Here is a 120,215-nt window from a genome sequence, read left to right as displayed (position 1 = left end):
GCAATAGGCGTAAGATTCCAAAGCTCTAGAGAGTAGCTTTCCACAGCTATTTTAGAAGCAGCAGACAGACAAGCAATCCTTCACTCCAAATGTTGAACACAGACAGCTCCTACCTGCTGGCTCAAAGAAGAGAGAAAAGAAGAGCATCAGACATACCACAGACCTCATCTTCCCAGGACTGGAAACCAGAATGCTGTGCTGTCAGAGAAGATGATCTCTCTCACAGAGCACTTGCTCTGAGTTTTATGAGGTCCCAAGACATCAGACTTAAAACTACAAGGTAACTGTGCAGAAAAAAAAATAACCAAGAATAGCCTCTGCTTCTTTGTGCCAAGAGCTGTTTCAAATGTCCCAGATCCTGAAATAGGAACAGTTGGTGTAAAAGATCCTAAATGCTTTGACTTTACAGGCAAAGGGCTACAAAGATGAAACTGATGATAACTCATATATATTGTACAACATTTTAAACTAGACCAGTTTCTGTAAGTTTTCTTGAATCTTTTCTCAGATAATTAATATTCTCCAAATTCTAGTTGGTAGGGACTTTGCATCACAAGGAGGACGCTTCTATTTCTACATGTAATGCAGAAATGATTGTTACATCGGGACTGTGATTTGAAACTGTTGCTTGGTGGCATAGGTTTCTTCAGGTTCCTGTTCGCTGCTGGAGTAGATGCAGATCCCTCAGGTATCAGCCATAGGAAGAAACAGAAAATGTTTTTAGAAAGTATAGTACTTGAGGGAAAATAAAAAAGGCTGGCAAGTGCCATCTGATATTGCATAGTACAAGGAAAGTGCTGAAAAGAGCAATGTCATATTGAAAGATTTCTGAACAAATTGTATGGAATTCTGAGAAATCATGTGTATGTGTTTGTAACAATGAATTTCTACCAAATGTCTCATTTGAATAAAAATGAGTGTAAGTGCATAAGACTATGTGACTGCAGTCTAAAAATTAAGGTACTTTACATTTACCAGTCATGATAATTTTAATCAAGCCTGCTGCAATTTTGCTGAGATGAATAGTTATATCAGAGACTGATTTCGCCCACAGATTTGAATCTCAGCCATACTGGCTCTTCTGTATGATTAGTAATACTCCAGCCAAGGAAGAATCCATGATTCCCTTCCCCATGCTGCAGAACAGCAGCTCAAATGTGAGAGATGAAAATTCACAAATCACCATACAAGAAAGCTTTCTTTTTTCAAGGTCCCCTTGATGCCCAGATGAGTTAGGTACCTGCATGTGGAAGGAAGCCTACAAAAAAGATGGAGGAGGACTTTTTAGAGCATGTAGTGACAGGATAATGAGAAATGGCTTCAAGCTGAAAGAGAGTAGGTTTAGGTTAGATTATAGGGAAAAATTCCTCACTCTAAGAGTAGTGAGGCACTGGAACAGGTTGCCCAGAGAAGTTGTGGGTGCCCCATCCCTGGAAGTGTTTAAAGACAAGTTGCATAGAGTACTGAATAATCTGGTCTTGTGAAATGTGTCCCTGCCCACACCAGGAGGGTTTGAACTACATAATCTTTAATGCCCCTTTCAATGATACCTCATGGATTTGATTGCCAGACCTTTTGAAAAATATTTAGCCTTTCAGTGTAATATGAAATGAGTACACAGGATGCAAACAGTGGAGAAAAAAGGCCACTATTCAGTCTTATTCACAAGCTGCTATAGACAACATGTTTTTATTATCACTGTTTACTTTTGTATTACTATTCTATTTCTGCTTCTGGATTTCACAACAGTAGTTCATAACAGACACTATTTATTTTCAGAATGTATCAGAAACAAAGAGTTGCTTCAGTATTTTTTGTGAACCTGTTTTTTTTTTTTAAAAAAAAATTGTGTCCAACTTGTCTAGGTGAAATAAGACTTCAAATAAACAGGTCTGGTGCTCATTTGCATGGGAAGGTTTGGCTCCACAGCTTTGCATGGATAAATTTCATATATCTCTGCAAGTTTTGTTACAACAGCACAGGGACTGCTTGAAGACACAAAGCTTCAGACTGTTCCTTTGGCATTTGAACCAAACAGCAACCGTGTAAGAAGGTGTGTGTGCTCCTCTGCTTGTAGATACCTCTTGGAAGATACATTCTACAAGACAACATCTGCAATTTGGTAACAACTGGGCTGGAATAAAATGCTAATAAGCAGTAAGATTGCAGAAGAATAAAAAAAGTGTAGCAGGACTCACCTGAGTTGATAAGCCTGTAAGCATTCCTGTCCAACAGCTAGTAGTAAGAACAGTAAGATCCAGAAGAAGAGCAGTTAGAAGAAAAACAGGTAGCTGAAGAAAATGTTAGTATAGATAGCTGCATTGTTGCCACAGCCTAGCAACAAACACGTATGCATTCAAGTATATTGTTTACTGTAGGAACATAAAGAATTTTTCAGTCATGGAAATCACAAAATTATCTTTTATTGACTAAAGAAATTATTCTCTAGGATGCATATCAACCATAACAATTCACTTTTATTACTTTGAAAATATTCCTAAGCCATTCTATTATTTTTAAAATAATTATATACACTTCAGCTTGCATAAATTAATTTATATATAGGAGATGAACTAGGTTAGCAGCAGGTTTAGCTGCTTCCCCCAGCCAATTCTTTCCACTTTGGGAGGACACTAAGCAGACCCTCTCTTCACCAGGACATGCCTGACCCTGGGAAGCCCTGCAGGCTCCCAGAGACCAAGGCCCTCAGCAGTTTATAAAGCAAACCTATACTTCTGATAAGGCACAGCATGAGATTCCCTCTACTGGCCCCTGAGCAATGAGTAATAGATATGATGACATACAGCCACACTTGTTCCTCAGTAATAAAAGGCTATTTGGTCTGTGGAAAGCCTGACTCTTCACTGGAAACAACACTGCTGATGACAGCAGCTGGCAAACTTGGGGATGACTTGGGTACCCAACAAAGGAAACACCCTACTGTTCACAAAAACACAACACAGGCCAGAACTTCCACCCTTCCCTGCACTCAGGATGAGCAGCTTTTGCTCTCTCACCCTGCTACTACCACAAGCACTTCAGACATGTCCCTGAAACCTCAGGGACTTCATGTTCTTCTTCAACCACTCACCAAACCCTCTCCTTCATCCAGACAACGGGACAAGTGTCAATTGCCTCTCCCCAGGCTGCTGACAGCTCTTGATTGCTATTACACTGACTGGGGCAGGTTTCTAAAGCAGAGTCTTCAAGTGTTCTACAACCAGAGCTGAGGCCAGCATGGTAAAAACATGGTTGGGAGCAGCTCCCACCACAGTGGCTTGCATACAATTGCCACTTCCTTTGGAAACCTGGCCCCAGTTAGAGACACAGAGCTTTCCTGCAAACCTGGCCCTTAAAGCCTGTGCCTGTTCCCACTGCAATCAGTGGCAACTGAATCAGCTCTGATTGATTTAATAGGGACAGGCATAGAGACTTAATTAGAAAATTAGTAACTGCAAGGAAAGGAGGGAATGCCCAACTGCCTGCCAGATCCCTGGAAGGAAGCAAAGGAGCCAGTTGTCCTTAAGACCAAGTTTTTAGCCTCTCACCAAAAAAAAAAAAAAGGAGAAAAAGGATAATAAAAGAGATTGGCAAAATGGCCTTGAAGCTGTTTTAAACATCTTGTATAATATATAATTGCTTTTCAGCTCTTGAGCACTCTACTTTTAGATCTGTCCCCTGGGAAGAAAATATGAAACACACTAAAATGCACAGCCCTTAACAGCAATCAGCATTTTCAACTTTCCTTTGTGCTGGAAGTAATTAAAACTTTTCTTAAAACTTCTTGCTATTTGACAGGTACAAAGACAAATCAAGTCTAAGGTATGTTTTTCATGTTAGCCCAGCTGAGTGCCAGAGAGGTATTTTTCATCAGCTCTTGTGTTTTAAGAAAATTGGGATCCTCAACTCATTACTCCATGAAAAATCCTAATGTCTGGAGGCTCACAGCCACAACACTCCAGAATTTTTCTGTCCTTGGAGGATTACCTGCAGTCATGGAGGGTTTGCATAACAGACTTGGGGGCTATTTGTACACTGGTAAATGCCAGCACCAGAACACAGGACCACCAGGGCCAAGCCAAGCTGTGCAGTGTTAACCCTGGTGCATCCCCATCTGTGTTTAGGAAAAAAACAACACCCTTTGAGCAAACTATTCACAATGACATTTGAGCTTGTTTTGGACAGAAGCATCTGCTTAATACCTACTGTGACCTGGGCATCAACAATCTTTACCTGTGGGCAATAAGAGGATCAAGGCCTGGGAATTTGCAATGCAGCACTTGAGAGCATAGATATAGGAAAATAATTAACTTGGATATGTTTTATCAGGGATAAACACTGTGTTGTGTTTATTAGCCTGGGTGAAGCCATTTTGTTCTGTCCTCAAATGAGGGAAATATTAGGAGCTCAAGAGTCTCTAGCTCTCCCACTTTCAGCTCTGTATGACACAAATATACCAGTTGCTGGCTCTGATAGGGGTCTGAGATGTAGGATGCCAATCCAAGAGAAAAAGCCTTTGTCTAAAAAAATCCCTCATGTTCAGAGCAGCATCCTGTTGGAGTTAATTGCTAAGCTACCAGCAGTCAAGAATGAAACCAGAAGATACAACTTTTTGAATTTCCAAAGCTCCAGAATAGGTTTTAATTCAGTTAACAAGATGTATCAACCTAGAATTCAGTACAGAAGGCAAGACATGGGGTCAAAACTTTTGAAGTGGGCAGAAATTTTGCCCGTGAGAATACTGAGATGCAGATCCTTCATTAGCAGCACCCAGCTCTTGGCAAAATTACATCTTGCCTTTTTCCTGTACAACCCTTCACCACTGTGATGGCTGGGTTAGCAGAGAGCACTTACACAATCTGTACAGCCTCCTGCCTCTGGAACAGCAGTACAGAAGCAAAACACCACAGGGGATGAAATGAGGCAACAGAAACATCTAGGTGGTGTTAGGACAGTGTACAACAGCTTGCTTTTGATGTGAAGGGTGGACTTGATGATCTTGGAGGTCTTTCCTAACCTAAATGATTGATTCTATGAGGCTGCTCAGACAGACAGACAGAGTGCTGTGACAGTTCATTTCTGGGTGCAAGCTTAGCCCCTCAGTACAGAAAAAGCAAGTGTTTCTAAGCAGAAATGTCACAGCTGAATGTGCTCAGGGATTGGTGCACTCTGGAAAGGGCATAATTTCTGGGCATTTACAAAATGTCCTTAAACCACCATTTGTTAGAAGGGTACAGCTACACATTGCAGTAGGGGCACTGCAGTATTTATGTAATATTCTCTGAGAAAATTGTGTATGTACCAGGATGACACTGGTAGCCAACATTACATTCAAACATCTTCTGTAATCTCAGTATGAGTAATATGCTGTAATTGCCCATTACTGCTTCAACCCCAAAATATTATGAGCTGCTCCCATTCTCTGCTTGCCATAATCTCTTTTTGTGTCTGACTCATGGACAGCTTCTGCCAGGCATACTCACTTTGGTTAGCACCTCAGGGCTGCGTCAGCCAGCATCATGCTGATCACAGTCCAAATGGTTCAGCCTGTGAGGAATTCTGTGTATCTGCATGCACCCCATTTACTTTCAGAGGTTGGCAGACTGCAGGGATGAATGTCCCAATTTATGAGAACACAGGCTGGAACTACAAACAAAACACATCAGAGACATCATCCCATTTTGCTTGTACTAAGCCATAATCGCAGTTCTTAAGAAATAAATAGGGTAAACACAGAAATGACAAGGGAATACTGTCTTACTGTATTTAAATTTTTTAATAGAGTCTTTCAATTGTTTTAAAAACGAGCATTTTTAGATTTCATGGAAAGGTGCAACATGTAGCTGGATAGCCTCTGCATGGAAGAAAATATCACTGTTAAAATGTGTCTCTTTGCCCTCTAGAAACTGTTACTTCACATATAATGTACAGTACAAGCAGACGGAGGTGAGTTCAAAAGTTGTAACTTCATGGTGGGAAGTGCTTTTTGTATGAGCCTAATACTCACATATCATGCTGAGAAAGTGGAAGACTTTAGTACAAGGCCTTTGCCAGAGCAAAGAGATTTGGAGATTTAGAAAAAGAAGTATCAGGCTATAATACAGAATCAAAAAGGAGAGAACATCCCCATTTCTCCACTATCTGTGTTATTGAAATCAGGTAACTTAAGCTCTTGAAAACTTAGATAGGGTTCCCAAAGGAGCTTGTGGCCCTGCACACCCTATAAAATACGTGAATTTATCCAACTTGAACCCAGAACTTTCTAAGCACATAGACCTTTTGCATAATTAAAAGCGTAATTATAGCTATAATGACAATTTCCTTATTGCTGACGTGGGCTATCCAGATGCAGCTCCAAGTGCTTCTCCTGGGCTTCGTAGGTCCAAAGTATATAAAGAGAAAACACTTTGAATTTTACTCCCCTTAGTGCAACAGCCACTTGGGTATCCTTTCCTTACTGGAATACTTCACTTCACCGGTAGGAGCTAGGCATGTAATGGATTTGTTATGTAAAACACTACTTCACGTGGCACGGCATCATTTTTCTCTGGGAGCATCCCTTTGGCAGCTTTCCAGGCCAGAGGATGCAGGCCTGTAGCACTGCTCCTCATTCCCAGAACAGATCAGCCTGTTTCCAGCCCTGCCTTAGCCGGCAGCAGCATCTGCCCCCAGCTGGAGCCCTGGGAAATCCTCCATCCTTCATCCGCCACCACCTTCGCCAGGCACAGCCGCCTGCAGCGAGGCAGGGGCTGGCTCCAGCTATCCCTCATGGCTAACGGAGAAGAAAACAGAAAGAACAAGAAGAACCAGCCCACGAACTGCTGCTAAGAAGGAAGCTGGCACCACTACCCCCACTGTCACACTCACTGCGCGGCCTCACACCCTCCCTTTAGCGCGCCCGGGCCGGGCCGAGGGGAGCCGCCCCTCAGGCCTCATCTAACGCGGCCGGGCCAAGGGGAGCCGCCCCTCAGGCCTTATCTAACGCGGCCGGGCTGGCCGGCAGTTTTATGTAAGGGCAGAGGCGGGGCCGGCCCGGCTGCGGGGGCGGCGGCAGCAGCAGCGCCATGTCCTGGTACCGCAACACCGTGTGGTTCGTGAAGGGGCTGCGGGAGTACACGAGGTATGGGCGGCGGCCGCCCGGGAGGCGGCGTGGGGCGGGCGCAGCGCCCGGGCTGGGCCGCTCCTGTCTCTCCGCGGGGAGGCCGTGTTCATGTGGTGTTTTACGGACGGCTGCCCGCCCCCGTGAAGGCGGGCGGATTCCGGCCCCGCTCGCTGAGGGCCGCCCGGGCCGGCCCGCCCTGGGGCTCCGGCCGCCCCCACCGAGGGTCGAGGTCGGGGCTGGGTGGGCTGGGGCGGCTGAACACCCCCGCGAGTTGACGCTTTGATTGCAAAGCACGGGGGGCAGACACCATCCCTGGAAGTCTTGAAAACAACCTCTGGATACGGCACTTGAGGCCGTGGGTGAACGTGGGTTGATGGTTGCACTTGATAATCTTAAGGATTTTTTTCCAACCTTAATGATTCTGTGATACATTGCTGTTCGCAGTGTCACTGGTATTCATGGCCTGCCCCATGGGTACAGAGAGTAAATAGGGCAATTACTGGATGCTGAGTTGTGAAAGTGCTTTTCACCCACACATGTGTTTGTTTTGGAGGGCTGCTTCTTGTTTCTCACAGGTGTCTCTTGATTTGTTCAGAGGTGGTTACGAGTCTGCTTCCAAGCGCTTCAACCCAGCTGATGTGGAGGTGGATATGGCTGGAAGATCCTTCCTGGTCACTGGAGCAAACAGTGGCATTGGCAAGGCCACAGCCAAGGAGATAGCGAGGAGAGGTGAGCAGGGCTGCCGTGGGGCTCCCAGGAGGCTTACAGAGAAGATGGAAGGCAGCAGGTTTGGCCTTCCAACACTTACACACAAACACAAATCCCTGGGATGTGACATCATTTCACAGGGGTCTTAGTGTGGGTTAGAGGTTTAAGCCCAATCAGTGCAGTGAAAACTGGGATAAGGAAACCAAATTAGCAGAGAGGAGCTGCAAATCATGTTTGCATTTCAACTGCATGTTTTCCAAAACTATCTGTGTTATACTGGCATCTAAGAATGTTGGTGACAGATCAGTGTCTGTTTAAGGTTAATTTGGTACAAGCCTGGCTGAATTTGAACTGAGGAATCTGCAAATCTGTCATACGATGAAAGAAAACAATTGTCTTTACAAAAATGAGATAGAAGAGCTAAAAAACCCCAATGTAGCTGTTCTTGATCTTAATGATAATACCCTGGAGTTTGTGCCCTTTGGCTGATTACATGTAATTATGTTTTTATGTTGCTGTCTGTACACAAGGACATGGTGTAAACTGGGCCTAACTGCTGCTGAAGGATAAACCTAATCCCTTACAGAATTGACAAAGTAATTCCTGTTGTGCAAGAGTGACAGGAGTTTTGGCATGTAGAACGAAGGGGAGGAGCTTGTGGCTCTTTTCTCTTTTTCTTGTGCTTAGGTTTTGTAACCATCTTATGAAGGAATGTGGCAACTCAGTTAAACGAAACTAATTCAAAACTGTTAGCATCAAAGAGTCTTTAAGATCTTCATCAGTGCCAACATGTGATTGATTTCAGGTTCCTACCACTGCTATTGTACATAATCACTTTATGTAAGTACTGCTTTGTCAGGTGACTGTTCTGCTCACAAATGGATATCTCTACCAGGTTTTGCAAGTTGGAAAGCTGGCTGGATCTCTATGGGGTTTGATCACCATGTTTAGCAGAACAACCTTGGGCTCAGACTGTGTGTCTGATGTGTTGTATGGGCATTGCTGTTCACATGAAGTTAAAATGACTTCCCGGTCTCATCCTTGAACATCTCACTTTGAAACTCCGTGTCAGCTGTTGGGGCTCAGGCTTCTAGCTGAATCTCTTCAAGTACTCCATGACAAGTGAATAAGGAAGTCTGACTCAGCAGAGGAATAATCAGGCTCTGTTGGCTTTACCTTCAAGCACTCAGATATTTCTAACTGATACTTGCTATAGTCTGAGTTCAGCTTTTCTCTGAATTGGTGTCTTATGGATATTTGGATTTGGGCTTTCCTCTATGTCTTGTGACCTGCACTTCCAGTGTGACTGTGTTCACAGGGGTTTTTGAATGAGGCAAGAGATGAGAATGTTGACTCCATGTTCAGAAGGCTTGATTTATTATTTTATTATATATATATTACATTATAACTATATTAAAAAGAAAAAGAAGGATGAACTTTCCTCAGAACCTAGCTAAGCTAAGAATAGAAAAGAAGGGAATGATAACAAAAGCTAGCTCTCTTGGACTTTGTCTGAGATAGCTCAGTCCTTGATTGGCCATTAATTATAAACATTCAAGATGGCCCAATCAAAAATCTACCTGTTCCATTCCATAGCAGCAGATAACCATTGTTTACATTATTTTCCTAAGACCTCAGCTTCCCAGAAGAGAAAATCCTAAAGAAAGGATTTTTAGTGAAAAAGATGTCTGCGGCACTTCCAGCTTGATGCAGTCTTCTCCCAACTAATCTGACTGTTCCCATGTGTTACATTCAAATAGTTTCAATCTTTACCAAAGAAAATACATTTAAATTCATTTCCTAATGTGTCAGACACACCTAAACTTCCCCTATTTCCTGGTGCTCAGTGGAAAAATCTCTCCTGTGGACAAAAGGTTTCATTATCAGGCCCCAGACTGGGCTGTGCAGTGTGTGACTGTATCATCCAGAGGTAGACTTGGTGTTCTGCACTTGGATTCTGGGCACTAAAAAACGTGACCCGACACAGTTGTTGTTTCTATTATGGATTAATTATGTTTCTATTAGGCATTAATTCTTTGAGCTTTCTAGAGGTGGACTGCTAGCACTCCCTAAAACACCTTTTAAAACAGGCAAAAGTGAGGCGTAAGGAGTATAAATATTCCTAGGACTGAAATAAACACATAACTTGTAACAATCAGAGAATATGTGAAGCAAAAAAAAACCCCAAAACGTTGCCTAGTTGTACTTTTGTCTTGTGTTTGAAGGCTTTCTTTAATATGATTAAGTGATGAGATTGTGGTAAGTATCCAGGTCTCTGAGAAGAGCCTTGCCTTGTGTCTCCTTTCATGGAAAAACTGGTTGGAAGAGACCTCTAGAGGTCACCTTGTCCAGCATCTCACTTGGAGCAGGACTGTTGGCAATGGTAGATCAAACCAGTCATTGCTGTGTCTTACTGCTTGATACCCACAAGGATGCAAATTATGCATCCTCTTGAGAAAGCCTGTCTATGGAGAAGAAACCTACTGAAAATTATTTTTCTGATGAAAAATAATTCAAATGACCTGAACCTCCCAAGCTGCAATTGAGGCCATAGTCCTTGTCTTATCTACCACTGTTGAGAATTCTGATATCTGGCACTTTTATTTCCGTTCTGCAGAGCAATTCTAGTCACTTGTATTGTTCAAGCTCTTTACTGAACTTCCTAAAGCATATATTAAAAAAAACCATCTATGGTGCAGATGCCTTGGCTCCAATTTCCCATTTATCTCTGGTATTTCACCCACTAAGCATGATGTACAGACTTGGCAGAAATGGTTTGAGCACACTTAGAGTGCAGTGCCCTTTTCCTTGCCTGATGACCCTGCCTGCCTTCACAGGAACCAAAGCCAAGCAGAAATATTCCAGTGTTTTTCTTATATCCAGTATCTCACCTAATTAAAATGCTGATGTCTCACCCAAATGCAGTTAGTAATTAATTATCTAATGCATTTCTTGTTGCAATCCACCAGGTGGCACGGTTCATCTGGTTTGCCGAAATAAGGAACGGGCTGAAGTTGCCAAAGAGGAAATAGTGACAGAAACGGGCAATCAGGTGAGTTGTTTTTTAGTCTTTTGTTTACTTTTAGAAAGGTTGTTAATATTAAAGATCCCAGAGGCCATGAGATACTCTTCCAACATCTTGATGTTGTGTTTTTAATAGCATTTTCATACAGACATGGAAACATCTAGCAGTTTATAATTCAAATGATTTGAAGTGATTAACTTCAAACCATTTGAATCACCTAACTTCATTAGGTGATGTATTCTGTGATTAGTAACATCATCAGCAGCATGCTGTTTTATTTAATGTTTGTTTGTTGATTTGCTTTTTGATGTCCTACTTAAGATTCCTAACTATGTGTCTCAGACTTTTATAAGTTAATGCATTGCAACACTATTGCAACAACATTTCTGAGTCTACAGCATTGGAGCTGAAGGTTTTATGTGTCTGAATAACATGCTCTTGATTTGCTAAGGTTGGCTGCTCTGTGAAGTCCTGTGTGCGGTACTAATTCCGTGCTCTACACGCCTTTTCATTTCCTTTTCTTATAATACCTCTTCCTTCCCTCTGTTAGACATTATTTTTGTTTCTGTATATATCAATGTACAGTCCACCTCTATATCTGTCACTGTTGCTTTCATTAATTGTTCAGGAGGGTGTGCTTATAGAGTTTACTAGTCATTATCTTTCTTACTTGGTCCCTGGTTTTGGCTGGGGTAGAGTTAATCTCCCTTCCAGCAGTTCCACTGGTGCAATGCTTTGGATTTGTGACCAAACCAGTGTTGACAAGCCACAGTTTAGTTATTGCTGAATGGTGCTCACACAGCATCAAAACCTGTTCTTATTCTCACACTGCCCCACCAGGTGAGCAGGCTGGGATGCACAAGAAGATAAGGAGGGGACATGCTGGGACAGCTGACTCCAGCTGACCAAAGGGACACCTCTGGCCATAGGACATCTTGCTCAGCAGTAAAAGCTGGCAGGAAGAAGGAGCAAAAGGGGGCATTCACAGATCTGGTATTTGGCTTTCCAAATCACTGTGGCATGGGATGAAGTCTTGCTTTCCTGGAGATTGCTAGATGCCTGCCTGACAATAAGAAATAATGAATTAATTCCTTGTTTTATTTTGTTTGCATGCACAGTTCTGCCTGACTTATTAATGTCTTTATCTCAGCCCACAAGTTCTCCCTGTTTGGTCCTTGTGCTTGTCTCCCCATTTCCACTGGGAATGGAGTGAGTAAATAGGATTGTATGGGGCTGAACTACCTACCCACAGGGTTAACCCACAGCACATGGATGGAGACCTGTCTTCATTTTAAATAATGACTTGGCTCTTGTACACTGTATTTTGATTCCAGTAATAGGTTTTAATGTGGATCAAATATTCTGAAGTTTTTTGTGGTTAGAAATGTCATATTGACTAAATTTCTGCTCTTTGATTTCAGCTCCCTAGTGTGACAGCTAGCATTACTCTTCAGTTCTTTAATGGAGGTGAATTAGATCAGTCCTTACGTAGAAATAAACACTTTCCAGCTGTCTATAGCTGTGTAATCCCATGGCTATAGTAAGGCTGGTGATTATCTGTGTTACCTCCTTCTCTAACTGCAGTCAGGCTGCCTGGGAAGAGAGGTGAGTTTGACCTCTGAAGGTTCCTTCATGTTCTGCCTTCTGTCACCTGATGAAAAACACTTGAGGCAAATAATATTCTCCCTCTAAAGGCAGCATAATTACTGCATTCCCACTTTTTGGTAGGCTGCAGACCTGTCATTTCTGTAGTCATGGGGGGAGTGTGAGAGCACTGCAGGACTTGTTTGTGACCCTGGGGACGGGGCACTTGTGCAGAGAGCAGCTCTCAGTGAAGTGTTAGATGAGCTGTACAAGGGGCCCTGTGGGACACGTGACTGCACTGGGAAGAGCATTTTAATAAGGAGTCCACAAGAATATCCTTCTTTATAAGTGCTCATTCAGAAGCAATACAAAGAGATAATAAAATGCTTTATCTGCAAATTGACAGGCTGTATCCAGACTGAATTTGCTCTTCCTGATAATTTGGATGAAGATCCTGTTATAGTATACACCAAAGATTTTTTCCATCTTCCACAGTACATGCTGGAGTGCAGTGCTGAAATGGAGTTATTTGGCAGTCACCTGGCCCTAGATCTGGGAGCTGGAAAGTTCTCCTAATTTGTTAAAATAGATCAAGTCACAGAGATTAGGTTTGTTTTGAAAATGGCTTTGCTACTATTGAGGACTTTTTTAGGGAACAGATTTGAATATCCCTTTCCTGAGTCAATGTGACAGTCTTCAGCAGATAAGCATTGATTTAGATCTTTTTCAATCTCTGAAATCCCTTGCAATACTGGACATCTGCCCAAAAATCTTTACTTCTTCTGTACCAGTAGATAATGGTAATAGTTTCAAAAGTAGGAAGTTTAAAGAGGTATCTAGCTTGAACCAGTAGAGCAGTGTCAAGTTTTTGGTCAGAAATTATTCACAAAATTGATATGGTTGGAAGGGACCACAGTGGATCATCTGGTCCAATCTCCTTGATCAAGGAGGGTCATCCTAGAGTACATTATTACAATGAGAAAATTCTGATTCAAACTCAACTAAGGAGCTGAAATCAACTGACTAGAGAGAAAGTCATGTGCTTTTTATCTTCAGGGAAGCAGAATTGCAGGCAGGGAATAATGCCATATCATTTCTTCAGCTTCTTCACTTTTCTTGTTTGCTTGTATAATGAGTATTTAAAGAAACAACTTGGAAAGAGAGGAGGCCCTTTAATGATTATTTGTTGTTTTGCAAGAGAACACATCCTCTGCATAATTATTTTAAAACTGCCTTTTCCTGGCATACGTCATAAGACTATCTGTGGTGTGTCTTTGAGACTAAGTGCTGTCTAGGAGAAGAGTAGGAGTTGATGTGCCTTTGTATGCTGGTAAATGCCACTGTGCTTGTACTGTGTAGAGCACAAATCTGCAAAAAGCAAAAGAATTGTCTGTAGCAAACAGTAAAAGGCTTTTGATGTTTTGGAGGGAGGAATTATTTCTAGCTTTAGTGGCTTAGAAAATGATAACTTTGCTTTATGTCAACCCTTTTTAAATTGTTTTTTTCCTATTGCATCCACATTGCTGGCCATAGTATTGCAAAGCATTTGCAAGAGCGTTGTGAGGTGGAGTGACTGACAAGGGTTTAGCAGTTAGTGCAGCAGTTAGCATGCAAGGGGATGCAGAAGGCACCCAGCACTCTGAGGCAGCTGCAGTGGGTGCAGTGCTGCTCCTGAAAGCAGGCTTTACCACCCTGGCTGGAGCAACTGTGCCTGGCACATGGGACACTAGCCCAGACAGAGCTCCAGAGGGATAATGTGGCAGATGTTGGATTGCAGGGAGTGACTGGGACTTTTCCCTGAGCCTGGGGCAGCGCATGATGGTGGCTTCATGCGTTGGATTCTGCTGTCCTCAGGGTGCTGAGCTGCCAGGTGATGTGACAGCAGGAGATGAGCAGGCTGCAGAACCACAGGGAATAGGAACAGGAGATTGACAGGGTCTCTGCAGAGAGTAGAAGAGCACATTGCATGGAAGGAGGGACAGCTAGAAGCTGCATTTGAATAAGTAGTGGATAGAGACTTCTTCTAAGATGGGGAGGAATTAAAGCTTGTGAATGCTGGCAACAGAAGGCAGCTCCCTCTCTGCCTGCAGATGTGCATTTATAGGATAGGTATAGTGCCATGGTAACAGATGAGGAAGAGCAGGCTCTGTCAGGGGAGGTGTTGGAGGCAGATGATCCTGAACAGTTGTTGACAGTGGGAGGAAGTCGTGGGTGATGATGGCTGAAGGCTCCTTCCTGTGGGGGATGGAGGCACCCGTCTGCAGTCTTGGCTTGATGACTTGAGAGGTTTGTCACTTGCTGGGAGCTCAGATGTAAGGTACTGCAGAGAGTCTGCTGGGGCTGCTCTGGACCTTGGCCTGGTACCTCTTGTTGCCCAGCCACAGGGGCACCCATGACATTGTGAGGGGTAACCTGGAGTTCATTGAGAGTGTTTAGAGAGCCAAGGGCATGGAAGCCCTAGCAGTAGTCTCCTAAATCCACACATTGAAAGGAAAGGGCTTGGGTAGGAGCATATATGCCCTGCAGATCAACACCTGAATGGTCAGCTGGTGCCACTTTGGCCTTAGCTTCCATGGCTTCTTGGACCTTCTCTGTTAAATGAGCTTTGCTGAGGAGGGATGATGTATTAGAGCAAGAGTGTCTTTGCTAGCAGGTTTGCTAAGCCTACTCAGGAGGCTTTAAAGGGGTTTCATTGGTTTGTAGTGACCAAACCCAGAAGAGTAGAAGAGTCATGGGAGCAGTGAGTGTCTAGGGGACAGCGAAATGGAGGAAGATCTCACAGTTTTCATGAGAAAGCAGCATGTCTGGGAGCCCATTTCAGATACTTGTTCATGAGTACACATAGCACAGGAAACACAGGAATCCATGCAGGACTGTAGAGCTGTGATCTCACTGGGATTAGGCAGATATAGTTGGCATGACTAGAGTGCTGGAGTGGATGTATACTCTTGCTCATTGTACTGGTTTTGGCTGGAGTAGGGTTAGCTTTCTTCACAGTGGCTTGCATGAGACTATGTTAAGGATTTGTGCTGCACACAGGGTTGATAATACAGAGATGCTTTTGCAATTGCTGAACAGAGCTTACATAGAGCCAAGGCCTTTTCTACTTTTTGTACTGCCACGTTGGAGAAGAAGTTGGGGTTGCATGGGAGCTTGTGAGGAGACACAGCCAGGACAGGTTGACTAACTGACCAAAGGGATATTTCACACCATATGACATCATGCTCACTATATGAAACTGGGGGAAGGAAAAAGGAATGGGGAGATGTTTGGGCTGGTGGCTTCCCAAGTAACTATTATGTGTGATGGAGCCTTTCTCTCTGGGACATGGCTGAACACCTGCCTGTCCAGGGGAGGCAGTCAGTTAATTCCTTGTAAAAAGTCCAAAGTGCCTGGTATTCCCAGGTAGTTTCCCATCCAAGTACTATCCAGGCCCAACCCTGATTAGTTTCTGAGATCAGACAAGATTGGGTGTTCTCAGGGTGGTATGTTCATAGGCTTGGGATTTTTTGCTTGTCTGTGGCTTTTGCTTTCCCTATTAATCTGTCTTTATCTCAGCCCATGAGTTCTCTGTTACCTTTCTGATTCTCTCCCTGATCGCTTTGGTGACATGACTCTGCCTGTGGGCAGGAGAGGAGCAGTGCTCTCCTTAACTTTGACAAGGTTTTTTACATGGTATGCCATGATATCCTTGTATCCAGTTTGGAGGGATGTGGTTTGAACTGGTGGATGAAAAGTGGGTGGGAAACTGTCTGGATCATGTGGCCTTAAAAGTAACAATCAACAGTATAGAGCTGATCTGTTAATGATTTTTAGTGGCATCCCCCATGAATCAATACAAGGGCAGATGCTGATGACATCTTTATAAGAGCACAGGTGACAGAATGAAGTGCAGTCTTTGCCTAGCTGGCTGGAAAGCAGATGGCAGAAAGGGACCTGGGAGTGACAAGTTGTCCCTCTGTGAGCAGTGTCCTGGGGCAAGGGAGGCCAACCATACTCCAGGCTGTATGAACATGAGTCTAGCCAGCAGGCTGAGGGAAGTGCTCTTCCTCTTGATTAATCCTTTGTGAAACCACAGCAGGAGTCCTGTGCCTGGCTTTGGACTCCCCAGGATGAGGAAGTCCTCAATGTCCTGGAGTGAGTCCAGCAGAGAGTGACTAGGGAGATGAGACATGTGATGGATGAAGTGACTCTGAGAGGGCTGATTTTGCTCAGCGTTGAGAAGGCTCAGATGGGTCTTGCTGTGTTCTACAGCCATGTGATGGGAGTGTGTTGGGAAGGCACTACCGTGCTTCTCTTGGAGGTCTTCAGTGGGAAGACAAGAGGCAGCTGACACAGATTGGAACAGGGACAAAATTCTGAGTAGACAGTAGGAAAAATGTGTTCACCATGAGGGTGATCAAATGCTCTGAGCAGCGGGCTCAGACAGACTGGTGAATCTCCGTGTTTGCCAAGCATCCTCCAGAGGTCTCTTCCAACCTAGATTATTCTCTAATGCTGTGACCTTGAACATTTCCTTGGAAAGTTCAGCCAAAGAGAAAGCTGCTAAATTGTTTAAACTGAAATTTTGCATGCTTTGCAATATTTTTCTAGTTCTCTGTTATGCCTGTCTGTCACATATATTTATTTAAGTGGGACTCTCTCTTAATAACTTTGGCATTAAAAATCTGTGTCTCAGAAGCAGCTGAATAATGACTAAACATGTTTTAAGGACTGGAGTTAAATTTTGCAGTTGTGCCTGTTAGCCTGTATTAGTTGGCTTCTGGAGACACTGTTTTTTTCATACTACTTAAATAGCTTTTCACCTAGACAGGCCTAAACAGGATTTCTCTTCATTTTCCCTGTTGATTGTGACTTAGTTTCTTTTCCTTTAGAATATCTTCTTGCATATTGTGGATATATCTAATCCCAAGGAAATATGGAAGTTTGCTGAAAAATTCCGAAATGAACATAAATTAAATGTGTTGGTAAGTTCATGTACTTTATTCATGTGTGTCTGTCTTGGGAGTGTGTAGCCTATGAATTTGTCTGACAGGTCATGTAGACTTAACAGTTTGGCCCACAATTCTCTCCTTAATTTTTTCTAAATGCTTTTTTCAGGAGTCTCCATGGTTTGCTTGCTCTTGTCCCTTCTCAGTTAACACAGATGTGCTACAGAAAAAGAGAAAAGCAGTAATTTTACAGCTGCAACTTTGGAGGCACCATACATTTTCTCTTTCATTGCTAATAACATTGTCCCTCTTACAGCTAGACCTTCTGAAAGATTAAACTTTTGCTAAAACTCCAATGACTAAAACAGAGCCAGGGAGAGACTAAACAGTTAATCATCATGGTTGGCAAGGGGCTCAGTGCAGTTCCCCCTTTATTTAGCAGTGAAAATTTGCTTGGGGGGGGCTGAACCACAGCTGAGGCACCTGGAGCAGCTCCTTTGGTGCTTACTAGATGAGGAACATCTGATAAAAAAGAGGAAATAACTTTTGAGGAGTGCCAGTGAGCATGCAGGAAGGTGTGTAGGGGCAGATCTTTTTTTGAGGTGGGAAAGAAAAGTCTGAGCTCCTTCTGGAAGGTAAGGCAGAGAAACAAATGTGTCAGAGACTGTACTAGCTGCACACAGCTTGCAGTCATGTTTTATTGAACAAATAAAAGCTACAGTATGTAGCTTTGTTTTGTAGTGCCAGAAGACAGCAAATTAGCGTGGACCGCTCATATGTGTGGATTTCCTTGTAGATATTTGTGTTGATTGTTTTTGTTCAAAGGAATTGTTTTGCAGATCAACAATGCGGGATGTATGGTGAATAACAGAGAGTTAACTGAAGATGGACTTGAAAAAAACTTTGCAACAAACACTTTGGGTGAGTATTGAAGGTTTTCTTCTGGAACGTGCTTATTTTGCTTACAGGAATGTGTTTTTATAGCTGGGTTCGTGAGGTATGCCTGCTCGAAGAGAGATCATAGCATTGCTATGCCAGGGATGGAGCCAGGAAGGAAAAGAAGAAATATTACAGCTTGTTCAGAGTGTCATTTTGTAATTTCTCCATTTTTCAGTTGTTTTGACATTAGCATCTTTATTTATCATAGCAGAAGTGGAAAAATGGCAGGTTGATTCTGAAATTTGCTTGAGAACTTTATTCTGAGCATTGCTGCTAATGATGCTCTTTCTAGTAATTGTTTGTCTGAGGTTTGGATGGAGCTTGGAACGTGTTCAGATGTTTAAAGAGACATTCAAATGTTTGAGTGGGCTTGCAGAGCCTGTTGTGTGTGACAGAGGCACTGTGCAGGAAGCCTGTGCCCTGGATGCTCTCAAGCAGATGCAATCTCTAGTCAAGGGATTGAGCAGCAATGGGCAAGTCTTGGGTGCTCCATGTGAAAGGGGCTTTGTGTGTGAACTGTGTGGCACTGGTGTAATAGGGACAAAGGATGGGAAGCGAGTCAAAAGGGCAAGTGGAGATGTGGAAGGGCAGGGAAAATGGCAAGCCAAGTGGAAGGTTTGCCCACAGAAGCTGTGGAAAAGAGGTGAGCAAACAGCCAGCCAGCAGAGAGAAAAGTGTCTGACACTGGTAATATCTGTAAGGCTGAAAGCTGCACCTTTTGCAAAGAGACACATGGTGCTTGCATCGCCCCAACAGTCCTGACACTCTTCTCCCTCTGCCTCCGTGCAGGGTAGGTGGATTTCTCAAGAGATTGTCTTCAATATATTCAAAAGTGACACATTAAGGAAGAACTGTGGTGCTTTGATTCTGTGTTTTCCTCCTGTTCGTCATTATCTGGAATGAGGATAGGGAAAACCTAGTCTATAAAGATAAGGCATTTATAGAACTAGTATAACCTGGAAACCATTGTTGGTCTTTGTTCTTAGCCTTTTTCTTGTGTTGGTTCCTTAAATCCTAATTATGTTTGAAAACTAACATTTTAGTATAAATGTCTTGTTCATTTATACATACCATTCTTCTACGCTTTACTGTTATTGTGCATACAGCTCTTTTTTTCTGCAAGTCTGAATACATTAAACTGACAATTAAGTAAAGTATAAAGGCAGAGATTCATTTGGTTCAGACTTGTTCTTCTGCTAACATTCTTCTGTTTCTCATGGTCAAAAAATTCAAAAAGAGTTTTATATTGCCATCAAATTTCCCTTGGCTATGTAAGTACCAGAACTTCTATCCTGAGGGATCTATTCACCTTAAATTAGTTTTTATCCTCTTGTGGTCTTTCAGACAAAAACCCAGCATTGTGCAAAGGTACAGCTCTTCAGTAGAGAAGCAGAGTGAAAGAAACACAACAGTCTGAATGCAAAAGCATATTTTGGTTTAGTTTCAGACATTGAGGATATTAAGTGCTGAGGAACCATACTGGTGCACCACTTGAATTATATTTTATCACACAAGTGGAAGCAGCAAATTCTGCTTTTCCAGCTGTAAATCAGCCTTACTAGTGGTATACAGCTGCACAGAGGAAGCTGAATTATAGTTGTAGCAAACTAGGAAAATGCCTGTATTATCTTTAGTGGATGTTACTTATAGATCTGCATTACTCATTTGTGTATCACTTGCTGCATGACTGTATAAGGAGTTTAAGGAGGTAAATTATCCTCTGTTGTCCAACTTCTTCAGGAGTTCAGACAAGGACTGGGTTGTTTGCTTAGCCTGCTTCTCTCTAGACAAAAATTAGGTTTAAATTTTGAATCTTTTAGAACAGAGTGGGACTTGGTTGAGCTGGAAGAAGCTGGCAGTGCAACAGGAAGCTTCTGTGTTTGCAGGCCAGACACACATGAAGGACCAAGGCTGCAAACCACAGGTTTTTTCTTCAAAGTCAGGGGGATAGGGTAATAAATCATAACATCATACAGTAGGAGAAAGCTGTGTGGAGAAAGACCTGTCAGAGTAGATGCTCTGTTATTTCCCTGAGTACTAGGTGCCTTTGGGTGTGTTTTTCTTGGGAGAAGTTAATTTCTTTCAGTAACCATCTTGGTTGTAGGTTCTCCGAGAAAATCCTGGCTAAATTAGATATGGCTGGAATATAGCCATATCTATAGGTTGGCTGTAAATTTGGATGTGGTCTGAAAGAACAAACTAAATTCCCCTCTCTGCCCCAGTAATGCTAAAGCCTGATGGGTGACATGGGCTCAAGACCCTTGTTTGGAAAATACACAGTTGTCTCTCACTTGAACTAACCAGGTAGAATAATATCAATATCTTTTGCAAATCTTTACATGTAGGGTGTTCCTTCCATGGTTCTTTCACTTTTTTTCCTACCTTGTAGGATACTTTTCCTATCTCTGGTCTAGTAAAGGAGCGTGTAGGTTGCAACTATCTAAAAATGCAAGACTGAAATATAACATGCTTTAAATACACACGTCACAGTTTTTGAATTCTGTATCAGAGATCTGATTAACATTTCTATAAGCTGTAAAATTGCTCATTTAGGTGTCTGAAATGCTGTGGAGCTTTTAAATCTAGCCTAGGAATGTTTTCCTCTTGACTGATCTGTTGGTCCATTTTTGAGCATAATAGATGTCAGTGTTCAGTTCTAATTGATGATCTGGCTTGTGAAACATGTCCTGATCTTTTCTTGGACTCCATGGGACAAAAATGACTGCATAAGTCCTCTTGTATGAATATGTACAAAAATAACAGTGGTTAGACTAGAAAGTAAAATTCCCTGAATGTAAAACACAGCTGACTGGCTCATTGAGGGTGGCTAGTGAAACAAGAGGTGCATAGTCCTCTCTGGTGCTGTCAGAATATGCAGATGGATGAAGTTCATGAAAATGTAAAATGCGAGTTGATAGTTAAGGCTTTGTATGGTTTGTGTAATATTCAAGTTCAAACTGTAAAGTGCTTTGGGCAGGTGGTGGCAGCTGCATCTGTGCTGTAGTACCCTTACAGTGAGTCTGAGGCACAAGTGCTGCATGGCTTGTTGTGGTTCTGTTGTTGCTGTCAAGTGAAACACCTTGCCTTCTTTCCCTGCTAGAGGCTCAAGAACTGTTGTCTGATTGCAGGAGCTCAGTGAATGTAGAGAGCAGAATGGAACACTTGGACTCTAATGTGGGAGCACTGGCCAGGCACAATTCTGAAACAGCACTTTGCTGATTGAAACACACTTTAAAATAAACCAAATTGAGCGACTCACGGGGGGTAACATGGGCAGATTGCCTGCAGACCTGCCAGTCCTGATGGGCAGATTTCTTCTCTGTCTTCTAGTTTGTGTGATGTTGCCCTTATATTTCTTCTTATGGGCTGACCATGTACTCAGGGTTGTACCCAGGAGCTGGGCAGCAACAAGCAATAATTTCTTCTGATGAGTCTTGTAGACTTCTGAGTCAAAAGTCTTTTAAAATTTAATTTTATTTTACTTTTTTGTATAACTCCCAACAAAGACTATGAAAGCTGGTGGTATTCAGTCATTTTGAAAAAACCTTGAGGATTTATAAGCAGGTAGAGGCAAAAGCAGCATGTTCCTATTGAAGCAGTAGGCATTTAGCTGAAACAATCTTTTTTCCTCTGTTTTATCGCCTGCCTCACTTTGCATTTACTCAATATATCTTCCTGCTTGACATGGAAAAATGACATATATGTTACTTTTTTATTGCTACTTACCAGGCAAGGGGATGCTAAAACACACTGAGAGATAAATGATGCTCCCAGTATGCATCTTTTCTTCGATCTAATGGGCTCTCATGTTTTAATAATATATAGACATATACTTCCACTCTGTACAAGAAGGGTTAGAGCCAGAGGAAGTAAGATGTTTGTCTGTCATAGTGACACTATAGCCCATCTATGGCAAACTGCCTGACCTGGGTTCACGTTTGTCAGTCTCTTCCCTACACATGAACTGTATCTAACTGGTGTTAACTGAATCCAGTGCAGCCTGGTCTTCTGAACTACTTGGAAGTCAAATAACTTGAATATCAGCTGTCAGTCTGCTGTGAGTTCAATGCCTGATCTTTGGCAAGACAACCTCATCTGTGAAAAGGAGGCTGTTGTTCTGGGTTTCTTTCTAAAGAGCTTTGAGACTTACAGATCAGAGGTGGTATGTGAAAGGATAATGTTGAATATAATTGCACATGCAGAAACTGTACTGAAGCCTGGTTCCCAGGAGACAGAGGAGCCCTTATTGAGATGAGCTTTGTCATTTGCAGGAAATGTAAACCTTTATTTTGTGTTTCATGTTCATTACCTCTTCCCATGCACTCTCAGTTATTGCTAGTGCAGTGGAATTGGCCCTTGGAGACAGCACACTGTAATCCTCATTCCTGATCTCTAACTCAGGAGAAGAGACTCAGGGATGTCTCTTACTGAGAACTGCATAAACTGCAGGAGAAGATAATCAGGCCAATAAAGAATGGAACTTTGTTTGTTGGCTGGTTTTGTTTGTTTGTTTCTGTGGTTTGTTTTTACTTGCACTCAAGAAAAGCAAGCCCTGATTTCTACCAGATGAATGAGCCATTGAAATCTGTACAGTGAAAGTTTTTTGGTGGTGTTGGGGTTTTTTGTTTGTTTGTTTAGTTTTTTATTGTTCCCACATTTTTTACAGTTAAAATAACACTTCCTAATAATACTGTAGAGCTCAGGCAGATGAAGCACTTCACTTAGTGTGGTGCTGGCTGCCTGCCCTTATTCCAATGTTAGCAGGACAAAAACCTCACCAGCAATGTGCCACTAATTGCCAGATAGAACATCAAGCAAAAAACATTCTGCAATCCACCAAGACACTTGGGTCCACAGTAATTGTATCATCAATTAATTTGATGTTATAGGAAGGTAGTGGGTTGACAATGTTACTTCTGCTGAAACTGTGATTTTCTTCAAGGTTGATTTATAAAATACATATTTTAGGGTCACATTAGATTTTAAAGCAAATCAGAGTATATGTTTGTGTACTTTTACTTTATGTCACATCGTATTAATTTTCAGTCTGAACTATGTGAATCCTAAGGAGTCTTCCAGGTTCTGGCAGAGTGATTGAAACCACCAGCAGTTTGGAAATCTGCATGCACAGTGTTTGTTTATATTTTCTGTTAGGGCTATCCCGTGTTTTGATTACTTTTATGTTTTAGTACAGCAAGACTTGCAGTTTTCTGTGAGAAAGACCTATGTTCAATACACTGGAGACTGCTGTCCTGTGCAGTAGGATAGCTTTCATTTTGTTCCTGTCATGAGACCCACCGTGGAATAACTGTTGTAAGAACATGCAGAGCTACCTTTTCACAAGACCTAATAAAAGTGTCTTTCATAGAGTCCCCTCAGCTTCTGCATCATGTCATGGGAAAGGCAGCAGAACTTTATTTAGCAGTTTATGAAGCAGTCAGGCTGATTTTTGTAGTTTTTGGTCTTTAAAAAAAAAAACAAAAAAAACAACTTACTATATGAATCAAATGTTTATCTCCATAACGGTGCCTCATTTTTTACATATGTCATTAATATTTCATTCTTTGATTGTGAAACCACTGAATTAGTGCTTGTCCAGGTTGGCAGGGGAGTTCACTGTATGGAGTCAAAAATTTGATTTGTTAGTTAGAGCACAATATCAGATTACTCGACTGAATTGAGAAGATCTCAGACCAGGTGGAACAATTACCAGACAGACCACAAGGGAATGCATGGTGATTCAATATTTTTGGTGGGTTTTGTTTTTATATTTTTCAAGTAAACATTAATGTGCACGAACAGAGTATGTTCTGATTAAATGCCAGGCTCATTACTTTTACTAGAACAAGCATGTTTAATGCATAATTGGCAACCCACCCTGTCTACTTTACCATATGATAACGTTGGTTTATGGTGTGTAATGGTGTTGCTCTATAGAAAAGTTTTAATTACTCTGCATTATATGTGATTTCCTATTATGGGAGATAAGCTCCAAAGCACAAAGCCTACAGAAGCTTTTCCAAAGAAAACTAATGTTAAGAGACTGTTTATCTTTAAAATAAATTGTGCATCTATCCCAGGAGCCTTTTTGACTGGAGAAAACATGGCCAGCCAGTACTGTGTTAGACCTCATTACACAGAACAGGGCAGTAGCTCTTCCAGTAGGTTTTGCAAGTCAACTCTTCACCTTGGCAGAGTTCAGTAAGGGCAAGATGAAATCCTGTATATGGGTGTGATAGACTGGGCTCACCTTCTTCTGCATTCTTGCTGCTTCTGAGCAAACTCCCAAATTCATTGTGCTGGACTCCTTTGTGTCACAGCAAATACTTCTCATCAAAGGGAAATGTATACCATTTATTTCACTGATTTTTTTCAGTAGGAGACAAGCATGCAGGCCATGTGGATAATGTACCTTCCAGTGACAGAAAATGGTGATACACAAATCTGGCCCGTGTCTCACAGTCCTCAATGCAGGTAGTACTAGCTGTATGTTCAACAGATACCCAGTGATTACTGCTTTCAGTGCAAGGCACAGCACTGTTGAATGTTGCCTTTCCTTTCATGTACTTTTGTGTTAAACCATTTAAAAAATCAACAAAACAACTCAATTTGTACAGTTTGAACACAGTGATAATTAAGCATTAACCACATTTGATATGCCTTATCTTTTTTAATTAATTTCTGTGGGAGGAAATTTCTCCTTTAACAGACAAGAATTTTTTTGCATCGAGTAAATGTGTTAGAATGCTCAAGTGCTTGTTTTGGAAAGAGTGATATCCAGTACATTGTTATTAATAATCAAGTGTTATCAAAAGGACATACAGTTTGGATGTTGCCTTGATTTACTTACATAGGGGCAGAGATGAATGTAGTTTCTTCTACCAAATCAGTCTTGGTTTTCCTTGCAAAGTTTTTTTTTCACAAGAAAAGTTTCCTTCTTTTTTTTTTTTTTTTTTTCTTTTTTTTTCCCATAAGGACGGTGACAGGCAATGCCTTCATTTGCTGCTTCCCCTTTTACTCAGAAATTAACTTCAGTGTTAGTGCCTGCTGTGATGCAGCTGTGCTGGACAAAGTAGCTGCTGTGAGGTGCACGGCTGTGCCAGGCCCTGCAGTGACCATACTGAGCATTCTCCCAATGTTTGAATGGCACCATCAAACAACAGGCCAGCTTTTGCACTGATACAAACGGGGAGCTTTCAGTTGATGATGGTGTATTCTAACCTTGCTGATAACGTTTATCTGTTCTGCTATTACTGTTCTAAATTTCCAGGCTGTTTTGCGTGACAGACCAGCCCAGGCAAATAAGAATGTGCAACACCCAAGTATTTTTGTCAAAGGAATGAGGAGTTTCTGTTCAAACACTTAATATGGGGACAGTAGTTGGTGAAATATTTAGCAGTGGGAGAAATTAAATGCTGCAGCCTTAATGTCTGATGCATTGTGTCTGTGTGTGTTTTCAGATACTGTTGCTTGCCATAGGAAGCTGTGATCAAAACTGCTCTGTCTCAAAGCAAATGAGCAAGTGGTCTTGTGGGGCAGAAAGATGGAATGCTCTGGCTTTTGTTGTGGGATTTACTGAATTCTTAATAAACTTGAGGAAGAGAGGAGATGTGGGCTTTGCAGTTAGTTTGTGATTCTAAATAAGCACATAAACTTCTGACAGGCTGTAGTTGCTCTAAGCAGGATTTTTGGCATTGAACATTTCTCTTATTCAGCTGGAAACAAAACAAAGCTTGGTTGTTAATGAGGCAACATTAGTGCATTCATCTTTGCAGCTCTTTAGAATTAACAAATCAACATGAAGCCCCTTAAAAGTGTAAATTAATCTGCAGGACAGTAAAATGGAGCATCGACAGAGATGGTGCATTGCAGCTCTGCCTTTAGGAGAGGCAGCTTATTTAACCAAGACGTGATGTTACTTTTTTTAAGAACCCACAGCCAAACAGCATTAAAACCAGGCTCTCAGCTTATACTGAAGTGTTTTTGTTTTTGTTTTTTTTTAATTTTATTTTTCCCCCACATCGCGGCAGCCTCCCCTGGCCGTCAGCGGGAGTTCTTGTACCGATGATGTCACCGCTCAGTCTCCCCGCCGCTACCCGGGGACGCGACCGGGCTATCGTCATCCCCTGGCAACTGCCTTTGCTCACATTTTCTGCTGAAGACAGGCTGCATTTGCTCATCTGCGGTGCACTTGCTTAGTTTGGTTTGCCAGGGTTTTAAATATATTGTGTGTGTATGGACACACCTCTGATTATGCTGTGACTGACAGGGGATCTGAACAGTTTGTTCACCAGGCATGTAACATGTTTGATTTTGGTACCATATTTATAAACATGCTGTATTTTAACTGGGTGATCTCATTGCCTGTGTGGAAGAGAGGTTGTAAAGACATGCTGAAGTCTTCATGCTTACTGGAAAACATGGCCTCAGTAGCTCAAGAAAGAAATGCATTTATCACTGGTATAATTGTTGAACTAGAGCCATTTGTAAAGACATGAAAGGGAAGTAGGTGTAGAAACACTACAGTAAATGGGGCTAAATTAATTTTGAATTAATAGATTTTTTTAAAATACATTTTAAATAGAAAAAAAAAGTCTTGTTGCACTTGGTTGCCTGAAACATCACTAGGTGTGTCTGTGTGTCTGAGTCAAATACACTGACAGTTGGACAGTGTTTGTAATAACAAACTTTGCTGGTCATGGTAATGGAATATATTTGTGTGGTATGTAAAAATCCTTACTACATGAACATGATCAAAAGCAGGCAAGGACACAATTAAGTTTCCCTAAGTAATCTTAGCTCAGCCTCGGGCAGGCAACATTAATATTTTTTCCCCCAAGGATTCCTTATCTTCCATAATGGTCATGCTGGGGATATAACGGGTGGGTTTTGTGTGCAACACAAAAAGTGTCAGTGTGCTCTGAGGGATTTCATAGTGAGAAGGGAAGAATGGACAAATCTTAAGTGCATATGCAGTGCCCTAAGAACTGTAAGTATGAAGTACAGTTTCCTTTTCTTGTTCATGACCCAGCTTAGATCTTTGTGTACATGCCAGACTTGTAGGGGAAATGCATTCTCAATTTCTTCACTGGAATCACCTTCCCCTACCCAAGGAATTCCATACCTGAGCTATTTTGCCTTCAGATTATCACAGATGAATGTAGGGAGCAGTTTTCTCTATAGGTAGAACAAACATGAAAATCTATAAAGTAATATATGCCTTTTGCTAAGTATATGGCAATGTGAACTGCTACAAATTGAACTGGCACACTGCAGGTGAACCAGCAAGAAAAAATCATTGTCAAATTCAGATCAGATTTCACAGGTAAAGAGACTTTGGGTTTTGGGTTGTTAAGGAGGGTGGAGAGAGAAGAAAGCTTTTTTTAAAAAGGAGAAGTTAATGTTGGTGCTTGCCTGTCTTTTAGGTACATATATCATGACAACTGCCCTGGTGCCCCTCCTGGAAAAAGCAGCTGATGCCAGAGTGGTGAGTCTGTGATGCTGTTTAAAAGAGGTGTTTTACTATTTTTACCTTCTGGCTTGTAACAGCAGTTCTCTGACTGTGCTAGCAATGCAGGATTACTTACAATGCTGTAAGGATCGCTAAAATCCTCTTGGATTTTGCTAACAAAAACCTCCTGGTCTAAGGCAAAGCTCCTGCCTGCTGCTCTCAACCCTTCATTGGAAATCAGTGTAAAATACTTCATTTGGGAACTTACCCTCTTAGATTCCCTAGGGCAAGTCAGCTCCTGCAGCAGAGTGCAAAATATGTACAACAGGAGTATAGGCTTAAAAGAACTTTACAGATCTTGGTGTAAAATAAGACAGCAGGTACATTTTTAAAAATGAAATTTCCCAAGTTTTGTATGACTTCTAATTAGCTTTGGTAAGTGCTAAACATACAAACTACAAATAGTGCTATTCTGCTATTTTCCTTCTCCCCATTACTTTCCAAAAGGAAAAAGCACAAAATTTCTGAAATGAATCAACATCACTTTGAATGAAAATCCCTTCTCAAAAACCTTATGTATCTTTCATCTCATCTCCAGGTATGCTCTGCTCCTGAGCATAAGCATAATGCAAAGAGTATGCAGAGGAATCCTGCTCCGTAGGGACTTCCAGCTATGGCCTGAAGACTACACTGCATGCATGAGTGCTTCTGTGGGGAGTTCCTGGTTTTGCTTTTCATTTGTTTGTTTTTCATTCATTTCATTACAGATCACTGTCTCTTCTGGGGGCATGCTAGTTCAAAAACTAAACGTATCTGACTTGCAGTCGGAAAGCGGGTCATTTGATGGAACCATGGTGTATGCACAGAACAAGGTACAGCCCATGGGATTGAAAACAAAGCCCAGCCCTTCTTTGCTAGGCCGCTCATACCATCTGCTTTGCAACAAGCCTGTTGGTCACTGTTGCTTTCCCCTTGCATCCAACCCACATGCAGATGCACAGGCAGTAATCTTCAGGAGTATGATGGCATGCCCTTAGGAGTGCATACATCTTGCATGGAGGAGAGCATGGCTAGACTTCGATTTGATATTAGAGAAGTCCCAAGGGGAACACTGTCTTTAGCTGATGAGCCCTGTCTGCCTGCTTAGTTCTTGCCCACAGTCTGCAGCAAATAGACATGGTCAGTAAAAGCAGTGCAGCTGCTTTAAAAGTAAATTTGTAGCCAGGGTATGGATGGCAATGACTGTGGAAGTCTCTGATGAAATTATCCAATAAATCCAGCCAGGATGAGCAAGGGTATATTTCTGCTGTACATAAATGCTCTGGTATTTATGGCACATTTGATGTAGTTTATTTCCCTGGGAACTAATTTGGTGGACAGGCTGTTGAACGTGGTGCTAGTGTGGCTCTTACTGCTCTATCCTAGAGACAGCAAGTTGTCCTGACAGAACAGTGGGCAAAGGCTCACAGAAATATCCATTTCTCAGTGATGCACCCCGGCTGGGCAGACACCCCAGGTAACATCTGCTTCACACTCTGACGATATTTTTTCTTTTCAGGATTAGTTTAAAAGCAAAGAGAAATGAAACTTCCTAGTATATTTTTGCAACAGGTGCAGTAATTTCTTTTCTCCAAGCTGGTGCTTGAAGTAGTTTTATGTCCCCTTGGTGGCTCTATTCTGCACAGTGTCTGCTAGCTGTGTATAGCTAGAGAATAATAATGGGCAGTGAATGCTTCCAGCCCTGCAGAAATGCACAGCAGAGACACAGTTCTTTAAGGTAACTTTTAAATTGCATTTGTAGTGGAACTGTTAAACACACAGATGGACCTTCTGCCTCTGTAAGTACCAATGCGCAGACACTGGGAATTTGTGAGGGCATGTAGGAGAATGCACCACTGTGCAAGCCCTCTGCTCTTCCTCTAAACATTTACTGCTATTGAGAAGCAGTTTTGTCTTTGTCTGAGCTGCAGCTGTTCTTCAGTGACTGCTTCTGAGCAGGTGGGCCAGTATCAGTCATACACTATGCATGTTGCATTCCCCAATGTTTCCAGTCCCCAGTGCCCAAGCCTGGGATGCAGAATAGCAGTTACATCTCTAGGTCTTTTATAGGGATGCAGTTTCCAAAATTTGCTTCTGACAACAGAAGCATTTACCCTGTCTATGCTTGAAAACAGCCCTTTCCAACTAAATATCCTGGTATTTCTTTCTCTTTAAAATACATTTATTTTTGCACTTCCTTTGCAGATTTCAAACTTAATGAACCATAAAGTTATCCCACCTTAAAGTTCAAAGACTCTCCAACCCCCAAAAATAAACACCGACATTGGATGGGCCCACAGTCACCATCTGTTGGACAAAATAAAATGAAACCAGAGTTTAGACAGCAAGTAAGCAATTTTTAAATACAGTGCTGCAACTGGTTTCCTAAAACTGGTGAGAAAAGAAGAGCTAAAAATCCCATTACAATACTGCTTTTTGGAATTTCTGTTTTCCTCGTGTTTGTCATCTTTAGAGTGGAATTGGCAGAGGAACCTCTTACAGATCCTGTTGTCAGTTTTGTCCCTGTAATTTGGCCCAAACAAACAAGGGGTGGATCATCTGGTGACTTAGTGCTATTCTTCTACAAGCCATCCTATTCCCAGATACAGGGAAATATTCATTTTCTTCCATAAGCTCCAGAGATGCCTCTTCTCCTTCCTGCACAAAAAATGGCAATTTGAAGCTGGTTTGGTGGGGGTATTTTGTTTTGTTGTTTGGTTTTTTTTTGTTTGTGCCAGGAAAGCCTTTCATGGCAGGCCAGCATTCCATTGTTATGCTTTCCAGCTGTGAGATCAGCCATGCCGGATTTCTATGAGAGGATGAAGAACTCTCTGCGCACGGAGGCCCAGGGAGCCGACACCGTCCTGTGGTTGGCGGTGTCAGCTGAAGCAACAAAGCTGCCCAGTGGCTTGTTCTTCCAAGGTAAGGAGCAGTGTCTCACGGTGCACACACTGGAGATCCCCAGCCTGCCTGAGCTCAGGATCCCTGTCTGGCCAGGAAGGGGATAAAGGCAGCTTGTGCAAAGGATAAAAGCATTCCTCAAAGTTGTTTCAAGTCTAAATGTTCGAGTGAGCATTCTGTTAAATTGTTATATTCCTGCTTTTGTCCTCTAAAGTAGCTGATAGAGACTTCAAAGCATTTCTTTAGGGAGGGTTGGGGATTTTTGTAATGAAAATGGCTGCATGTAGGACTGTGCCAAGGGAAGGTGAATCACAGCAGTGAAACAGCAGCTTTTATGATGTTAGGAAATGAGCATCTTTCTCACAGAGCACTGGGAGTTGGCTCTGCTTTGACAGGTTCTTCTTCCTATTGTTCCATGCTGGCTAAAACTGCCAATTCCCCCTTTCTCTAACACTGGGCAAAGACTTGAGCACAGTGGCATTTTTGGCACTGAGCTTAGGGAATGGAAAAGTAGGGCAGAGCCTTTCTTTTCTCCCAGGCAAATGACAGGCATCTTTGTAGGAGCAGCTGGAAGCAAGGAAGCCTCAATGGTTGATGCAGGTCAGTCCAGAAAGAGAAAGCTCAGGGTAATTTCTTACAGAAGCTTAGTGCTTCTGTTGGATGTGGCAATCAAATTCTGATTCACTGAATTGCTATATGGAGAATGCAGGAAGCTCAGACTTGTCTGCATGTGGGTTGACTTTGTTCCTTCTGTCCCACAGACAGTCACACAGGGTTGGCTGACAGATACTAAAATGGACACTTTTCGTGTCAGCATGCAGTGCATGTGGAAACCCCACATCCCAGCTGGTCAGCCTTCTTTGTAGAACCAGGCTTTGCCTTTCTTTTACTCCAGTCACTTTCTTCTGATCCTAATGCTTCTGCTCAGTTGTTCTTTCTGTTTCTTTTGTAATTTCACCAGGCTCTTCCCTTTGGCCTTTTTCTACCCCCAGCTTTGGTAAACAGGGAACACGCCCTGCCTCTTTAGCTAAAGCAACTGACTTTGGAGAGCTTTGGTCCTGGTATGACTGCTCTTAAAGCTGCAAGAGAAGTTCTGTGTCTTGTGTATGTCTTGTGCTTACCAAATAGTGGTGAAGTCAGTTATTTCTTACTTCTACGACCTTTTGGAAGCCACAGCTTAGCTTGGGCACTCTTCAGGCCCTTTCAGTGAAGGGCTTGGCGTGCAGGAGCACTTTGCTACAAACCCCACCCTTCTGATCCTAGGCAGCCATTTTCCAAATCATTCACAGTTTCACTCCATTTTCTGCATTCTCTTCTTCTGTTCCCTCTGAGAGCAAACCAAAGCCAGCTTTTTTTTTTAAACCTGAGAAAATAATGAAGTGAGAACATGACTAGTACTACCAGAATTCTCTGCATCTGCTAAAATGTATAAAAACAGAGACCTGCTTTCCAAAGACTAGAAGCATCTTCTCTGTGATGCTGAGCTTGGCTTTCATACCTAGTTCCCAAACTTTAGCACAGGCTACTGGAAGCACTATGGCTAGGTGGGAAGCTGTTTGTATTCAGTGATGGAGAGTGGAACATTCCTCTCTCTCTCTCTCCTCAGTTTTCCATGAGCAGAAGTTATGTGGTATGTGCAGTCAGGTAAACATTTGCTCTTAAGAGAGCAAATACCTCTGCTCTCCTGGGAAGCCCAGTAGCAGCCTGATAGGTTTTCAGGGAAATCTGCTTCCCAGGGTTGCAGCAGCTTGTTCTTTTTGTTTCAGCTGGCTGCTGTGGAAGTTGGGCTTGCTAAGTAGATTTAACAGTGCTGCACCAGTGCTCTGACTGTTGCTCCACAGATACCTGACAGCATTTTCATGAGGCTCCCAGGCTCTAGACACCATGTTTTTGGAGGGGAGGATCCCTTAGGGTGGATGGTGGTAACAGCTGTATTTACAGAGTGAGTGACAGGCATGAGATTTGGAAAACAAAGTAAAGCATCAAACTGAGCAAACTTGGTTGCATACGTGTCACTTATGGTGACTGAGCAATAAGCCCAAGTTCCTTTGCATTTAGAATTTAACCATTGTTTCTAAGGATGAAAGCAAGCATTTTAAGATTGAAAATAATCCTAACTACAGAGTCCCAGCTGGGAATTTGTACAGTACTAGAAAGATTATCCAAGAGGCAAGGAAGAATGTTGTTTCAAGTGCAAAACCATCCTCTGCCTGCAGCAACAAACTCCAGCTATTGCTGTTTGCCTGTGGGTGCTGCACTGGTGACAGGCATAACCCCACAGGGAAGCCTTCCTTTTCCTAAACTGTCCCCAGCTGCAAATGAGGGCTTGCTGCACAGTCCAGGTCATATTATGCTACAGGAAAATCACTCCAGCTCCGAAATACAGATTGAATTGGTTTAATTTTTGGTTTAGAAGATAAGCTTAATTAGCATTATTTGCAATTACCTAGAAGGTTAATTTTCCTGGCTTCAAGACCATGAAGTATGTTTGGGCAGTGCAGAGTCTATCAGAAAACCTTTCTGCTATAAGAGAGTTAAATGTACCTGTAAGATTTTTTTTCTTTTCTTTTCTTCCAGACAGGCAACCAGTCCCTACACACTTACCCCTAGCATACACCCACAGTCCACCAGAGGATGAAGAGAAGCTAATGGAGGTGCTGGAAGAGTTCTCCCAGAAGTTTAAATCTGCTTCTCCAGGAATTTAGGGTCTCTGCTGACACTGTGTCACCACAAATTTTCTAATTACACAGTAATCTGCTGTTGAGGGGAAGTAGGATGCCATAGGCCTGTTAAAAATGAATTAGGTTCAGGTGTTCTCGTAATGAGGTGGTAGAGTGGCACCTGTGTAATTTTCCTCTGCTGCCAAGTCTCTCCCATTGTGAATATGCAGCTGCTGCCTGAAGACACACTAAGGTTGTGTTCTTTGGATTGGAAGAAAAATTGAGAAAACACTGAGCACAGAGAAATGCAGAGGAGTGTACTTTCAGTAGCCTTTGTGAAGGACTTCAGGAAAGAACAGGGAATGTTTTACACAACTTTTAACTGCTGTATTGGACAGGTTGGTGGCTTCCTTCACTGCATGAGGGTGATTGGGCTCAAGCATGTAACTGGGAATGCATAAAGTCTCTTGCAGAGCCTGCTTAGTTTAAAGGGTAGGATTCCTCACAGCCTTTAGTTTCTATAAATTAGTGCTGGTATGCAGAAGTGATCTGCTTCCTCATGTTTAAACAGCAAGAATTTGGGAACACTGCCAAATGCCTTCCACATTACTTTATGGAGCCAGGGCTAAATATTATCCCATTTATGTCAAAATACCATGAAGTAGGAGGTTTCAACACAACACACCCAGACATGGCTGGATCCAGCAGAGAAATGGCTGCATGACTGTAGGCACAAAAAGAAACAACGTGCTAAGGTGTATCTGCTTGCCATTTCTGTGAGAGATTAAAGGGAATTGTTTTATCATTGTGAATGGATTAAGAGGGCAAGGGAGCACTGGTGTGGCACAGGTTTTAGAGGAGAATGTACCTCCTGATGAGAGGCTTGTATTTTGTCTGGGTGTGTTTACTTCCAGACACAGAGGACAGGATTCATCCTGCCTGATCTGTGGACATTTGAATTACTCACAGAGTTTCTCACTGTAAATCGGTAGAGGGGAAAATGGGCTTTTTCACAGGGATTTACTGGATCCAGTTTGAGAAGCACCACCTACAGTGCTGAATCTTTCTAAGAGTGCTGAAGACAATCAGCTCAGACTAAGACTTTCTGGTGGGACTCATTTTGTCTTAATTATTTCAGATCTACTGCAAAGCCAAGACTATTATTAACAAAGGTAACACCTTTTCTCCTGAACTGAGTGTGTTTATTAACCAGCTGCCTCCAGAACCAGCCAAGTTGTTGCAGTGTTTCACGTGTGCCTCACACCAGTGTGGTAAGACCAGGGACCTAAACACAAATATAACACAGATGTTCCTGAGCTCTCTGCAGTGACTGGCAGCTAAAGACTGGTGATGGACAGAGGAGAGCTCTTTCTGTCTTGCTTTATGTAATTTAGTTTCCTCCTGGCTGATGGTATTTCCTCATTATTCAAAGATCTCCTATTAAGTATCAGTTTAAGAAAAATCTGCTTTTTTCAGCCTATTGTCAATCTCCCTAGAAGTAAAGACTTTACTGTCAGAGATGCCCTGACAAAAATTTTCCCATGATAAGCAGTGCTGAGACAAGTCCGGCTGTCACAGCTCCTCCTGAAGAGGCTGGGTCAGCGTTCAAGTTATTGCCTCATTTATAAACTTAACTCCTTCTTGTCCTACAGTGAAAGAAAACAACAGCAAGGCTTGTACAGAGGTTTATTTCCTGCAAATTTGGTATTAACATTTTCTATGGTTTCAGCTGTTAAATACAGTTACCCAAAACGAGAGCATGGCTGGAAGCATGTATAGTAACTACATCTCTTAACCCAATAGCTGCAAGGCTAATAAAAACATTTGCATTATTTAGTATTTACATCAGTTTGCTTCTCAGCTCTGCAGTACAGAAGAAAAGTTTAATGACTGGTATTTAAATAGTTCATAAAAGTACAAATTGTGCACTATATATGTATATATTTAACACATTTTAGTTCACATTCTACACTAGTGTATTTGAATAGCCTATATTTTTCATTTTTTGTCACAGCTTAAAAATTAAGCCAGTGAAGAAACTGCTTTAATCAAAGTTTGGTCACAGTGTCTAAGAGCAACATGCTATGGTTTAAGAGCACTTCTGATTTAAAAAGAACTAAACAACAGGAACAGCAAGTAGAAACTAAGTCCAGAGTGTCACACACTTTGGTATTATGGTCCTGCTGATGCTTTATTTCAGCCTGATTCCACGAGAGCAAACATGGCATGTGGCTGCAAGCCAGTGAGAGGATCTGTCTAATGCAGAGTGACTTGCAACTTCATGTAAGTGAATACATTTACACACTCACAGATTATGCTGGGTCAGAAGGGATCCACAAGGATCATGGTGTCCAACTCCTGGCCCTGCACAGGACACCCCAAGAGTCACACCAGGTGCTGAGAGCACTGTCCAAATGCTTCTTGAACTCTGTCAGGCTGCTGCTGTGATCACTTCCCAGGGGAGCTGTTCCAGTGCCCAGCCACCCTCTGGGTCAAGAACCTTTTCCTGATATCCAACCTAAACCTCCCCTGGCACAACTTAAGGCCATTCCTTTGGGCCCTGTCACTGGTCACCCCAGAGAAGAGATCAGTGCCTGCCCCTCCTCTTCCCCTCACAAGGAAGTTGTAGACTGTGATTAGGTTTCCCCTCACTCTCCTCTTCCACTTTAAAACTTCATGAACAAAATAAAAACAGCATCCAGTGACAGATGAGCAGAAGATGAAGGTGGCACAGGTCCTTGTTAAGCAGTGCACACTGGGAGTCTGAGAGCACATCTGGTTCTTGGGAATGGAATGACAAGCACAGCAGCTGCTCTTGGCACCCTTTCCAGTCCAGGCACAGCCCCACACTTCTTGTGGCAGCTTTGAGGCTTTTATGACTCTGACCTCACTCTGATAGCTTCATATTTTTCTTCATTTTGTGAAGTCAGCTACTTGGGAAGTTTTTGCTCTCAGGGATCTTGCAGAGGAATGTAGCACCACAGAGCACATGTGGAGTTGATCATTACCCTACATCCTAATGGAAAGGCACAGCCCATCATTAGTGCAGCAGGGTGGTTATGCAGGGACCACTGCAACTTCTCTTTTTGTCTTGGATGAAAGTTTTAGGAGGTCAATGTAACAGGTATCAAACAATTTTGTAAACTGCATTTTGTCTTTAGTTTTAATTTCTGGGTCGTCTTTATTCATTGTTTAAAAAAACTCAATAAACTAAATCAACCTGCTGTTGATTAAAGTTGTAAAAAATTGTTTGTTGTTTGCCTTTGAATGGGGGCACTCCCATAAATACCTCACAATTTTGGAGTGAACTGCCAATACCAATTGTTGGCATTTGCAGTAACACACACTCCAGCTTCTGTGTTCTACTCAGTGGGAACAAGGTATGAGCAGGGCCACCCCTTTCCCTTCCTGTTAAAACAGGGCTCAAGTGGGATTTTGAATATGCACTGCGTGGACTCCAAGGGAGTTCTGCTATATCCTTCATTATAGCCTGATAAGTCAGTCCTGCAAACCTCAATGGAAATAAATTTATTTGGTGGGGGGATAATCCCAGCCATTTCAATTGTCAGTACAAGCACTAGTTTGTATTTTTGTAATGACAAAGTCTTTCTAAAAGCTATGGCACTTGAAGCAGTACTAGTTTTCCTCAATTTGGTGAGTGAAGAGTCAACATGGAGTTAGTCCTTCAGGGAACAACCTGCTCGAACAGTGGAGGAGGGCAGCTATGAAGCAGTTCAAATCTGTGAGTTGCTCTGTGTGTTACTCTCTCACCCTCCCTGCAAAAATAAAGCACCCCATCTCATGACACTGGGTCATACTTATCTAAAACTAGTGCTGGTCAACATCTACAGTCATTTTAGACTGGCAGTTTCCACTCTGGCAGAGCACAGCTTTGCATCTTCCCTAGCTCAGCTCACAGTATTTCTTGTTTGTGTAAAGTTCCATCTCTTGCTTTGTTAGGAGAGGCAATTCTGGGCACATTGCAGCACAGCCAGCAACTGATTACACGAGATAATTTTAAAATGCAACTAAGATGACTTACTTAAAAAATCTGTATTCCTGCAGTCTCCCAGAAAGCACTGATCTGGATAATGAGAGAAAGGCTTTGAAAAGGCACCAAATCTGATAGGAAGGAAGTGCAAAAAACCCACTTCTGGGACTAAAAGTGATCAAATCCAAGAACTTCAGTTTGTGCAGTAGGGCAGTATTTATGTTCCTCTCTCTAGAGGGAGCCATCAGATAAAGAAAAATTATGTATTCCTCTGAAGGAAGTGTGTTTTCTATCAAAACAAAAGCTAATGCTCAGCTTTATGAAGGGGGCACGGTGTCAGCCTGGCCAAAGATCTTCAGCAGGACAGGTTTCTGCCCTGCTGCCAGGAGATACAACTCAAACCTTTGCTGTACCAGCAGTGCCATTTCCCACATAAAAATATTGTCCAAACAGGGGAAGGGAAGAGTGGTAAAACCTGCACTTGTGCAAACCTCAGGGAGAGAGGTCCCAGGAAGTGCCATTTTCTTTGATGGTTAAAAATCTTGAGCATCTTCCCTCCCTTTACTTTTCAGTTTAGAGTCCACGATCCACAGGGAGCCTTGGAGTAATGCACAAAATCATGCAATTCCTCTGCTGCCCAGACACCATTTCCTTTGGGCTGCTCACCCAGCCAGGCACTCAGGGTAAGAATTTGTCCAGGCAAAAGACATGTCCATACAACAGCTGTCAGTTTTATGACAATTCACAAACAGGCAGGTGAACGATTCCAGTCAAAACTCAGTAAACCAAATTCCTCATTACACACATAGAGAAGGAAAAGAAATAGCCAAAAGCTGATAGAAATTAATTTAGTGGGGTTAAGATACCACAATTTATTCAGCTACATAGGAGACACTTATTTACATAATGGAACAGTACTGGAAAGTGTTACAATGTAGTTGGTAGAAAAGATGGTCAAATTGTTGAGCAGCATTCCTATAAAACACTGACCTGAACAAAAGCCAGTAGGAGCTTTTTTTCATATAAAATCCCTCTAATCAAAAAGACAGCAAAGCCCATGAGGTATTGGTCAGTATGACAACTTAGCAAGCAGAGTCAGAAACAAGGCTCAGCCTTTGGAAAGCTAAACCACAGCCAAAACTAGTGCTAATGACAAAGATGTAGCAAGGAAGTTAGTGAATTTGTTTATTTGTGAAAATTCCCTAATTACTTGGCGGTGGCAACTCTCCAGAATTTTCTTGGGACAGGACAAAATAGGGGTGGTTAGCAATGGGTTTTTCACATCTGAAGGATGCCCTGACCTGTGATAAAAGGAAAATATAAAGGTGATAAACCCTTTAATAAATTCAGATTATTTAATATCTAAAGAACAAATAACTAGAGAGACTATCTTCATAAGGCCTGACACCTTTTCTGTACTATCTCAGTAGTAATGTGTCTTTTCCCCATCCTCTTAATATCTAAGTGCTCATGCATTTAATGCAGTCCTGAAAAAACTACTTGAGGTAGATAAATATTATTTGGCAATTGAACCAAAGAACAAGAAATGGAAGTCAAATCTTCATAGACTGGAACAACTCTTTGTTCCTTGTGGCTTCTGGATCTGGACCACGGCTGCTGGCTGGCTTACAGTACTGGGATGGGGGTTGTGTTTGGCTTTATACAGCTCTGATAAATATTCATTTCTATACTGTAGGTGCTTTTTGGTTTGGTTTGTTCTTTTAGGTTTTGTTTGTATGATGATAACATTCTTTCTCGGTATCCCCTCTTTGCACAGACATTGCCAGGACTGTGCTCTCTTGTTTTCATTTTGGTTTGAGTTCAACATCCCTACTTGGCAGCAATTTCAATTGAACTCAATCTCTTTCTCCTCTGAGCAGTACAATGTGTCCTGCAGCAAACAAAATTTCAGAGATGGCCAAAGACTGGTCACAAGGGAAAATCCCCAAACTGGGAAAATGCAATGAAAAATCACATGTGATCACAGAAAGTTAATCTCAAATCCCAGAACTTCGAGTTATTGGCAAACTAAGGACATTTTTTTCCTTCTGAGGAGCAAAGATTTCCTGCCAACATTCACAAGATGCAATTTTGAAGAGAAAAATCTCTGTCTTCCTCAATATTACATAAGAGGTCATCGCTGAAGGGGCTCAGCACATCAATGCATCCTGAACAAACAATCAAGTTTGTTGTTACTGTTGCATCTTCTAAGGCCTAATTAAAAACATCCCATGGGCTTGCTGTGGTCTCCTGGAAAAGACATGGCCTGTAAAACCACCCATTGTAGCCCTATTTCCTGTGTGCTACAAAATAGAACTTGGTTGCTGGTATGCAAATCCTGTTTGGAACAGCAAGGCCAGACAAACACAATATTTGCTAATTTGTTAGTAACTAATTTGGTAGTAGTTTAGATTTAAGGAAAGATAGTAATTTCTTTCCTTCTCTCTGCAATAGAGTAGACACAGGCATTAAGTGGACTTTGAATCATAGAATGGCTTAGGTGGGAAAGAACTTTCAAAGGTCATCTGGTCCTGCTCAAGCAGGTTCATCTAGAGGTGGTTTCCCAGGGTCATGTCCAGTTGGTTATTCTCCAAAGATGGAGAACCCACAAACTACCTGCCTGGCCAGTCTGTGCCCATGCTCAGTCACCCTTGCAGTAAAAATTGTTTCCTGATGTTCAGAGGAAATCTGTGTTTCTGTTTGTGCCCCTTGCCTTTGGCCCTGTCACTGGACACCAGTGCATTCTCTTTGTACCCTCCCTTCAGGCATTTATACACACTGATGAGATCCCTCTGAGCCTTCTTTTCTCCAGATGAACAGTCCCAGCTCTCCCAAATATACTCCAGTACCTTTCATCATCTCAGTGTCCCTTTGCTGGACTCCATACAGTGGTTTCATTTCCCCACTCAGAGGGAACACATCCCTCCCTTTCCCAGTCCTGGAGATGCCCATGCCACCCTCAGGCAACGTGCAGTGACCACTGCTGAGGTACTGGGAGCCCACATGCTGACATTCAGGTGATGGCCTCGAGTTCAGGAGGACAGAGCAGGGAGGTTACCTGGGCTTGGCTGCAAAAAGCATCTGCAGACAAGGGTGCCCACAGCTGAGCACACCCATGTCACTGGTCAGGGTTATCCTCTGGCAGACTGGCTGGCTTGTAGCCCTACCACTGCTGTTTCAACATCTAACCATGACGTTAAGTTGGATGGGAGAACCATCAATGCTACATTGCAAGCAGATGCCCACATACCTTTCCCTTCATTTAAATAGTTTCAGCTTAAAAAGACTGAAGTTTGGTGCTCAGATTGCCCCACCTGGGACACAAGTGACTCTAGCAAGCTGCTCAGGCACTGTGTATGTGACCAGCACCTGCCCCATCACCTGCCTAAGCCCTACAGACACTGCTAATTTAAAAACCCAGAATGCTCTGGAGGACACTTCCCACAAGGAAGCACCAGCTAAGGGAGAAATGAAATCACCTTTTCTGATGTGCAGAGCAGAGAGAGCTAGCAATGTCTGTGTGCCCCTTGTCACAGCATGAGGTATCACTAAAAGCTACTGCCCTTCAGCAGCCCCAGGGAAAGGGGGCTTGGCTTCATTAAAGAGTTTATGCATAGTCTACACCTGTATCAAAACACCCCTTCCTCCCATCCTCCAATAATGCAATTCATAAAAATAGCTCAGATTTCTTATTCAGCAAGTAAAATGGAAAAAAAGGACCAGGCAACAGAGATCCCTTTTTGTATGCATCTAGCAGACAGAAGAAACTGAGATTGCTACTCTAACACAGCAGAAGAGGAAGGCAGGCATTTTAACTCTCCCAGTGTCAAATCCTTCTTGTTTCATTTGGAAAGTAGAAGAATTATTGAATGAGATGCATCTATTTTCTCTTCATAATGTCTACATTTCAGCTCTCGAGGGCATTGCAAAGGGACAAATTTTCCTTCTCCCCTCAGCTTCACTTGCAGTTTATACAATTTTCTAAGCCCAGAGCAGCTTGTCCTGAGACTGCAAGATAAGGAGATATTTAACTTAAATCCAGATAACCCTGCAGTCATTCAGTGAGAAAGAAAACTAGGAAAATTCTGCAAAACAGTTTTGCATACCCCACAGCCACATATAAGCAACATTGAAACCACGACTCCTTGGAAGACAAGGGGAAGTGGCCATGAGTTTATTGCAGACCAGTCCAAACAAGTCGTTCTCAAATGCATTCTTCACCTCTGTTTGCACATTAGGCACTCAGGAGCAGGTGCTGACCCAGGGGCAGATCCTCACCTTGCAGGCTCCATGACTCCATCAGTGTGATGGAGTCCCAGGCTTGGTGCCACTGCTGTCTCCTCAGGAACCGAGCACTAAACAGCAATTGAAATTCACTTTGGTGTGCCTGTGCTTCTGTCACCATGGGATGCACTCCCTGCACAGCACAAGTCAGGTCTCTGGCCAAAAGGCCCTGAGCCCAAGGGAATATGGAACACCACAGTCCAGCAAGGCTTTGTACATACTCTCCAGCTGGAACGAAATATGGCAGGCCACTTGCTCATCTTGCATAGCTTTGACAGCCAGGAACGCTTCAGTCATCAGAAAACATGCACAAGGTGTAATGAAAAGCATTCCAAGAGGAAACAAGCATCTAGTTTCCAGGAGAGAACGTGGGAAGACTGAGAAAACAACTTTCAAGTTGGAAAAATAATAGTACTGTGTGAGTTATGTTTGACAATATGCTTTAAAATATGCTGTTTAGAGGGGAAACAACAACAGGCTGTACGACCAGGAAACCCAAGGTGGTGTTATTTCAGAGAACATGACTGCAAAATGCTTCATCACATGTTACAAGGTGTTCAAGAAGAGAATTTTCCCTGAAAACACATAGCAGTCTTGTGATGTGCACACAGAATTCCACTCACCCTTTACTGCAGCAGCTCAATGGACCAGAATTAATGCCATGGATTGAGATAACCATATTTTTTTTCCCTCAAAAGCAAATTGCTGCTGGGTAAACAAAGGAGAAGCTTTATTTTCTTTTGGCATTCTCTCTCAAAAGAGACCACAAGGCTCCTCCAGGTAGCAGTGTGCTCTGAAGTGGCAAATGTCATGGCCTCCCCACTGCAGAGGGAAGAAGGGAAGTCCAAAACAGGGCAAGACCGAGTGCCACCAATAGTGTGGTGCAACCACAATAGCTACAACCTCAAGGCCTGCTGAAACAGGAGATGCAGGAAAGCCTTTGCAGAGCAAATTCTCTACACCAATTTCTTTGAAGTGTGTGAGTAGTGTCATGCTAAGAAGTAACATGGATTAATGGAATGGAGAGTTGGCTCTTCAGAGAAGGTCCCTTTGGAAAAAAGGGCTTTTATAGATATTCACCTTGACAATGTCATTCTAAAAAGGTGATTTTGGTCAATCCAGGTTTTTAAATACTGTTTATTATTAAGAGAAACTGTAAAGTATGACAACAGGACAATGGGCATCATTCAGCAATATCACTTCTGGGTCTATAGAGAAAATTAATAAAAACCATCAGCATTTAAAAAAATAAATATGACTAACCATATGGAAAACAGGAAGAACAAAATTCATCTTCAACAACACAGACAAGTATAAATGCTGAAATGTTGCTGTGCAAGGTAGAGGTAGAGGTAGAGATAAACCAGACTTTTCAGATCTAGACCAGTTTTAGATCTGCCCCCCTCCATGCACACACTCCCAAAAGTTCCTGTTGCCAATAATTTCATTTGAATCAGACTGTCAGCATCATCAAACTCAAACAAGTCTGTGTGCTCCTTAGAATGCTCTTAGCTGGAAAACTATTTCAGTTTTCTGTAGAAATCAGTTGCTGAATAACCTGACCCTTGGTTCTGCGACTTGTGCAGCAAAGGGAGAGGCAGGAAGATTATACAGACCAATGAATGCTCTCTGGATGATGTCAACTAGGACAAGTAGATGGTAGAGCCCTTTTAGGAACTGCAATAGTCCATCAGCTCCTCAGTGATGCACCCAGAGACCATGCCTGGATTTCCTCCTCTGGAAAGAGCATGGTCATCAGGAATATCCCAAACCAACAGGTACTGGCTGCAGGGAGAGCCAATTGCCTTACACAGTCTGTTGACACCGAAAACTCACAGAGGAAGACAAAACCCAAGAACCCTCTGTACAAAGCAGCAAGTATCTTGACATACTGAAATATAAAAACTAAAAATTGCACTGCACACAGATTTTTCCAAACGAACTCAAGACAACCAAAGTCAGATCGTACAAACCGTTAGTTAAAAAAATACCTTCTTGTATATTTTGAGAAGAAGTGGAAAGAGTCTTCGTGCAAATGTTCAGCCTGGATCAAGCAGAGGACATAAAGTTGTAAACACATTAGTTCCTTTCTCATCAGCCATATGTGCCCTGTGTTATCTATCTTCTGCAGTATAATTGGGGTTAGGAAATCCATTTCTTCTGTAAATATCACCTTTCAAGTTCCACTGATGTAACATCAAGACACTACTGGTGTCATATCCCACAACTGTTAAATACAATAAAATAAAACAACATAATGAATAATAGTAAAAATAGAATCTTTATATAGTATAATTTACACCTTTTTTCTTTAATTAAGAGGCGCAACATGGTTAGAGGTGGATGCCACAAGTCTGAAGAAGTTTAATTTCATTTTCCAGCACTTATGTCAGAGTGGTGGAAGCTGACAAAATGACATTCTGTATGTCACCAGCTTTCACCTGTATGAGCCAGATTCATATCTGGCCTTAAAAGAAACAAAAAAAAAACCCACTACATTACTAACTTCAATGATAAGAACAGTCATAACACATTTTGAGGGTTTTGCTTTTTTAAATTACCTAAACTGTTATAACTTAGTCATTATTTTAGCTATTTCTTTATCTAGCCACACTGAGATTTGGCATATTGAAAAACAGTTGGTCTTCCTCAAGGGACAGCTACAGTGAACACTTGTCCCAGCCCCTTCAGGCAATAACCTCATAGACCAAGACCTCCTTGGTCCTTATTGGGCAGGAATGCCAATGCCAATCCCAATCCCAATCCCAATCCCAATCCCAATCCCAATCCCAATCCCAAGTGAGAAGTCTCTGGGTAGAAGAAGGCAGGCATGACATCCTGCAGCCACAGGAGAGAGGAAAGGGAAGTGAAGTACAGGAGCTGGAGCACATTCTTTGCTCCTACCTTAATGACCTTGTCTGTCCCCGAGGTCAGCAGCCATCCCCTGGTGGCATCGAAGTGTACGTGAACAATGTTGTGCTTACTGTCATGGAAAGTAGCTGTAGGTGCTCTCCTGAAGAAAGAAATCCAAAATCAGCAAGAACTGTAACTGCAGGATTTCCCCCCCCAAAATGTTCTCTATTGGGGAAAAAATACTTGACTGCTGCTGTAAGCTGTCAATTCAGCAACCACTCTGTAAACAGCACTTTGAGGCCTTTCTGGCATGAAAGGATCAGGGGCGAGGGGCTCTCTATCCCTTCTGGCTTGATCTCCTCCTATCCTGCTGGGAAAGCCCAGGGAGCACGGTGCCAGGCTGCTCCCTCCTGGAGCCCTGCAGCCCGCAGGCCCTGCTGCAGGGCAGTGCAGCTCAGTGCCCACACTCACTCCTCGTCCGTGATGGACTCGTGGCAGCTGTCGCACACCCTCACTTCGAACTCGAAGCCCATCAGGGGGATGGAGGAGCGCTTGGAGCTGCACTTCCCGCACACGGCCTTCCCGCACTTCCGGCAGTGGTGCTGCACGACACAACAGGGACAAACACTTCTCAGGCCACAAAGCCAGGCCAGCTCCCTGCTCAGGCCTGCTGGCTCTTCCATCTCCCTCCAGCAAGATACGATGCAGCTCAGCTCTGCCCCAGACACTCATTTCTCAAGTTCCATGAGCACATGCAGCACTTCTACGCCCCTTCAGTAAAAGTCTGCAATCGGCAGCCCTCTCCTGCTAGGCAGGAAAACACAGCGTGTTTCAAGCAGACCAGTGAGCCTTTCCCAATACAGCCCGAGCAGGTAGAGATGTTTATCCAATCTTATTGAAAACAGCTTTGGTTCCAGCAAAATCTCCAAAAATCAGCTGTAAATTTCTTTCTGTAACTTATTTGACTAACAATGAGCAAAGTCCCCCATGGCTAAAGTCATGGAAGGCCCCAGATATACTCAGCCCAAGGTCTATTACATGCTTTTGCTATTGGGATTGATTGGAAAAAAACCAGTGTGTTCCTTTCAACCACAAAATCAAGCCACTGTCCCACCCCGGAGCACTTAGTGGAAGAACAAAATGCAAATTCTCAAAGCTTTAGGGGGCAAAAGGGTTACTAGAATCCATTATGAAAGAAAAACTTAATAGCACCATGTTAACACACTGAAGGGCACATACAAACCTGCCTGAGGCCTATTTTCTTACTGTCCCACATCTGCTTGAAGTTCCAGAAGAAAGGCTGGTCACATTTTTGACAGGAGTCACTATCCAGCCACTCCGGGGTCTGCAACACACATATATAAACACAAAGTGAGCAACAAGTAGAAAAATTTCCAAGGGAGCCTAGAGGCAGGACAAAAAAGATGTGTTGTGGTGTGGCAATATGGCCAGCTAAGCTTGATTTATTATCTCCATTTTCCCAAGATGCCATTTTGACTGTTGTTGATGATGACAAGATGATATTTGTTCCCTGGGATGTCTTTTCTGGCTTAGCTTTGAAGGACATGGAAGAAACAGTTTTCATCCCAATCATGAAGAAGAGTTTGATAATAAGACCACAGAAACAACTCTATTTTATATAAAAATATTTTGTTCTGTCCTGTCTGGACAGCATTTACCATCTGCTATTGCCTCTGGTGGGAGCTGGGGTCAATCAGTATTTCCAACAGCCAAGCAAATAATCTGAAGGGAAAGGGAAGTTATGGGAAGTACTGATGCTGTGGGAGGTTTTCGCATTCTTTCTTTCTTTAACACCCTAAGAGGAGTTCCTGCTGTCAGAGGTGCCTGTGCTACAAATCACACACAGGGATCAGAAAGATGTGATTCAACTGAACCAAACCAAACCCAAGCTCTTTTCCCTCATCAACCCATGAGGTTAAATAAACACTAAATATTGTTTAACACTTTGTGAGGAAGTGCTATTAGCAAACTGCAGTTGTCTTGTCAGAGCCACTGGTTTCTCACATGCTGCAAATTGAAATGGCAAGAAACACAGCTGAGATAAAGAACTACAAACAATAGAAAAGCCAGGCAAAGGTAAGTTAAGGATGGATTGAGACCCTCAGCTCCCAGGAGAGCTTTGACTCCCAGCAATAAAGCAATCACCTGTTTCATATTCTTCTGCCAGTTATTCTGCAGGCAGTTCATTCTGCTGGGGAAAAGCCTTGTCTTTTCTACCCACAACAGTCTTTCCTTTTAATGCCTAGAGATTTACATCTCTGTGTATAACTTTCCATCTCTTGGGCATTTGAACACTACAGATGAAGAAAACATTTTGTTTGTGACAACTACTTTGTAGTCAAACAGAAAGACAGCTTATAGCACCTTTCAAACACCTTCTTACAGCTTTTTAAAAATTGAGTTGAAAATAAAGAATCAAGGGCTAAAATGGCTTAAGTGACTCTAACAATCTCACTAATGTGGGAAAGTCTGATAGCAAAAAAATGAGTACTGAGCATGGATCACATGGAGAAAATTCCTTAATAAGAGCAAAGATACAAAATCCAAAATACAAAAGAAAGTGATCTAGGATCCCAAACCAAGGTTTGATATTAAAATCTCAAAGATTCATGTTTTGGGGGTGGTTTAGCACCAAGAACACCCTGCTGTGCTGCTGATAACAAGAACAAGCCCACATAGCCATAGTCTGGGAAAGCTGTGCACCATTAGCACCTGCTGCTTGGCCTTTATTTGGCTAATAATATTCCTCCTCTATATTTTAAACCAGCCTTCTCACTGCCTATTTGGTGACAAGCCAATCTTAACCCTTACTGCAGCCTTTTGAAGGCAGCAAATAAATAATGGTTTTCATTTCTGGATGTTTGAATTGCAGCAAAAAGGAAACATCTGTTGGGAAGGAGGAAACTGCTCTGCTTTCGTTTCAATTTAGGAGCTGATGACATACTTGGCCCCTGGATTAGCAATTAAAGAGAGTCAACTGGAATGCTAATTCACATTAAAAAGGGAGTTCAGTTTCTGCCTATGCCTACTTCAGTAGTTTTTTAAAATCAGGTTTTCCACTTAGTGTTTTTTCTTCCTCAAGGGAGACACACTCAATCCCATGCAAGCCACAACTCTTGAGAACCAGCAAAGCTGGTGAAAGCCCACACTGCCAAAAACCTTCCTCTGACCTACCCCCTGCAGCTTCCTCTGCAGGGCAGAGGTTTGCTGTGACTCATGGCACCAGGATTTGCCAAGCTCCTGGGCAGGGCTGGTGCCTGACTCGGCCAGCACAGAGCTCACCCTGCCACCTCTGAGTCAGGACTCAGAAATTGCCAAGTGGGGGCTGCTCCCACAGTTCCAAAGACCTGAGGAGTGTTTTTGCACCCGCTCAGATTTGTTGGCCATGAAGCACAAAAGCGATTAGGAATGTGTGGGTGAAATCTTACTGTTTGGATCAGCAAAGTCATCATTTACCCCACTTCTATATGGTTACACCAGAGGGAAGCTAGACCAATTGCTTGAAACCTTAGTTAAATGTGCTCTTATCAAGGAAAAAAATGCTGGGTTGTGTTTTTCCAGATATGACCAAGAGCCTTCTTGTTTCACTTTTTTAAAACCAAAATGAATCAATCATTCCATCCATTTACATCTGCACTGATATTTCTCCTGACGTGCAGAAAAACACAGCAGAGCATCTCAATACCCTCCTTACAGAATATCTTTCAGAGCAGTAATGCAATGAGCAAGAGCCATTTAGCAGCCTATTTAATACATATTTCTGCCTGCTGATTTCTCCTGTACCATATTATCAAAGGCACGGCATAATTACTTTATAACAACTGGAGCACATCCAGAAACATTTTTAAAGCTTGGAATGATCTTGTTTAGGTTGAAAGCTGCACATTTTAGAAAGGTCCCTTCTTCCCAGGACTGCTTCAGACCAAATTGACAAGAACTAAGCATCTACCTCCTGCCTCTCAACATCCATGTTCCAGACGACGATCCCCCCGTCTGCACCGCAGGAGATGAGCTGCCGAGTGTGGTGAGCATAGGAGAGAGACTGGACTTTATCACTGGGAAAGAAACAAGACAGTTAGCAATCAACCACCTATGGCTGCTGCACAAGTGAGCACAGAATATCAATAAAGCAGTACAAACCATTTGTTTGCCCATATGTTTCCCTCCACCACTCATTGCACATGGCATCCATCAGATGCAAATCAAGTCTTTGCTATCAGACTGGGACCAGAATGAGAGTGTTGCTCATCTGGGCAGCATCCACAAAAGCAAAGACGTGTTCTGATAACTGTTTTTTCTGTTCCTGGGACAAGAGGTCCCAGCTGCACTGGGAAGCCTCAACAAGGTTGCAGCTTCTGAAGGCACATCTGGATGCATGAACACAGCCCTGGTAAGATACCTTCTTGGCAGAATGTCAGTAACAACCTTGTTTTGTAAATCCCTGCAACATCTAGAAATGAATCACTGAAAAACTACTGAAGATTTTCTTTTGACACTAACAAGCATGAGGAGTTTGAAAAATAATGTAGGAATGACACTAAATTGTTCCTAAACCTTCTCACAGTAAGGTGGGAAATTTAGGTGCTTCTGTTTCTTCTTTTAATGAAAAAAACAACATGAGAGGAACAATTCAGCTTAAACTCCCAAAGATGGGCTCAGTCCTTTCATAAAAGAATAAATTCAGGCCTCATCTCAGGCTGTTTACAACCTGGGAAACAAAGACTGTACAACACTATTATGGAAAAAATAAGTTTGTAAAGACACAGGAACCAAATATACTGTGACTGGAAATCATCTACAAGATTTGGTTTCCTTTGCTACCACCACTGGTCTTGTCTGCCAAAAGGACTTGTATGCCAACACATTTATTTGTGCCTATGGCTGAACCTGAAGAGGGTAATGCATTCATGGGAGAGCTTGGAACAACAGGGGCACCCTTCACAGTGCCTGCCTGCAGACACCAGAGGCACATCAGGATGTGTAGGATGCTGTGTTGTACAGCTCCAGCCGACAGCCATCTCACAGATTAAGGTCCAGAGGCTAATTTCATATTAGAACTAATTTCCACAGCAATAAATCAAGTGGTGATGCATTAGCAAGCACCACTGGTAGAGTATGATGTTGATCTGGTAATTTCAGTTAGAGCTCTGCAGTGCTCTGAAATCCCAGAGGCATCCCAATCACTCAGCAGAGTGCAGCATCACTCAAAAGAAATGCATGAATATGTAAGAAACTGTTAGCTCAAAACCACCACGGGATTTTGCCTTTCCAGACCTGAGCCTGGCATGCAAATCCCACATATATGCAGTCCCAATACTCTAAAACCAACTTGTTGCCTTGCCAAGGTGAGGAGTCATTGTCACCAGAGCCGTTCTGATGCATAATCAATGCCCAGCACGGGCTTACCCATCTTCAAAGACACCAATGGCTGTGCAAATGTACTTGTAAAGATGATACTGAGGAGATGTGAAGGCAGCTATGATTAAAGGTAAAAGCACATCACTTTGAATTCAGGCTGTAGGTGAAAGAGCACGGAGGAAAAAGGGATTAATTGTCCAAGCCCGATGCTCCCTCTAGGGGAAGGAAAGACCTTGACACCTGAAACCCAAGAATTTCCCTGCAGCTGCTCTCGTTTGAGGAGCGTCCTCTTTCCAACAAAGGCACAGGCTCTGGCATAACACTTTCAGGACTACGGATGTTGTGTTTTTCTTCACCACACTCTGCAGACTCTTAAAACAGCCTGTGGGCCCAACACTGGAAAACTTACTATAAGCAAAATATTCCTGTTGTATATGGACCCCAGGGAGTCACACAAACAAGCTTGAGGCTTGTGAAGACTGTAACCTTTGGGCTGTTTGTTTCCAGATGTGGCTTCTGCATTTAGCTTTTCTCCTATAAAAGCAGGAGGAAGGGCTTTGAACGTACTTATGTCCTTGCAGCTCGATGGCTGTTCCTTTTCTTCCTCCAATATCCCACATGATAATGGAATGATCAGAACTGCCAGAGAATAAAACTCGCTGTATTGGGTCCCAGCAGAGAGCCGTGACACCACCTGCAATAGCAACACACACATCAGTCATTTTATTACAGGAACTGGAAGATTGGAAGGTAGCTAAATGTAAAGATACAAAAAAAATATGGAGTGATTAAAATGCATCTCTTTGGCAAAGACTGTGCAACCATGTGCCTTCCAGTGGAAAACTATAACAGTCTAGAAAAACTACTGAAACCCCATCCTGCTCTTCTGTGGGCACAGGGCTTCACTGCTGTTTGCATAGGTGAATCCATTGAGCAGTAAAGTGGGGAAGAAGAATGGTCACAGTGGGAGCTACGCAACTTCCCATCTCCATAATTTCCAGAAGATTAAAAAAGAAATAAGTGTGGAATGCTATGGGCATCTTCTCAGTCTCCTGGCACAAAGACCGAACTACATTGTGCTATCTTGAACTATTAGCACTTGGTTAGAGAGGAGGGATATGAAGAAAAAATGCTGACAAATGACAGCATTTCTTCTGTTAGATGGTAGGATCATATCCAGGGTTGCTCTTTTCAAAGGGTGATGGGGCACAAGTCTCAGCAGTGAAACAAGCATTTAGTGCCTCCAAGCTGTACCTATTCCACTTGGGATGAAGTGTCTGTCAATACAGATCTTGTCTTGAGCAGCATCCTTTCTCCCACCCTGAACTACCACAACTTGTTCAAGACTCACTCTGCTTTAACTAGCAGATTGTGGCATTTTCTGCCATAGATGTGTTCTGCTCAGAGCTCTGATTGCTCTTGTTTTTACCAATACAGCTTCCCCGAACTCCTGGAACAGCTTCAGAGCTATGTCTCTTCCACACTAAGCACTGACACAAGCCATCCTAGTGTATCACAGGACAGTCAAACCATCATGATGCTGAGCACAGATGAAGACCTTCCTGAGCACCTCTCTGGGTCTCCTCCTGAGGCCTTACCTGTGTGTCCTTTAAATGTGGTGACAAGGCTGCAGGACTCTTGCTCTAGTTTGAGGATGGTCACTTGCCCAGAATGGTCACCAACAAACACATGCCGAGTTTCCACATCAAATCTGAAGGACAGATGCTGAGGAAAATACATTATTTACATGAGCTCTGCATTCCTTTCATGACTTGCTAATTCTTTTGACATGAGTATAGTGCAGTCTTGTGAATAGTGCTCCAGTCTCAAGGAGGAATTCAGAGTGTACTTTCAGGCACCTTTTCATCTTAATAATGCTCATACCTGTTCATACTAATAGTGCAGTATCCCTGGGTGAAAAAAAAAAAAAGACTATTCTAGGACACAATTCATGGTTTTGTTATGAAACACCACTGAAGTAGCCCTTCACCATGAAAGCCTGTCTCCTCAGGCTTTGTAACTTAAGTACTAGGGTTGGATGGTATCCACTCTCTCCCAACCCAAAATTATACAAAATAAAGGAGTACTGATTTTAAGCACAGAGGATACTGCAGAACAAAAAACCCCAAACCCGTTCCTGGTTATGCCAAATATTTTTGCAGTATTTGCCAGTGATTCTCCCTTCCACTGCTTCCATTGCCGTCCACTATCATAATCAGATTACCCAAATAAAACTGTCCTCCAAAAGTTTTGATCAGTCAAAATTGGCTGTTCTCTGGTGAGATTTAGGGAACACAGGGCAAATTCTTGCATCTTGCTTTTAAAAATATTTATCAATAAATTAGAAAGTAAGTTCAGTCTTTCTGCCATTTAGATTATCTGAATTACCAGATAATATCAAGCAAGTCCATCTTGAAACAATAATTTTCAGTCAGTATCACTTCTCATGAACTAGCAAAACATGCATCATCTAGAGAACACACACTCAGGGGCATTAAAAAGTCTGTTTATGCTAACCCCTGTTTTCAGCCTAAGAGCTCATACTTTTCCATTTCTCTTTTCATTTGCAATAAAGCTGAATTAATATTTCTTTTATTGTCAGGCAGCTGGGGCAGCTCTACATGAATAAGCCACCTGAGTGCCATTTCTGGAGTAATTTACTCTTTAGTTGACCCAAATTCCCAACACATAGTGAGCAGTTCCAGAGTGAAGGACAAGTGCTCATTATTTTATATTAAAGTAATTTAATTTTTACCATGCATACACACAGGCACTCTGACCTGATCACCAACCTACTTTTGCTACCATTAATTCCCTGAAGAAAGCATGCACTGCATGTTTAAATGAAGGCCCTATCCATATTTATTACAATAGCAGACCACAATAGGTTGCAGATCGCCCATTGTGGTGCTCAAAAATGCTTAGACCTAAATATGCCACAACGCATTAAGGAGACAAAGCAAGGAGAACTGACAGTTTTTTAAATTGGATTTAAATAACAGTTTCTCTCACAAAGCACTGAGTCCATACAGGGCACAGAATGTGGAGGACAGCTAGACAAACAAACTGAAAGGGCTGTTTGAGTGCCCAGGAGCAGAGAGGGCCCAGCAAAGGATACTGCAGGCCGCAGGCGCCCGCGCTGGTGCGGTACCCGCCCAGCCGCTGGCCGCTCTCCGAACAGTGCCACGTGAAGTGCTTGTCTTGGCCCGTGCTCAACACCCACTCCATCTCCAGGACAAACAGAATCATGATGACCCTGCTTTGATGAGCTGAAAGTTAAGCAGACAGACATACAATCACATTGCAGAGAAGGACATGGGGGCAGACAACCATTGCAAACACCAACTGCACCCGACTCCTCCACTCACACTTCCCTGCAGAAGCAGCTGGTGTTTAATAATCCTGTTGACATCAGCTTCTATGGAAGCTTGTCAGGTCCCTGCTCTGCATGTTCAGTGTTTGCATGAGAAAGAGTGGAAGCAAGACTTAATTCCTTCCATGCCTACTGCAGTCATTTATCTTCTACATCAGTACAAGTCTTCCCTCCATCATTGTATCATCACTAAGAAAGCTGCCACTGTGGAATGGACTTGGGGTTCCATTTAAACCTCTTTTGAGCTAGTTTTTTGACAGCAGTGAAAATGCCTACACTGCTGCTCCTCTTGCTGTGAAGTTTTGGTGGATCCAGGCTGTGGTACCCCAGCAGAACAATGAGTTACAGCACAGACACAATGCTGCATCTCACGCTGTGAAGTTTTGGTGGATCCAGGCTCTGGTACCCCAGCAGAACAATGAGTTACAGTACAAGCACAATGCTGCACCAAAGGGAAGTTTCACCATCAAAAGGTTACTAGAATAAAATTTAAATAAAAGAAAATATCATAGCTGTGGTAGATGCAGAAAACTCCTGAAGAAATAAGTTTCTACTGCTAACAAAATAAAGCCATCAAAAGGTTTTCATTAAAACAAGGGAACACATGCTTGCTTTTTGTATGAATGACCAGTGGGCTTGGTCATGAAGTGCTGATTGAGCTGATATTCTAATAAAACAAGTGGCTGGAAAGACATTCAGAACTATTCCCAACTGTAACTTAATGGTGAAAGCCATACTCCTCAATCTGGAGCCCTACCAGCTTATTACTGTTCTAAGACACAGCAACATATGTCACACAAAACAGACCACTTGTATTTGTTTGTGCAAAAGCTGACACAAAAAAAGACTGAATATGTTTAGAAGCTTAAAAACCAGCCCCAAGCCTCCATCTGAAATGCAGAGAATCACCTCAGAACAGTACGGGAAGACTGCTGTCTGCCCTATACAAATATGCCGCATATATGAGAGCTGTGTTCAAACGCCACAAGGGAGAACTACCTGAAAGAAAGAAGAGGCTCCCAAGAGCCAACACCAGCTCTGATCCACACTTTTTCAGACTGAAATTCCCTGAGCAGAAAAATCAATAGATGTATTGACACAACTTGCCATAATGGTGACTGGCAGCTAAACCAAAGTGTCATGTGTGAACTGTGCCCAGATGCTTTCACCCTTGCCCATTTGAAGACCTCAGATTTTTGCTGTCATTTCCACACACTTTTACATTCCAGATAAAAGAATGGGGACCATCCAGGAGTCATTTAAACTATTTCCAATAGATCCCATCTCCTCTCAACCCTTGCTTTCTCTGGGAAGAAATTCAGTGGCCCTTGGGTGGCTCATGCTTATCTTTACCCATCTGTTGGTCTCTCTGGGAACATCTGAACCAGCCAGTGGAGTGCTGCACTTGGAGAGGGACATGACTGGTGCCACAGGTACCTCATGGGCTCACAAATGTTCCAGGAGCTTGTGTGAACCATCAATGCCACAGACACACTCATGTATTTCCACAGGATGTGCAAAGCTGGCTGAGATCAGACTGCTCAAGGCCTCTCCAGGAATTTTTTCTCAGCATGTGGCAAATGCTACTGCTAGTGACAGCTTCTTATGGTTTAAATTGGTTGTGAGCATAGCTGGCACCACCCAACTCTCCTAAATCTCCTTCTACCTCCTAAAACTTCTAAAAAATGGGGTTTGTAATTTTTGATAGAAGTAATGCCTGTGGATGCTGAAGCATCTCTTTCTGGCAAGAAAGGAGCAGACACTAAAAGATGGTACTTGCCAAGAGGTGGATGGGGTGTACACGACAGCTTTGCCTATCCTCCCTCCCTAAAAAGAGCTTTCAAGTTAGCACTCTGTTGTCCACCTGCACATATTAGCTGGTGCAACCAGACATGTGCTAATCGCAGATATATCTGAAACAAGTGAAAGTGTACAGTGCAGATCATCTAAGTAAAAGAGCAAAGAGAAGACAAATGCAAATATAAAGTCACTTGTCGTTAAGAGGGCATTTGACTCCTGTAAGGCTTAAAGAAGCAAAATGTCAGTAGATTGGAAGGTGATAGAAGAGCAAGGAAGGGGTCTGGGCCCTAGGATTAACACAAGTTCAGCATCTTGAAGCAGCAAATAAAAAGCTGGTCCTTTACGTACTGAAGATTTGATCACCATTTTTATGCAGAAAAAATGTGGAGCAAACAATTCCAAAACTGCTCAAACAGCAGGATGGAGATGGGGGATGAAGTGTGAATGTGGTCACAGCACAGGAAAACTCTCACCAGGCACCAGGCAAGAGCAGATCTGTGTAAGCCAGAATGAGAAGAGAGCCATTTGTTGGGAAAAATCATGCTGTACAAGAAGGGAGAGAAGGAGCAGAGAGGAGAAGGGCACAGTTACATGCGCAGCTGGAGGGCAGAGGGAGCCGGATGGCTGCTCTCCTCTATGAGAAAGCAGCATCAAGCACTATGCAAAGAGCAGGTTGGAGAGAGGATGGAAAGGCTGTGCCCAGAAAAAAGAAGCTGCAGCCAGGAGGTGCACAGCAAGATGTCAGCAAAGGAAATGGAGGGTCAGTGCTGTGCATAAAGGCAAAAGTCTGAGAAGCATGGCCAGTGCACTGCCACACAGTGTTGGGCAAGAAGTTGTTCTGAGGGGTTACAACTGTAAAAAGTATGAGCAAACAACAAAACAGAGGTGGAAATTGCCAGGAAGAAAAAAAAGCTTAGCATGAGCAAGAAAAGCACAAGTGAAGAGGCTGTGTTTACGGGAAAGCAGAAATAAGGGCATGAGCTAGCCTGAAAGCAGAGGGCCAGAGGGACACCCTTGAAACAGGTGCTGCACAAAGCAGCAGAAGCAGGGGCAGAAGCAGGCCTGCAAATCTGGCTAGGCAGAAAAATGTGTGTCAAATAAATAAATAAAAACCAAAACACTGAACCAGGAGCTGTTATCTCGTCCAGAGGGAGCACAGCAAAATGGTCCAGCTACAGGAAGAAGGCTGGAGAAGGCCATAAAGAATTGGAAACACCAACAGCCATATGGACCAGCCTGTGAGGGGCTGGAGGGGGCTGGAATCCAAGGCTGCTGAGGGGAGGGAAAGGTTTCTTGGAAGAATGTGGGAGGAGCTGCCCAGGGAGGGAGCAGAGGTTGTCTATACCTTCAGCTGGTGTTGCGACTGAAGAATGGGGATGATCATATGGGAGACAGACATACAATGAAAAAAATTTATTTCCCAGGGCATCCCAAACGGCACTGATCAAATGCTTGCACTACTCCTCCTTATGCAAGGGAATGAGTCAGTGCCTGCAGGAGGCCAACGCGAAAAGACCCACCCCGGAGTCCTGACTAATCCTGTGTCACATCCCCCATCTCTGCATTCAGATTCCTTTAAAGAAATAAGATTTCATAACTCCAGACACAGTGTTGCAGCAAAACCTCCACAGTGCATGTCCAGCCATGTACATCACCAAGGCCAGGCTCCATAAGCCACCAGACCCGGCTGCACACCCCTACCAAGACCAAAGCACAGCCTATCCATGTGCTGTCATTCTCTGTCACCAGAAGATCATTTGGCCAACATATTCATGGCCTTTCAAGACACAATAAATGTTCTTTAATCACTACAGCAGCCTCAGCTATTTATAATAATGCCTCGTTGTGGGAGATGATCAACAGCCCACCAGTCAGTGAACAAGGGCACTGCTGACCATTTACAAAGCTAGCAAACATGAAACCAGCCAGCATGATTCAGCTAAAGCTACTTACTATCAATATTTAGCCACTTTGTAGGCTAAATAAAAGTACTTACTCCTCCTAAAATACTTTTGAAGAACATAAAGGTCTTACTTGAAAACTTTAAGCAAAACTTTTCCAAAGTAAGACTTTTAGCAAATGAACCACTAGAAGGCCACCAGACCCAACAAAACCACCTGCTCCTTTTTAATTTTAATTTTTCCTTGCCGAGGTTTCAACAAGATGCTTATGCCAACCCCAAAACTCAGTATGGCCATGTGAGAAATGTGTACTGTAGGGATAGGATTGTGGAGGGAGTCCTACTGCTCCATGTGAGGAGCGCGCATCTCTCTTGGATCCTGATATCCCTACCCAAAGGACTACACTGCTCTTCACTGCATATTCTCCCATACAGCATGTTGAAAACGTGGCTCTTTCCTCCTTGCTGTGTGCCAGCTGGACTTTGGACCCAGTGAGGCCACTGGTAAGCCCATATCCAGTGTTCTGGTTGGAAGCAAAAGTAGCAAGAGGAGCATGAAAGTGCCTAACACTGTGTGGAGCAATGGAACTACAGGATCCTGTGACTGACAGCAGCTCACAGAGCACCTCACTTTTGCAGTGTTTCCCCAGAACTCCAGATCTCCAGCATAGACCCAGGGATCAGACAGATAGGGTGCTACACTCCTTCACCAGCACCTGGTGTGAGAGTGGAGGATCCAGAAGCATGTCTTTTTGGAGGGAGCTGGTGGGAGGCACTGTGCTGTGGAGCAGCAGGCAGCCCCAGGTCATTGGTGCCCTAAAAAAGTGGGGATTCTCTTCAGGTTTTATTTCCTTTTCTTTTTCCAGTCTTGCACTGTCAGAAAACTGTTCACTGCAATTGTGCAGGTGTGTGCAGTGAGACACTGGCCCAAGTTGTCCAGAGAAGCTGTGGATGCCCCATTTCTGGAAGTGTCCAAGGCCAGATTGGATGGGGCTTTGAGCACCTGGTCTAGTGGAAGGTGTCCCTGCCCATGGCAGGGGGGTGGAACTTACTGATCTTTATGGCCCCTTTCAATCCAAACCGCTCTATGATCCTATGAAAAACCTTCCCAGACAGGCTAGGAAGAAGGTGACTCTAGTTAGGAGAGTGGTCAGCTGCACCACCTCTCCACTGATGTTTTTGGACACTCACTGGAATCCTTTGCTCTCCGATATTTGGGGAAGCTGAGCTCTTGGGTTTCCCCCCAGGACAACCCATGGAGGTTCTCCACGACATCTTCCTATCCAAAGGCCTTCTCTAATGTTTGCAACACATCTGGCATATTGCAGAAAGCCACAAAGAACAGCTTCCATTTTCCTTCTTTTTTCTTTTTTAATTTTATGAGCATTTTTGCCCAGACCTTCAGTGGGCTGTCACAGCCAACAGGCTTTTCTGAAATACTACCAAGAAATGCATTCCCCTCTTACAAAATTTTCAGCATTTTTCCTGAAGAACTCATCAAGAAAGCTGTTCTCATGCCTATGTTGTTCTGCATATACAGAAGGAAAGACCTCAGCTCACCTTCTTTAGTACCACAACATTTAAATATGAAACAAAGCTGCATTAAACTTTGGTGACTGCAGAGCAATCATAAATTTGGATATTAACACCTGTACAGTCAGACTGCATCAATCTCATATAAGATTCATAAATATAAATATTTTATATAAATATTTTATCATTATTGCATATTTTTCTTCAGTTTTTACAAGCTAAGAAAAAATGCAGGCATTCTAGCTTAATTTTACAACACACTAGACATTCATGAAACACTCATGTTAGCCATGCTCTGCAAAAATCAAGATTCTCTTCATACTTTAAAATTCAAATGTTACAAAGTGATCCCCAGAGCTTCCATTTAGAGAATTAAATTACCCTTTCAAGGTATAAAACTCAAAATATATGAGTAAGAACATATTTTAAAATGTATGTGAGAAATGTCAAGCTAACATGTCAGAGCTTCTATACAGAAACATAATGCTTAGTATATAATATGATACCATAAATTATCATACCACCTCTTAGTCTAACAGCAAAAAAGTATATGAGAATAAATTGTCATATGTATTTGTTACTTTTGTAAGAATGCCTGTCAAAAACAGTGTCCTTTGGAGGTTTGAAAAGGATAAATAGGTTTCTGAAAACATCACAATAGTGAACACCAGACTCTAATTAGAAAAGGTATGGACTGGCATTTCTTGACCTTTTACTAGGAGAGGTATTCACTGATAATTATTGTGGTTATTGGAAACGATAGCTACTGAAATATAATCAGACTAACCCCAAAAGCTTCAGCCTTAAAACATGGTTTAGTTTCCTAAGTTGTTTCAGTAGATACAATGGATTACTGAAGACTGAAAATTAAAACTCCTATTCCCCAAACGTGGACAGTTTGCTGTCTACTGTGATATTCCATTCCAAAGGAACATTTAAAAGGAAAAACAGAACATGAAACAGCTCTTTTAAAATTCTTGTAATCTCAGAACAAAACACAGTATACATCTATTGATAAAACCAGCACTTGCATAAGTTTTAAAAAAAATCTAACATTGTAAGGGAAACTTTTCCATTCATACTCCTTAAGAAAACACTAACAAAAATTAATGACAATACAAACCAATTAACATGGGTCATGGTTCTTACCCTGGTAACTTTTCACTAGTGTCATCTTGTTGTAATCCTCTGATAAAATGAATTCCTGAGGGAGGGAAAGAAAAAACAAATGAAAGAGGACTTAGAGATGTGAAGTGTTTGAGACTGTTTACATTTGAATACTTTACCTAGGTAAGCTCTCTCTTCTTCACAACCACATCCCTATCTATACTTTTAATAATTTTGAGTACCTGAAACCCTGAATTATTTCACTTTTTAAAGCTGCCTAAGGCAATATTATGAGTGCTACTGAATAGAATGGACAAAAGAGAAACCATTAAAAAAGAAATCATAAAAGCTGGCAGAAATGACTGGCTGTGAGCTGAGGTGCCACAAAATAAGGAACCTGAGACCTGGTGAACACTTGCTGCTCAGAAACCTGCCCGTGTGCACAGCTATGTGTGCCCACATGTACATTTGTGTATACACATGTATCCATGTGTGTGCATACACTAAATACACCCCAACCTGAGCACTCAGGAATTGCAATATAAATATCTAAGAGACCCTCCAAATTGCTCAGTCCAGACTAGGTACCAACAATACGTGATAGGAATGGAATGCATTTCAGGTTTCTGTTAAAAAGCCTCTCAGTGTTTCAGACAAACAGAACCCCAAACTTCTCTGTGTCCAGGCAAGAGCGCACCTATAGGGACAGGCTCTGTTGTCTTCGTGCTGCTATTCAATTTCCAATATGGCTTTTGCATGGGGAAATGGCAGCTAAGAGTCTGCATGGCAGCCTCAGCTCCTAAAAAAGTCCCAGGTGAGTAAACTCACTGACCACCCGGGTGTTCCTGCAGATTGTTTTGAAGAGGAGAGTAACTCAAATCTGGGGAAACAGAATGGCCACTACCAAACTCATGCAAGATCTCTCTGGAGGAAGCACTCAAGCAAAGGGTAGGCTTTGTGGCAGCACCACACGAAGTAGCTTTCAGAGAGCTGTCAGGTATCTATGTACATACATCACATATTTAGAGAAACACAAAGTAAAAAATGAAGCAGTTTAAAACCACGTTATTTTAATAATTTATAGCTGACTACACAGAAACTCCCTGTGCTAATCTGCCTAGAGGACAAAAGAAGTAAAACCTAACTCATTTAACCTGAAATAGGATGGAAAACTAAAATAAACATTACAAACACAAGATAAGCAAATTTGATAAACATACAGTTGTGAAATGTTCTTGTGCACATGCCAAAAGCACTAGAGAAAACTGGACTTCAGAAGCCTACAGACCATGTTTAAGGCAAACCAAATGTTTAATGCAAAAGACATTCTAACCCCCAACAGGCCAGTATTCCCCCCCACAGTTTCCAAAGTACAATTTAAAAACAAGTCACTCTGGATTTTCTGTTGGGTCACTGCAGGTAATCTGCCTGGCCTTCAGCACCAGAATTATTCAAACACATCACATCTACTGCTTGGCACCAAGGTGGAAAGGTTACAGTACTCATCTGTGGAACATCTACAGATCCCAGCTTCCAGAAAAACAACTGTGAGTGATTTGAGGCAGCTATGTATTCCGCTCTCTCTATGTTTCTGTTCATAAATTTGTTACAAATACATTCTCTTAAATTGCTCTCTACTTTTTATCTTCCTTTCCTTAATCTGCTCCAGCTCTCAGTAGGGTTCTCTGGCAGCTGAGGACTACAGTGGGGAGTGTTACTTAAACAGCAGTAACAAATAAATTAAGTCAGCTGGATTTCTATACCAGGGTCACCCTAGCTCTACATATCACAGAAAGTTTAAAAACTGCTGGATCTCTATAGCAGGGTCACCTTAGCTCTACAAATCACAGAAAGTTTAAAATCTGCTATACCTTTCCAGCAGCTAACAGGGGAACTTGTTTTCCTCAACCACAGCCTGAAGAATACTGTATCACCACATGAAATGCTTCACTACAAGCCTGTTTGAAGCAGGACCCTGTGCTAGAATGCTAATTTTCTGCTATTGCTACCTAAAGAGAAATTGCTCTAATTGCTGCAGCACGTGATAGGAAGATCCATCTGCCTTTCCCACCAATTTGGCTGTCCTTGTCACTGACTGCAGTGGCACACAGATGCTGGTGACTTCAGGTGGCATGTAGAGAGTGGATTGCATTCTCATTTTTATTTGCCATTTTCTCTCAACATTTTGATGTTGCCATTCTGTTTTGTGATTCAAAGAGCCCTACAGTTTCATTGGAAGACTAAAAAGGCTTTTGAATATCTCCATTATAATACAATAAATCAAACATGTGTGGTTTGTAAGGTGTATCCAAGTACTGATTACCACTGTATTCTTAAATATAAACCACAGCTATGTACTATCAATACACTACCCCATCCAAAATAAGGACAAATATAGTACAAGATAAACACAGTTTCAGTTAACCTAAATACTGGATATAATTGTTTTCCCTCAAAGACTTCTTGCATATAATTTTCTTCTTTGAAATCACATGTCAATTTGTGATGCATTTTTAAATCTTTCTGCAGGTCTCCCCACTCCCCTTTACAATCTCTTGTGTTCTTCCATTGCACTTATTGCCCTTACCTTCTTCAGGCCAAATGCAGGTTGTGTCACTAGGCAGGTAATTTAGCACAGGGCACCTTGCTCAAGAGATTCATGCCCTATTGCACATAAAATGTGTAATCTGCACTACAAAAACACCGACTACATCTCTTTAACATTGCACCAGCAGAAGGTGGTTTTTTTTATCCTTGCCTACGTAGATGTTTTGCTCCTCTCAGAGCTGCTGACGCTCAGTTCTCATTAGGCAGCTTCTGGCTCTTCTTAATGAGCTGGAAAAGCTGGGGTCACCTACACAGCTCACTCAGTGCTTGTTAACAGAACAGAGAAAGACTTCTGACTCTTGTGCAAGCCTTTTGCACAGGAGGGGTTGGGACACATCAGAGCACTCAGGATGGTAAAACCAAACACCCTCCTTGCAGGGATTAAAAACAACTTTTCTAGCAAGATCACTCTTTATCCTTCAGAGGTGGTTTTGGAGCTACTTTACTCCCTTTTTGTCATAATTAAAATGTTAATGCTCAGTCTTGCCTGTTTCAGTTGAGCTTATTATTACAACAGCAACTTGGTACCATGAAAATCTTCACAAAGCACAAAAGAGAATTCTTGAAGACTGTCAAAATCTAGCTGTCCACTTTGCACAAAGACTCACAAATATTCCTTTGTGTAGCACACCTCCTTCATACTGAAATACATACACCCACCACAAATTGCTCTTGAGCAAAAGGCTTCTGTAAAACCTCATCCTGGAAATAGTATCAGCATCTTGTTTAAATAATTCAGAGTCCTTGGCTATGGGGCTGAGTAACATGGTCCAGGAGCTAAGGAAGATCCATGCCTTCCCAGAGCTCCATGTATGGAGAACTCTCCTTAAGCAACTGAATCCATTTCTGAGTTAATAATCTTTATATATTAGTTATGTATTACCCATGCACAGGCTAGTTCCCACCCTGGGGAATTTACAGTCTGCTCTTTGATAGATGATGCCATTTTGACAACACACTACAGATCTCTTTATAGGCTTGACTTCATCCTGTTAACACAAGTGACTGACTGCACTCTCAGGTCTTCCAGAGAACAAAAAAACCTGCTTCAGAAATGGAAGAGAATGGAAACTCTTAAATCTTCTGTCAGACACTACATCTATATCTGTTGGGAAAAAAACCAAGTCTCTATAAATAATGACAGCATTTTCACTTTATTTATTATATAATTTAATTTCATTTCTTGAGGTAAAAAATATTAAACTCCCCACAACAGCAGAGGGGAAGGTTGTACATCAGCAGGTAGAGCCTGACTCAGTCTCAGATATTCAAAATACTGTTAATGGTCAAACTTGTAGACAGCCGCAAGATCAGATAAGGTTGAAGATGAATTTATCTTAATAAGTACCATCTCAAAGGACAAATTCTGAAGGGATTATTCTGGTGCCCTGTTGCCCTTGTGACTCTGCTCAAAGTATGTAACAGCTTCATACAGACTTAGTCATGGTCAGCAAAAAAAAAAAGAGAAATTTAATTCATCTTCAGGTACCTAAAAATTAAATCCCTCATTCCAATCTCCACAAAAATGAAGAAAGAAATGTATGCCATTTCATAATGGTTTCTAGAAAAACTAACGTGGGTGCATTCAAAGACAATTCATCTCTCCTCTACTGGCTGCAGAACCTAATGCTTAACTTTATCTAGGAAATGAGTTTTCATATGGATGGAAGAGGTGAGAAGTCTCATCTTGGCAGTGGAAATCTGTTTATTCCAAGAAGAAGACCCTTCTTCTGTTTCTTGTGCTATCTTAAAAACCTTGCAGCCATTAAAGTATGTTTTTTTCCAGTTCTGAGCAAGGAATTTATGTCCAGGATAAAGTCTTTGGGCTGGCAAAAGGGATTTCAAGCAGTCCCTAAGATGTCATTTCTTCTCAAAAAAAGATTTGCCAACTGTAAAAAAAGCAGACCACAGAAAGTTTGGGTTTTTTACATTAGGTGCCACCACTCTTCAAGCAAGATGCTAGACAATCTTTACTCGAGATAACGGTGTGCTGTGCTGCACAAACGTTTGTGCAGCCGCCGTGCTGAGAAGTGATAAAAGGTTAAAAACAATCTCTTCTTCTCTGTGGAAGCTGAACTTGCTGCCTTGTTTCACAAAAGAGGTGGCCATACAAGCTCACCTCAGGTGGCTTTGCTGGAACTTCTTTCTGGGCCAACAGTGCTGCCCGTCCCTCTCAAAATGCAGAATATGCATTCCTGGGGTGCCACACCTATAACCAAAATCCACACAGCTTACAAAAATTTCAAATAGAATAAAAAAAGGCAGTTCCACTTTCTTATCCCCATTTACACCAGAAAGTACTTCCTTGCACTGTAACAAAAAAATCATTTGAGATTATGTGTCACTCTCATGACTATCAGCTCACAGCCCTTACCAGGAATCCTTTCTTTTTTTACCCAAAGTGAAGGTACAGAATAATTGTCAGGGTTTTATTGGTGTGGTTGGATGGTTTTTTTGTTTGGGGTTTTTTTGGCCCTGCACCCAGCAGCCAAGTGTGCTGGGCATTACAGAAGCACTAATGTGGAGCAGCTGACTAATTCCCAAATATTTCAAGCTGTTCAAGCAAATTGCCTGTACTTTCCCTTTGAGGAAATTAAAATAAGGGTACTAAGGTCACCTTGCTGCAGTAAGTTCTCTTATTTTGTGGTCAATGTGCCCTGCTTAGGTATTCTTCTGCTAAACTAATCATCATAGCTGGGCCCAGGAAAAAAAAAATCTATCCTTTCTTCAAGAGGGTGGTTGTAGCCCCTGTTCAAGTATCTGGGGCTGTTCTCTATGCCCCAGTATTTCTGGGATTTGAAAACAGGGCTCCCCTTGCTCATCCATTCCCATGTCCACCACTTCTTGCAGCATATTACAGTTGTGGCTACTCTTACAAGTCGTAGGTTTGCCACAGATGAAAATATTTCATCCTTTGTACAAATTTTTGGAGTGAATTTTTTCCCTACCACACAAGTGCTTGCAGCTTACAGAAGACTAAATCAAGCAACACAGACAAGCACTTCCCCCTTCCTATATACTTGTATCCAGAAGACTGGGAAAAGAAAAACCCCTTAGCAACAAATAGAATCTGCCTTAGATGTGGCAATGAAAACCTATAAATATCCAAAGTCACGGGTAGGTTTATCACCTGCATATCTCATTTACCTTTTTTAGCTTCAGAATGGAAAATATTTGACCCCACTTAATCTGAAGCATCCTCTGACTCTCCAAAACAAAATGCCCCCAAGATGAAGGACACATCTCCCATCATGCCAGAGTATTTAAATACCTTATTTGCAGTTGCCTTCACATTCCTCAAAGCCCTGGTGAAAACAAAAGTGCCTAGTAGGACCGCCAAATTTCAGCTATTTCAGAGTGGGAAGGAGAGAATTTCAGAGGTGCAGAGAATTCTCTGGAATCTGTCCCATCTTCTAGATACAAAAGGAAAAATCTCCTACAGGCACACAAAACTCTGCTACTAGGCATTAACAGCTTTATGGGTCAAAACCTTCACATCTTTGAGGGAGCTACAGGCAACAGCTAAAAGGGTCACATCCCCTGCCACAAACACCATACTGGCTTTAGTGCAGACAGCTGCCCTTCTATCAGTCTGAAAACACTCATTCAGTTATAAGGCCCATAAGGCAGAGATAACAGCAGAAAAATCTGAAGTGATGGTAAACTGATCTTAAACTGGAAGAGGAATCTATTGTGAAGCATATGTGAAAAATACCTCTGACCCATGACTCTTCCACTCTTCCAAAGTGATACAGCTTTTTACTCATCATCCCACAAGAAAAATCCGATTAATAAGGTAAACAGCTACCCTCTATCAGAGATCTAACAGACACACTCCTCTTTTAATATCCTACTTCCTTTCCACACACCTCTATCTCATATGTTAATGAACCAAATCTCTCAGCAACTTCACTGCCAGTTAGAAGCAACTCCTCTGAAGGGAGAGGAAAAAGTCTGAACTCTGAAGTTTGGAAAAGCAGATAGACACGGAGCAGAAATCCACCTTCTGCCTCTAAGAAGATGATATTTCCTCCTCTTAATTGCTGCTTTCAGAAAACTTTGGTATCATGTAATTAACAAGTCACTTAAATTTAATAAAACAACAGCTGTTTTTCTGTGTTATTTTTTAAGAGATATGCAAATTAAGACAGTTTGTTGAGTTGCCCAATAAATACAGTAAACCCCACTTGATCTCTTTGTGGCAGCTGGAACAAAATTTTTAATTATCTAACATTTTCTGTACTACAGATTTAGTTCCACTATCATTAAAAATTGTGTCGCCCAAACACTAGGCAAAAATATTCTCACCACATCATCACACACATACTTCTCAAAAAGGAAGCATTTCAACTAGAAATCTTTGGATGTACTTACTGAGATTGTACCATTGTCTAGACCTATGGACAGCCTTCTGGTTTCCGGGTTAAAAGACATGCATGAACATGGAGCTGAAAAAAATGAACATGTTGATGAAGTTAACAAAACTGTGATTCTCATTTTCTTGAAGTTCTGGAACACCTAAAATTAGCTAACATGCTTTATGATGCTGTGCAGCATTTTGAGCTTACCAATAGACAAGCATTAAAATAAATGTTTTCTTGCAATTCATTCAACCCTATCCTATTAGGACATGGAAAAATAGCTATTTCTTACTCCAGTTCCCTAATTGTTTTTTCTTACTAGTTATCTGTAAACAAGCCTTTCATATAAGAGGAATTGTGCTGCTTTGATACAACAGGCACTTGACATTTCAATATAAGTCAGAGATTACTTAGCTGAATAATTTAGTTTTTTACATTTGCCTGAACTGTGCTGACAATAATACAAAACACTACATCATGTCAGAGGCTTGCATCCTATACCTGCAGTAAGAAAATTTCCCAGTAGGAATCAACATGTCAACTAATATTAAGGACAGAGTTCAACTGTCCCCTACTCCAATTCAATCAGATACAGTACTATGACAGTATCACATACTATGGTCAAAATAATTTATCTAAAACTAGCCATTGCTTGATTACATTGATATTACTCTAATAAATATCAAGACTTATCCTGAAATTGCACACAAGATGGTCACAGTATGCTCCCTCAAGGATCTGGCAGGATTTGTACCCAGGATAAAACCAGGTCTCCTCACAAGAATTCAAGAGCTGTGCTTGGTTTAATTGAAAAATTGTGAAGTTACATTCAGAAAGCAGGAATTGCTTTTACCACCCAACACAGCACCATGCAGCTGGGAATCCTGCTGTCCCAACAGAAACCTTCAGGAATTATTTTTTAGGAGCAATTCCCAACTGCAGCTAGGATAACAGTAAGAGTTATAAAGCTTTATAAACCATATTCTTATGATAAATACAGAGTACAGTCAGATGCACTTGTAGTTCTGCTTTTCTCCCCCCTTTTGGTTTCCACTGTCCATTGTGATTGCTCGCATGTTTGTGTTACTAACAAGCTTGGAGTCCTCTCTTTTGTGATCCAGTATCTTCTCAATTTGTGAAATGCCTCTCCTAGGACTAAACAGCCCATAGCTTAGCAAATCTTCCTTGATAGTTTAATTGGCAGCAAAGCTATATGCAGAGGAGTCAATGTTGACTGTGTAATAAAACTTGTTCCACTTTCAGTATTGACTCCCTCTTCAAATGTTTCCTGGAGGACAAGTACCATAAACAGAAAGCCCATCAGAGCCACATCCAGGCAGGCACCTCAGTTTATTCCTTTCCTGGAAGGGCTGACTGAACTGAATCAATTAAAAGGCTTCAGTTCAAGGAAACTCACACAAAGGAAACAATTAAATCCTAGTAACAGTGACAAAATTGCTCCTTCCTGTACCTCTCCCTTAGAAAAGGCAAATTGGAATCACCCCTTCCAGAAATGGTGCATTACTACTATACTGAGGCTTCTATGCCTGTAGCAGAATAAGAGTTGTAGGGAAAAAATGGACAGAAAACTCTCCAATTCTAAGCATAATAAACATCAAATAAGTTTAAAGGCACTTAATGGCAGAACAGGTATATCACACAGCAGCTTTTAAATGCTGGACACTGGGCATACATCGAAAGAGCTACCAGTATCAATGAAGGCAATGAATGAGCAGCTCACTGAGAAGTTGCCTAAGGTAAAATAATTATTAGAAGTATGCTTTTCCCAAACACTTCAGAAGCAAATGATGCAAGCAATTGCTTGACACAATTACAAAAGAAGTAATTTCTGAATTCCATAGCTGTGTGTACACAGTCATAGCAGCGTCAAGATACTTACTTGGCTATAATGATATTTCCCAAGGGAACTCTTCAGTAACATGTGCACTTAAAAAAATCATGACAGCACTAAAATTATGTCCATACCAACTACACTGATGTAGTCAGTCGTGATACTTGTAACAAGACTGCAGCTTACTCTGGTAAAATTAAGACAATATTCAGGTATTTTAGCACTTAGGCTCATTAAAAAGAGGGGAAGAAAAAAAAAAAGAAAAAAAACAAAAAGAAACCCTAAAACCTTAAGATTCTGAGATGTTTAAGACCCTTTAAAAACCGTACCCAGGAAAAATAATAGCACTCTGAAGATTCTCTACTTAAGAACTTAGCTATGATTTAGATTTCAGACTTGAAAAAGATTCATCTGAACTGCTATGGAGGACAAGCAGAATATTCCTGATGCAGAAGTCTGGCTGCAGTCTTTTCTTAAATAGAGGGCAAATACACACTGATTTTTTGCCTTTAGAAAATGAAATATGGAGAGAAATCACAATTATATATTTCATGCTCTCAAAAGCATGTCACCTTCATTAGAGGCAGACAGAATCAGAAGAGAAATAGAGACTTTGTCCCTGCAATTTCTGGGACTCCCCTCTGAAGTGCCTAAACATGACACAGTTTGAGACCAAAGGAGCATGTTTTGCATTGCAGTTGTTTCACCCTGCTGTTCAAAGCAAAGTGTTAGTTACAAAAATCATCATAAGACAAGCAGTGTATTATCTGCCTCAAAGACTGGATACTCCATTGTTCACCAGTACAATAAATCTTTTACTCCATTCCACATCTCTAATAGGGTTTTTTGGTTGCATTTAGGTCTTTTTGTGTGTTTTAGTTTTGTTGGTTTTTTTACTGGAAAATTTTACTTGACTCTTGACTACAATTTCTTTACCTTTCATAAATCTGTTTCTGCTAAGCTGTTTTTTTAGTCCTCTGCCCAAAGTGACAAATCTAACCATGGTTACACCTGTAATCAAGAGTACACATCTAACCAGGGTTACATGTTTACAGAGCTCTGTTGTTAATCAGCTGTTGAGACAATGCTGGTACAAAGGAAATGGATTAGCAAGGCTTCAGCTAGAACTCTTTTTCTTTCTCATGGGCTGGAGATGATGATCAAAAATATGGCCACTGTGCTGTCCAGAATTTTTTGACCATAGAATCACCCACAGGGCAGAACATAAAACTTTCCTAATTAGGAGAAATCCTACCTCTAAGCTCAGAAGAGTGCTATAATCTTGGCCTTTTTTACCATTAGGTGTTTAATGATTTTGACATTCAGAATGCATTGATGACCCTGTTTGGGTGCAGAACTTGACCAAAGCACATCACTGACTCAACCCAACTCCTCATCCTTCTCATTTCCCAGAGGAGCTAATCTGCAAACTCAGTTATTGAGGCTACCTGATATCAAATCATAAAATAGATTGGATCACACATCACCACAGTCAGTCACAACTCAGGCTAATGGGGTACCTAGAGGTAGGACTGCCACTCACAGCTTGCTAAGCAGCACAAAGGCACCATTGTGCCTCCTACATTTTTACACAAAGAAACTCTCAGCAGTCATTGTTCTTTAAACAACAAAACCCAGTATGAACCTAAAGCAGAGCACCATCAAAAAGGCGATCAACACAGAAACAGACAAAACCATCATTTCCAGTCAAGTGCAGACTTGTACAGATTCTGACTCAGAGTCCTTTCTATGATTTCCAAGCTCAGAGGCATGACTGGTTGTAATTGCTTCAGTTGTTAATGATACCTGATGATTCTTGAAATTGTTGAATAACACAATATAATTTCAATATCTCATGCCTCAAAAGCTTACCAGCCTATGAAGTGAAGGAGCACTATCAAGTGTTCGAATTTATGAAGGAGCTTTGAAATAGTCCCCATTCAGTGGAACTGGATCTACTCCATCATTTCCACTGAAACAGTTATTACTGGCAATAACACAGCTTTGCTAAGACCAGAGAACAATCTAATGAGATTCAAATATGCAAATGTACACAACAATATCACATGGAAAAAGAGAAGTCTCAACACCAAATAGCTAGAAAGGCCATTTCGTAACAGTTTGGCTGGGGAAAGCAAACCTCTTAGGACCAGCCAAGGGAACTCAGGCCACTGCCAGTGATCATGACAGAGCTCCAGAGACTGCCACACCATTAGCTAGTTCCCAATATCTTCTTGGCAAAATCTTGAGCAGAAAGTACCTTTGAGGATTGACACATTCTTATGAGCTAGTGCATCAACAAAGGAGGGTGAGGGGTCCTCCTCTACGAAATTGTTTTCTCAAATCAGGCAAATACAATGGCTGCCCTAGAGTCCCAATGATGTTTTTCTACTAAAATTTACACCTATTAAATATTTTAGCTATCGTGGAGACAGATGCTTCTTACAAATCTACCTATCTTAGCTTAAAATAATCCATTCTCCAGACAGTATGAATACCTCCATGAGACCTGATATGTGCTCCCCAATCTGGATTTAAGGTCAGCTTTACAAGCTTTCCAAAGACAGGCTAACCCAGCACATCTAATTGAAGCTGACTGAAGAGCATTAGCATATGCCTGCCTCCAATGACCTACAAAATTATATTCCTGCACTCAACACAGGGGTTACAGCAAACAGCAAGGGCTGTCATTTCTTCAACTCTCCCTTGGGAAAATGGACATTGATCTGCAGTTTCTCAAAGCATGAACACTCTCTTTGGGAGAGGAGACATAATGGAAGGATCCATCAGGGAAATTTGGTTTTCCACGTTCAATTGCAAAGGTAAAATGATTCTGCTCCTAAATTGGAAGAGCTGCCTTCCCTGTCTAGTATCCTCTCTATCACATTAGGTGCCATGGAATATTAAGTTCTTACCAAAAAACCATTTACCATTGCACTCTAATGGACTGAGCACACACAGTAGGAAGGGCAGAGTGATTTATACCGGAGACTTAGAGAGCTTTATGGACTCCATTAGGGGCAGAATGCAAGACCACATTTTGAGTTCCCATATTTTAAAACCTGTGTTTGCATTAAATGCTCATCCCTTGCTAACATGTCTGTATCCTTTAACTGCTGTAATCTCTGATGCCTCTCAGAAGCATTAGCATGTAACTTTGTAAAGCTTCACCGGTACCAAGAGGATTGTTAAAGAATAACATTTGATACAGAGATGTAAGCATGCAAACAGTCATAAGCATAAAGCTTCATCAAAACTACTCTGCAAATCCACAGTAGATATTGAACATCTCCTTATACTTACATGGCATTGCATGGTATATACTGGGCCAGTACTGCCCGCTGTCTCTCTTCAGCCAGACACGAACTGTTCTGTAAAAGAAAAAGCACTACATGTGAGGAAGAATTAGAAACTAATCATGACTGAATGAAAACAAAGTGGTCATGATGAATGCACAATATGTTCTTCAAAATTAAATTATTTTGCTGAGAGGGAAAGTAAACTCACGAACTCCTACACCAGTCTGATACATCAGCCTCAGATTAACCCCTGTAAGGTGATAAGTGTTGACTCCTTGGTTCCATTCAGTATTCAATAACTTGGCTAAACATATCTCAACAATATTTGGAAACTGCTATGGCTTTTAGTTCTTTGCTTTACAAGGACTTTAACAGGACTGTTCATTCAAGGCTCCACGTGAGAATTTGGGGCAGCACAGGTAGCCCAGTAGAGCATTCCTGTATCAGCGCTTCCAGTCTCTGCAGAAACCTTCCCCCTGCTCTCAGGGTAGGCCTTGGCCCATTTGCTGCCTGTTGTTTCATTGTTCTGCTTCAGGAAAACCCCTAAAAAGAAGAAGGAAGTTCTGAAATTTTCAGCTGCTTATTACTAAGGTTATGTCCATTTTTGCCAAAAACGACCTCTTCAGCTTCAGGACCTTTCCTCTCCTCCATGCACACAGAGTGCTATCAGAAGAAGCTACTGAGCACAAAGAAGCCAAACTTATCCTTCTCTGAAGAGGATGACAAATGTGACAAGCAGCCTTGCAGGTCTCCTCTGCCTCATCAGTTTGGAGTTGGTGTCTTTGAATAGAGGCCCTTAGAATCAATCACACAGTGTTCCCTACAAACACATCAGCAGTTTCCTCTCTTCTAGAAGATCTTCCCAATGTATCTCAGGATTACTTTTGCTTTCTCATAATCATATTATACTGTCAGATGCCTTTTACTCAATCCATGCCCTTCAGAGATTTGAGACAATTGTTGCTTGTTTCTACAGCAGAGGATCTGGACTGATGCACCATCTGGGTCATTAAATATTTATTATTTCAGCCCTCATTACCATTTGCTTCTTTTGGTCCAGTCTCTGAAGCCTCCTTATACTTGAAGCTCTCTCTTAACTTCAGTTCATCAATTAATTTCATCAAAACATGTCTAGTAACAGTGTCAACAGTTAAAGCAGCATTAACCTCTTACTTGCTTCTGCATAGCCCACTCTCACCTCACTTACAGCCCCCTGTTCCTCTAATTACTGTTCCTCTAATCCTTATATCTAATGTTAACCAGAAAACTCTCCATATAATACTGTATTCATGCTTTATTGATTTACTTTGAATGTATTAACCTTCTCTAGAAAACACAGTTATCCAAGACAGCACCACGTTAGCACAGATTTTGACCCAGCACCCACTTCTATTCAGTCAAAATTACTATGCAACAGCAAATGCAGGAGGGATCTAAAAACCTATTGTTTCTATAACTTGCACTTGATGCTATTAAGAAAAAAGAACAAGCAAGAGTGGCTCTTTCCAGTACGTGAAACACGGAAATACAGCTTACGGAAAAGACTGCATGATCATTTCTATTTTTACCTCATTTTATTCAAAAAGAAGATTGCAGCCCTCTTTAGTCAGTACAAATTCAGAGCAATGTCATAATACAAGAAATACATCATAAAGGAATATAAATTGATCTAAGGCATTACATACACAAATATAGTCTGAATTGAGATGCTGTGCATAATAAAGCAATTCAAGAACTAGCAATCCATCCTTCAAACTTCAAACTAAAGGCTGTACCACTTTGTCTTCCTGTGCTGCTTATGTCCAAAATCAAGTCTCTGCTCTTACCCTGCCTTCAAACTCCTTTTACAGCAAATAATTCTGAGACCTTGTATATTTGGGCACCACACAAGCTGAACCATTGCAGAAATATTTCAACAGGGTATGTTGCTCTAAAAACTAACCCTTCACTGGGTTAACAAGTCCCAAGTTTAGAAAGCTCTCACAAATTACACAAAACATGTAACATTCATTATAATTATGTCCTAAGTCTAATGGCCTTTTTGTGTTGAACACAGCAGCAGCTCTGAAGCAAAGCTGCCAAAACATTTTGTAAGGCACAATTCACTGGCCAATAATAAGGCTGATGTATCTTTGATGGTGAGAGGGACAGACAAATCCTTCTGTCATTTCTCCCCACAGCTGACCAAGGCTGTTGACCAGAAGCTCTAGATGCACATCAACCACTCAGTTTCCCAAATGGATGAGCTCTTACAAATGTGTTTGTCCTTACAAGTGAGGTCATTGTGGCAATGAATGTGTGTGCACAAAAAAATAATGGGATGAATCACAGGGAGCTGAAATAACTGAATATGAAACTACCCTGAGGAAATGCACCTGTGAGAGACCTGCCTTTCTTGAACATCCCAATCTAGGTATTCAAGTGCTATCTGTTTCAAAATCCCCAGGCTTCAACAACATTGCCCTTCCTCTCCACTCTGACACTTCTGCAAATAATAAATCCAGTACAACATCTTACAAATAATTCAGCTTGCTAGGAAAGGACTGTGTAGAAGAACAGATCTTTCAAAAGCTGGAGGAAATAAAAATGAATTTTATGTGCAAAAATGGCAATAATTTGAATGCTTTGGGTTGGTTTTGTCATTGTTTATTAAACTGTACCCACTGCAGAATTTCTAATCAATTTGACAGTTGCATCAATTTTAAGACTTTTACATGAATGATAATGAAGCAAAACATATTTTCTAGTAAAGTTTAAAACAAAGAAAAAAACTGCTGGAGGTTGTGTTATGAGTGAAGCTACTTCTACTAATATAGGCTTCTTCTATAGGTACACAGTATGCTCATTTCTTAGTGTAGTCAAATATATTTCCATTCAAGGACTAAATCATGTGACTAAATGACAACTAAATGAGAAACAGCATTCTAAGAATAAAAAAACTATGAAAAGATGACATCTAACTGTAAGGTGTGTGAAAAGAAACATAACCAGCAAGTCAGTTCATGCAACTCTTCAGAGAAATAAGTATCTCCCCAGTAAATGATCTGAAGAAAATAAAAGATCTTGTTAACAATTTATTTTAAAATTAAGGATGATTACTATGCATGTCTTTTAAGCAAAAATTTAAAATCAGTATTAAGCATTATCGTGGATTTCCAATATCTATCTATAAGTTCATGTAAAAGCATGAAAGTTATTCTTTATGTCAGGATATGATGACTCAGAATTTTCTTCTCTTAAAGATCACTGAAATAGAAAAAGCGTTTTATTGAAAGAAGGAAAACCAACCTCACTTCAGCAGCCTTTTCTAGGTAACTTTTTCCCAAAGTAGAATTGGGCTAAAGACTGAACCATACCAACTACTGAGTTTGGGAGAAGCCCAATGTTCTTGGAAGAGCACATCCTTTTTCAGCTGAAGTTCCACACATTTCTATATACTTTTTTACAGAATACTACCTACTAGATGTGAAACCCAGACCTTTCGGAGCTTCTAAAGAATGCAAAGAAAAAAAACCAAGAATGAATGAAAATAAGCTTTTTTTATGGATATCCAGCATGTGGAGTACTTGCTGTTTGCATGGTTACTGGACTTAAAGATGCACCCACCTGGGTCAGGATTCAGCTGCTCTAGAGTGATTCAGTCAGCATCACCATGGAAATGAGTTGTCCCTTCATTTTGTTGCCAGCAAATTGACTTGGGAAGATTTTTAGAAGCTGTCAAATCGATGGATATTCTTCTAGTCTTTTCATAACAGAGATGATTTATTTTTAAATGAGACAGGCTATATAGAAATAATTCTGCCATACAAAAGACAGCCTGTGTCTTCATATATTAAGGGGATGTGAAAATTGCCAATTTTAAAAGAAAAATAGCTTCTCTCTGTTATGATGAAGAGAATGTGCTAAGGTCCAGGTGGCTGTGGATGTACCAGCAGGCCTCAAGCACACTGCCAGGCTGTGCAGGAGGTGAGCTCACTTGGGCACCTACTACTCGTGGAGGTGCCCATGTCAACAGCAGCACGTCCACCTCGGTGTGGCAGCTCTGTGCATCACCATCTACAGAAACTTATTCAGTCACTAGTATCTCATTTCTGATAAAAACAATCTGGTCATACAAACCCAACTTTGTTCATCCAGGCTGCAGTGTGCCTCGTGAAAATGTGCACAAAGCTGCCAGGTTGGATGCAAGATTCTCTGCTCTATCTCTACTCTGGCCTGAAAACTCAGTATTGCTTGGAGTGCTGGAGTTGAGTTTCTGGAGTGACTCACAGCAGGGCTCCTGTCTTTCTCCTTTGTGCCTTGCATGAAACACTGGTGTTGCACACAGTACAGACATACTGATGTGTCAAAACACGGGCCCAAGATGTTTGCATGTTGCAATACTGGGAAATCTGTGCTAGGGAGATCCATTACTGCAAGAAACAAGATCCCTACAACACTCCACTTCTCCAGAATATCCATAAACCCACCAGTTCTAGTTTCACAGTTTGAGTGAGGAAACCTAATATATCTGTTTCCCATAACAGATCCTTACTCTCCTGTTCATTTTTTTTTCCTTTTTTAATTCTGTCTTTTTAAAAGCTTTTCTTTGATGAGATGCACTTCTGTAATATTATCACCTTCATGCCCCAGACATACACCAGTGGACAACACAGCAGAGGTAACCCTCAACACATACCATTTACTACATTATTTCATAAGTATTCTTGGGAAAATGTTTTAAATAGCATTTTAATGTAGTCCTTATTGTTTGTACCTTGGACCATGTACTGCAGGATTATTTTATCTCTTGTTTTGCTGAGTGACCAAAACCACTAAGCATCAAAAGAAATGTGAAATTATTTTAAAGTTTTTATTTTATTATTTTATAATTTTATTCTTATTTGTAGCAAGGACACAAATTACAGAGGTACAGAAGCTTTAATCTGTCACTTTCTAAAGTCATCAGGCTTATTCAGAGACTCTTTGCACATTACAGCTCCTTGGGAAAGGGGGATATGTCAACAGTGCAAATGACATGGTTAAAAAGAAATGCCCAATGGGCATTTTCAGGGGCAATAATACTGTCCACTGTTCTAACTACAGAACTGATTTAACACCATTTCAGAACAGCTTTGAAAAAGGAAAAAGAATACACTAAACTATTGTGGAAAGTCCTTTAAAACACTCCTCCAACTATTCATTGATAGAAGAAACAAAAAGATATTACGATAATGTTATTTAAGCATTAGTGCAACCTGTGAGGTTTCAGGCATATCTAATAGAGTACTAGTACATGTTCTTACCATCAATACACTGAAGACTTCTTTATTGTTGAAAAGAAACTCCACCTATTCCTAAATATCCAATAACAGACAATTCAGAAGTATTCAAAAGACATGTTTCTGTAGAAACTAAATATCTGCATTTGTGACAGCAAAAGCTGTACCTGATGTCATTAAACAAACATGACTTCAAATATCAGCCTTTGAAGTCCAAGTACACTGCTGATGGCTTTATCACCTTTAGCAGGGACACACTGCCATTAGAATTAGGATAAGAAAAAATATTTAACAACTGCATAAACTGAACTATACAGTAGTATAAATCCCTCAACATGTCCAGAGACTTTTTGCAGAGATGGGAAGAGATTCTGACTTCCCCTGCTTAGTGACATGGAACCCTACTGTGAATAAAGGGTCCTTCATGCTTAGTGGCAGCTCAGGAACCACTGCCAGTGTACTGGAACCACTGGTGAGGAGTTCCATCTCTCCAATAAATTTTGATAGAAAGTATATGAAAGCAAAAATCAAAACCAGAGGTAGTTTCTGGGCCAGCTTGCATTTCAGAGAAAACAAATAGAAATGTAATAGCAGAGTGCCAAAGCCTCAGGCAACAAGAGTACTTTTTCCTAACAGTCCTTATCCTATGGCCTCCTAAATGAAAAGTAAAACAAAAAAAAAAAATCAAGACATAACCCCAGTACTCAGACATCACCCCCACCAAACCCAACACCAAAGGCCCAGGGAAGTGCATGACTGTCTCCCACTTAGACTCACCCATACTAATTCCCACACAACTGTGATGGAGGGGTCTGCATAAACCCTGAAATGCTGGGGCACATTCCAGGTGCCACCTTGTTTTCCCTGGTTTTGATGAACAAATGTGTGATTTCAGCTGAACTAGTCAAAGATTAACTGACTGGACTTTTTCTGAGACTGCAGCCATGTCCAGCTATGCAGCCACACTATAAGAAGGATATAAAGCTATTCAGAGAGCATGCAGCAGAGGCTATAGGGATGGTGAAGGGTCCTGAAGGGGAAGCCACACGAGGAGTGGCTGAGGTCACCTGGCCTGCTCAGCCTGGAGGAGACTGAGGGGGGACCCCATGGCAGTCTACAGCTGCCTGCCAAGGGGAAGTGGAAGGGCAGGTACTGATCTCTTCTCTCAGGTGGCCAGCAACAGAACCTGAGGGACTGACATGGAGCAGAGTGAGGGGAAGTTGAGGTTGGATATTAGCAAAAAGTTCTTCACTGTAACAGTTTCTCCAGGGAACTAGTCACAGCACCAAGCCTGCTGCAGTTCAAAAAGCATTTGGACAAAGCTCTCAAGCATGTTGTGTGATCTTGGAGTGTCCTGTGCAGGTCCAGGAGTTGGACTTGATGGTCCTTGTGGGTACCTTCCAAGCCAGGATACCCTATGATTCTGTGATCACTATAGGTCTGGTCTAGAGTCTTTTATATTACAAAAGGGCAGGTTGAGTTTCTGAAGTAAAGTGCAAGAGCTACAAGTTCAGAAAAGGGGGAAAATGTATGGGGAAGAGATTAAAGAGTTCTGAAGGATGGACTGTTTTACAGAGGTTCTCTCTTAGCACTGATTACATAAAGGCATTTCTAGAAGATAAAATATCCTCATGGTAACCTTCGTCTGTAACTCATCATTGGGCTTCCCATAAAATGGAAGTATTTTGAATAATGAGAAGATACTCTGTATCTGTATTTTGAACAACTGAGAATAATTTTGAATAATAAGAGATACTCTGTATCTCTCAAGCCCTGCAACAAAGCCGTAGAAGCAGTAAGATCTGACTTCAGGAGGAACATGGGCCAGCTCCCAACAGCCAGCACCTTTGACACCCTGCTGTTGTATCCAAAGCACTGCTGCCATTGCCACCAATCCAGGAACCCTCATACACAAAGCTCAGAAACATCAGAGAAACAGGATCACAGCAAGGAGGGTGAACCAAGCACGGACTTCACACAGCCCTGGAGGTGAACAGCGCAGGGAGCACACCACAACCCGTGTGCTGGAGGCAGCTGGGTCTCTGAGCAGCAGCTCTGCCACCAGCTGTGAGGAAGGAGGGAGTCTCATGAGCACTTGAACATTCAAGTGCACTGTCGATCCCACCCAGTGATATAAAAAAAAACATTGCACAAAACAGAGTGCCAAGCAAGCAGGCAGATGGACTGAAAGGCAGGATTTTTTTCACACAAAGCATACTAAGCAGTCAAACCATGCTTGATAAGATGTTTCCCTATTTAATTCATGCTGCTGTAACTAAATGCAGATGCACATTGCATAACAGGGAAAATGTCAAAGTTTAGGTAGGTTATATGCAGCTAGAGGATTGCATGGGTTTCTCAGGATGTTATACCCATCAGTTGTACTTAGACCTCAGAGAAATTGGCACAATTTTATTTAACACAGTTTTGGTTTACATAGAAGGCTTTTTGGGTATTTTGTGGGAAGTTACTAAAACCCAAAGATTTATAGGAGACAATATCAGGGGAAATTAATTTTTATGATCTAAAAAAGAAAAGAGATAGTTACATGACAGCTTTACTACTCAGCTGTGAAACAATTTCTACCCATTTTTCAGTTTTCTGGACAATAAGCAATGCAGTTCAGTGATTTTTCCAGTTAGCTGAGTACACATGCCTGGGAGCAGTGCAAGCTCTGCTCTTCAGGCATGGGACAAAAATCACAACCTGACCAGTTTCCACTTCGGAAACTTTGGTTAAGTAGAGACCCAAAAAATGAACCAAAAGTCACAACCACAGAAAAACGCTCCATTACACTGAGGTTACTAGAACGAGGTTCAGAGAGCCAAGCTGCCTCAGGTCTTCAGCAGCTCCACAAAAATCAGTTCTCATCATGTGTCATAAGAAGCAGTGAAGTGACTACACCACATCCCAGCTGTAGAGAAGCTAATTTTTTCTGAAAATGCAGATAAATGCAGGGCTGGAGTTCCCAGTGAGCATGAACCTACAGCTTCGGAAAGAATTAAACAAGTGTTACATCACATTGGGACTTCTTTCAAGCAAAGTTCCAGAATTACCTCCTCATTAAAAATTGTGGACCAGTCTTCCTTACAGATCTTTGGGGTAACAAAATGATTTTCATCTCTCTCTTACCCACAGACCTCCTTCACCCATACTCCACCAAATGATTTCCCTTCCAGAACAGATGCAGCTTTGGAGCTGCCTGTACTGATCAATTCCTATTTGCATTCAGGAAGCATAAACACACAACCTTTTGAAGGTAATTGCATTGGATGATTTAATTATTGCAATCCAATTACTTTCACCTCCTTCCCACATTCAAATGTTTCAGTAATGGAAGTTATTAGAAAGATCCTCATTAGATTAAAATACAGACCTGCTATGCAGTAAGTGACTCAGTGGAACCATGCTAAAAATACCCAGTGGATCCAGAACTTGCAAGAAAGAAACTCTGCTACACCCTCTAAATTGCCCATGTAGCAAAGGTGAAGAACTAGAACCCACCAGGTCACTGTCCTCCTTCCAGCTGCCTGATTGGAACATCTGTCCAGCAAAACACCACTTTTTCTCCAAAAATCCTACTGGCTATCAACTTATTGATAATTTTTAAGTCTTGCATGCTTCTCTCTGCTCAAAAATGAATGCATTATTCAATTGCTAAAAAAGTGGATCCGTGAAGTGAAAGCTGAACATACTAATTTTTAATATACATACCACCAGTATGGCACTTTGTAATAAATTGCAGTCACATAAAGGTTAATTTACAGGAGAAGATGGATATTTGATCCCAAGCTCTAAATTAAGTCCTACCCTTAGGTCTCAACTTATTTTTCAATAAATGTTTGGTTAACTATCCAGTGTAACATCTAATAACTTATGCCTTTACTGCAGAGGAAGGAAGCCACATTTCCACATGTATAGGATGGTGCCCTCTCTCAGCATTTTAATCTGGACCTAAGTCATCTGCATCATTCATTGAAACACTCTCTATAAGAAGAGAGAGGCTTTTACTTTTTAAATACTGCTGAACAATTACAGCACTGTTTTTTCAGAGATAACAAACATATTTACTTGGAATGTATTTGTGTGCTCTGTGCCACGCCAAGGTGCCTCTGCTAATGCTCTTCTTGAGGCATCGAGGACTTTCTGCAGAGAAATCACATTTCCAGTTCCTCCAGCTGAACTTGAACAATGATTCATGGGTGATAAAATGTTCCCTCAGCTTTTCTGCTCATTGCCATTTTCCCCTCCGGGCAGCCCGAGTCAGAGATATTTTCACTGTCCTCATCTCCCACAGGCTTTGCTCTCCTAGAGGAGATAAGAAGCCACTCTGCTGCTCTGACCCAGCAGGACAACGTTGGCTGGGGAGTCTCAATACTCTGGGAAGGAAACCAGCAAGGTCAACAGAATTAGTACCAGCAAAAAGGGATCAAAAAAGCAGGGCAAGCTATGCAAACCAAACCCTGTCCTGAAAGGTTTGTACAATAGCTGCAAAGGAACTGTAGCCCTGAAGCGCTTTACCAAGGGCTCTCAGATTTCTTCTTACCGTGCATACTGCAGTGTGCTGTGAGGTGCCAGCAAAGCCCAGCAAAACCCAAACTTCTGACTCTGTAATTTAGATGTGATCTGGCATTTCAAGGGCTTAAAAGCCAGTCAGGTGTCATCTCTGCATTCCCATGGGGGTTGCATGGGGAGATGGAAATCAACAGAGTTGAACGGAAACCGTCTTCAAACCTGTATTATGAGACTGACTATTCCATCCTAAACTTTAGGTTTTATTATTTAAAAAATCTCTCTCAAACATGCAGGGCCTCTTTATATTCAGCTACATCTTTCATATGGCCTAGTTGCAGCTTTTCTATTCTTCAGCATTGTAGTACATACATTGCATTAATTTTATTCTATTATGTTTAAAATAGTAAATTTCAATTTTGAAACAGCAAATTTCAATAAACATCTTCTTGCTCTCCTCCTATGAGACTAGAAGTTCTGTTGTCTCCACCTTCTCCACTGGTTAGTTGCTGTGTATACTCATATAATTTCTTACATGGCTCCTCTTTAAGGTAATCAATCTTTCCAGTCTCTTGGAAAAGCTGTTCTAGTGTTCTGTTCCCCTTACCTGCTTTCTAATCCCTCTAATGAGACAATATCCTGTCTGAACTGTCATCTTCTGTACTAAATGCAGCAATCCAGACACAAACAAACCTGCTAAATTTTAAGAGCATTATCATTCTTTTCTTTATGCATCTTCTTCCTGTATGTACCCTAGCAGTGTTTATTTGCAGCAGTTGTACATGTTTTTTTCTTCATGCTGGCAGGATTTAGAAACTTACAAACTATGGATGAAAGAGAAAAAATATATTTATCACTATTAGATTCTCTCTGCAATACACTGCTATTCACTCAGTAATTTTTTCTGCACTCCACATCTCACCAGACCCAATCAGCTTATCTGCTAATTTGGGTTAGACAGCTAGTCCAGACTGTTAGGGAAGGGAACGCAGGATTTGTCAGCCACAGTTCTCAAGGGCAGTCCCAGAACCACATGTTTCTGGCAAGAGAGGTGGAAAGAAAATTATAAAGGAGAGCAATAGGCAGAGACCATCAAATACCAAGAAAAACCTTGACCCTTCGCATCAAGCTTTCCTCTTGTGAAAACAGGACAGGAAAGCCTTGTCTATTGCAGCAGTGCTGGGAAGACACAAGACCATCTCTCCTCAGGTACAAAAAATACATTCTTCAAATATGTGACATAGTGCAACATATTGCAGTGCAGTCTTGAAAAGATGTCTGGTGGGACTGTGTCCTGATAGGACACCACTGCTCAGGTGACTGACCAAACCAACAAAGCCTGAAGCAACTTCAGTTCAATTACCTGGTCACAGTCTCAAGGGTAACTTCCTCTTCGCTATAAGGGACAGATCCTGGTTCATGGCAAAGGCATCAAATATTATAAAACTCTCTTTGCTGTCACATTATTACTACCTTACTTTACTGGCATTTTTTACGAGGGTTGCACTTCCTGTCCAGATGCTGTCTCAGTTTGCATCCTCCAGATTTTTACTGTTGCAAATCATAGGGAAAATATCAGTATTATCTTGCAAGAAATAGATTTGAAGTTGTGAGACAAAGTCATCTCTAAAGACATGCGTCTCTGCTTGGCAGCCTCTCACTTTTAAATCTTATTACAAGCTAATACAAAACATAACATCTTCAGGTTCAAAAGTAGTAAGTACTTACTACATGCTACTGGGCATGGTAATTACAATAAAGGTGTCAATAATTATATATTTACAGGAATCAGGGATTCAAAACAAAATAATTTCAAAGCAAGGATTTTCAAAGTCATTGCTGAGTTAAACAGTGGGCAACTCTACATGATCACTGGAAAAACCTGACCAACTTTACCCATCCTGAATAAAGATGAAGTCCCTTACCAGAGAGCCAAAGACCACCTACTTCCAACCCCCTGCTATGGGCAGGGACACTTTCTACTGGATCAGGCTGCTCAGCATCCCTCCCATCCAACCTGCTCTAGAACGCTTTCAGGGATGGGGCATTTGCATCTACGGATGCTGCCTTCCAGTGGAAGGCTACCAGTTAGCACAGGCAGTGCAAAGAAAGGCGTCTGAAATAATGACTTGGCCTTTTCCAGGGCCATTGGAAGCAGAGAACGGCAGCAGATTGAAGCAGACCCAATCTACTGCTGACCTTGGCAGAGGACACTGGGTTTTAGATGGTAATACAAGGTAGAAGACAGCTAGAGACAACACACTGGGGTAGTAAATCCTTGTGCTATTAGGTAAAGCATAAAATCAGCTCACAGCATCTGCTGGGGAAAAAGATGAGCTGAGATGGGGTAAAGACAGTAAATAAGAGAAGGGTCCCTTTTGATCCTGTGGCCTTGCAGGCTCAGCACCATCTGAAAAATGAAATCATGTTTGTAACTCTGGCTTGACTTTTTTGCATGTCAGACAGGATTGCTTCTTACACAGAAGGCAGGGAGGGAGGGAACAGCCTTCCTTACAGACAGTTAAATTACTATGCAAAGAGACAACCCATCCAGTCACCTCAAGCCACAAGATACACATCCCACAGACTAAAATCCCCTCTGTTAGTTTCAAAATCCATGCTTGTTCTGCTGTATCAGCAGTTCCTCCTCCCACTCTCCTGTCCTGGTATCTGAGACATGCTGAAAACACCCAGAAATGACCTGACAGTCCAGTAAGTCTCTTCCACACATCATATCTAATAGAAGTAAATTGTATCTTGTTATCAGGCACACACGGTGAGCTTTGGAGGGATGTTTGCAATTTCTGAGCAGTTATCAAGAAATGTAAATTATTAACAATCTGCAGCAGGTTAAGCAGTTTACTTAATTGAGAGATGGCCCAACTACTGAGCATCAGAGGGAGGAAGGGCATATGGAGGCCGGTATTTAGAATCAATTTTCATTCCAGTTAGAGGGGAGGAGACAAATTATTAGACAGAGCTGTTATGTGGACAGGATCTGGCCCCTAAAACAGATCAGATGGACAGTTAGCTGTAAATAACACCAATAGACAGGAACAACAAGTTTACAGGAGAGACTGAGAGCAGTTACTACCTCGAACACTGCAGTGAACAAATGGGTTGCTTTGGAAGCACACACATATTCATCATCTACATTGCACAGTGGAAATACAAGCTAACAAAGGTTGTTAGAAATGCACAACCATATCATTCCACAAATGCACCTTTCCCCCGGCACTGCACCATAAAATACTTGCTTCACACTCTTAAGTCTGAAAGATCAAGGTTTGTCTCTGCTTTTCCTACTCACCTTTTCTTTTTTTTCAGAGCATTTAAGGGTTTTGTTTGATCAGTTTTTGAAAGGAAAATATTTCTGTAGAAGGAAACAAAGATTCATGGTATGGCAGCTACATGCTAATTAAAAAGTCAGTGAATGTTGAAGATCTGTGTCCTACCTTTTCCAGTGGTCAACCACTAACTCTATTTAGAACATAGGAACCAAAGAAGACAGTCCAATAGCCAGTTACTTCCAAGCCCTGCTCTTAAAAGCTTACAGCTTATTTTTCTGTACTGCCATCAGTTCTCCCACACTGTCTCTTCCTCTGGCACCTTTCATTTTAACACACATTTCAACCAGGCTATTTCTCTCCCCAGAGTTTTGCCTCCAGCATCTGGTTCAACAACAGCTGACAGCGATTTACAAGTCTTGCTAGACTTAGCCTTTTAAAATTACTCATGCTATTGGCAAGAATTTAAGCTTCAGATGTGCATGATACTCCCTCTGCATCCCTGTTTTTCTGTTTTCAGGAACACCCATTAACCAGCAGGTATGGGGCTACCAAGGTCACCTCTCCTGGCAGCAGCAAGCCTTCAGCATTTGCACCCCCACAAGCAACTGCAGAAGTAGCCCATGTTCCTCCTCAAGCAGCTGATGTTCCCTTCCTCACCAAGTCAGCTTTGAGGCAGCAGGGCAAAGGCAAATATTGCCATTCCCCCCACCCAATGCAAATGAAAGAAACTCTTCCCATTTGATTTCCATTTCTCTCCTGCTTGTAGCACCCCATCCCACTCCCTCGTGTCTGGGAGGCATCACACATCCACCATCTCTCAATTACTCATAACAATTCAATGCATTTTAATAACGTTTAAACAGGTTTTAAAAAACCTAGCAATAAACTGGGAATTACTGTGGACTCTGCTGGACCACAGAAGCATAGAGGAGGTACTTCAGGTTTTCAGAAGGCAGCACTGGGCAGATGAAACCAGCTAAGCACACTAAATGCCTTTTCACATCACCAACGTACAAGGTGGTTTTTACCAATTTCTGATGTCAACGATTTTCCTGATCCAAGCTGCCCCATTTCACTTTCATATCAGCTGACTTGGATATTGATATTTAGCAGCATTAGCAAGGATGTGCAGCTGCTCCAAGTTCATGCAGGAAGGGGACAGCCTGCTTTTTTGAATTCCAAATTGATAAGAGAAGAGTCACTGAGAGAATTAATAAGCAGGAAGGTGAGGAAATGAGAAAGTGAGTTGAGAGGAGTTAGAGATAGAACACAAATGGAACAGGACAGCAGTAGGGAACAGGATGTAAAGTACAAACAACACAAAGCCTGCAGTAAGGATGGCAGTAAACATCTGGTTCATAACACTCAGACAAAGAAACTGAAAGAGCACAGGGTTTTGGTAATAACAAGTCTATCCAAATGGAGGTAATGGGCTGAAGACAAACCCTTCAGAGCTCAAGACTCAACCCCAAATACCGTGGCCGAAGTGCAGCTTTCTGCATGTTGACTGTCTTTCACAGAAGAAAGGGGAGAAGTCCAGCTCCACATGGTGCATTTATGAAGCAGCCTGGTGACATACAGGGCAATGAAAACCTAACAGCTGCACTAATAGCCTCCAAATTTGTAAATTGGAAAGTATTTCTCACATTAAGGCTTCTCCCCAAAGTGCAGTTGCACTTACCTTGATACCTCACAAATACAAAGTTCTTGCTCTGTTATTTGGGACACTAAATCCTTTAGGCTCTGTTTACTTTCAACAGACAGGAACTGGTTTTTGCATTTAAGACAAACAAAGGTTCATTATCTATTGCTGTGAAATATGCATAGAGAAAAAGAAACAACAGTTTGAAAAAGGAAGTTTTGACTATTGCAGGCTATCTGAATTCAATATCAAGCATTTTTTCCCCAACTGCAAACTGCAAAATGTATACATATTTTAAGGAAGAGAAAAAGCTCCACCTCTGTTGCCTTCCTCTGCAGTGTTCATGGAAAGTTTCAAGTCTCAACCCTGGCTCTTAAATTCCTACTCTCTTTTCTTCCCCAACTTGAGTCAAGTTATTACTGGGTTCCATAAATAAAATATTTTTCTGTTCAAAGCAGCTTAGCTTTTGACTAAACAAACACACAGAATCAATGTCTTGTTTAGGAAATATTTACAAAAATAACTATTAGTGAAAAATAAAAACCATGTTTGGGATGCTTCTAAATCAGTCCTGGACATATAGAGAAAGCAGGACCACAAGAGAACTTAAGACAATGACACCAAAGTCCAAGAGGTCTATGCTAAGAGCACAGGTGTAGGAGTTCTGCTTCCACCATAGAGGTAGGTAGTGAAAAATGGGATTCCCATGAAACACCCCAGTGCAAGCCAATCCACACTGTACACGCTTATCAAAGATGTAGCAGTTACATTTTTTCATAGCCTCAAGACTGAATACACACTGACTGAACAAGAAGTAAACTTCTCTGCAAGGTAGGATGGATATTCACACATTCATGCCGTTCTTTCTCTCTTCAAGGAAGCCTTTCCATTTCAACTTCCAGCTTTAGCAGATGATTTTCCCTAATTTTCTCAGATAACATGTAAACAGATCATGTTGCCAAATAGCAACACCACTGTCACTTTGATTTGATTTCAGAAAAGAATATCAGTTTCTCTGGAAGGAGAGAGCTAAGTTAGATATTTTGTTCTGCTACTTTTTGTTATGTCTACAAAATTGATAGCTATTTGTAACTTAATTTTATTTGACTCAAAATATGCTTCTCTCAGCCTATGGTTAAAATTACTGTTTCTACAAGATTTTATGCAATGGAGACCAAGTAGAATTTCTCTTTGTGTCCAAAGTAAGACAGTGCAATGTTGTAGTACAGTAAAAGTAGCAGAGTTTGTAGAAAAATACTGTAAAGATTATTGCACAACTCTTATGTCCTGGGTATTCCAGACATACATAATTTAAAGGAAATTTTGTTGTTTCCTTGATCCTCTGATGCCTTAAAAAAGCAATTATAGTTTTATAACAACTCAAGGCTGGGCTAAAATACTCTGACACCCTTTCCTTAGTGTCAGAGGACAGTATTGTGTACCAGAGAATTTCAGATCAACAATCTTGAGAACAGTAAAGTAATATTAAAAACTAAACAAGAAACTTTTCCTAGAAAATACAAAAGGCTCCTACAACAAAACATGCCACACAAGAAAAAAACCTAAAATATATAAATTCCTTCACAATCCCAGAGGGAACAGCAACAGACTATGAAAGACAAGGCAAGTCCAATAATCCTTGCCACTGGAAAGCCTGGCTCCAAGACACAAAACCCAGCTTAGCAAGTTCAGGGGTAAGTTCAGGTTCAGGAAGGTAAGAACACAGCTGCCACAGGATAGCACCATGCCAAAGGGTGTCAGAACAATGATGCTGCATCCCACACCTATTTTCTGACTCTGCTGCTGCCCCATCCCAGTTACTGTGGCCGTGACAGCTAAGGGAAATCTATCATCCTTGTGCAGAAGTACATGCACTCACTCCTCCAGGAACCCAAGTATCACCTGTCCTCTTGAAACGCTCAGCTGATCCCACTCCCAGGGTCAGCAGCAAAACTCTCAAGTGACACTGGAGCAGGATGAAACCAGCCATGACAATTTTGATGCTTGTTTGCATATTGAAGCAAAAGGAAATTACTATTTCTTTCTAATAGGAGACACATCACTCTCCCCAAAACAGTGGGTAAAGGAGAAGAAAAAAGAGGACTGAAATACTGTGTGAATCATCTACCAGATACTCAAATGGAAACAGCTTGTACAAAAACTGTAAGATTATGAAAGAGACTCCCCACAACACTTCGCCCCAACAACACCTTTAACTTCTATTACATTTTCAGTGTCAGTTAAACCAGACAAGGCTTGGGCAAGAGAGACCTTGATAGTTATAGAACAAGCATCTCTAGCTAAAAAGTACTTTCTACTGAAAATGTGCTTTAAAGACTAATTTAATTATTGTGTCTGAAGTTTCCTTACTTTTTTTAGTTAGAAGAGCTCACAAGCTCTTGAGGCGATTAGAGAAGCTCACAAGCTACAAAGAGGAAACTATTCCTCTTCATAGTTTCTTTGTGGCATCACCAGTTTTATTATAAAATGGAAGTTTCTTGTTTTCTGTCCTCCTTGAAGTTTTAATACAACCTACAAAACCTACTTGAGTTTTCTACAATAATTTGGCAGCAATACCAAATGTATGGGCAGAAAACTGCTTGGGGTAAGGTCTGTGACCACTGTACATCTGCCTTATTTCAAGTATTTTAAGAATTGAAAGGAGCACAAATGTAATTTTTATGACTGAAGGTTTTTTCCAAGATGTAATGCTTAGGTAAAACTTCCCAGCAGAGGGTGTCGGGATTTCCTGGATCATCTTCAAGCTATGCTCTAGATTTGGATGGCCCTGATGAAGAATTCTCTCTTCAGCACTTAACGTCCTACTGTCTGTGTTTCAGATGCAGATGATTGGTGACTTGTACTTCAAAATTGGTCATTACTTCAGCTTAGCACTGTTCTATGACTTCAAAAATACGGGACCAAAGCTTCCACATGGCCTGAAACAGTGAAGGGACGGTCACATTTATTAGAACAAACCTGGGTAACTTTTACTGGCAGGCACAATGCAGCTGCAATGACACCAAACCCACTGGAAGGATGCCACCCTGGGATGGTGTAAGCAGGGAAGGAGCTGGCATATAAGGAAGCATTCATGTCCCATCTCCCAGACCTACAGGACATGCGATGCTCTTCTCAAGCTGGCCAAAGATATACATCTCTGGGTGTCAGAAACAAAGGCTCATGGAGAAAACATATCTTGTCAGCTATTGGGGAACGCCAGAAGACGTATCCACGTTGGTTACAGGTCCAATGCCTGGGCCTCCTGTGCTGCAGGAAGCGAGCATGGAGGTCTGACGGGAGACCTTGGCCACAGAGGCCATGAATGCCACTTCAGTGCTCCAGCTGGGTTCCAGCCCTGGCTGCAGCCCTGTGGGTCACTGGCTAATGTCACACACAGGAATTTGGCAAGCACATGCACTTCTGCTCAGCACAGGGGCCATAGGAGACCTGTCCTCCTCCGGATGGCTGGTTGAAGTTATCTTGAGAATCTCAAGATACTTTGGTCTCAAATTCAGGTTTTTTTAAACTTACTGTTACAGATCTCCAACCACCAGAAACGTTTACAGGCATGACAGCTTCAAGGGCTGAGTCTTGTTTAAACCAGTGGCTTAGCTGGTTTGGGGTTGTTTTTTTTTAAATCACAGAATGAATTTCCTGTAGGCAATCTGATACCCTACCAGGAGGAACAGCCACATGACCTGGGTGCTCCGGGAGATGTGAAACACACCGACATTAATAAGTGACACAGGGCTGGGACCAGCCTCCAGCAGTGAGGCCACCTGGCAGGGAAACAGCGGCTGCTACGTCCTGGGAACAGTCCCTGGTACAAGCTGACTTCCAAACCCTCTATGGGCACTGTTTGACGCTGCGCACATTGGCTCGTGAACAGTGCTTGATACCAACAAGGAGACACCACAGCCAGCCAGACCCCCGTGCTTGAAATATACTCCTGAACTATTTAATTGATTAGAAATACAGTCACTATAGCTGCTGGCCATGGGTTCAGCAGCCCATTTCTCCCAGCTGGTTCACAGAGCCATTAAAAAAAGGAAACAGTATTGATTCCTGTGTACACCAACCATCTTATTCAATACTGGGCTTGTCTAAAAGAACAGGGAAGTGAGAACAAGGGGTTTGGCGCTTACCCTCACAAGAACTCTTCTTTCTTGTTACATTGTACACCACAATATTATCTCAAAGTGGTCCATATTTTCCCACTTTCCCTCCATTTTTATTAGTCTGATGTCAGTATAATGGCATTGGTCAATAATTCAATAAACACCATTTTTTAGCTTGAAGTTATCATACACAGCAATAAAAGGAAATGAAACTCAAAACAAAAAGATGACCATTGCCAGGATAATGCTTCAGAATATCACAACAACCAGCTTGCAAATCAGGAGCGTGCCTTCAAACACAGGCAGTATCATTTATTTCTGGAAAAATACCATTGAGTCTGAGGTGTAAATACATGCACACACACCACTTTTTGAAACCACTGTTTGCACTTTCTAATCCACATGCTAAACACAAACACAGATCACTAAGCAATTATCCATGCCCTTTGCTTTTCCTGTCTCCAGAATTGTTGTCAGTGGTTGTTTATCTACTTATCCCATATAATTTTGTATACAAAACACTTGCCTACACATTTAATACAGGTTTTGTGCTTAACACGTGTCTAACAGTTAACACCCGTATAACACTTTTTTCTAAAAGAATTTGACTCTTAAAACCATGTAAAAATGTCTGCTCATGTCAAAAAGGGCATGTGAACACAAGTTTGATTTTAGAGCACAGGAAGGACCACGGGAAACAACAACCAAGGCAGACCAAGCTGTTGGTTAGGTTTAGCCATACTTCCTGCTGGTAACCTCAATAATTGCAATCCTTGGGCCATCCATTCAGGTGTGTTCACGCCTCATAAAAACCAGACAACAATGTTCATGCCTGCTTCCTTGAAGAAGAGGTTTTAGGTCATCAGGTTTTTAGAAGAAGGAATATAAGCTGTGATCAAAAGGGTTCTGTGGATGAAACTAGTTGGAGATGACAACTTCTTGGCTTGGTTTCCTGGTCTCAAAAACTTACTAAGGAAATCCTCACCAGGCTTCTCTCTCATCTACTAAAGAACAAAGGAAGAAGGGAAAGAAGGAGCAAAAGCATCTGAAATCACAGGAGCTTTCAGAATTCAGATGAAAGTCATGCATTTTTCAGCCACTACAGCATGTAATTTTTTTTAAACAATCAGTACATTCACAGCTCCCTTTTCCTACTCCTTTCTCTGGAATATAATATGGGTTAGCAGCAGTATTTGTGGAAAAGTTTATTCCTGGAAACCGAAGGACCTTGGCCAACAGCATTCACAGCATTTCTTATTTAACAACAAAACCCCTACCCTTACTTTTCATCTTCCACTCCAAAATCAACACTTTGGAACCTAAATTCGTGGTACAAGCTACCAAGGGATTTTGTCCCTTCCCCTGGTCTTGTGCTCCCCAACCATATTAGCAACCATAAAGAGTGTGCAAAAGGGAAGACGAAATGCCAAACACCAGAGGTCTCAAATACTCTCCCAGAGCAAAGCCTGCAGCTAGGCAGCCTGTAGAAATCCTGCCTGCAGAACAGCTGAGAGAAGATCTCTGCAACAGCCCATCCCAACACAGCTCCTCACCTGCTGGTGCTTCACAGCTCAGACTGCCATGGTACTCCAAACACCACAGCAAGGTCGCTGTAATTTTATGGGCTTTGGCCTTTTGGCTACAAATGAACTTGGCAACAACAAAGATCAGAGTTTCACACTGGAAGTTCAGTGTTTGTATGGGTCTGTCCTTGCTGGAAATCTGGCAGGATCATTTATCAGTTAATATTTTCAAAGCATGATGATGGATTAATTTATCTGCACTCCTTTACTGGCAGTTACAGAAGTTACCAAGAAGAGATCAGTTTATGAAGTCTGATTCATTTCCTGAAGAGACGAGACTGAATTCTTCGTTGGAAATGGATTTGTGCCTATACATTGTGTAACCAACCCCTGTATGTAACACATAATGCCAAGTTTAGTGGTCTACCACCCACTGCAGCTGATACTCTTACATGAACTGCTTTCCCTGCTTGCTCCTGCCTGAGGGAATCCAGCATAGGTCCATTCTTAGCTGCCAATGCCAGCTCATGCAGTCTCAAAAACTTCAGATGTAACAGAACTTAGAAAACTTGAGGTAATATCAGACAGCACTAAAACTCCCAGCTGCTAAGGCAACACACATGACAGCCCAGGCAAGGCTTTGGTAGACCCAAAATACTCTTTTCAGGCTGAATTGTAGTTGTTCTGACAGAATGGGACATAGGTCTCAATGGAGCAGAATAAAATACGTCACTTGACTGCTGCAAAAAGTATTAACTTCCTAATTTCAGTAATTAAATTGTATCAGGAGCCAATAAAGTCAAAGGTGTCAATTTTGATTTGACAGATACATTACCTCTTCACCCTCTGCCCTCAGCACAATTAACATTGACACTGCTCCAATCCTCTTTTCCCCATGTTAGTACTACCACATTGCCCTACTTAGATCTCTAGTTTTTATCAGTATTTGTTTCTGCCTATGCTAAAGTAAATTGTTCCCATGGCAGATTAAAAGCATAGAGAACATTTATCTCTAGCAGAAAAACACAGGACTACTCACTATTCACAGCAAGACCCTTTCACTTCCCATTAAGCTCCTGGCCAGGAGAAAGCAGGTCATGGTGAAGCCTGATCAAGTGCCACAGGAGCCTGAAGCAATGGGACCAACCTGACAAGAACAGGCACAAGGGCTATATGCCTGATGCTGGAGAATAGCACAGGCATGACCTTTCTTGCTGGACTTTCAGTAACTGCAGAAGGACAATCATCCTTTGACAACTGCTTATTGTTGGTGGAGCTGCTGAAAGTGAGTGAAGCCAGGGAATGATTCCTATATCCAGACAAGACGTGTAGAGGACCTCCACTGCCATCAAAATGCTGCAGCTGCCTTTAGCCAACCCTGCATGCAGCAAAAGCTAGGCTGGACCACAGGCCACTTGCCATAAAGCTGAAAGCATCTTCTTGGAAATCCTAGTTTTATTCTATACAACTAATACACATGGTGCTGCAAAACATTAAGCCTTTGAAATGTCAGTTTGAACTGTTCATTGGATGACTCCACAGCCCACATTTGCTCTTGCAAAACACAGAGCTGAGAGGAGAGGCTAAGTTTTTCTCTTTATCAGATGGGGAAAAGGAATGGGGTATGGGAGTGAGAAGATGTTGATTAATAACACTTAGAATCAAGAAGAAAATTATAAAGTGAGGATAATTTGGCACATAAGCAAAATGAGTGCAAAATTAAAGGCCTCACAAAGTGTTCCACAAAGCAGATGCACCTCCTTCTTAAGAATACAATTAAAGCTTTATTTGCTATTATAAGTGAATTTGAAGCCAAAGGTAAATTTACCACATTTGCACTCACTGCTAGAGGTGCAAAATCTCATCTCTCACGTTCTCAAAATGGGCAAGGATCTTCTGTCCATATGCCTTAAGGACAAAGCACTGTACTTGTTCTGTCACCTGAATCCAGATAATTCAACCTGATGGCAAAATAGGCCACTTCACATTAGGACAGCCTTTGCTCAGATTTCTCTCCACAGGACTCCACTCCTAATGAAACCATGATTACATTCCTATAAAGGTCAAAAGCATTGCTTTCTGGGGCTGATCGATCACTACTGTTATTGCAAAAACCTGCTAAGTACATTGATCTTTCACCTCACAATAGGAGGGTATGGTACAGGATTTGGAGAATAAAAGACAACATTGGACAAAACTTTGCAGTAAACTTGGCAGCAGAACAGCAGTGCTTTTACCCAGAACTGTGCTTTGGCATCGCCTTCGATTCAGTGCTCCAAACCTTCAGAGTTCCCTGAAAAACTTAATTTAAGTGGTGAATACACATGATGTGACAAGCAAAGCCCATATGTTCAAAGTCTGGCCAAGGTTAGTTACACAATGCTATTTCCTGCAGCCTGACTAAGAGAAAAATTGAAACAACACATTTTTTAGCCCAGCCTCCACAACTGTTCTCCCTCTCATGAGGATGAAGGCAGTATTTTGTCCATCTCAAATTTTGGCACAGTCTAATTTGTAAAATGTATTATTTGTTTCCTGACAGTCCAATATCAATTTTGGTCATTATTTATGCACAGTTTCAAGCCATCAGGCATGCAGATTGTGACATATGAAGAACCCCAAGAAATGCATATGGCTTTGTTATTATGTAAAGGTCCCTGCCTGGAGGGTTGTCTGGTAAACTTGCCCTCTCCTGCTTCTTCTTTCACAAAACTGTCCCTTTCCTTCTCCAGGATTGCTCCAGCCACTCACCCAAACTGCTTGCAAGGGTACCTTCAATTCCTGTGTGGACGTTTGTTTTAGAGTTTTCCCATTCACATAATTTCTTTACCTCACAAAAGTATAAAGAAGGAAGCTTTGTTTTCTCTTTCCTAAAATGCTCCATAGGACAAGGCTCTGCTGAACAGGATGCACCCTGCTATGCATCCTCAATACTCCATGCCTGCTGCTCCTATTCCCTTCCATGGTGCCCCATGCCATCCTGTCACATCCAGCAGTGCATGGCTGCATCCATCACTCCTCACACGGTACGCATGAAAGGAAACAGCTGTGTTTTTTCTTGCTTCTGGTCTTGCAAGGGACTGCATTATGGACTGCTGCAATTCTTATCAAATCCCTGGGCAAATACATGCAGATTCCCAAAGCTTTATACAAACCCACTCATATTTGGGCAGAGTGTGAAGCAAAAAGAGCAAAGCAGTGTTTTTAGGTAAATAATCCTTCAGTGTCTGAGAGGTTACAGTGCACAGAACATAATGATGCACAGAAGACACTTGTACAAAAGCCAGTTGCTCCCCTTAGGGCATTGCTCATCATTTAAGAAGCTTTTAGAGCTCCTGACCATGGAAGCACCAAGAAGCACCAACGCAGTGCCAGCATTATGCCCCCCTACTCTCTCCTTTCCATTTGATCTATGAGCTGCCAAGTATTTTCTGATTTATCCCAGGGCTGTTACAAACACCATTTTACAAAAGTTGTGCCACTTTTGAGCAATTCTCTTCCACATAGTATCACATAGCTAAAAGATCTTGCTGGGAAATCTATGCACAGATCAGTGTTGGCAGATACCATGCAGGCACCAGCACAGCTGGAGAGAGGGAAAGAAAAGAGTCTGTCTCAGTAAACAAAATAGTGTAAAGTAGCTCAAACAAGCTACTGACATATTTCTATTGTGCTACAATGGTCACATGCTATTTGAGAGCTTCAGTCTGCTAAGTGACCCACAATGAAAGGTCAGCCTTACTTAAATAGCTCAGTAGCTTCAAAACCATTGCAATTCCTTTAGTTTAAGATATCGCAGCCATTTTGTGTTGCAGCATCGCTGCCTCCTCTAGACATCCTTATCTTGAGGAGAAAAACCAACAGGTTTCCTGCAACAGTGCGTTTTTAGTTATATGCCATCTCTGTCCTGCATGGACTCCATAACTGGCATTTGTTTTTCCTTCAGGGTCCACAGGCCATGCACAGAGGTGGCATTGTGCAGTCAGTCCCCTCTTGGCGAGAAGCACTGTTCAGCTGCAGAACTGGAGAGACTGCAGGGGAAGGTCACCAAGCCTGAGAGACGTGAGACACTGATGAGAGATCCAGTCTCTGTGTAAACAGATGCCAGGGAAATTAAGATGGGGTCAGGGAAGACAAGCAGAAAAATGAGAACTGGTTAATATGGGAAGCAGATGCATCATCCCAAAACTTGCTGCATCAAGAACACTGTTCAGCAACAGGCAGAAAAAGAGGCTATCAGGAGGTTAAAAGAAGATGTATTAAGTAGCTCTTCTTATTTCAAATAAAGCTTGTAAGATAAGAGAAATTCACTCACATCTTTTATAGAAAGAATAATCTCTAAAACAGAGAGGGGACTAAAAGCCATTGCACCCCTAACTCGAATGGCTCAAGCACCTAAGGTTCCACTCTATCATGCTGCCCAACTGTGCTGCTGAAGCTGGGTCCAAGTCACATCAGAACACATTTTTGCAGCTGTTGTCTTGAAATCAAGACGTGAACTTCATCACAGGGGCCCTTAGCTCAGAACGACACAACTGAAGAAGTTTCATCAATCTGTGCATTGACCTACATGAGCTAGTAGTTTCAGGACAGCTCAGATCAGAGAGATGATACTAAATGCTTGTGCTTTAAATCTTTCACTGACACACAGGAGGAGAGCATCTTTAAGGCAAGGGATCCACAACCTCGGACAAACCTCAAGAGGCGGTGGCAGAAAGTGGCGCAGAGAGTAAAAAAGCACAACGTTGCAAGGTCTCCCACGAGTTAATAAGTGGAGTTTATCACTCCCAACAAGCACTCAGCAGGACATTTTATGTGCTAGTCTCAGATTTTGGCATCTCAACAGGATACATGTTAGTCAAATCCGGAACAAGTACTTTTCAACATCTGCAACAATGTCTGTTTCCAAGCACTTTTGGACCTCCTATCTTCTCTCTTAAGCCTCTTGCCAGCATCCGCTTCTTCCTTGCAAACAGCCAGCACTAACCTCCACCCTGACCTTTATTCCAAAGACATACTCATCTAATTACAACATATCCAAAAAACTTAGTTTAAAAACACACACAAAATAAGAGAGCAACCAAATTCCATCTACGGCACTAGGTCTCTTCAATTCCTATCAACAATTTTATTGGTGACTGATGTTTTTACCAAAATTTAAAGAACCTCCTGGCAGGAACAAGTCCTTTTACACTTGAAAAGAGCATCCACACCTTCTGCCTTGCTTGAGCTACTGCTCATACTGCAATCACCTGGGTGTGAAACCTACAGGCTTAGACTGATAAACACACACAGACAGCAACAAAATCAGTTCTCACAGCACCTGCACTTCTGCTGTGAACCAACAGCCACACACAAGGCAGAGCAGAAATCAGTGATGTAACCCTGTGCTTAGATAAGAATTACAGACCTGTACAGCAACCACACTGCTGGGCAAAGCAATCACTTTCTACCACAAAGCAATCACTTTCCACCACAGGAGAAAGGAAACTCAGTTTACCAAGGGTCTGTGGGCCCTTGCACCCTGCTTGAATACAGCACTGTGTGAAGAATCCCACCTTTCCATCAGAGCTTTTTCACAGGCATGAACTATGACACTGTATGCTCAATGTTCTGGATCTGGACAGGAAAACCACAAGGAGAAAAAGATTGCTTTTGACATACTTGAGGATGGAAAGATCACGGTTCTCCATGTTAGAAGTCATGTCAGCACAAAGCCAAAGACAACTCCCACATTTCTTGTCACATACACATATTCCCATTCCCAGTCCACTGTTAGTTTAGCAAAGCGATTTTCATTTACACAAGATGGACATTAAGTTGTCATGCCCCCTAAAAAACCTGCTCGTTAGCACACCCAGAACACAAGCCTTGGACAACAGCTGAAGTTCACATCTGTATTTAAAATCCTCAAACTGTAAACCAAACTTAGCAATACAAAACTCTGCATAGTTTTCTCTATGTGACATGAAGACACTAATAAGATAGGCAGTCTGGGCTCACTGTTTATACAGTGATCCCTATGAAGAAGCTGAGACAACTGAGTTCAAAAAGAACTTAAGATAATACAAGGTAAAAGAGAAGACAAAGGTCTCTACTCCCTTAATACACGCACACAAAAAAAAAGCTATCTGATAAGGGATAAATATTTTTCTCCTATATCTTGTCACCAAGAGACTAGAATGCCCATTTTTAAAACAAAAGGATTTTGACAATTTTCAGTTGACTGTGAAAACTTTTACTTCTTGTTAACAGTTCAAGGAGAACAGTTCTTGACTGCAACACGTACATTTAGGAGGTGTGTAGCATGGAAATGAGCACAGAACTCCCACCCACAAGAGGGCACAGACAAGAGTTCGTAATTACCAGGAAAGCTGTTTACACCAGCCTCTGTGAAAGTTTTCCTCACTTACAATCCAGCTAGGGGTAAAAAGAGAGCTATTGGCAAAGTGCAGGTTTACCACGATGACACCCAGCCCCTCCTGCCAGTCTCGCACGGTGACACACGATCAGCACATGGGTGACACACGATCAGCGCCTCTCAGAGGCCCAGCTGAACTGGCACTCACAGCACTGGCAGGCTCTTCAGGCTCTTGAGAAACACACGAGTGTGCCAGCACCAGGAGAACTGCTTGCACTGAGAGCTGGCTGAGTCAGTGCCCTTGTCCCACCGTATCCCATGCTCAGGTAAGATTAATGACACTAAATCTTCTCTGGAGCACGGAGTTAGATATGTCTGAACTTGACATGCCAGTGACCTACTTTCCAGACATGCCCAACACCCACGTCTCCCTCTGAAGGCAACAAAAGACAAGGTGCTGTGCAACTTTGAAACAGAAGTGCATGCTTTTAACACTGAGGAAGATGATGACAGCTTAGGATCAGCTGTGCACATTAGGAAAATCCCACTCTAGCTCCACGTGAGTATACACTGCTATGGATCACTCAAGACTCTACATATATCTCTGTTGATTCCATGGCAGGGAAAGAGCATGGATGAAAGCTAGTAACTTCTTAGAGTCATCCTACTTTAGATTTACACATTCCTGGACATCAAATTTTGAGACTATTTTAACTCTCACCTGTCTAGACAGGTGCATCCTTTTTCTTAGAAGAAAAACACAAAATACCTTATCCCTCCAAGGCATACCAGCTGTACTATAGATACAGGCTCAGTCTATTTTGCCCAGATGTAGAATTAGAAAACCCACTAAGATTAGGACACAATGAACATCACTCAATTATCACAAGTGACCAGGATTCAGAAGAGAAAATCTATGTGCATCACCTGTACAAATGACACATACTAAAAAGAAACTCCAACCCTGTTGGGTATACCAAGTTTGGAGAATCTAGTTAAATATGTAAACCTGCTTCGCCCCCTGCTCCCCCAGATTCCTTCTTTTCCCCCTACTTTGTCTTTCTTTATGAGGAATAACCACACTCTCTATTATTACATAGTTTTAATTTTATTTCTTAAAATATATGCACGTATGTGCTACAAACATGCATGGCTATATAATCCATGACTATGTCTGCCAGCCAAAGCTAAAACCACTTTTGTGTCTTTTAAAACCAGATAACACCACTGGTGCCATACAAAATTGGGTCCAGAGACCAAGCTAGCTCCTGCTTTTAAAGGTTTAGGTGCACAGGGCCACATCATGCAGCAAAGAAAATCTTTAAAGTGGCACCTAGCTGTTGGGTATGCAAAGACTACCAGCAACTTCAATAATGATGTGTTCAGCCGTTCACCAGCAAAACAATTCCTCCTTCAGGTACAGAAGATCCCCAGCCTGAAGCAATTGCTGGAGATGTCAAGTCATTCCAGCTGAAGTTCTCTGCAGAGGTTTCAGAACATTTTCCTCATGTGAGCAGGGCATATCACAGGCTGGGAAATGTGGACAAAACTCACTTATTTGGTTAACAAGTAAAAGGACAGATAACATCACCATAACGATCTTTAACAGTTTCCAGGAAGCTCTAAAAGCCCTCCACATTCCGTGGCCATTAAACAACCATGTCAACACTGACAGGAGAAGGCAGGTCCAAACAGGAAAAGGTGCCATAAGGATCTGCACAAGCCTAATCATAATACACGGGTATTGAAAGTCTGACAAATTATGCTTTCACCCCAGGTAGCCTAAAACCTGCAAGTTAGACACCCAACCTCCTACTCTTCCAAGTCAGTTTTAGACTCTTAATCTTTTAATTACAATAGAAATGCTAATCCAAGCAGGAAATGAGAGACCCATCAACCAGCATCTTCATGTCTGAATAAATAAAAGGCAGGATCACAGCTTGTGTCATAGCATGTCAAGGATGCTGCAAACAAGTCCCGCAAGCAGGCACATTACCTGGTTAATTCCTTTAAACAGAAAATAGCCTGGGAACCTCCAGACTTTTCTAGTGTGAAACTCCTGACTTCTTTGTCACTGCTAGCTTATGGAAGCTGACATCTCAGTGGAAATAAAGATGTCTCATCAATCCCCTTCCCTACATAGAAATATCAAACTGGAGCATCAACCTGTCATCAACAACTAAAGTTACTTACTTTTGCTAAGGTGAGGGAAGATTGAGAGAGACATCTATATGAGAGGAAATAAAGTTCAGGAATACCTTCCTACAGGTAAAAAGAATTGGCTAAGTAAGCCTAACAAGCTACAATGAACCAAAACAAGCTCAAGCTTTATTCAACGTCACTTTAAATACATTAAAATGTGAAGACAATAAAATTGTGATCACATAACAATGTAAAACTCTACTTGAAGGTTCCTTTGACCTTATACTTGTTTTAAGTAGCTCAGCTCCTCCTGCAAGCAGGCATATGAGAGTTCACTTGGAGACCTCAGCTTCGGTGAACTTAAATGATCCTAAATTTGCACATATTTGACAGCTGAAAACTAAGTCACAGTGAGGACAAAGATGAAAGAAAATATTGTCAGTTTTTCAGAAAGCCTGCAGAGACATAAAAGTAGACACTCAACAGACCAGGCATCCATGAGAAACAGTCCATCCAAATACCTGTGAGTATCAAAACATATTGACATGCTGGTCAACTACATGTGTCTTTCAGTCTTAGGACACAGGTTACACAGTACACCTGAGCTGCAAAGAAACCCCGCCTAAAATAACTATTTATAGATGCTGCAAGAAAAATAAACACTTATTTTGAAATAAAAGATTTCCAAGATAGAATTTTGAAGCTGCAGAGCTGAATTAAGTTTGAGCTCTTTCAGAAGAGACAGAGTTGCCCCTGGGCAGCCTCCGTCCCTGCAAAGCCCTGCTAAAGGGCCTGAAAGCATTCTCCTCCTTGGCAGCTTTTCAACACGGGGTTTAACTCCAAGATCTTATCGCCGATACACGGTATTTTTAAACAATTACCAAGAAACGTTTGGAGAGGGGAAACGGGAACCAAAACTACTGTTTCAGCCAATGCCACCACAATCTTCAGGCAAGGTCAAAGATCTCCACAGACTGCCCGGCAATCCTCGTGATGAAGGGGATCTCGAATCCCGTTTTTCCCACGCTAAGAAAAGTCACTCAGGTCCTGCAAGTTTCAGCGGCGCCCCAGCCCGGTCACTGTCCTGACCCACACAGTGGCGGAGGAGGAGCGCGACACTTCGCTGGAGACCCTGCTCCAGGCTCCTTCCCCTCCGGGACGTCATGTGTCTGCCGAAAGCAATGTCCCCATGCTGGACCATCGCCACCCTGACGCTAGCCCGGGCTCCGAGCGGTGGAGTCCACAGTGGCACAAGGATGCTGGTGGTCTGCCTCCCCCATCCCTTCGCGGCGGGACCCGCCGGGGACGGGGGATCACCGTCAGGACCCCGCGCCGCGGGCCCAACGCTGCCACCATCACCGGCAGCAGCGCTGGGAGCTGACGGACCCCCGCCGCGGCCCCGCCGAACACCCGCTCCCGGTACCTGTCCTCCGAGACGCTGATGACCCCGTCCTCCTTGGGCACTATCGCTGCCATGTTCACCACATCCTGCGAGCCCTCCACTTTGTTGAGCAGGAGGGGCTTGCGAGTCAGCGCCTTGGGCTGGGGCTCCGCCGCCATGGGGCCGGCGGGCACCGCCGCTGCCGCCGGAGGAGGCTACGGCCGGGGGAGGGATGGAGGGAGGGAGGGAGGCGGCCCGCAGTGCCGAGGCGGAGGAGGGACTTGCCGGAGCCGGGCGCTCCCTGGGAAGCGGGGACAGCGCGGCGGCACCGCCCCCGAGCGGGCAGGGCCGGGCCGGGCCGGGCCGGGCGGGGCGGGGCGCGGTGCGCGGAGGGGCGGGAAATGGCGGACCCCGCCGCCATCTCGCAGAGCGGGGCTGTGGAGCGGCGCCCTGGTGAAGGGAAAGCTGCGGTCCGGCGGCGGTGGGAGCGCTCCTCTCCCGCCTGGGCTGCCCTCCCGGCGCCGCGGGCTCGCCCCGGGGGCAGCCCGGGGAGCGCGCCCCTCTCTGAGCCGTGCCCGGTTATGGACTGTCGGTACCGTGCGGCTCGTCCCACGGACGACTAAAGATTAAGCGGAATGTTGCGCAAAAGTAGCTGCACCCCTGTGTTTACATTCCCCTATCTTAGTTTTTCCTGGGACTGAAGGTAAACATGGGATTTCTGCTGCTGCATTAGGCAGGGACGCTGGCAGGCAGGGCTGCGCCGCGGCGCCAGCAGAAATTCCCTTTCAGAAAGCTTATTCCCAAGGGAAACGCAGCAGACTTCCAGCAGCTCGTTTGCATCAAGCGCCTTCTTTTCACTCGCTTTTCCTGACAGATTCATTGAGCTCCAGGAAAGTCAGATCACTTGCCCAAAGCTCTGTGCTGAAACCAGTGAAAAGGCAGCTTCTTCCCGAGGCATATGCCAAACTTTCATAATCTGTCTCGAAAGATTCTGGAAAATCATGCTCAATGTCTGAGCTGCTGTCCTACATTGCAGAAGTTGTCAGCAGATTGGAAAGCGCTATATCAGCTGCAACTTTACATTTACCCACACTAAGCCCAACGAGCAGTGGTTTTCCTGAAAAAGAAAAAAAAAAAAAAAAAAAGGTATGAAAAAAATCCAAGATCGGGAGGTTAAAGTCTTTTTCTAGGAGTAGAACACAGCAGTATCTGCAATAGGACAAATCTTGATTTGTCTACTTCTATGTAGTAGACAGAGGCAAAAGAGGAAAGATAAAGTCAATTCCTTGTGACAGAAATGAAATTTCACGATATTTAGTAGTCTTTTAAACAAACCAGCAGTGTCTGCAGGACCACATTAAGACATTTAAGCTTTCTCAACTAAACATGACAGGTCCACAAGTGTACTGTAGAGGGAAAGGTCTGGTCAGCAACAGCTGGATTACAGGAAATGAATCTGCAGTCTCAAACTGTTTCCCTGAGGATGTGTGATTGGACTAGATAATATCTCTTCCTCATCATTCTTAGAAGGGAGCTACTGTTGAAGAGTCAAAGACCCACCCTCTTTCTGCTGTGGATGATCCTGCAGTCCTAGGCTAGACCTACAGATAGAAATGCTTGTCTCACTGCTTGGTGAGGTATGAGGTACTCTCTGAAGATTGATACACTTGTTAGTTTTCAGAATATATCTAAAAATGTCTTTTATATTGAAGTCTGGTAAGGTCTACTGACCTTGCAGTAGTTCACTCTCAAGATTAGGCATTTTGGATCACTGCCAGATAAACAGGGGCTGAGTGTGTGCTGGAGACAGCAGGCTGCAGTGCTGTCTCTCTTGGGAGACCCAGAATTCATTATCCAAAAAGGCTTTTAAGGAAGAATCTAGTTGAGAAAATGAGTGTCTTGATAGGCAAAGGTGTGGGTCACGGGACTGGAAGGAGTTATTTCAGTTGCCTGCTGAAACATAACTCTTCCCAATCATCTTCCCTTGTCTCTCTTATATCCTTAAACAGCCCCAGGTTCCACTATTCCTTCAAGGTTTTTAAGACACTGTTTAGAGGAAAACACTAAAAGGCAGGCATACATTTTGGACTGAAGTGAAATAGTAATATGATAAAATCAAATATATGCTTTATGTAAATGGTTGGTCTTTGGAAATAAGTTAACCTTTGGGGAGAAAGGAAGGAGAGGAAAAAAAAAAAAAGACAACACCATGTAAGAGAGATTCCAGAATTCTGGTGGCTATTCAAGATAAAATTCTTGAGAGCATTTTTTAAAGCTTATCTGTAATGGTGATTTCCTCTGCAAGACCAGGGAAGTAGTTGAATAATAGAAAGGTGTCCTGAGGTTTAGTACATCATTTTACCAGGTGTGCAAACTTGAGGTCAGTGCTCTACTCTCCCTGATGAGATAGGGAGATAGGGTTGAGAAATTATGGCACACAAAAGCAATTTTTCTAAGACTGATGGAGGAAAAAGTAATGTATGGAAACCTGGGGAAAGGAGTATGGGAGACAGAGAAGAAATAGAATGATTTCAAAGTGAGAACCTGGATCTTCCTCTTGCATTCTCCCTGACAGACTATTGTGATGAATTGTGATGGTGGAAAAGGCACCAGCAATACCTGAGTGTTCTCCCAGGTCTACCACTGTCACACAAAACAATAAAACACCTTTAAAAAACAATTTTCCTATAATGACAGAAAGTTGGTAGCATGTCTTGTGTGACAGTTCAGACAGAGTTAGAATTGCTGTAGACATCAAGTTTAATGAGAACTTAGAGAAGCAAAACTAGGGTAGTTTAGAAAAGTGTTTCCCCATATAACTGAAAAGAAAAATCAAGCAAATAAATCTCATAAATACTTCCTAGAATAACTTTTTTCATTTTCTGTCATAGCTTTCAGGTCAGATTGCATGGATTAAAAATATTGCTAGGACTGAAAGCAGGACAACTTAGTATCTGAATCTGAAGCCAAGAAAAGCAAGCTTTTTCAGTTATTTTTCTGGATTAAAAAATGTTGTAGGATTAAGAATTATAAGATGCTCCTCTGGTATTTGCTTTTTGCAGAAAATTGCAAAAATTATATGATGACATCATTTAAAGGTGATGATGACATCATTTCTTGCCTAGTAGGTAGGCTTGGTTTATGTGAACTTTCTTGGAAGAGTGTATCCACTAGTAAGACAGAATGAAAATCAAGCTGAAAAATGCAGCTTACTTTATATCAAAGTAATTTTACCTCATCTTTGGTTCTTAGTGTCATTTCCCTTACTCTGGTGTTCTGGCATGACACCACAGTAAATGAAACATCCATCCCTCTGTTAGTTTTTGCCTTTCTGTCCTTGAGGCCGGCTGATTTTCCCTCTTTTGATTGGGGTAGAGCAGAATTGGGGTCCCTGCCTCTAAGCAGGAGGGTGAGGACAGAACACCCTGAGGAAGCAGCTGTGATGCATTCACACACAGTGGAGCCTCTTTCCATGCCCTTATACTGCATCGGAGTCTTGAAGGACTTTCTCCAATTCCTTATCTGCAGTCTTGACTGGAGTTCAGGAGTTGGAGCAAACCGAGTTCCCCATCTTCTCTGGCAATTTGCTTTAAAAGCTTCTCTCTGGCTCCATCTTCTGTTTGGTTGCTTGGGTTTGGGATTGGTTTTTTATGTCTATTTATTTTGCCATAAAAGGGCGAGCTTCTTCCAAGTTTTACATACTGAAGTTGTTTTTAAATGTAGGTGATCACATCTTGTGTGACAGTCTAGACAAGCAGAGAGAACCCCGACCTGCAGATGGAAAGAGTGGCCCAGAGAGGAGGGAGCTGAAGGTTCCTGTCAGCCCTGTATTCACAAATTCTCCTGTTCTGCAAAGCTGTTACTCTGGTTACAAGATGAGGTAAAATCCTTTGACCAAAAAGCATAGCAACATGTTCTGTTTTGGTGTAATTGTACTTTTCTGCATAATTATGGCCATTACATGATCTGGCAATGTAAGTGACATCTCTCATACATTTCAGCTAAAACTGTCAAGCACTGGGGCCACTGAGCAGGCATAGGACAATTTAATGGACAGATTGGTCTTTTTGTGGGTGTTTTGAAAAACAGACCTTTTACAAAGTGCTCAACAATAATAAAAGTAATAGTAAAAGTAATGAAAAGAGGCCTCTAATAAAGAAAAACTGGTTTATGGTGATTAATTTTTAGACCCAAACTATTCATGCCCTTTTGAGGCATTAAGTAATCTGATCCAGTTGCTCTCACCCTGCCAGAAGGGAACTAGTGTGGAAGCAAAACTGCACTTTGACTGATTCAGTGCTGAAATTTAAAATTGCTCTGTTGACAGCAAGCCAGATTTTGGCTTCTGAGGCCTCTTACTTGGTCACCCATGCAAAATCAAAGAACTTACATACACAACAGATAACCACATAAACAAGCTAAAAACCATTTGGCAACAAGTAGAGTTGCTTCTCAATAGTCATTGAATACAGTGTTTCACTCTCTCTCATGCTTTTCTTCTCTGTTAGTTCGTAAACTAAATGTTTTCCAGCTTTACGATATATAGGATTTACAATTTCCTCTATACCCGCACTTCTATGCAACTGCAAAAATGCATGCTTAAAATTCTCTCCTTCTCCTGTTTTGTCATCAGTGACAGCCTTCATAAGATAGTGAAAAGTATTTTTAATTTCAGATGCTACATCATTCTTGGAAGACTGTGGAAAACAAATATAGATGAGCTCTTTATATAGGAAGGCAAACTTCATGAAGTACCAAAATGTTCTGTGGAAAATATGCTTGTCCATCTTGCTTAAATAGTATCAAATATGAAACTTGTTACAAAAATGCACCCTCAAATTTAATCACTGCTCTTTATTTTGCTCCAGATATTTATCAGTCACACAATTAATAGTTTACCACCTATCACACTTCTATTAATAAGCCCTACATGCTCATTGGGACAGTTTTCTTCTGTATTTTATTAGTTTTGATTTATGTACCCACTGAGAAAATGAGGACCTATGAGAAACAGAGCCTGAATATGCTCTGGGTCAAAGTTATGGAGAGAAAGATTAGCATTAAAAAATAAACATGGCAGTACCACTGTGTAGCACCTTCTCGAGAAAATATATACTCATTTTTAGCTGCCATGCAAGTGCTGTTGGCTTTGTAACTGACTGTGAACATGTGAGAACAAAAACAGTGATGCTGTGTCAGTGTGTGGGCTACAAATGAGAACTCCTGGCTCATACATTTTGCCCCATAAGCAGTTCTGGCATTGTATGCAGTCTTATTGCTGTTTCTGTTGTCCTCATTGATCCTGCTATAGTGTTACTCACATTTTGGGCACCCAACTTTCTGTAAAAAAACCTCTGTAATTTTATTCACTGTCTTTTTGGTAGAACATGCTGACCACTAATTCTTCTAAGCTCATTATTCTCATATTTTTCTAGTCCTAAGGACTAAAGACCTTTCTTTTTTTCTTCCCTAAATCTTCTCTCTGTGATATTGAAGAATGATAAAGTATCATCAGCAAACACAATTGTGTATCTGGAAAATGCATTAAAATCACTTATGTAACCTGCATGAAAGGTAAATAAATTTGTCTTACATAATGCATGAACTATATAAAAACTTTAAATTATTTCCTTTTCTTTCATCTAAAGTGTGCAATTAAGAACATATCCAGGAAATATCAAGGAACATCTTCTTACAATAACTTTTGTACATTTGGCTTTTTTTTTTTTTTTAATTTTTCTCACTTTTATAGCACATGGGTCTAGATGTTGTTAGATTGACAAAATGCTTTCAACCATTTAAAACCTCACAAAGTTCAACAAAGCCAAGAGCAAGGTCCTGCACCCAGATCAGTGTATTACTCATACAAGCCACAGGGATGAATGGATGGAGAGCAGCCCTGCAGAGATGATCTTGGGAATACTGGTGAGTGAAAAATTTGATATGACACAGCAATGTGCCCAGAAAACCAGTCACACCCTGGGCTGCAACAAGAGCAGCGTGGCCAGCAGGTGCAGGGAGGTGATTTTGCCCCTCTGCTCTGCCCTTGTGAGACCCCACCTGGAGTGCTGCATCCAGCTTTGCCATTCCCAGCACAGGAAGGACATGGACCTCTTAAAGCTGCTCCAGAGGAGAGCCACAAAAATGGTCAGAGGGCTTGAACACCACTCCTATGAGGAAAGGCAGAGAGAGTTGGGAGCTGTTCAGACTGGAGAAGAGAAGGTGCCAGGGAAACACTGTTGCAGTCTTTCAATATATAAAGGAAGCCTGTAAGAAACACAGACAGACTTTTTACCAAGGCTTGTGGTGGCAGGACACGTGGCAAGGGTTTTAAAATTAAGGAAAGCAAGTTTAGATTAGGCATTATAAAAAACTCTTTGCAAGGAAGGTGGTAAGGCTCTAACATGTTTTTCAGGCACTAACATGTTGCTCCATCCCTGGAAGTGTTCAAGGTCAGGTTGGATGGGGCTCTGAGCAACCTGGTGTAGTGGAAGGTGTCCCTGCCCATAGCAGGGGTTTGGAACTCAGTGATCTTTAAGGTCTCTTCAAACCCAAACCATTCTGTGCTTCTATTATCTGAGTGTACAAAGAGAAAAACAAGAAAACTACTATTAAAATATAAAAATGTTTGTTATTTGTTAATATTGAAAGTACCTTTGAAGAAGGAATGAAGGAATTATTAAAAAATTGATACTAGTTATAGCCAAAAGATCTTAGCAATGCTACTGCTAACAAAGCTCTGTCATCATTTTAATACATACTTTTCAACAGAAAGTTTTTGGAGCTGGGCAGTTTTCTTGCAGTCAAGCTATTTTTACTCCTTAGTGCAATTACATGGAAAGCTCCATATTGTACAAATGAAGAATCTGAATCCTTAAAAAATAGGTGGAACCCTTGCTAAGCTGCCAGTTTTGTCAACTCAAATCTGTGACAAAAGATTGTTTTAAAAGCTTGTGGTTCCTAAAACAGGGCAGCTGAACTCATCCCTCCTGTGGAAAATTATTTCTGCAAAGGAGTCCCACAAAGCAGCTTGAGAGCAAAACTGCAGAAATTTCAGTGTATACAGGGACTTATGACTCAGTGCTGCAGGGCTGCTTGGAGGTAAAAAAGAATCCCAGACTGTCTAATCAAAGTTTTGCATGTCTTACTCGGTGCCAACATTATGTGCCACCTTCTCTTTAGCAGGCAAGTCACCATTTCTGGCCATCACTGTGGAAAGAGCTTCCTCAGCCTGTGAGTACATACAGGCATCTCAGTAATGCCATATTTAGATGGGCTTTATCACGGATGGTGTTGTAGAGCATTTGGTTCTGATTACTTCCTGGCCACTCCTGATAATTTTTACTTTAGATAGATTGCAGCCAGAATGTCTGATTGCTTTGAACATCTTGCACTGTAGTAGGCCCATATGTTTATCATCACAATCCACAGAGTGCCCTTTGATTTTGAAGAGAGAACCATATCTGAGTCAGGTTTAGCTGCTTTAGGGAGACTTCCTCTGGGACAAGAGTGGGTGTAAAAGCACTGGCCCACTGTAGGACACCCACCAAATGTTAAAATTCGTGAAAGTAGGAGAAATACTCTTTCTTGCAAAAGAGGAAATGCTCTAGAGACAAGAGGCCACATGTGTTTGGAGGACAAAACCAATTGTTCAGTCATGTCCTCATCTGTAACTCCGTGACCTCCTTGTATAAAAATATCATCTGACAAGACAGTCGAAATACTTCTGTGAAGACTGAGGATCTGATGAGTGTACAGCTTGTACATCTGAAAGTGCACAAGGAAACTCCAAATGGCAAAACAAAGAAAACCTGTGAGTCAGTCCAGCTGGGAGAGAGGAGGAAAATAAAGTTACATTCTCAGTAGTTTTCACAGCCCCCAAAATTTAGACTAACTAGCCCCAGAATAGCCTCTGTATTGTATGCTTAATATGAGCACTGGAAAATTTTCACACAGAGGCTCTAAACGAGGTATCAGTATCAAAAGATAAAGGTGCTCTAAAGATTCCAGAGGAGGCCAAGACATGCTCTTGAAATGAAAATAATTTCTCTGGCATGTTAGATCAGTTCCCAGTAACAGGAGGGGACTAGGGCAATGGTTATTTGACAATGACCAAGACAAGAAACAATAAGAATTGGCCATGTCTCCCAAAGTGTTCAAGTAAGAAGACACTAAGGAAGAGGACAAGTAGTAATTAACAACATGTAAAGATCCTTTCAACTACACTGAATGAGTGTTGGAAACAGGTTTATCCATCTAAAGAAAACCAGAAGTAGATATGCATGTAGGCACACAAATTAAAAAAGCAAACACATAAAAATCCTCAAACTGCCCCCTACCAAAAAAAAACAACCCAAAAATCACCAACAAAACAAGCAAACAAACAAAAAAAACCACAACCAACCAACCAACCAAAAAAAAACCCCAAAAAATAAACCTCACCAAACTGAAAAAGAAACTTTTCACCAAAGCTAGAGAGACCAAGACCAAAACTGTAGCAGGAAATTCAAGTACCTGCTCCAGCTCTCTAGTTCACAAAACAGACCAGACATTGCTCTCTGGGTTCTGAGGCCAAACTGTTTGTCCCAGCTTGCATTGCAGAACTACATTTTCTTCTTCAACCAAAAGTGATGATGTAAAGTCGCTTTTGAGCAAATGACTCCTGCTCCATGCTGTTCTCCAAGCCAGATCCATGTACCATGTGAGAGGCTGCCAGGAGCTTCCTGACAAAATTGCCAAGTAATCTGCCTATACATTAATTCCAAGAGCTTTGCATGGAATACAAGAGCATTGGCTTCTGAACCTTACCAGTGTAGTTCCAGCTGATGAACCTTTCTCCAGGTTTTTGGTACCTTCCAATCCAGCAATTTGGACACCTCAGCTCTCCCACTGCAGAAGCAGGCACCAGTGAGGCATCTAGCAAACCTCCTGGCACTTCAGGAGCTGTATGGTGAGAGTCCCAGGCAGCTGCCAGGATCTTGACTGCTAGAGGAGCACTTGTATGCAGGCAGCCTAATTTCTCTCCCTCACAGTGGCACACATTGAAGCACAAGTCATCCTATCAAGCACTTACTTCACTGTGCAGATTTATGTTCTAGGGACTTCTGCCTTGCAGAATATCTCCACAGGGATGTCTGACTGGACCTGTATCAATCAGCATTTAATTCCTTGACTCCCTCCTCTGGGAGATGAGTGCCAGATGTTAGGGACTCTCTTACCTCCTCTTTGATACAATCCTGCCTGACAATTTTCCTCTCACAAGTGCCAATAACTGAACAGAAAAAAAAAAATCTGCAAGAGAAACTAGGACAACTTTCCTATGCAGGGATGGGCTAGAACCTGATCTGAATGGGGAAGAGGAAAGAAGGAATGGTTGTGCAGTTGCAGCATGATTTCATACTGTGAACACATCACTCCAGTGCCTTCAAATCCCATTGTAAGACTACATTTGCCATATGTGTAAAAGTGACAGTCAAAAAGGCTTTGCTATTATAGATCTTTTTAGATATCTGCCCTTTCCCCAACTTAAAGGTGTGCAGTGTGAGTTATGACTTGTATTTATGGGAGTACTTTTTCTCTGAAATTATATCTTGATTAATTTCAGGGGGTTTCATTCACGTCCTTTGATTTTGGCCAAGGAAAAATGTGGAGCTATGTGCATCTGTGCATTGCATGTACACATACATGAACAAAGACTCAGAAGAAAATGAGGGGAAAATACCACTTCTGACTAGGCATAACAATTCTGAAAAAAAATTTATACACATTTTATGCTTTTGTTTTATAATAAGAGGTGACATGCTGCTCAAGTGCTGACTTGTAGCAGAATAGATTGAAAATTCTTGGACCATCAGTAGCAAGAAATCACAGGGCTGTACTTACAGAGGTCATTAACTGTCCAGACATCTGTTGGGTAACAAATTCTGCCAAACATAGATCATGAAGTGGTTCTTGAATTATGCAGAGGATAATTTCACAATCCAGAAAACAGAGAACTCAAGCAGAGAAAGAGCTGTGTAAGACTTTCTTATTGCCAGTTGGGAAAGAATTCACTACAGTGTCAGAATTACAGGAAAGTTTGATGCTAGTGGCAGTGGTCTGCTGCATTGCTAGCAGTGCAAGAAGGAACAGATTTAGATGATGGTCATAATTACAGTTATATACTCCACAAAGTAATTGACATTATGGTAAAATTGGCTGTATTAATTAGAGGCACACTGCGACAAAAGCAAAAACTCGAAATATCTCAGTGAAAACTACTGTAAAGCATATCAACACAAATGTAATTGATTTCAGTATAATAAAAGGGAATTAGGAAACAATGAACAGATGCAGAAAAGGAGAAATTTGTGCTAAGGTAGAAACAGTCTGGAGCATTCTAAACAATTTATAAATTAAAGGATAATATACTCTAATTCTCCTTGAAAAATGAATACTGTCCCATTTTTCATAAATTAACTGCAGTAGCCAGTTGGTAAAGGATCACAAATGAGTCCAATTATGCCACACTGGACTATAATTGGGTTAAAGGGCTGTCATTTACCTCTGAAATGAGAGCTCAAATGATATCTGTCAGCCTTTGGAATCAGGAGTTATTCTGGCATCAGGAGTTACTTATTAGCTGCTGCAGAAGTCCAGGACATAGCACAACCAGTCATTGAAAAAAAAAAAAAAAAGAGTGAAAACACTCATCAGGGCAAATTAGTAGTTTTGGCTTTTTTTCCCTTGGCCAGCTGAGGAGAGCCATATCTAAGTAGATAAGCCATAACTAAGCAGAAATGTCCAGAAGAACATATTGTAACTTTTTCTGAAAGAGAAGATAAAAAGAACCAGAAATGGAAGACACAAAGAAAAATAAGAACTGATCAAGGAAAATAAAACTTAAAAAAAACTAACCTGCAAACCCTGAATGGTAATGGAATGGACATAATAGTTAAAAGCCTGGTTTTTGTCACCTTTGTATTGTTAGGTTTCATTCTTGGAGACCCCAGTTATATAAATCACTGCTAGCTTTATTCACAAGTCACACAGACCAGAAAACAGAAGTGCATATATCAGTGTCAAGTTTCTAAGAAAACAGTCTAACAAAAAACAGAAATACCTTAAAAGACAAAAGACCAGGAGAAACTCAGAGAAAATGTTACACTTATCACACAACTGGTGTACACACAACACTCTGCCAAACCTGGAGAAGCATACGCTTACTGTCAATATGAATTATGGTATGGGCTTTCTTGGACTTTTTATTTTGGCTCCATGTTTGGAAAATAACCATAAATGGTATGTTGCCTTAAAAAGAACTTACCAACAGGAAAATATTAGAACCGATCCTGAAACATTCAAGGATTTCCGATTGCAACATCATGAAATTGAAAGCCATCTCCAACAACAAAAAAACTCATCACTGACAAAAATAGCACTACTTGGTGAAGACTGTTATGAAAAAAGGTTACACTTGTTATTCAGGGTTTGCTGTCAGCTGGTCACAAGTAAATTTTAAACTTTTCTTAATAAGAAATGCTTTTGTAGTCTCTAACTCAGTAAGAATTATCCTTTTGCAATTTTCAAAGCTGTGTTTTAAGTGTCCTTCCTTCTCATTTGAAATATTTATAAAACAAGACATGATTTTTCTGCAAATTGGTGCAGGACAGACTTGCCCACTGTGGTACCCACTAAAGTTTCGTATGACAAATAGGTCTTATATCAGGGCTTAAATGGGCACATAAAAGTAGAAATGGAAAAAAAATCTCCTCACTTCATTTTAATTGCATCTTTTGAATTGCATGCTCAGCAACAGTCCCAAACACCTTGACACAGGTCCTTGAAGGCATGAAATACTGATGACAGATTTCCTCTCTGGATGAGAGGCTTTATCTGGTTAATTGTATTCCAGGAGACCTATGTCTGTGCTTTATAAATGGCTTTTGTAGAGATTTCCGATTAGCTACTAGTTGAGATTTGATTAAGTTTTCATTAACTGCTAAGTGGAAAAAGATCAACTGGTCCATATTCCATTCAGCATCAGTCATCAGCTAGCTGCTTTGCAGGAAGCAACTGAGCACATCTTTATTTTAGAGTGTATTTTGATTTTGGGCAAAAGATGGCAATGCATAATGATCACATTCAGAGTAAAAGTTGGACAAAAAACCTCTATAGTGAGGCAATATTTTAAAGAAAGAAGTCCCAGCTCTCAAATACCACATGCAGGTGTGATATCTCAGTGGAAAACAGCTTATGGATGAATGAATATTTCTGTCTGTTTACCAAGACTATACACGTTACATATGCCATTAGAAAACCCCAAACCAAACAAACCACAAAAAACAAAACCCCAGCTCATTGCTTTGCCTCCCTGGGAAGTGCTTGTAGGCAATGTTTTAGCTGTAAGTGCTTTATAATCCAAGCTGACTGTAGCTGAAATTGGTGTCCCTTAGCTGCTTGATTAGTTAGATAAATTCTGCACTCTTGTGTCTGGGATCCATGGTAATGGAGTTACGTTGCTATGCTATGAAATGTGCAGGAAGGTCCAGCACTTCAGGAAGGATATGATTTCCAGGGCTAATGAAACTTGGTAGTGAAGGCAAGAAGGAATGCTTGGAGGAATGAACAAAAGCAATCATGGGAACAGTGACAGGGATCGCTCAGGTCAGTGGGTACAGGCAAGGCGTCCAAGCCCCGGGAAGGTTTTCCTGCGAGGGCTGTAACAACCACCCCAATGATCATTTAAAAGTGGTGCTGTGGAGGAAAAGTATCATGGTCCTGTTCCTGTCATCCTGAGGAAAGCCTGCATGGCAACATTTTTACAGGTATTTGTGAAGAGGATTCATTAACCCCCAAACCAGAGCAGATTGCTACAAATTATCTTTGTCAAGCTTTCAACAGACCTAACGATTATCTCGGGCCGCTCTGGCAAGAGATTTTTTTTGCCCTGGCATAACAACCAAAAGTCTTCTCAAACCTGTTGGTCCAGTGAATGCAAAGAACCTCTCCTTTGTTTATGGCCTGGGGGACTGGTGGAAGCTGAGAAGTCTGTATTGATATTTTCCTGGGCATCCTAATGGTATCAGTCATCAAATAGACTGCTGCCACCTGCATCTCAAGGATGGAAAATGAGATGGGGGAAGGGAAGGGAAGGGAAGGGAAGGGAAGGGAAGGGAAGGGAAGGGAAGGGAAGGGAAGGGAAGGGAAGGGAAGGGAAGGGAAGGGAAGGGAAGGGAAGGGAAGGGAAGGGAAGGGAAGGGAAGGGAAGGGAAGGGAAGGGAAGGGAAGGGAAGGGAAGGGAAGGGAAGGGAAGGGAAGGGAAGGGAAGGGAAGGGAAGGGAAGGGAAGGGAAGGGAAGGGAAGGGAAGGGAAGGGAAGGGAAGGGAAGGGAAGGGAAGGGAAGGGAGACCTTATTGTATGCTATAAGGTGTTTGTGCTAGAGGGTGTTTTCTGTTCCCTTTGGATCGTGATGCACCACCTTAGATACTTGGGACACAGAATAAATTTAAAGGCTCAGAGCTGAGACAGGGTTTTGTTCTTGACCAGAACCCTAACTTAAATGAAAGGAGAAACAATGTAACATATCAGGAAGGATTGATAAGAACTGAAAATCCATTTGAATTCTCATGTGTGCTACCTTATTGCAACTGTAATTTTGAAAAGTTTAAGTAGCTTTTTCCATATTATATTTAATATTCCTCCATGGTACCAAACAGGAGAGGCCTTGCTCTGTTAAGCACTGTTAAATTCGTATGAGGACAGTGCATAGTCTAGAAAATCTTTCAATCCATGACAAGTAATAGTAAAGAAAAAGCATGTATCAAACATAGTTTATTTAATGACAAAAGCCTCCTTGTCTTCTATTCAGGTGCCTTGCAACCTCTCCATCATTAGCTGTCTGAATTCTGCTGTCACAGTAAGATGGCCTGAAAGAGATCAGGTTTTTTCTCTGAAAATAATCATACTGTGCACTTCCATCATAACTTTATTTGGAAGTACCTAAATACTTCAGAAGTACTCATGAAGTTAACTCTCCCAGTACCTACACTCAGTCAGCACAGGTAGCAAACAAGCTCTATCAAACTCCTGTTGTACCCATTTCCTTGCATTTCCACATTAACTGTTCTTCCCCTGGATGGTACACCGTTCTTCACTGTGGTTCCCACTCCCAAGCCAGGAAGCAGCAAGGGATTTGGATGACTAGAGGGGTGGTGGAGAATACAAAAATCCCTAGGAAGCTTCAAAGGCTATCCTCTGGGTTTCCCAATGGATGGACAATGAAAGAGGCTGTCTTTGAAGATGGGCCAAGAGAAGCCAGAATGCCACTTCTTTTAGAGGTCATTGTTCTGCAGGGAGATGTGCTTTTACTGTGCTCTGGTGTTAGGGAACCCAAAGTACAGGCTTCTAAAAGGTGCTAGTTTCAAAGGAAGGCAGCTGCCTCTGCAAATCTTGGAAAAATAGGCATCCTGATTCAAGTCTTAAAATATACATTAAAAAAGTTTTCTGTTTACCTAGGCTACCTGAATTATAACATTAAATCAGTTTATCTTTGGTAAGGATTTCAGGAAGAGGAAAAAAAATTGGGTCAAACTCCCCTGCATTGAAACCACTAAAAAACCCCAACAGGATAAAACAAAACCCCCCAACAATATATGCTGCTATGTATGCAAGACAAGTAAGCAATAAAATTTTATTTGTAGCATAAAGCAAGTGAGTTGAATGCACAGAACATGGCCAAAGAAAGACTTAAAAAAACAGAGGACACGAGTATAAAAAGATAAATTGAAACTCAGAATATTGTATAAAGAGATATGTTTTAATGATAGGCAGTAGAATTAAATTAGGAAATGGAAAATGTAACTGCTAAATATGGGGGGAAGCATTTAATAATGATGATCTAAAAAGCTACAGAACTGTATTCTAAAGGAAGCTCCAAAAAATTTCCCTGTACCATTAGGACCTGGGCCGATTAGGATCTGGAAATTTTCTTTGTGAAAATAATTCCATATTGCGGAGAATGACAATTGAAAAAAAAGGTTAAACTATCAGTTTTAGTTCTCAGACCTCTTTGAAGGTGATTAACACAGTACCTTCCATTCAAGCCTGAAGTTTAGGACAAAATAAGGCCAACACCATGTGATAATTCAACAAAAAATCTCAAAAACATCAACTTGGAGAAGAAGCTACTTAAGGAAAAAACAGTAACAGCAAATGATAGAAAAATGCTCTTCAACTTTTTTCAAATGATGGAGGTTTTTAGGTATATTTTTACACTTACATTTGATTTTTGGTTTATTGACTTAGCATGCAAATGTAAAGTAAATCTGCACCTTCAATACTACCTTATTTGTCCCCAAATGGACAAGACCTATTCTCTGAAGATGAGACAACAAATATTCTTAGACATACATATATATTCATGCTTCCTCATGGATGTACAAGAAATACAAACCTGTGTGGAAGCAGGTGGAATCTTTTGCATCACGAGGACAGCAAGAGTATTCCTCCAGCCAGAAGCTTGCTGAAATCGTTCATCTTGACTAGGGAGCAAAGGTAGAACTGGCTTATTTGGACTTGTGCATGAGGTGTCACTTTGCCCAACATATTAAAAAAGTTAAAGATGCATCTATTTTCAGTGGCAGCCTCACTGTCTCTCTCTGCTCAGCTGTGTCAGCTCTGGCAGTAATGAGCATTAGCACTAATATCACTGGGGTTTGTTCCTTTGCAGCCATTCTCCCACACAGATTTATAAATGCGACTCTGATGGCAGTATCAGCCATTATGACTCTCACATCAAGAGACTGATGCACACTTAAGGCTTGGGTTGATTACCTGTCTTTGAAAGAATCTCTCTCAGTATTAATCAAATTGGCCTGCTCCCAGCAGCAAAGTAGCAATGCCTACCACATACAACACACACCCAGCTGTGATTCTGCCCTATAGTAGACTTAATATGGATCTAATGTAAGATGCATAGGAATGGGAAGGACTGAATGCTCCAAATGGCCTTAAAGATAACAGCATTAAGCATAGAGAAAAGTACAGCAAATTAGTTTCTTTGTATAAATACCAGTGGAACTGTGTATAAGTTTTTTTCTGTGTGATTCTTCTACCAGTGACAATTACCAGGGCTGAGGGAACACGAGGTAGAGTGCAGCCAGCTGCTTTGGTCTCACTTTCCTCTTGTACTGGCAAGATAGTTACAGCATGCCTACAGCTTGCAATTTTCAAAGTTGACTCAGAACCCATGCTGGTTTATAACTGACTCTACCACCATGAATGGACATGGCTTTTTTGCTAATCTCTCTTCATTTACTGGCAACAAAACATAAAAATTCCAAATGGCCTTCCAGGATTTATGCAACGTCTTCATGGTTCCAGCTGCCTCTCACCATGACATTTTCTTGGTAAGACAAAGACTCTAAAATGCCTCTTTTCCAGCACTTTGGAGAAGGAACCATTCCAGAAGTTTCCCATTTTTCAGACGTTCCCCAAGCAGATGCATGATGTTTTACACATAAAAGTGATGATGATTTTATTAGGATGGTCAGTGAAATATCAGCAACATACAAACAGAGAGAATACGGCAGGTCTGAACAATGTGCATATCTCAGAAATTTAAAAGGAAGCCAATTAAAGGCCATCATGACACACTCAGTCAACATGACTCCCAAATGAAATTACTAATCCCAAGGTGTGATGTGCTTAAGCAGCACTGCAGCCTACAACTTGAATCCCACCACCTTAGGGAGACTGGCTGCTTAGAAGCTGCAGAAGGTACCTTTAACTTTCTTTGTAGACCTGAGGGGACAGAAGGTGTCCCAAAACATCTCTGTGGAGAGAAAATGACGGTGAACCAAGCCTCTCTGATAGTTCAAGTGTTTTACTGCGTAAGAGGGACTGGCATGCAGCTGGATTCCAGGGTAACCCAGCAATGTGGCCTCTGTGGACCTGCTGGTTATCTCCCTCTGACAGGAGGGATTCAGATTAAACAGCAGAACCTGTACCAGAACAGCCCTGCTGCAGGTCATGAGACCCAGCACCACTGCTAGAGCTCTAATAGTGAACTGCTGGAAAGATACAAGCAGCTCGAGGGCCACAGAGCTTGGCCACTCTCACCAACAGCAGCACGATCCACAGCGAGAAATAATCATAGTAAAAGAAGTTACTGCCAGAGTTGCTGTATTTTGATCAGCACCAATTCCAAAGATTCCTTCCCAGCTCTCCCAGAGTCCTTAAGATTGAAAATATTTTAATAGCCTTGAATAGTAAATGGGGCTGAAAGGAAGTGTCCTTGATTTCACCCCAAAGCCTAAGAAAGGAAGGCACAGGTCACAGGTGCAGCACCAACAGGAAAGCCAAAATAAGCTGCTTGAAGGCATGAGAATGCATACCAATTTGCAATGGAAATGTGATTCTATCCCTCTCTCTTCCTAGAAATGCTAATCTTCCATTAGTCTTTAAAAAAAAAAGATAATAAAAAAGCCAAATCAAGCTCTTGCCTAACAAGACACAAATCTTGCCTGCAAGAGCAAGATGAATCAAGCCACAGCATTGCCAATTTTATCTTGGGAGAGGGAAGGAGCACAGTGGTTTTAAACCTTCTAGATCAGTAGCTATGGGAGCACATCAGTTGGATCAGGGAGAAAAAAAAAAAATCAGTCAGATAGGAAACAGAGCATTCTCCTGAACAGATTATGCTAAGAAATGGCTCTGGAGTTACTGCTCCAAGGCTGTGAGCAGAAACAGCAGACTCAATTGCTGGGAAAACAAAAACAAAACCCAAAACTCAAACCCTAACAAATTGCCAAAAAACTGAGAACAGAGATCTTCGTCATTAATTGGTTAGGAACAGCCCATAATGATAAGATTTATAAGAAGTAAATTTGGAATGCCTTTGCATGGATGACAGAAACCTTAGTATTAATCACTGCTCGTATGGAAGGGAAAAGGTCACAGCTAAGGCTAGCCAGTTTTTTTTCCCCCTAAGGATCGAGTGAAAGGCCAGACCATGTCTCTGGGAATTCATCATCAAAACCGTACCGGACCGTCTTCTCCATCCTAAACCCAGTGGGCAAGACAGGCGACCCCTGAGGTGCCTGCCAGGAGCCGGAGCTCCCTGGAGGAGCGATATCCCCGCTCCCTCGTCACCGGGGCCGGCGGGGCTCCGCTGGCATCTGGCTGCTGCCCAGGTCACCGGAGCCCCTGAGCACTGTCCTGGTCACGGCCAGGGGACAGGACCCGCCGCGGGGGCAGCTGCGGATCTGCCCGCAGCCTCAAGGAGAGCGGCGGCGCCCGGGGACGGGGCGGGAGTAGCGCCCG

At 41.9% G+C, this 120,215-nt stretch overlaps 2 protein-coding genes across 7 annotated transcripts; one reads left to right on the top strand and one right to left on the bottom strand.

The window, feature by feature from the left end:
- The first annotated feature begins 7,033 nt into the window (after positions 1 to 7,033).
- DHRS12 (dehydrogenase/reductase 12) lies at positions 7,034 to 38,086 on the top strand. 6 transcript variants are annotated; one of them, XM_058019260.1, is made up of 10 exons: positions 7,034 to 7,120; positions 7,698 to 7,831; positions 10,780 to 10,862; positions 17,294 to 17,386; positions 18,190 to 18,271; positions 27,715 to 27,776; positions 28,508 to 28,612; positions 29,166 to 29,256; positions 30,564 to 30,701; positions 33,258 to 38,086. In XM_058019260.1, exons 1-10 carry the CDS (start codon positions 7,065 to 7,067, stop codon positions 33,383 to 33,385), a joined length of 972 nt encoding a protein of 323 aa, XP_057875243.1. In that variant the 5' UTR covers positions 7,034 to 7,064; the 3' UTR covers positions 33,386 to 38,086. The 6 variants fall into 6 exon arrangements, 5 of the variants coding, with proteins under 5 accessions (XP_057875243.1, XP_057875246.1, XP_057875248.1 ...); XR_009114192.1 differs by lacking the exon at positions 33,258 to 38,086 and having other exon boundaries at positions 29,166 to 30,127; positions 30,564 to 30,634; XM_058019263.1 differs by lacking the exon at positions 28,508 to 28,612.
- A 4,648-nt stretch (positions 38,087 to 42,734) lies between these two features.
- Positions 42,735 to 102,130, bottom strand: WDFY2 (WD repeat and FYVE domain containing 2). Its single transcript, XM_058019259.1, has 12 exons — positions 101,955 to 102,130; positions 71,684 to 71,751; positions 66,542 to 66,615; positions 59,603 to 59,657; positions 52,966 to 53,116; positions 51,446 to 51,558; positions 50,415 to 50,541; positions 48,439 to 48,544; positions 45,712 to 45,813; positions 44,940 to 45,070; positions 44,520 to 44,628; positions 42,735 to 43,842 (listed from the first exon to the last, which is right to left on the bottom strand). The coding sequence occupies exons 1-12, from the start codon at positions 102,089 to 102,091 to the stop codon at positions 43,813 to 43,815; spliced, it is 1,203 nt and encodes a 400-aa protein (XP_057875242.1). The 5' UTR covers positions 102,092 to 102,130; the 3' UTR covers positions 42,735 to 43,812.
- Between the last annotated feature and the right edge of the window lie 18,085 nt (positions 102,131 to 120,215).

The sequence above is a fragment of the Melospiza georgiana genome, chromosome 2 (assembly GCF_028018845.1).
Source record: "Melospiza georgiana isolate bMelGeo1 chromosome 2, bMelGeo1.pri, whole genome shotgun sequence".
NCBI lineage: Eukaryota > Metazoa > Chordata > Aves > Passeriformes > Passerellidae > Melospiza > Melospiza georgiana.
This window is presented reverse-complemented; position numbering and strand designations above follow the sequence as displayed.

Coding starts and splice junctions, on each gene's coding strand:
- WDFY2 (XM_058019259.1), bottom strand. CDS start 102,091: ATGGCGGCGGAGCCCCAGCCCAAGGCGCTGACTCGCAAGCCCCTCCTG. Junction 48,545..50,414: donor ATCGAGCTGCAAGGACATAA/GTACGTTCAAAG, acceptor TTTCTTTCCCAG/TGATAAAGTCCAGTCTCTCT. Junction 43,843..44,519: donor GGACAGACAAGGTCATTAAG/GTAGGAGCAAAG, acceptor TGTATTTAACAG/TTGTGGGATATGACACCAGT.
- DHRS12 (XM_058019260.1), top strand. CDS start 7,065: ATGTCCTGGTACCGCAACACCGTGTGGTTCGTGAAGGGGCTGCGGGAG. Junction 17,387..18,189: donor AACATAAATTAAATGTGTTG/GTAAGTTCATGT, acceptor ATTGTTTTGCAG/ATCAACAATGCGGGATGTAT. Junction 27,777..28,507: donor AAGCAGCTGATGCCAGAGTG/GTGAGTCTGTGA, acceptor ATTTCATTACAG/ATCACTGTCTCTTCTGGGGG.